The sequence below is a fragment of the Calypte anna genome, chromosome 2 (assembly GCF_003957555.1).
Source record: "Calypte anna isolate BGI_N300 chromosome 2, bCalAnn1_v1.p, whole genome shotgun sequence".
Taxonomy (NCBI): domain Eukaryota; kingdom Metazoa; phylum Chordata; class Aves; order Apodiformes; family Trochilidae; genus Calypte; species Calypte anna.
The window spans coordinates 5,599,250-5,743,428 of record NC_044245.1 but is presented as its reverse complement, the minus strand read 5'-3'; the positions used below and the strand labels follow the sequence as shown (position 1 = coordinate 5,743,428).

Below are 144,179 nucleotides of genomic sequence, written 5' to 3'. Positions count from 1 at the left end.
GTGGCAAGAGTTGAAGGGGGCCTGGGTGTGCTGATCACAGTCCTAGGACATGACAGTGAGTCAGGGAAATGCCTCTTCCCCGTTGCACCACTGCCCTGTAGCATTTCCTGTCCCTTACTGGATTACACCAGGGGTACTTTGAATGAATAAGTTCTGAAAATAAGCCAGGCCCCCAGACTTTCCCAGCTTCCATGCTGGGATTGCTAAACCTGATGATTGACTCAGCCTGGTGGAAGAGAAATTTCACTCTTCCCTAAAAATAGACCAAGTGGTTCATCCTCCCAACATAGCCCAGTGGCTGGTGATAAAACCAGCTGCCAGAGGCCACTGGGAGGCAGTGGACAGGACAGAGGGTGTGGGGAGAGGAGCAGGGCTCCTTGTAGGACACTCTGGCTGTGAGTTTCATGTAGATTTTCCATTGGGGCTCTCTACAGTGTGACACAGTTCTTGGGACTACAGAGACCTTCCTGTAAGTAATTTTGGGGTAGATGAGATTGGGGTGAAGTGCTGCATGTGTATAAACCTCAAATTGATGGTGAAATGCAAGGCAAATGAGGGTGCTTAGCACCTCATGTGGTGTTGCAGCTCATGGAAAGCCATGGATTTTGGTTTGTTGGTGAATTCCCCCCTCTGCTGCAGAAGGTGCTGCCTCTGTGTACCACAGCTGGTGTCTCTGGTCTGGTTTTTTTTGCTGTCAGATAAGGTACTTGGGCATGTTCAAGGCAAAAATAGGGTATTGTACATGGGTGCTTTTCCCCTGTCCTTAAATATTGACATTTGTAGCTTTGAGTCTTAAACTCATGGGCCCAGATCTCAGTGTTTTCTCTCTCCCCCTCCCCCCCCCCCCTAAATTATTTTTACATTATTCTGGTCACTGTGATTGGTAATAGGGGGAAGAATCTGTAGAGGATTCAGTAGAGCTGGATGGATGGTGGGGGTGGAGGAGACATCTTCCAGATCAAAACCATGCAGAGGACTGGAAAGCAACAGCAGGCAGCAAGATGTGGATTGCTCAGAGGGAGATGAGCTTTGCTTCGTCTTACATCCCCAGGGAATGGGAGGCAGAGTAGGATTAAGAGGGAATTTATTTCCCTCCTTCTTCTCTCCCAGTCTCCGGGGAGGGATGAAAAATATGTTGGTGACCCTGAGCCAAATAAAGGGCTTCAGGACCCCGTTGGGTTACCAACACTAATATGCCCATATCACTCCCTGTTTGTGCTCATATTTGGGAAGTAACTCCCAAAACCTGCACCTAAGACTGAGCAGAAATCTACCCTTGTGTGTGTCTCATACCTGATTATCTGTTTGCTGGAGACTTTTAGTCCTAAGGTCTTTGTTATGACCACCAGAAACCAGCCAGGACTCCAGGTCCAGGTCTCAGTGCTGCTCCTCCTTCACAGGAGGAGCTGCTTCCTCAGGTGTGAAATGGCCTGAGGTGACAGAAGTATTTTCCTGCTCATCACCTTGGTGGTGGTTAATGTTTCCTTCTGAGATACACATCTCTTGAGTCCTGCAAAAATAACAGAAATACTTTAACTTTCCTCAGTCCTCTCCAGGTCTCTAGTTTTCACCCAAATCTTTGCTGGAAAACATCTGAAGTAGTTTCAGATTTTTAAGAGAAAAATGGGATTTAGGGAAAGAGAAGCACCTGATGTCCCAGGTACAGGCATCACTTGGTGAGAAGAGGACAAACATGAAAACTCAGGTTCTTGGCCAGGCAAAGAGGTAGATAACCCACTAGTGGCAACTAAGAGATGCATCATGGGTGGAAATTTGTTGGAACATCCTACAAAGGCTGCTTTCAACCCTTGACTAGATGCAGCATTTAGAAAACTTCCCTTTTGGGGGAAACCAGGCAAGGATGCCCTCGGCATGTTACTAGGAGAATGAAAATCCTGACAAAAACCCCAGGCCAGGAATCTCTGCAATAAATACTGTACAAGCTGGTATATTTTAAAGCCAACTATTTCTCTGCATTTCCTCAGGCTTGGGGAAGAGTGGCTGGAAAACTGCCCAGGGGAAAAGACCTGAGGGTGCTGGTAGACACTCAGCTGACTACAAGCCAGCAGTGTGCCCAGGTGGCCAAAAAGGCCACCAGCATCCTGGCTTGTGCCAGCAGCAGTGTGGCCAGCAGGAGGAGGGAAGAGATCGTGCCCATGTTCTTGGCACTGGTGGGAGTGGACCTGGAGCTGTGCTCAGTTCTGGGCCCCTCATTACAAAAAAAAAAGGCCATTTTGGTGCTGGAGCAGGTCCAGAGAAGAATGGTGAAGAAGTCCTATGGAGAAGAAGTCCTATGAGGAGAGGCTGAGAGAACTGGGGTTGTTTAGTTTGGAGAAGAGGGGGCTGAGGGAAGAGCTTTTTGCTCTCTGCAGCTATTTGGAAGGAGGTTGTAGGGAGGGGGGTGCTGATCTCTTCTCTCAAGTGGACAGTGGTAGGACCAGAGGAAATGGCCTGAAGTTGTGCATGGGGAGATTTAGGCTGGATAACATGGAGAATTCCTTTACTGAAAGAGTGGTCAGGCACTGGAACAGGCTGCCCCAAGGCAGTGGTGGGGTCACTATCCTGGGAGATACTAAAAAGCCCTGTAGATGTGGCACTGCAGGACAAGATCTGGTGGGCACGTTGGGTTTTTTCTGGGTTGATGGTTGTGCTCAGTGATCTTGGATTCTTTTCCAACAGTGACAGTTCTGTGATTCTCCACCCCTATAGTGTCACTGGCAATTTGCCTCATTCAGAAACAATTGGAAATGCTGGGGAAACTCAACAGCTACAAGTGGGCTGGGGTTTTCTCTTTAAAGGATACTGCTACCTTATTTATTTTTATTTTTATTTTTGCTAGGGCTGTTTCTTCCAAAACAGCATCAAGTTTGTCTCTGCTGACAGTAATAAAGAGCTGACAGCAGCATGGAAACACCGTGACAAGAATAGAAAGCAAAGGCAGGGAAGCAGCAGCTCCTCAGAGCTCCGTGGTATCCGTGCTATGCCCCTGCATAACCACCATGGAATGGCAAAGAAATGCTTAAAGATGCACAGCTCAGCCCTGATCCCAACCCTGCTCTGCATCCTGGGTGGGATGTGTGGCCAGTGATGCTCATAAGGGTTAATGTCTGCACGAACATTCCCAAGGTATCTCTTGGTGGTGGTTAGAGAAGGCTTCCCTTAAAAGGTCTGGTATTTGTGCCATGCTGAGAAGCCCTCTCCCCAGGCAGAGGTTATTCCCATGGGTAGCTAGGTGTTGATTTCCCTGGGGAAGGAATGATGATGAGAGATGGAGAGGTGGAAGCTGCTGTCACAAGTGGTCATCCTGTATTGGGGTCTTCAAGGGCTGAGATGCTGCTCTATGGGAGCAGGGAGAACACTACAAGGACATGGATTTTGGCAGAGGGTTAGGGATAACCCAGTCCTGCTGCCAGCCAGCATTCAGGTGGTAGAGAGAAGCAAAGAAATCAAAAAAAACCGACCCAAAAAACGGTATAAATTACAGATAAAGAGGGGAGGAAGATAGTGCCAGTGTGACAGGGACATGATCCACATTCCCCTTCGTGTCAGAGAATTGTGCTGGGTATCAGGACCTCAGTGATGCACATCCAGGGAGAAGGATCTGTTAAATGTCTGCTCAGCCTTTATTAACCCTTTAAAATGTGGGAGGCATATGGAGAAGGAGGAAATGCCAAGTGGGTAGTCAGGGCTGCATCCTCTTTGTCACTTAGCATCCCAAAAGCAAGACAGGCAGCCCAGGGGGTGTCAAAAGCAAAGACAATCCCACAGCAGTTGGCCCATTCAAGAAGACCACGTCCCCAACCAACAATGCCACTCAGCTGTCTCCCAGAGCTTCTTGGCATTTTTTGGTACCAGGAATAGAGTCGTCCACATTCCTGGATTTTTGCAAAGCCCAGAAATAGCCCTGAGATGCCTTGAGGCAAATATTCATCTCTGCCTGAGGCTAAATTTTCCCTGCTCTTCTTGGGAGCTGTTTAAATTACCTGGGTGTTGTGATGCTGCTCCCAAAAAGGAGAAGTCCAGCTGACACTGAGGAGCCAAAAGTATTTGCAGAAGTGGCTGGAGATCATGAAACTTCAGTTCAGAGGTGCTGGAAACTGTAAAGAGATCTGATTTTGAAACTCAAGTGTGGAAAAAGACACTCTTCAGTAGCTATTTTTTTCCTTCACCCCATCCCACCCCCTCAGATTTGCAAATGCAACTTTACACAGGTGCAAAATGTTGCTTGTTTGTCTGTAATTTAGACAATTTCTAAAGCATGAAATGATATTTTAAATACCATTTCCTCTTCAGCACAGATGCTCCTTAGTTGCATTTTTTAATTTTATTTATTTGTTTAGCACTTTCCCCTGATTCTGATGATTTTCTTTTCATCCCATTTCCCAGCCCAGAATTCATACATTAGCTCTATACACCAGAGCTGCTCAAGTGATTGCAACATAGGGCTTACAGACAGCACAAAATCTTCCTTAAAACCTTTCAAAAAATTATTTATTTCTATTTTTTCATGTGCAGGAGTCATTACAGAAATCTATTGTATATGATGCTGTACAAACTTATTTGAAATGGCAAGGTCTACTCATGACAGTTCCAGATTTCCAGAATCTGGAAAAAAAAAAGTGCTGTTAAGTTGTATGATTTTTTGATTTTTGTTATCTGACTGTACTGAGGAGTGTTCTTACACTGGGGTTGGTTAGCTGAGCATGTGGAAATCTCAGTTCTTAGTTTTAAACATTGATTCCTAATCCATATAGTTATAACAAAAAAAGTAACTTAGGACAAAACAGTCAGAAGACAGATGACTTTTTTTTAAAGAAAAAAAAAAAGAAAGAAAGAAAAAATTAAAAAAAAAAAAAAAAAAAAAAAAAAAAAAAGAAATAAAAAAAAGACAAGCCTGTTCACAGTTTCCACTCTCACACAAATGGGCAACCCATGGCTAAAAAGAAAAAGCTAGATTTTCAGATCCTCACTGTCCTTTGTAGAACTGAAAATGAGAGAAAACACGAAAACACTGCAGACTGCAAACAGAGCAAAGTGTGACCCTGCAGGCAGGAGGGAACACTCATGAGGATAAGCAGGATTTTTTAGAGCATCACAGGTCCTCACTCTTTACTGGAGGCTGCCTAAAATCCCTTGATATACCTGCTGCAGCCTTATCCCATCTTTTTTCCCCTTCCTTTGGAAAATATAGCACATGACATTTTAACATGCACTAAAGCCTGAAGAGCAGGTCATGAGGCCAATGAGAAATAGCTTGAGATGTTCTCCTCTCCCCAGCCCCTCATCCTCCCAGCACCACCCTTCCTCACCAACCCTTTGCTGCATCATCCAGGGACCACACACCTTTTCATCAGCCTCCAAACCCTTCCCACTCACCTTTGGAGTGTCTCTCCTCCAGCAGAGATTCCCCATGAACCAAGGCCTCCAGCACAGGGGTTGGGGCCAGAGATTTAAGTATTTCCTCACTGACTGAGCATCACCAATGAGCTTCCAGCCTCCCGGATTAAGCTGCAGCACTGGTTTTCCAGTCAGCTTTTATGGGTGCTCACTCATCTGAGCAAATTCCCTCAGCCCAGTCGTGGGGTGTTGCTGGTATTTAGGAACCACTTTTGTCAGGGGACCAATTCTCTGGGAGGCAAAGCTGGGATAAGGATGGGATGGGTGGGATTCAGCACATGCAGCTCCCACATCTAGGGGTAGAGGGATTTGGAAAGGGGGTTCCCATCAGCAGGGATGAGGTTCCAACTTCAGGAAGAGGACACTGGGTTGCTGAGGTTTTGCTGAAACATTGGAGATAAGCAGGTGGGAATGGGGATGAATGTCCAGCTGCACTGAGTCAGGAGACTCAACTGGTAATGACCACCCAATTGGGAGTAACCCACAGACCATCCCAGGTAGGAAGGAACAGCAGAAATAGCCCCAAATTCCCAGGAAACAGCCAGCCTGGAGCTCCACAAACCCAGGAACATTTCCACATTGGTTCACCTCCATCCCTTTGGAAAACAGAAACCCTATCACAGTGTGAAGAAATAACTGTTTTCCTGCCCTAATTTCTCTGGTGTTAAGAAGCTCCAGGACCTGGGTCTCTTTGCTCCCACTGGCCATCAAAGATTCTGAGTCCTGTGCCATGGGATGTCCCACAATACCCAAACCCTGGGACAATCAGGGTGTGAGACCATCACACGTGCCAGACCATGTCTCTTGAGGCAAACCCAAGGCTGATCTGCAAGAGGACAAGTGTCCTAAAAAAAAAAAAAAAGTGGCCACTGAGCAGATGATGGAGGATGCTGGACTGGGATGGGGTGGGATGGGATGGGATGGGATGGGATGGGATGGGATGGGGTGGGATAGGATGCTCTCCAGAGCATCTCTTTCTTTGGAGGTGGACAGAACCCTGCCACAACTTCCACCACCAGACTCTCCCTTTCCCTCCAGCTCATGGAAGCCCCGTGTGAGCTGATCTCATGCCCCATTACACAAGCCCCAGCCCATGGACAGCCGTGGGGCGCTCACAGCGACACAAAAGGCTTTGCTTAAAAGCTGTGTTTGCTCAGGGTGGCTGATTTTGGGAGCAAAGCTGATGACATGTGGTTGGCCAGGCAAGCCAGGAGACTGCTGCTGAGCTTGCAGCTTCCTTTTTTAATAGGTGACTCAGGCGCTCAGTAGCTCACTGGGGTTGGTGGTGGGAGCTGAGCTGAGGAGTGCCAGTAGCAGAGGTGGTGGACACCAACAGGTGGGTGGAATTGTTTCTCTATAGGATAAAGTGATTTAAATAGAAAGCAGAGTGTGCAGGAGCTGCTGTGTTACTGGTGAGGTGGGTTTTCCTTGGAGGAAGGAGGGGGATAATGTTTTGTTAGTGATTTGTTTTCCACTTGTTGAGAGTTGGCTGTCAGATGTAACGTGATTGCACTTCAAGAGATCTGTAATATTATCTTCAGTGGGAGACAGCAGTTGAGTGATTTATGAGCAATAACTGAAGAGGAAGTGAGTGAATGTTTAGATGAATATTCAAGTCTTTTTCCCCCTGTTGCTTTGCTTTTTCCCCTGTGCCTAGAAAGATCGGTGAGCACAAATAAACATAAGGAATGATTTTCCGCCACCTCAAAGTTTCCCGGTCCCACATCCCTCTCTGCTCTCAGGCTGATGGAGCAGAGAGGCTGTAAACTGAGCTAGAGCTGCACATAAGTGGGGCAAGGGAAGAGCTAAAGAAACCCTGACAGCTGCTCCCTGTGCACAGTCCTCTCATTGCAGCCCCTCACATGAAATGTGCAGATTCATCCGGCGCCAGACACTGGCACCAAGGACGTTTTGCCGACAAAGCCCAGCAGGGAGGAGCATTCCCCATATCCCTGACTTAGCCACCAGCTCCATCACCTGCCGTGCCAGCCCCTGGGTGGGATGGGAGGAGGGGGTCCTCAGGAGCTCTTTTCTTCTCTTTTAGCTCACGGGAGATGCTTTAATGATTGAAGAATCAGGTTTAAAATCCCACAGTCAGCGCTGGTCAATCAGTGCCATGCGGGATGCATCACTCAGCACTGGGCTGGATGCTGAACACGTCAGGGGGGCCCTTTTGCTCAGCAAGGCAGAAAAGTGGAGACCTGCACAGGTTTCCTAAGAGGCTTCCATGATGCCCTCCATTTCATACACAACAAATAACATGCTAAGCTGGCTCTGCATAACATCATCTTTTGCCTTCACACTAGCATTCCAGGCTGGAAAGGTCTCTCATCCCTCCCAGGTGATGCTGAGCAGTGGCACTGTGCTCACAACTCTTGAGATGTCCTAGGTTCTGGTTGGACCCCACTGTTAGCAGCACACACGTTCATTCTTGGTTGTGGAATGAACTGTTGTTCTTTCTCTCTTATCTATAATTAGCAATTAGAGGTTGGCAGCAGCCTGCTTCATCAGGCAGAGTCGTGTGGAGCCACCAGAGTTTCTGCCTGCCAAGTGGGTTTGAACAGCCCCTAGCTAGGGCAGGCAGTTTTGTGAGAAGTGATAAGCAAACAGAGAGCTGTGCACTGCAAAAAAATGTAGGAAAAAAAAAACAAAAAAACAAAGGCAGCAATAAGGGGGAAGGCTTCAATGAAAGGATTGTGTCTAATTATAGCCATCATTAAAACAGAACCCCTGTGGCCCTTCATCCATCCAAGCTAACAAATGAAGGACTAGGAGGCACTGGGACTGTGTTATTTTCCACTGCATGAACTGGAAATCTTCCTTTAGCTGTGTAATTCCTTCTTGTCTGGAGGGGCACATTGCCCTTCTTTGTGCAGCATCTCACCCCACAAGCCCATGGGCCAATACAAATTATATCAGCTCAGAGATATTACCCATAACCTGGGTAGGAAAAGACCATTAAACATCAGCAGTGCAGCTCCAGGACATGGGGATGCTTTTCCTAAGCACGTAGCACCAAAAAGATTAAGAGCAGAACTGGTCATGTCAGCCTGAGCAGGGTCCCTGCCTTGCTGTGAAGGGCTCCCATCTCTCAGAGGTTGTTTTTAAGAGAGTTTTTTCAGTGTGACCATGCCCTTGCCAAGGACTTTTCCATTTTCACGTGTTCATTTTCCCAAGCAGAAAGGCTGGAAAGCTCTGTTTGGGTTTCTTTCTGCTGTAAAGCTATCAAGGGTGACTCTCTACAGCTCTTTTCATTGCTCTTCCTGGGAGGCTTGGGAATGTCTCATTACCTTGCAAAGAAGAAAGTTTTTTGTTGTTTCTTCCAGACTGCTTGGACCCCTTTTGCCTTTCCAGTGAGTAATTCAGAAATGTAGGAGAAAAGAGATTCCCAGACAGGATTTTTCAAAGCTGTCTTCAAAGTTCTCTGCAGCTAGCTCAGCTCATGCTTCAGTGTTTTTCTCACAGGGTGCAGTCATAATAAGGAAAGACCATGAAATCCAAGGTACCCTTGCTGGCAAGTACTTCATTTTTTCCCTTTTTAGAAATTGTGAACCTTCAAATGTGTCCCTCTAACCTCCAATTGGAGGGAGAAGCCCACTGCAGGAGGTAGAGAGGGAGGATTGTGTGAGCAGCTATCAGCAGAGGCTCCTGTAAAAACTGTCCCAGCCATGCCTTGACCTTCTCCTCCCCATTTCCAGGGTGATGTTCATCTCAAAAAGCCAGGCATCTAGTCAATATCTGGGGTCTTTTGAGCAGAGTGGGGAAAAACTGATGCAATCAGAGGGTGGTTTGTCTTACAGCCTTGCAGACTATCTCAAGCTGCACCAAATCACAAACCTGCCCTAGAGTTTCCACTGCCTCCACTGGTTGTACATGGATAATTCATTCTGACTCAGTGTTTAAGCTGTGGACATCAGAAATCAGGGACAGAGGTCCCATATTTGCATGTAAACTTTAAAAAAAAATAAAAATTAAAAAAAATAAAAAAAAAAATAAAAATTAAAAAAAGAAAAAAGGGAAAAAAAAAACATTAAGGAACTATCTTTTTGTGTTTCCTCCCTGGTGTCCCAGTGACCTCTGGCAGAACTGGACAGCTAAATCCCTTTTGCATCCAGCTGTTTCCTCATGGATCCAGTCTCAAAATGCCTGTGCATTTGCAGAAGCAGCTGGAACCAAGGACAAAAAAAAACTTGGGGTTTCTCACCTTCCAGCAACACACTGGCCAATGTCTGACAAGCTGAGTGGGGTCCCTCTGCTCTTATCTCAGTGGCTTCTTGGTGCATGTGTGTCCCCTTAGGAATTCTTCTTTCATTTGAAGCACTTGCTCCTGGAATCCTAATAGTGGATGAAATTAGCTGGTATTTTAGAAGAAAAAAAAATTTTTAAAAAATTTTTTAAATGTTTAAAAAATTAAAAAAAAAAAAAGCAGAGGAAATTGCCTTCAGCATGTTAGAGAAAAAACATGAAAATTTGAACTCATAATCCAGAAAACAGAAAAAGGAGTCTTTAACATTTTTATTCACCAAATCTCATGATCTGGGGGACTGAGATAGGAGGGCAAAGAATGCCGGAACTGCTGCAATGCTTCTAATGTGCTCGTATTAAAAAGTACATCAGCCCTTTCCTGGCTGTGCAGTCACTGGATTTGTGGAGAGAGAGCCCATTGTTCAAACAGAAAGCATTGCAAATACCACACTAAACCCGAATGCAGCAGTGCAAGCCTGCAGATTAAAGGAGAAGCTTCTCGTGTTTTTACAGTGGTAACAGAGAAATCACAGCCCTGATTAACCTGGAGGACTGAGATGCATCCTATAGGTGCAAAGCTCTATGAAGCTTTGGGAGGGGGGAGGTGGAGAGGGCCATCCTGCTGACACCCAGCAGATTAGTGCAAAAAGAAAATTCTTAGCTAGAATTTGGAATTTCTTTGAGAAGTGAACCCATCTACTTCAGAGCCATTAGATTTTGATATGATCCTCTCTCTGGCAGTGGACACAGCTCCAGTCCTCAGGGGGAGGGGAAGCTCCTACTGTTTAAGTGGATGAAGGCCAAGAGGGAGGGAGTACAACAAGGGGGAATGAGGGACCACTATGTGTCCAAAAGTGACTGCTTCAAGTACCCATCCTTCTGTGAACCTCTCAGGAGGTCTGGCTAATAGATCACCTCCCCGCCAAGTAGCCATGAACATAATAGGGACATCCTCATCTGTGGTCCCTCATCTGGGAAGCATCTAAGCAAAGGTAGTAGGGACAGTTAATATCTGGAATATTTCAGCAATTCCTTGGTGGGCCCCAGCAGGTGCCCTATGGGAGCTGGTGTGGCTCAAAATATCAGATCACTATACTAAAAGCAGAGTTTGGTCCTCTGGCTGTGCCAAAGGCTCCCTGCCATGTCTCCAGGAAAGTCTTGTAGCTTCTTCATCTCTTTGTTCTCAGGGGGCAGATAAAAGTATCCAGGGGGCAGATAAAGCCACACAGTTGTCAGGCACATCGATGGGAGAGCAATGTAACCATGGAGCAAGAAAAGTGGAAAGTAGTTCAAGCTGAACACAAGGAGCTCCTCGAGGTCCTCCAGCTTGTTTGGTGATGGCCTCGTCCAGGGGAGCAAGGACAGATGTGGGCTCTGTGCCCCTCCAGCAGGATGGTGGCATCAGGTCACTGCCCAATGCATTACTTTAATCCAATCCCGAAGCCCATTTTATCCATGAAAGAGGTGGAAATGTCCGTGTTTTCCCCTGAACCAAAAGCCCATCATGTTAAATTTGGGGGGGGTAGCAAAGGTAGTAGGGTCGGGGGGCTGTGCAGATGGCTGAGGTGCCCTCAGCAGGGATGCTGACACTCCAGGCTGGCCGTGCCCCCGCGTCTTTGGCACGGAGCTCACCCCACACGTCTGTCCCTGTTTCAGATGAGAGGACGCGGTCATTTTTAGACATATCAGACAACAGAAGCCACATACTTCACCAAGGAGGAGGGAGGTCCTCTGCACCCTCCGTGAAGGAGCTGTCTGCTCTCTATCTCTCCCAGACAGCTGCTGCTGACGCCGGCAGCCCCGCACAGCCGGTAAGCATCATCCTCCCCCTCGCAAATCACCAGTGGCATCCCAACAATGTCCCGTCCCAGTAAGTGGTTGTAAGAGGGTGAGAGAGAACATATCTGCTTTTGTAAGCCTGGTGAAACACATTGAGTGCTGGGTTTTCCAAAAATGAGCAGCTTTCCCTTGTCCTTTGGCAAATACTCCGTCAATGTTATCGGCGGCGCTGATATGGAAATAAATAGAATCGGAAATTCATAGAATTGGTTTGGTTGGAAAAGACCTTTTAGATCATCAGGTCCAACCATTAACCCAGCACTGCCAAGGCCACCACTAAACCATGTCCCTCAGCACCATATCTACAGCTTTTAAATCCCTCCAGGGATGTTGACTCCACTACTGACCTGGGCAGGGCCTGACAACCCTATCAGTGAAGAAATTGTTCCTAACATCCAACCTAAACCTACCCTGGTACAACTTAAGGCTTCTCAAAAGGCTTCTCAGACTTTTGAGCATGTACCAGGGGTCTGTAGTGGAAGAGTCCAACTGCAGCAATCCCAAGTGAAAAGAAAAAAGTGGAGACTGTGATTGGAAAACTACAAGAAGTAGTTAGAAGTAGTTAGAAGTCTAAGAAAAAAAAAAAGTAAATAAAATAAATAAACACAATTTCAAAACAATTAATTACACAGTTCATAATGTGATTACAAATGTAGATCAGTTTTATTTTTTAAAATATTGGAAGTAATACCAATATATAGGCTAAATCAAACTTGGGAGAAATCAGTTCTTGTTTTGGTTTTCCCCCAGCTCTAAAACAAATGTGTCTGGGGTTGTGTTTGTTGACTGGGACTTTTGGAAACTTTCTGTTGACTTTTGGAAAAAAATATTTCTGACTGACCTGGAATAAGATTGAGTTTTGCAGCTGTAAAGAGCTGCCAGTGAACCAAAAAAAAACCCCTCACTTGTAATGACTGTCAAGTCTCTCGTTGACACTCAGATATAAATATATATATGTATAGTTAACACATCTTCGTGTGAAGTTTGATGTCATTTCTCTTTGTGTCTTTTCCAGATTACTGTGAAGGACAACTCCATTCACTCTCCTTACAGACAGAAAACAATCAAGGTAAGAAATATTCAAGATAAGCACTGTTATCTAACCCAGTGTTTGTGGACTGTGGTGGAGTGTGATTTAAATACCCACACGAGGCAATGAGGAGTGCTCTCGTTCTGAATATAGCTATCAGCTGCTTGGTTGCCCTTCCCCACCTTTACAAGTTCTTCACAGATCAAAAAAAAAAAAAACAAACCAGCAAACAAACAAACCCAAAAATATTTTTAAAGTGCATTCAAAATTTATTGGCTCATGTTTGAAGATTTTCCTTTTACACATGCTGCAAAATACACCGATTCTGGTATTGTGGAGTGTTTTGTTGCTTTGGGTTTTGCTCTTTTTTTTTTTTTTTTTTTTTTTTTTTTTTTTACTAATGTTCAATACTTATTTTTAGCCAGAACAATCTGTGTGTAACAGAGTGAAATAACACCGCACGCCATGGCTTTGAGCAACAACTAATAATATTCCTGGCATAACTCTGCAGACGTAACCCCACAGGCATGCCAAGGGTCAGCAGATCTGTTTACAGAAAGGAAAGCCACCAGGATTACAGTCCCTGTTAGATAATGATTATCAGCCTCAGCTACCTTCCCTCTGGATAAATTCCAAGCCAGAGCAGGTCGCAGGTATTTCCATGCAGCAGTTGGCACCCAGGCCTCCCAAGCTGAGGAGAAAAAAAAAAAAAAATACAGAAAGTGAGGCTCCAAAGTAGGCTGAATAACCATGGTCCATCCCATCAGGGCTGTACCAACCCTGCAGTGAATTCAGGCTGAGCTCAGGCCAATCGAGTCTCAACAGATCTTATTTTTGGTGGGCCCCATCTTCAGGTGTTATCCAAATCTCTGCTCTTTCAGCCTTGTTTTTTCCTCCTGACAGAGCACAGATTTTGGGCTGCTAATGCCAGCATTTCTAGAACTTAGTCAGCCTCATGCTCGTACAAGTCTTCAAGTCAAAAGCACTTTATTTAGGTCTCCAAAGGTATAACTGTGCATCTATTCTTATGTAGAGGATGACTTGGGATACACCTGTGAGTCCAAGAGAAGACTTTGTTCATCAGACAAATGTCCCTCATTCCTGTGAGATGGGTAGCCCATGGTGCTACCAAAAGCCCATCATGCTACCATGGTGCTACCAAAAGCCCCTCTCTGCCTCAGAATTTGATGAGGCTGTCCTCATCAAATCTGTTTGAGGCTTTTGATTTAGTTCCCTCTGCCCACTTTATTCTAGAGGACTCTTCAGAAACAGCACCTTGGCTTTCTCCTGCACCATATCCTATATTCTGAGACTCTCCACAGGTCCTCACACTGCCCTGGATACTTGGGAGCAAAAAGGAGATGTAAATTATTAGCTTGCAACTCTAAAGACATTCTTCTTCATATTATTCTTGTGGTCCCTCTCTTTTGTCACAGTCCAAACTGGGCACCTCAGTTATGCTGTAGCTGGACTGAACCCTGGGGTCTGTAGAGTAACCACCCCACATGCCTGGATTAGAGACCTTGCTTTAGAGTGCATTGATGTGGAAGCAGAACTAACCCCAAGCCTGGTGTAATGCTCTGAAGTGCTGTTGTGCTACTGAACCAAAGGTATGGAGCTCAGTAGGTGCATGGATTTGCCTTCTTGGCTGGCTTTTCCCTTTGCCATTCTTGCTATTAACAGCCACGGGGTTGGGGGTGAGAGGTGATGCTGACATTTGAAACTGTTTCCCTAAAGATGTCAGAAGCTCAGAAATCATCTAATGGTGCCATCAAGAAAATGGAGGACGACCTACCTCCCCCTCCTGCCCTTGGCTCAATCCAGGCCATCACTCCAGGGAGTCAGGATCTCAGCCTGCTCCCCGTGCCTCCTCCAAAGCAAGCTTTCTCCAAGTTCTACCAGCAACGTCAGGTGAACGAGCTGAAGAGGCTCTACAGACACATGCATCCTGAGCTCAGGAAGAATTTGGAAGAAGCTGTGACTGAGGACCTGGCAGAAATGCTCAATACTGAAGATCTCAGTGCACAGGCATCTGTGAACTTGGACAAAGTTCTTCCAGGAGAGGTTCAGTCCATGCGCTGGATTTTTGAGAACTGGGCACTTGACTCCATTGGGGACCATCAAGCCACAAAGAAGCTGGCAGAAGAAGAGATCATTCCTGGTGGGGATGTGAAAAGTACTTCCCTGATGTTTGAAAATCAGGCAATCAATGGGGACAGTTTGTCAACATCATCCAAGGTATCAGAAACAGACCTTGCCAGAGGAGATGTCCATACTGCTCGGTGGCTGTTTGAAACCCAGCCACTGGACTTATTAAACAAAAGGTATTCAGATGACACTGAAGTCCAGGAGGCAGTTCTCAAGGAGCCCGTCCAGGGAGGTGATGTGAAAGGTGCCAGGCAGCTCTTTGAAGCACAGTCCTTGGACGCCATAGGACGCTGCTGCTCGGTGGAGGAGAAGAGTATCCTACAACTCAAGTCAGAAATCCAGGAGCTAAAAGGTGATGTGAAGAAGACCATCAGGCTCTTCCAAACAGAGCCTCTCTGTGCCATCAGAGACAAAACTGGGAACATCCATGAAATCAAGTCTGTGTGCCGAGAGGAAATTCAGAGCAATGCAGTCAGAACAGCTCGCTGGCTGTTTGAGACTCAGCCCCTGGATACCATCAACAAGGACACTTCCAAAGTGCAAATTATCCGTGGGATTTCACTGGAAGAAATTGGAAGGCCAGATGTCAGTGGAGCGAGGTGGATATTTGAAACTCAGCCTCTGGATGCCATCAAAGAAATCACAGTTGAGGAACAGGATTTCAAGGCTTCAACAGATTTTGTCACAGGGGCAGATGTCAGTAAGCAGCGAATGCTCTTTGAGACTCAGACTCTTGATTCTCTGAAAGGAGAAGCTTCAGAAAGTGTTGTAGCTAAAGAACAGGTTATTGGAGGTGACGTGAAATCTACACTCTGGCTATTTGAAACTCAGCCAATGGAAACTCTGAAAGAGAATTTTGAAGTGGGGCGTTTACAGAAATTGGAGCTTTCAGCAGAGGAGAAGGGAGATGTGAAGCAAAGAAAACATGTCTTTGAGACCTGTTCCCTTGGAAGCATCTCCAAGGCATTTGAAGAAGAAACTGAAACCACCAGCATGGAAGAGGTAGTGAAAGGAGATGTGAAGTCTTTCAAGACCCTGTTTGAGACTCTTCCCTTAGACAGCATTAAGCAGGCTGATGCTGAGCCTGTCACCAAAGAAGAGGAGAAGATTCCAGCTGGAAACGTCAAAGCCAACCAAATCCTGTTTGAGACAACACCTCTGTATGCCATCAAGGATAGCTTTGGCAATTTCCATGAAGTCACCTCTGTAAGCAGAGAGCAAATCATCAGTGGTGATGTGAAGAACTACAAATGGATGTTTGAAACCAGGCCCCTGGACCAGTTTGATGAAAGCACCAAGAAGGTGGATATAATACGGGGGATCACGAAACAAGAGGTGGTGGCTGGTGATGTCAGAACAGCCAAGTGGCTTTTTGAAACTCAGCCAATGGATGTCATTCATCACCAAGCCATGGAAGGTGAGGAGTCTCCCTTGGTGAAGAGGGAAATCTCCCAGAGGGGAGATGTGAAAACCTGCAGATGGCTTTTTGAGACCCAGCCCATCCACACCCTGTATGAGAAGGTTGAAAAGAAGCAGGAGGAGGATGACAGTGTTCCTCAAGCTGATGTGAAGTCATACACATGGATGTTTGAGACTCAGCCTCTGGACTCTCTGAAAGGTGAGGAGGAGCAGTATTTACAAGTCAGCAAGGCATACAGTCAGGAGGAGCTGCAGGGAGTTGATGTCAAAACTGTCAGGCACCTTTTTGAGACTGAACCCTTGGGTAGCAGTGTTTTTGGTGAAACTGACCGAAAGAAAACCATACGGTATTCCAGTCGTGTGGAGATACAGTCTGGGGAAGTGTCTAGAGTCAAGGAGTTCTTTGAAGCTAAGCCCTTGGATACAGCCACCAAACCAACATCCCAGAAGAATGATGGGACAATTGAAGCTGGATCCGTGCACAAGTTCACTTGGCTCTTTGAGAACTACCCCATGGACTCCCTGAAGGACAGCTCTGAGGGCATCCAGGAAATCCCTCCAGAGAAGAATATGAAGGGGGAAGATGTTGGAGGCAAAAGGTTTGTATTTGAAACCTATTCCCTTGACCAGATCCATGATGAAGTGGATGAGACAGAGCTCCAGAAGATCCAAAAAGACACCATGAGCAAAGCTAATGTCAAGTCTTGCACTATGCTCTTTGAAAACCAACCTTTATATGCTATCCAGGACAAAGAGGGGAGATACCACGAGGTCACCTCAGTGCAGAAAGAAGAAATCATGAAAGGTGAAATGAAAGGAGCTCGGTGGTTGTTTGAAACTAAGCCACTGGATCAGATCAAGAAGGAAGAAGAAGTGTTTGTGATTAGGGCTGTTACTCAAGAAGACATCACAAAAGGAGATGTCCAGGCTGCTCGGTGGAGGTTTGAGACAGAGCCTCTTGATTCCTTCTCAGGGGGAAAGATGTCTGTGCCCAGAACAGTAGATGATGTGCAGAAGGGAGATGTTCAGTCCAACAAGCAGCTCTTTGAGTCCCAGCAAGTGGGCCAGAAGAAGTATGTGAGGATGGTCAGTGTCAGTGATGTTCAGAGGGGTGATGTGAGGACATCCACTTGGCTTTTTGAAAACCAGCCTGTAGATTCCCTGTACGGGGACGCAGAGAGAGGCTCATCCATCAGTACAGTGCAGAGAGAAGACAGCCAGAAAGGGGATGTAAAACGCTGCACTTGGTTGTTTGAAACCCAGCCAATGGACACCCTGAAGGACCCAGAGGTGACAGCCAGCACGGGGGCTCAAGAAGTGATCCCTCATGCTGATGTGAAAAGTACAACGTGGCTCTTCGAGAGCACACCCTTGGATAAACTCAGTGCTTCTGAAGGTAGCATAGAAACAGAACAGAAAGAAAGGACCATGAAGGAGACTTTAGAGACACTCTGCACTTGCCAGGCTATTCAGCATGATGGGATTCTCATTGAAGCCAACGATATGGAGAGTGTTAAGATGGTGAAGTACCAGCTCGGCAGCCCAGGTGCTCCAGAGATCCTGAAAGAGGAGATTGTGGGAGGCCACTTGCAAAGGATCATGCTGCAGCTCCTGCACAGAACCAACGTGGATGCACAGAGTGTGCTGGTGGAGGAGGACAGAGAGGGCAATATCAAAGTAAGCCCACTGCAGCTCCTGGACCAGAGTGAAGCTGTTAAAGGCAAAGAGGACTTGAGTGGAAATGTAGCTAAGGCCTTGCAGGGTCTCCTCAGCCAAGACGCTTCCATCAAAAAGGGGATGGTCTTACAAGAGACAAGCTCAGGATCAATGAAGATAACTCTCTACTCCCTCCTATTCCATTCTGTCCAGCAGAAAGTTGTGAAGGGGGATGTGAAGTCAACGATAGGAAACCTCTTGGCTTCTTCTCAGGAGCAGAAAGCAGCAGCAACCATTAAACGTGAGGACAACGAGAAGGGAAATGTCCAGCTTTTTGCGAGCTGCATTGAGAAGGGAGATCTAAATTACCTGAAGAATCTCCAGCAGGAGTCGGAGATACAATCCCTCATCTCTTCCCAAGCAGAGCAGGGGGCAGAGGAGAGTGCGCCAGGGGTTGTGCTGGGGGTTAAGATCCATATCTTACCCAATAATGAACAAATCGAGAGATTCATTGCAGAGGGTGAGACAGGGACTATGGAGAGAGCAAAAAGGGTGTTTGCATGTGAAAGTGTGGGCAAGGAGGGGGCCTTAGAGGGAGAGGCCATGCATGCAGCAGGGGTGACAGGCACCACCGAGCAATGTCTTGGGAAGCCCTTGCCCACAGCGGTGGGGAAGGAAGAAACTCTGTCAGGAGGGCTCAAAGTGACTAAAAAGTCAATCCAAAGGGTTTCGGAGGTCAGCAAGAAGGTAGAGAAAGAAGAAGCCACAGCTTCCAGTTTGGTGGAATGCCAAGCTACGACACAAGGCACATTCCCAACCCAAGTGATGGCTCAGAGGGAGGAAGTGGCTGGGAAACAGTGCAGTGGGGTCACTGGGGAAGCCAGTCAGATGCAGCCAGAAGAAAAGGCCCTCGGGACTGATCTTCAGGCTGCAATGCAAAGCCTGAGGCTAGCAACAGCAGAAGCAAAGAACATTCAACACCATGTCCAGAACAAGCTACAGAGGAGCAGGGAGGAGGTCCACATGGCCTGCAGGCAGCAGGCAGCCAGCACAAAGGGGACAGTGACCCTTCAATCCACCGTACATCAACAAGACTCTGCACCTTCCCCACGGGAGAGCACCAGCACTGCCATCAGGACCACCACCACTAGAGTCCAGGAGACATCTAAGACCCACACAAGCATGTCTCAGAAGAGCATAACATCACACAAAAAGGTCAGTGCTTCCGAGGAAGTACAGGGAGGACAACTATTGAGCCAGGAAAGCCAAGCTGTGCCCAGTAGAGATTTTAGCGTTAAGGATGGCCTTTATACTGCCACACCTGTGACAACCTATGTAAACCCTTTGGTTGAGTCTGGTTACAAAGAGCAGCAATCAGTGCAAGAAGAAAGAGATGTTATTGTCAGAGGGGATGTACAGACAGCTCTCAGAGCACTGCAAAGTGCCGCCACAGAACAGCGCCCGGTAGAAAAGGAGGATGTTGTCAGAGGTAATTTAAAAGCCACTCTTCAGTCACTGGAAAAGTCTAACGTTAATGTCTCCAGAGGGGACTTTAAAGCTGCTATGATTTACAGAAATGCAGGGCAGTCCTACTCGGTGTGTAAAAAGAAAAATGAGACTCAAGTCGTTAGTAACCAAACTGCTGTAGTGGCTTCGGGGTCACAGGCTGATAATGACTTTCCTCCTCCTCCCTCAGTTGCTGTGATGAAAGCAGAGCATTGCTCACCCACAACTAAACCAACAAGAGAATGTGCCCTTCCACTACCAACCAGCAAAGATGAAGCCCCAGGATGTTCTGCACCACTCCAGACCCCTCTTCTTTCCCCCCCTTCTCTGCCCTTCCAACCCAGTGATCAGAACTCTGCAGAGAAGCCCAGGATTCCTCCAAAACCAGAAATTCCTGCTCCACCCAGGAAAAAACCTGTTCCTCCTCCAAAACCTGAACATCTCTTACATGGGATACATTCTGCCTCTGCAAGTAACAGCACAAGCAGATCAACCAAACCCACCCCTCCACCCTTGCCTCCAAAACCTGTGGGCCTGAGGGAGATCAGCAAGCCAAATCCTCCCCTTCCTGAGCTGGGAAGGAGCTGCATGGAAGTACATGAACAATCAGTCCATGAGGAGTTTCAGGAAAAATGCTGCACTTTGGAGTCATCCATGAACAAATCTGTCACAGCTCAGGGTATGAGCCCTGAGCAAAAGCCACCAAAAACCACTGCCAAAACTCCTCTTCAAATGGCAGAGGAAAGGTACAAGGCCAGCAAAGGAGGACAAGGAAAGGTGGAATCAGACAGTGCCAAGACTTCAAAGCCAATAAAAAATGGAGCACTTGGTTTTGAAGCTGAGCAGGGAATGACAAATGGGAAAGCATCAGCTCCAAGGAAATGCCCAGGTGGGGTGGTTCAGAAGCATATAGAGATGTGCCAAGATGAGAGCAGGTGCTCATCAGCAGTGCATCCATCCTGTCCTGCTAGACCACAGACACACAGTGTGCCAGGACAGACCGAGCCAAGCACCTCCCCTGTGGGTCACTCCATTCCCCCCAAAAGAGATTACATTGAACAAAATGCCTCATCCAAGATGGAAAGAGAAAGTGTGTCTAATTCTTATGGACTGTGGGATAGTCAGAGAGTCATGCAGCAGGTGAGTGAGAGGAGGCAAACGTGTCACTCAATGTCCTTCCATCAGCAGTCAGTGAACTCCTATGAAGAGAAAAAGCAGGTAAATAGTGAGCAATTGAAATGTCCTGATGGGAAGGCAGAGGCACCTGCCCAGGAGAAGCCAGAAGTTGTTATGAGAGAAAAAACCAAGAGAGAAACAGAAGATGAGCGTCGGAAGAGGCTGTCAGTACACAAAGAGGAGATCATGAAAGACAATGCCAAGGAGGCCATGGAGATCTTTGAGAACCTCAGAAGACAAGAGGAGCTGCAAGAGATCTTGGCTCGGGTGAGGGAGTTTGAGGAGGAGACAAGCAAAATGGACATGAAAGCTCTGAAGAGCTTCTTTGAGAAGGTCCCTGAGTGGGTTCTTCGTCAAAAGGCCCACCAGGCCAACAAGGGTGAGACATTGGGAAAAGAGGACAGTGACAGTGTCTCCTCAGTGGAGCTGGTATTTGGGGACTTGGAACGAGCAAGTGCTGAGATTGTTCACCTGAAGGAGCAGACCCTTGCCCGGCTTGCAGACATTGAGGAGGCCATCAAGAAAGTCCTTTATTCTGTCTCGAGTCTCAAGTCTGAGTCAGACATTGCTGGGCTTTCAGGGCTGTTCAAGGAATCTCTAGGGAACAGCCAAAGCTCTGTGAGCAGCAGCAATATCCGTAAAATCAGTATTGTCTCAAGCAAAGCCAAGCAGGAGGGAATGACACTGGAGACAGGAGAAGCCTCATCTGTGGAAAGTGCAAAGGTGGCAGAAAAGGCTGAGGCAGCCAAGGCAGAGCTAGAGGTCCCCCGCCTCGTTCAGTCCCGTGTCAGCTCTCCTTCCTCACCTTCCTACATCTCCATTGAGTCTGCTGCCAGGAAACCAACAGAATCACCCAGGACAACACATTCCCCCTGGGACATCCCTTCATCAGACTGTACTGATGCTCCTGGAAAGAAGAATTCTTTTGCTCAGGACACCTTTAGCTCCTTTAACCATCCATCAGCAGGTTCTACTGGGCATGACACAACCTCCTTTGAGAAGAGACCAGAGCCAAATCAATCAAAAGTTGGTCTAGGCTCACCAAAACAGAACACCCTTGGCAATGCCAATCATCCTATGGGTGAGAAAGAGAGGAGCCCTCTGGACACCTCCAAAGGCAGCTGCCAATGTGGGATGAAAGGAGGCTTTTCAGACTACAGGTCCCTGAATACCCCCAGCCCACAAAATCCACGGAGGCAGAAAAGCATCTTGGAGCTGCAGACAGGACCTGATGGGTCCAAACTCTATGGAGCGACCCGGACGGTCATGGAGCAGTATGAGGAAATGGACCAGTTTGGAAACAAAATCATCACTTCATCCACCACAGTCACCAAGCAATCTGAGACACAAACAGCTTCCACGTGTGATGTGGTCTCCCATCCCCAGTATGAGGTATCTGCCTCACCTGTGTTCCGGAGGTATGTGAAGAGCCAAGGTGAAGAATTCCACACCAATGGCAGTTTTCAGGAGCCAGGAGTGGTCTTTGTCACCTTTGGCAACTCCAAGACGAAGAAATAGGAGATTCTGGAGAGCAAGAGAGAACTGTATAAGACAAAAGAGAAAGTTCACAATAAAAAAAAGAAATAAAATCCTGTTTTACCCACGTTACACACAGGGATTCATCTGCACCCTAAGGACTTCTCAGGGCCATCACCTTGGTGTTTGCACACAGGACAGATGCCACCTGCCTTGACACTGGAGGAGACCACTGGCCCTCACCTTGCCAACCCAACAGACTTGGTGCTGCACCCAGAGCCCTGACACTGTCAGAAGCACAAGGGAAAAAAAATCCATCCATGGGTACCTTAGGGTAGCTCCTTTCCCCTAGAGTGTTTGGGAGGTGGGGTAGGGGGGGATTGTTTTGTATCAGGCTTCTCTGTACTAATGCAGAAGAAAGGATAGGTAGGGTCTACAAAAGAACCAATCTGGTCACTGACAAAGACCTTGACACTATCTACATTTTCTAATTTCAATACAGACTTTCCAAGAAGGGCATCCTCAACACAAATATAGACACATGGAGATATTGAAGGGTGGGTTGGATAGGTTCTCTTAGTCATTAAGGAAAAAAAATATATATCTCAAGTTGCTGTCACTGTTGGGGTTGGGGGAGTTATTTGTCAGTTTATTTTTCAGTTCCTGGAAAGTGCTCAATGCTACTGAAAACTGTCAAGCCAAGAACCGAAACTATTATCAGTGCTGTTCCCCCAGAGAAAGATGCTATGAAAGATTCTCTGCTTGAGTCAGGATGGTTACTGCTTTTCTTTCATTATTTTTAGAACTGTAATTTATTATTCAATATATTAAAAAACCTTATCTTAGTTTTTCCATGCTTTCATACATGTTTACTGTTTAAATTCATTCTGAGACTTTGTAAAACAATTTTCTTTTTATTATGACTTTGTTTTGTACATCCTCAGCTCAAAATTTTAGATATTTTGTGGCTTTTGGGGTTTTTTTTTAACTTCTATTGCTGCGTTCTGAAGGTAAACATTACCTCTAAAAATACTTTGGTCTGGTTGAGTTTCTTTTGTTGTGTGCTCCTGTCATAGAATCATAGAATCATAGAATTGGCTGGGTTGGAAGGGACCTCAGAGATCATCGAGTCCAACCCTTTTACCACCATTGCGGTTGCTAGACCATGGCACTGAGTGCCACATCCAGTCTCTTTTTAAATATCTCCAGGGATGGAGAATCCACTACTTCCCTGGGCAGCCCATTCCAATGTCTGATCACCCTCTCCGTAAAGAAATTCTTTCTAATATCTAACCTAAATTTCCCCTGGCACAACTTAAGACCCTGCCCTCTTGTCTTGTTGAAAGTCGTCTGGCAAAAGAGACCAACGTCCACCCGGTTACAACCTCCTTTCAGGGAGTTGTAGACAGCGATGAGGTCTCCCCTGAGCCTCCTCTTCTCCAGGCTGAACACCCCCAGCTCTCTCAGCCTCTCCTCATAGGGTCTGTGCTCGAGTCCCTTCACCAGCCCAGTTGCCTCCTTTGGACCTGCTCCAGGACCTCGATATCCTTCCTAAACTGAGGGCCCAGAACTGGACACAGGACTCAAGCTGTGGCCTCACCAGGGCTGAGTACAGGGGCAGACTCACTTCCCTGGACCTGCTGGCAACGCTGTTCCTGATCCAGGTCAGGATGCCATTGGCTTTCTTGGCCACCTGGGCACACTGCTGGCTCATGTTCAGCTTCCTTTCATGTGTCCTTTCAAAGCACCTGGAAATCAGCTCTTAGCGAATCAACTGAATTACATATTGAAGGCACTTTACACTACTGGAGGGATTAAGTCTACATCTGATTTATTATGTGGGTGGATTAACAGCCCTGAAGCAAACATTCTTACTTTTGCATGAGTTGGGACCAGGGTGATGCACATTACCCTGTCCAGGACACTGTGTAGGGTGTTGACCAAGCTGTTGCTTGGTGCTGTGCTCACACCACAGGTTGCCCTTAGTTTAGGAATGAGAAGAGTGAGCATGGAGTTTGCTCCAGGTGCAAGAGAAGGTGAGGAACCTACAGAGTGACTGGATGGGTCCTCAAAGAACTTTGTCCTACCACTTGGTCACTGACCCCTGGGCCTGACTGCACACCTCCTGGCTGGTCTGTGGAAAGCCACCTCATCCCTCAGTGCACAAGATTAATTTCTGCAGAAAGGGACAACAAACTCATTCAAAAAAAACCCAACCATGTCTCAGTCAGATGTTGGTGCTTAATATTTTCCTTTTTCCTCTGAGGGAAAAGGGCTCCAGATGACCAAAGAGCAGGACACAAGAGAGGAAGGGACAGTTTCAGCATCTACCACTTCATATCCCTGTGTCCAGAGATAGATTTTTAAATCACAGGTAAACTCTCACCTCATGCAATACCTTGTTCAAGGTGTTTTCAACCAAGTAGAAGTTCTGATTCAACTCCCAGAAAAGTAGGCATGTGCCCTCTTCAGTTTGCCCCTAGAACCCCATAAATTTGAAACTGAGATATGCCAAAAGAACATCCTTTTCACTTCCACCAAAGGCTGAGGTAGAGCAGCACATCATCATAAACTGATCTGGTTTCAAGGAATCAGAAAAAATAACTGCTTAGACCTTCACAGCTCTTTTATTAGGACCAATTGTATAAACAGGGGAGAATTAGTAATTTGGAGCTGCTCTTCAAAGCTTTTCCAACACCACTTTTTTATCTTTATTGTTTCTCATCCTTACTCATTTCATGATGCCCGTAACACATTTGTTTCATTTCTCTCAAGAGGAGCTGCAGAGCAGTTTCAGTAAGCTGCAAACAGGTTGCTTGGGCAATGAAAACAATTCCACAGGAACTCAAATAAACCCAAATATCCTGCACTGCCAGTGCTTAAAAATACTGATCTTATTGTTTGTGTTTCTGGTTTTACGGGATGTTTGAATGTCTCAGTGAGCCATTTGTGAGGCTAAGATCATTTGAGACATGTTTCTTTCATGGTATTTCCATCAACCAAGAACAGAAATATCACTGGGGGGACAGATGCAGCATTATTTCAGGACCATATGTGGCTCCTTGAAGCACTGAAAAAGCTAAAGAAAAAAAAACAAATGCAAAGATTTGAAACTCAAATACAAGCTGAATGATCAGCTCATATTCTCAGACCTTGCAATAATAAACCAGCAGAGCATATACAAGCTTGCAAATCCCAAATGAGCTGTCACAGTGGTCCTATGATCTTTGGATACAAGACATGACATTGTTCCCCATTCTTTGCCCTAGCATGTCACTACATTCTCTCATGGTGCTAGCTAGATATTTTCAAGAGCAAAATGTATGGGAGAATTATCAGGGCCTTTGGACAGAGGACAGATGACCTTGTCTTAGCTGTACCTCCTCGAGTGGTCAAAAGACAAATTTAGCTACAGATCTGGATCTCTTGAGGAAGCAGACATGGAATATGCTGCATTTGAAATGCCTACATCAAGCACTACCCTGCCCAGCTCCATTTCATTCTCTGGTCTCCCTGAGAATCACAGAGTTATTACAGTTGAAAAAAGACCTCTAAGATCACAGAGTCCAACCCATACTCAGTCTCAGGTCAGAGAGCTTTGTGCTCACCATCTTCTCCACCTAATAATAACAAAAAAAGGCATTTTCAGTTTGACCTCTCCCACTATAAAAAATTTAATTCACTTAGGGAAAAAAAGGCAACAAGAGATAAGCCATAAGCCAGCTGCACCTTTCAGCATGGCAGGAATCAGCAGTGTGCTAGAAAAGCCTTCCAGGAGCACTCTGCAACAGCTTTTCACAGAAGTCTTGAGATAATTTCCTTGCCCACAGTGCCATTCGACTGCTGCTAATCACCTCTCCATCTTCCAGGCCATTAGGAAGGCTTATTCCCAGGGCTGATAAAAATACCTCTGAAAAGCAAGAGTGTTTGTCAGGCATCAGGCAGTGAGTGCTTAAAATAAATCCCTTGGTGAAAGAGACCTGCATCTCCCATAAAAGATTATCCCACTTTGGAAACACCCTCCAGGAGTACATAAAGTCATTTCCAGCTGAGAATAGAGAGGCCACGTTTGTTTGCTGAACAGCTTTGCTTCCTTCCTTGGTCATGATTCAGGGAACATATTTTTTTTTCTTATACAACAAAAACATGGCAATAGTTACTCCCTTCTCTGCCAGGACACAGATGCCTTGATGCTGTCTCTCTTAGAGGAAATGCTGCCAGAATACCTAGATGTAACTCTGACCTGCACTGCCAGATACATCAAGGTTGATCCACTGGCTGAGATTTATTATCACCAGGACTGGCATTTTGCTCTGCTGTCACAGATGATGCTGCACTCATACATCTGCCATCACCACTCACATTTCTTTGACAAATACCCTGCTCATTTCCACCCCTGAAACGGCATCCATGCCAAAGGTGCAGAGCTTCAGTTTCACTTTGAGAAACCTGCTAACATGGCATCACTTCCCATTGGGTTTCCACTACCATTTTCCACTTGAAGGATTTAACTTATCTTTGCACAAAAGCACATTTCTGCTTCTTAACCACAACCTCCTGTTGGCCTCAGCAACAGCTCTGTGCTCATATGGGTGAATTTCATCTTGTCTAACTGACTGGTTTTGTCCAACTACGTGGGTCTGGTTTAAGGTAGGTGAATCACCTTCTAGAGTCCCTTAACTGGGACCTTCACTGTGTATACTGGGAGTTTAGACACCCATTATGTGCATGGACACCTAGAGAAATATGGTCTCCTCTCTGTAGAGAACTGGAATAGCAGAGGTGTGCTGAGATCATGGAGACTGAAGGAAAGACCTGGGCTTTGTCTTTATAGTTCCCTCCAGAGAAAGGGAAGAAACCCAAAGACAGTAAATCCTTCTTGAAAGTGATGTCATAGGCAAACAAAGATGACTTTACCTTACTGGTATGTTCACCCATCATGTAATTAATTAAAAAAAAAAAAAAACATGGCTCCCTCACCCATCATGTAGGTAATTAAAAAAAACCCCATCATTCCCCCAGTTCTGTTGCAAATAAAAGGCAAGGTTCTTGTTCCCTTTTAAACTCGTCTCTTGAGATACAGAAACACCTTCCATATTTCATAGAATCACAGAATCACAGAATGCTTGGGTTGGAAGGGACCTTAAAGATCATCCAGTTCCAAGCCCTGCCATGGACAGGGACACTTCCCACCAGCCCAGGTTACTCCAAGCCTCATCCAACCTGGCCTGGAACACTTCCAGGGATGGGGCAGCCACAGCTTCTCTGGGCAACCTGTTTCCTCCGGTCAAAGGTAAAATCTGACCATCAGCCCACCCCACACAACAACAGAAAGTAAACTTCCCTTTTCTCTGAGCTGACAACACTGCAAACCAGGGTGTGAGGGTCCCTGGGCTCTGCACACAAAGTGGTGTTTGTGGAATCAAGTCCTGGCACAAAATAAAATACACAAAGTAAACATACTGGAGTAAACCACTGGGTTTCTGGAGCTGTGGAAGCTTTGATGCTGAGATGTGCTGCCTTTTTAGGGACTATGTGGAGTGTGTGATCTGCAGCCATATGGTATCAGTGATTTTGTATCAGTTGCCCAGCCAAAGTTTTTGAGTCAGAGCCTTTGAACAATGTTTCTTACCTCACCCAAGGCTTCTAAATGATGGGTGAATCATTTACTCTCAGCCAAATGAATAATTTCTCTCACCAGGGGTCCAAGGGTGTCTTGCCTTTCTGTCCTGACTGAAAACTGATGCTGTCCTCCCCAAGGGGACAAGTAAATGGGGTCAGACAGGAATCTGAACTTTCACAACAGAACTGCAAAAGAACATCAAGAAGAAAATCCAACAAAAAGAAGACTCAGCAACTGAGCTTGCAGATGCATTTCCGAGGGGTTGTGATTCAGAGATATTTAACTTCAGTTTCTCCTTCTTCTTCAGCCCATGTTGAAGGAAGTGTGTGCCTTGTGTCTGCAGCCTGTCTACCCCAAGGAGAGTGTGGTCACTGACAAGGGTGCTGTGCACTGCTCCTGTTTCTGCTGCCAGGTCTGTGGGAGGAAGCTGAGGTGAGTGGTAGGACCCAGGTCCATTTCTTTTTGAGGAATTTCCGAGTGGTTTCCATCACACTGGTCCAAGGGTAATTCCAACAGGGCAGGCTTCAGGAAAGGAGAAAAGAGAGAGTTTCCCTGATGTAATCTGCCTCTCCAGCACTGGAGTCTTAAGACTGCTCACCTCAAGCCTGTAGACACCTGTGGATGAGGAATCTGTTATTTGGTCCAAGGGTCAAAATGCAAGAAATATTTACAGTTTGACTTCATTTACAGTATAGACTTTAATCGGAGGAAGTTTTTGGGTGTTCATGGAGTCAGGTACGTTGGAAGGTAACTCTGGAAGTCCCCACTCAACATCTTGTGGCTCCAAGAAAGGCTCAGGAATGTGTCCAGGAGCTGTGTGAATAGCTCCAAGGAGGGAGATTCCACAGCCTCTTGGTTGGGGCCCCTCATTCAATATTTAAACACCTGTGAAAAGTTTTTTTCTTGCATCTCATCACAATTTCCAGTGTTACATTGCCTCTCATCCTCTCACTGCCCCCCTCCAAGAGCACCCCAGCCCTCTCTTCTCTATAACCTCCCACAAAGCAGACACACAAAGCTATCAGTTCCTCCCTCTTAACCTTCTCCTAGCTAACCCAGCTCCCACCTTCTCCTCAGCTGACACATCCCAGGCCCCTGACACCTTGATGGCCCTTTGCTGAACTTCTTCCAATATTTCATTGGCTTTCTTGCACTGAGAAGCTCAAAACTGTCCCACAAGTGACAAGGACTGAGGAGCAGTCACTTTTTCTGCCCTTGGTGATGCAGCCTAGGTTGTAGTTAGCTTCTCTGTTACAAGGAGATGCTGCTGGCTTGTTTTCAGCTTCTCAGTCACTGAGACACCCTGGTGTTTTTCTGAAAGGCTCCTTGCCATCCTCCTGGCCCCCCAGACACTTCCTCCCATCATTCAGTTGTTGTATCAGGGGAGTTCTCTGCAGTGTGACCCATATGGTCCATGCTGTGCACAGAGGGGGAGATGAAGTGCTGGTATGAAGCCTGGCCTGTAAATGAGAAAAGGATTGCACATAACCTGGACTACACCTCCCAGAGGTATTGCAAGGAAATGTTTCATTTCTCACGCGTTTTGAGTTTTGAAGGAAAAATCAAATATACCCTCAGAAACCCAGCACTGCTTTTGAAAGGTTTCATTCTTCCAGCCCCCCCTCCCTTCCTCACCAGCTTCCACTGAAAAACTGCTTTGCCCAAACCCTTTCCATCAGTGCTACTGTTAATCCACTCCTCCCACGCAGCCACTAACAGCTCTGCCAATGTGTGTTTTCCAGCTTGCAAAACTATGCTGCCCTCCATGGGGTGTTCTACTGCCAAGTCCACTACAAGCAGATGGCTGGAGCTAAAAGCAGAAGTGAAAAGAAGGAAAAGCTGGAGCACCAGCTAGGAGACAACAAAGTTCAGCCAGTGGCAATGATAGGCAGAGGACCACAGCCCCAGGACTGGTGTAAAAGGGGCAAAAAGGAGACTGAAGCAAGAGAGAGCTCCACACCCTTCAGTGCTCAGCTCAGATTGCAGCTGGCTGAGCACAGGCAGGAGTTGAACAGTGGGTCTGTCCTCTTAGGGAACAAGCTCAGAAGAAGCTGGCCACCTTCAGAAACAGCCTTGTTGGCTCTGGATGGGAAAGCTGGAAAGGGAACCTGTTCCTGGGAAAAGCCTGCACTGAGCTTGCAAACCTACCAGGCTGTGGGCAGCAGGGCAGGCAGGATGATGCTCAAGGGCCAGGAGGGAAAATCAGCAGCAGAGGCAGCAGTGGAGAAGGGAAGCTTCTTACCTGGTGTCACCCATACCAAGGAAAGAGCACAAGTAGGCTCCTGGTCCAAGACCAGAGAACACAGAGATGGTGACAAGACTTGGGATGGGGATGTGACCAAAGGGAAGCGAGGGGGCAAGGTGTTCCAGCAAGTGGCTGCCATCCAGCAGGGCAAAACCCAGATGAAGAGAGGGACTGCCTCTGGCTCCTCCCCTCTGGTCCTGAAGCCTGTGAAATCCCTGCCTCCTGGCTCAGTTGTCCCTCACACCACACATCAAAGCACCAAACCCACCAACTGGATGTACCTGGGAGGCACAGGGGGTTGCCTCAGCTCTGCTCCAGAGGTCCCTGTGAAGGAAAACGAAGTCTGTGGGTCTCCAAGCACACCCAGAGGAGGAGGCACAATGCCTGCAATGACAGATGACACCCCAGAACTGACCACAGCCACTCCAGCTGCTGCAGAAGACAAGGACCACCTTGGGGAGAGAATGAACAGCCCCCAGCCCATCTGTGTCCCAGAAGGACCCAAAACCAGAAAAAACAGAAGTGTAGAGCTAAAAAGTGGAGCTGAGGGTGCTGATTTCCCTGAAAAAGAAGCTGAAGAATCTCATTGCCTCTCTGATGTATCAAGGACCACTTATACATCTTCTGACTCCCTGGAGCTGGGAGAGCTGAGTGGATCACCCAAGATCTCTGAGCTGCTGAATGAGACATCAAAGGCAACCACTGGTGAGTCCCAGGGGAAAGAAATAGCAGTAACTTTGGGGGGAAATATGCAGCCATCCAGCATAAGTCACTTGCCTGGAGCTGAGAGCAAAGGGGAAGAATTTGAGAAGACAAAAGAAGTGAAACCAGTGAGTCCATCTGGGTTCCTGGAAGAGCCCCATCCTAAGCATGTACCTGAGGAAAACAAAGTAGAGAAGAGTGAAGTCTCTTCACCTGGTTTGCCAGGTAAGACAGATGACCACAGTGTGTCCTGTCTACAAGAAACAGAACGTCAGGGCACACGTGGCCCACTGATAAATAACCCTCATGAGGATATTCTGAGACATGCTACAACATCCTCTGGCAAGGAATTTCTGGTATCTGCAGAGACACCTCTGAGTGGGACTTGGCCCACACATGATGGAGTCAACAATTCCAAACCAAAAGACCCCAGAGATGTTCTTAATGAAAATACCTTTCACATTTCTGAGCAATCAGCTGAGACATTAGACTCTTCTGAACTGACTATATCCTTGGACAAATCCAGAGATCACCCAGTGGGTGAAGAAAAAATGGATCTGAAAGTCCCAGGCCAAAGCACTGTGCACGACTCAAGGTCTGGTGCCCAGAACAAAGAGACCAGAAGCAGTCAAGCCTTCAGAGAGACATTAGGTAAAGGCTTCAGGCTTGGGAAAAACCCTTTAACTACACTTTTTGGTTCTGAAGAGGAAGGCAGGGCTCCCAAGAAAGAAACAACCCAAAGGAAACCCACTAAGCCCCAGTCAGCCCTTGTCACTTTGTTTGGTTTCTCCTCAGAGAAGAAGCAGAATCAACAAGAAACACCTGCAGGGTCTTCAGAACAAACAAGTATTGATGAGAAGCCAGAAAAGCCCTGGGGCCTCCCCAGCTCCTCCAGCCAAGCAAAACAAAAAGCCTCCAAGAATGATCATCTGACACAACAAGGAAAGATGGAGGTCTCCCATAAAAATATCCAGGAGAGCCCTGGAAGCTTCTTAGGCTCTACTGAGGATGTGGAGAGTGATGTCCTGTTGTTAGCTCCTGGCACAAGCATTTATTGCAATAATGAACATGGAAAAACTGAAGCTGACATTCATGACCCACCAGCTTTCAACAGTCAGGGTCAGCAGCAGTGGGACAGCTGTTTGCTGTCTCTCATGCCAGCACAGGAAAGTCATAAAGAAGCTGCAGTAACCTCAGAAAGTGAAACAAACCCTCTGCATCCTCCTTCAGAGCTTGTGCCTGTAGCTGGTAGCAATAAAAGTCTCATCAGGGAAGGAAATCATCATGATGCTCATCAGCTAGAAATTCAGAACCTACTGAGTTTGGATGTCCAGGACACAGTAATAGGGGATGGGAGATTTTTTCCACCAGGCAATTCAGAAAAGTTACCCAAGGAATGTGAGCTTCAGTCAGACAACATGGATTTTCTGAAGGACAGTGACATGTTCTTTCCTGGAGGACAAGATTTTCCCAATATAGCAAGAAAACCCCAAAATTCAGACTTGCAAATTTCAGAGGCAGAAGCTCCACCTTGCTTTGATCCAAATCCTTCAGACTTCTGCCAGGGAATTCCAGCAGAAACAAAAGCTCCACTCGTGCTGTGGGACACCTCCAGTCCCTTGCTTCTTTCTGGAGAGGATGAGATTAATACTAGAGACCAGGAAGAGATTCAGAGCTGTGCATTATTGCAGCAGTTGGATCCACAGTGCCAGGCTCCAAATGCTGTGGAAGTTATATCTGGATTTGGTCTCAGTGCTGAAGGTTCAACAAACAAACATCTCTCTTCACAGGAAAAAAATTTTCCCCCACTGCTCCCCAACCATGGATCTGAAACCTTTAATCAGAGTATCTTTGATCCTTTCAATGCTGATTCAACTAAAATGGGCCAGGATGCTCCCGAAAAAATGAACAGAAAAACACTAGGAATTGAAGAAGGTTATGACAGTCTCTCTTCTGCAGACCTGAACATGTTAGATGATGACCTTTTAGAGCAGGAGTTCTTCATATAGGTGAAAAAAAATCATAAAAAAAGCACCCACCCCTGTAGCCCAAGTTAGCTGATATGGGACAAAAAATGATGCATTAAATCAGTTTAGAACCCCACACACACACTCCTCTGGCACAAGATAAATTCATTTGTGCATGGGCTGATGTGTTTGTGGCTTAAGGAGCTAAACTTCAGCTCTTTGACCTGGTCACAGTGCATCAGTGCTCAGTACCCAGAAATGAACATAGCAAGAGTTGGCTTCACTGTGAGGAACCTCCAAGAAGAGACAAACCAGGACTCTGTTCTCTTCTGCAGAGGGGATTTTCTGCCCAAGCTGCTGCCAAAGTCCCTCAGAGGATGTCTGCATGCTCCCTGTCTGCATGGCAGAGGAGACACAAACCTATGAAGAGGTCCAACCAGCAAGCAGCCATGAGCTTCTCAAGAGCTAGAAACTCAAAGGAGAAGAGAATACCATTCTCAGGAAGGAACAGAGTCCTTGGCCACAAGTGCACAAGTAAAAAGCAATGGGCAAAAGCAAAGCTGAAGATCTGTCTCCAAATCAGGCGTCTGCAAGATGAGAGTTCCAACGTAACCCAGATGCTTCAGCCCACATCAGAGTCAAGGGAGAATTAACAAGTACAGTCTGAGGAGTGACCCAGCCCATCCTGAACCAGACAACTGCATTTGAAAAGCTGTCAGCTCTCTGGACACAAGTAACTGTGTCCATCCATCTCCACTACCTGCAGTCCAGCCTTAGGTCTCTATTTCACTTGTAGGCAACTACATTTAGACATTTAGAACCTGACCCAAAACATCACGGACCTTTTCATGGCTTGTCTACACTTAAAAATAACAGTATCTCATACTCTTCATTCAGTTTTTCCTCCACTAGACTGCAAAGTTGCTTCACTTAGGGGGTCACCATCATTAGCAAAGATGAGTGAAAGGACTTTGCCAAGGTCGCCTGATGAAAAGGGAAAACTCAGGTCTCTTGAAACCCGAGGTGTGAGAACATTCTGCACTCTGCCCTGCCCTGCCTGCCCTTTGCTACCATAACAACAGTGTTCTGGGAGTTAACAATTACACATATATAAACACACTCCCCAGGAACCTCAGAGGATCACAGCAAGAACACGTGTGTTGTGGGATGCATTGTGGAGCTTCACCTGTTTCAATCAGTTGTTTGTAAAAAGAAAAAAATGTATATTAAAAATAAAATTTAAAAAAAAAAAATTAAAATAAAATAACCAACCTTCCTGCCTCACCAGTGCCAAAATAACCCTGGCTCTGTCAGATCTTCAGATCTGCTGGAGGAATAAAGCTGTTTAATGACTGCATCTGCTGCAAAGCAGTGTGTCAGTGCTCTGACTGTTCCAACACCATGGATGAGGAAAAGGAGAAATTTTCTTCTGGGATTCTGTTATTGAAAGGCAGGTGACTCATTAGTTGCTGAAGTTGGTCTCACCTTGCAGTGTCAGACTTGGGACAGAGGTGCTGCCATCTGACAGGCTTGGCTGAAACCTGGAAAAGCTGTGTTTAGAGACAAAAAATGGGACCTAAAGGCTTTCAGGGATCAAGCACCTCTCACTGAAGCAGTGGGAAGGTGGGGCTTTGCTGCCTGTGCCAAAGATGCTCTGAATGACAACCCTGACCAAGCTGTCACTAGCACATGACACCCATAAACCTGATCTCTCTCTACCAACACTAGGAGGAAAAATGCAGGAACATCACAGCTGGTGGGTACAAATTGGTTCTGGCCACAAGTCACCCCAATATACACATGTCCAGAAGGGTCTCCAACCAGAGACTGATGTTCAGAGCTGTGTAAGAGAAAAGCCAGTCCATGAATTACTGCAAGAATGCCCTTCTGCCCATAGCAGCCTTTTCCCCAGGCAGTGGTTTCTCTTTCTGAACTCTCTGGGCTGTGCCCTCTCCCTTCCCCTAGTCCTTGACATTTGTACACTGATGTACAGGCTTTCCAGATGCCCATCCCATATGTTCCCTGAGATCTGCTGATTTCTCATGCCCTCTGGTAGAGGCTTTTCCATTTTGAAGAGGCTTTGCAAGCATTAGTAATCCACTTGGGCAAAACTGTGCGACAGAGAGAAATAAGAAACCCTAGCACTGGGAAGAGAGAAAAAGAGAGCTGCAGGGCTGACCCATCTTTTGTCCCTGAGAGATCTCCACCAGGCAGGGTTGACCCACAGATAATGAAGACAGTCATAAGAACAACACCTTTCTATAAGAAATGACATCTTAGGGTGACATTTACAAGGGACTGAAGCTCTCCCAGGGCTTCAGGAGATGCTTGTCTGATGACATGAGGAAGAACAACCTCAAGAAGTCACATCTGCTTTAACACATGAGACTGGAGTCATAGATGTGTCACCCCCAAGGAGGTTTTGTAGTAAAAATCTGACCTCTTTGCCACAGGAGATGCTGGTGGCTGAGGAGCAGGAGGGAAAACCATGAGCTGTAAGTAACAGGTTAAGCTTGAAGGCTTCAGGTTTTTACATGCTGATGTAATAGGCATCAACTCCCTGTTCAGCAGGACAGGGTCAAATTGCCTCTGCCACAAAGGATCTTCTAGGCCAAATCACCCCATGACATGGCCAGAGATGTTCTGAGGGTAAAAGGAACCTCTGGGTATTGCTTAGCTCAGGTTCCTTTCACGTCTCTGAATAATAGAAGTCCTCTATTCCTTCCAGGGATGGAGCTCCTGAGCCCAGTGCTGTGCTTGTGGTGCACATGAGACATGTACATCACTGGTGCAATTTCACACTTCTCCTTTCTTTGTTGCTCTCAAAAGGATTAACCTCTCTCTCCCATGCCAGCTTAGAGGATGATGTTAAAGCTCCTACCTTCTACCCCTCTTTTCACTTCCATAAGGACACCAGTGCTATACCCATCCCTGAAACACCAACTCAGACTCGTGTGATCTTCAGTAACTTCACTGGAGGCTCCAATGTGCTACTTAGGTTGAGACTGAAAAACAAAGAATTTGAGAGGAGAGATGGAGTGAGCAGGTGACTGTTGAGTGACCTTGTCCTTATGGCCAGGAGGCCTTTGGTAAATTGCACAGCAAATTCCCTATGCTGACACCAATCCAGATTTCCGTTTTCCAGGAATAAAGACACAAACCACTCAAGGGACCTGTTATGTTCCAAGGTAATATTAATTTTTTTTTTTTTTTTTTTTTTTTTTTTTTTTTTTTTTTTTTTTTTTTTTTTGGATCTGTGAAACAAAGCCCAACCATAGAAAGGGTCTGGTGCAGCAGATTTTATTTGACAATTGACACAGGCAATAATATAGAGCCAGGCAAAAGAGGGAGAGAGGAAAAGAAGATAGAAGGAGAGAGAAGTGGTAGGAAAGTGGGAAGAAAGAATGACAGAGTAAAAGAGAGAGTCACCAGCAGGGGTGCAGCTGTCCAGTAAGTTCCTTCAGGGTGATGCTGATTCTGGACAAGGTCTGATGCAGATTGATGTGGGTCAAGAGACCACCCCAGCCACAGCATGGACAACCAGATATACCCCTGAGTCCCTTTTGTTCCAAAGGGGCAGCTGTCATTCAGCCAGGTTTTTTAGAAGACAGACTGCCTGGAGGGGAGCAGAAGGGTGCAGTCCCAAGCCCAGCCATCAATTCTTATCTTCTTCCAGGTGCCACTCCTCCTCTGTTCTATCCACCTGAGCCAGGTACATAATAATCCTGCCTCCTAGGATGTCCCAGCATTCCAGGCTGGCCCTCAGAGAAGGGGTCTACCTAGTCATCAGTTCTTATCTTCTTCCAGGCACTATTCCCTGCTCTGTTCCAGCCCCCTTAGCCAGGTACTTCACAAGTACAACCAAGGTGGCTCAGTCCTGCCTGGAGGATCCACCCAGCATTGCAGGCTGCCCCTCAGAAAAGGGGAGCAGTCTCCACCCAGTAGGTCTTATCACATCCCAAGGTGTCACCCCCTGCTCAGCTCTGGCCAACCAGAATATCCAAAGCTGTTCAATTTAAAATCGCTCTTTTGAGACAATTGCAAACCAGTGAGGTCAGACTCTCACAGGATCCTATCCTGGAAGCAGCTCAGATGTGCAGCAGAAATCAGGTCAATCTGCTTTTCAGGTGACATCAGAACTTCAGGCAAAGCCAAGCTGGTGTCATTTCTTATCACCAAATCCTGTATGCACTCTGTGTCCACGTGCACAAGTTTAGATAAAGCTTTATGACCAGCCAGGGTTTCTACAAGGGCCATCTCATCTAAACTGTGTTCCTACCCAGAAGAGTAAGACCTGATTACCTTTGAGACCTCTTCCAACCTGCCATTCTGTGAAGTCATTCCATGACATGGCCAGAGATGGACTGAGAGTACAAGGAAGGAGGAAGACACCTTGAGCCACAGCTGTCAAGACCAGGTCTCCTTGACTACCTGACATATTTCCTCATCCAGAGAAGTGCTTTTCTTCTCTTTCCTCTAGTCTCCAGGGAGGACTAGATATCCATTAAACCATTAATGACAGCAGCAAATTTACTCTGTTTGCTTCACCCCACTTAGGAAAATCAACCCCCATTTGCAGAGTCCCAACTTTATGTCTCAGACAGAAACCCTGCAGTGCAGCACAGTTGCCTTCAGGAAGCCTGGGGAGAGAGTCCATGCTGGGAAAAGGCAAACTATCCCCACAATGTCCCCACGTTGCCAGGTGTCCCCTGGCACCTTTGTTCTGCTCCCAAGAACAGGGAGGGGGAATTGTTGGTGACAAAGTACATCATCATTATGGACAAACGTGCTGATAACAGTGCTCATTTTATAACATTTGATTAGGGTTTAGTGGTCACATAGCTTAATATTAATATTTGACTATTTAAGCAGCTCACCCCAGTGCAGCTTGGCCAGAGAAGTAGTCACCATGGCTGAGTTTGGAGATTTTATAAATGCTGTGGGGGATTTTGGGCTGTATCAGCAACTCCTGGTCCTACTCCTCTGCCTCCCTCAATTTCTTACTGCTTTCCACATGATTGGCCAAGTGTTCATAGTTGTGGATGTGCCTCACCACTGTGACACCAGCTGGATCCGGGCCATTGGGCCCAACCTGACAGAAGAAGAGCAGCTGAACCTCACCCTGCCCCGGGATGCGGATGGGGAGTATGAGCAGTGCTCCAGGTACTCACCAGTGGACTGGGACCTGGGCTCCATCATGGAATACGGCCTGAACGCCACGGAGAAATGCATTGATGGCTGGGTGTACCCCTCAGCACAGCCACCGTCCCTGCTGACTGAGGTCTGTAACCACTTTTTGACAGGATGGGCATGTGGAAGGGAAGGGATGGACATATCCTGGCTTCTGGTTTGGTAAGGCAGCGCCAGCTGTGGTGCAGTCAGGCTGAGATTTACACGAGACACTGTGAGATCTTGCTTCCACCACACAGATCACAGCTGTAATCCTTGGGAGGTTGGTGCAGGAATCACAGACTCACAGAATGTTTTAGGTTGGAAGAGACCTCCAAGATCATCCAGTCCAACCTTTGAGCAACACCATAAGCTAACTGCTAAACCATGTCCTTAAGGACCAGGTCCAAAAGCCTTTTGACCTCCAGTAATGGTGACTTCACCACTGCCATGGGCCATCCCAGTGCCCAGGGATGAAAAATGTTTCCTGACATCTCTCAATGAAAAAATGTTTCCTGACATCTGGCCTAAACCTCCCCTGGCAAAGCTTTCATCCATTTCCTCTGGTCCTATCACAGTCCTTAGACTAAGGAGAAGAGGCTGTTTCCCTGCTCACTCCAACCTCCCTTGAGGAATTTGCAGAGAGTGATAAAGACCATGACTCAAGGGCTTGCCAGGTGGGATGGGGCTTTGAGAGGATGTCTCTGCCCATGGGAGGGGGTTGAAAGTAAATGTTCCTTAGGGTCCCTTCCAACCCAAACCACTCTGTGATTCTATGATTCTATCTTCTGGTGCCTCCAGAGGCTTTCAAGGATGGAACAAGACATACCATGTGCCATGCAGATGAGCAAAGTCTCTGTCTGTCATCATCCTGAAGCCCAAAAAAGACCAAGCAAAACTGTTTAGAGACAGAGGTTTGAGCCTTTAAACAGCAAAGGTATTTATTTTCGGATCCGGGGAACTTCCAGCTCACGCTGGACAAAGAGCTCCAAGGGTTAAGGGAAAAGGGTTAGGGTATTTATACAGTAAAAGGGGAGGTGACATACATATTCATAAGTTTGCAACATATAATTATAATATTCATGACAGGAGGAGCCTGGGTGGAGTCTGGGAGGAGCCTGGGCAGAGATGTCAGGGGGGGGTCTTTGGATGAAGTAAGAAATCTTTATCTCTCCTGTTTTCGATGACTTCAACCTCTTAATTGGACCCTTGCGATAATTTCTCCCTTATCTGCTGGTTGTGGCTGCCTCATCCTGTCTCCGTGCAGGTGTTCACACTCCCCTAGTGCCTAGCTGGCACCTAAATGGCCTTGGCAGTGCCTTGTTTCAAGAACAAGACTTACACTTTTAATTATCTCCAAGACAGAACTTAATCCTGTTAGGGTCTTGTATTGGTTACATTGTTCTACTGGAAAATGCCATGTCTCAGCTGCTTGTTCACTTGTTTCTCAGTTTAACCCTGAATTTTACTGGTTATGAATACAAATTCATTAACATATATTACAAGTTTTATTCTACATAAAGGTAAATTCACACAAAACAGCTTGGCCTGATCTCCTCTCCTTTACAGGAGTTAGTCCTGTCAGGATCTTTCTCTTTTTCAATCCCCAACTTGTCTCTCTGGATCTCTGAAGCTCCCTCCCTTCCTCCTCCCTCCTTCCCTCACTCACACTTCCAGAACCTTCTTTCCAGTACCTTTCTCTGAGCTGAACCAGAGGAGGAAATCCAGGCTCTGGCATTGCAAAGGCTTTTTAGGGCACTGGAGCACTCTGTCCATTTCACAACCACCTTCCTTGGACGCTCCTCAGCAGCTGCTTCATCCCTTCCCACTCCAACCTCAGTCCTCCTGTACCAGAGAAAACACTGCTCTCCTGCCCTCCTCCTCCCACCCTCTCCTGCCTTTGCAGACAGAGAAACAACTCCCAGGACTCGTATCCCAGGTCCCACATAAGGAAAGCTTTCCAACCAAGAGTCTCCCTCAGGGATGCTTGGGCTGGAGGAGAATGCTGCAGGTCCCAGTTGCTCTGAAGATGTGCAACACGATGAGAGGCAGGCTGAGCACTTTGTACACCTGCCCAACCTCTGGCTGGTGTCCTGTGTGCACACCATGGAGAATCATGTTTTAGGGGTGGGATCTCTGCTCCTAGGGGGTGAAGAAAGAATCAGGCACCTGGGCCCACATGGACCATAAAGGCTGCCCCTCCTCAGAAAGCAGCTGAGCCTGTGAGAACAAAAGCAGCTGTGTTTCCTTCCTCCAGTTGACCTGGTATGTGACAAGAAGGACCTGACTGACATCTCCCAGGCTGTCTACATGATGGGGCTTCTCCTAGGAGCTCTAACCTTTGGCCACTAAGTGACAGTGAGGAAACACAGCCACCTTCCCAGAGCTATTGCCCAGCACCCAGGGACAGCCCAGCTGAGAGTTCAGGATGTCCATGCATGGACCATGAACATGGATCATGACACAATCCCTCCCCATGGAACATGGATCATGAACAATCCCTCCACAGGACTCAATCCCCTTGCCTGAGCAAGGGTTGGGCCATTGGACTTGTCGTAGGTGTCTGAGGGTTGGAAGAGAGGGAAGCAGATACAGTCTTATGGTAAGAGTCCTTTAGAATCACAGGTCTAACCCCAACCTGGTCTCAGCTACCCAAAGGTGTCTCCAAGAATCCCAGAAAACTTATAGCTGAGCACGGGGACCTTGTGTACTCCCTCCTTCCTGTGGCTCTGCTTACTTCATGATGACTCAGATCTTTCTGGAGATGTTGCCACAACAGGGAACATGGGCGGAGAAGGGCTCACAGGTTGCCTCACAGGAATACCAGCACTACATCCCATTTCAGTCTGGTCTCACTGGACTCAAGACAAGGGACATGGGGGCCCTTCAAGGGCTGTGTCCTTTCAGAGCATCTCCTTTTGCCTTTGCTAACAAGCACCATGGGTCACAGGTGGAGATTCTGCATTTCCTGCCAGGAGGCAGCGCTTTTCTTCACAGGGGTGCGCAAGTCTCCTTCTGGTGTGAATCATTGCCAATTCACTTTGTCCTCCACCTGGGCTACTCCCCATTCCCATCCCATGAAGTCACTCAAGATAATGACTGTATCTTCCCTCATCCTCCACAGGATAGGCCGTCGGCCAATGTATCTGCTCTCCATCCTTCTCCAGCCTTGTTTGGTGTAGGAATTGCCTTTGTGCCCCACTTCTATGTCTACATGGCCTTCAGATGTGTCGTGGGGATTGGGGTGTCAGGAAACACTGATTATTACCTTGGCCTTGGTGTGAGTAGGGTGTCCTTGACCTGAGGCAGGACCCCAGAAAACCCTGTGACAAAGGACAGGGCTGCACATTTGAAAAACCTTTTGCTGTTCTTCCCAGCTACAGAGTGGGTTGGTGTCTCCTTCCGTCCCAAGGCTGTGATAATTACTTCACTGCTGTTCTGCCATGGGGCAGATGATTTTGGCTGGATTGAGCTATGGCATTCGCCACTGGAGGCTGCTGCAGATTGCAGGATCTGCTCCCATGTTTGCCCTTTTCTTCTACATCTGGTAAGCAGGAGCAGGGCAGGGAGATGGCAGCAGTGGGTGGTGGGGATGGCAGGGAGGGAGGCAACAGCTCAGGAGCAGGCTGGGTCTTCCTTATCATAGTGCAGATGCTGGAAGAGCTTCTGCAGAGCTCAGCACAGCTCCCTGGGGTACTGGAACCCTGAGAGCTGCAGTTGTTTTGCTTCAGGTCTTCCAAGTGGCTTGGGGGGCCTGAAGGTTAGAGTATTTGACCCCCTCCATCACCTTGTGATGCCCACTGCTTGCTGGCATGGCCACAAGGAGCTGGGCTGTGGGGAAGCTCAGCAGGTCACTGCACCACCTCCTGATTTCATCTCCTTGCAGGGTGCTGCCAGGAATTCCACCTCGCTGGCTGGTCAGCAAAGGCAGAATAGAAGAAGCTAAGAAGGTCCTACAGAAGGCAGCATCCACCAACAAGCACACCATCCCACCAGAACTCCTGGAGCAGGTACCTGTCACGGCAGGGAAGTGCTTGCTGTCTGCAGAGCCCTTCCTTGCCTGTTGGCTTTGCAGCAAGCCCCTGGAGCTGAGCTCACTGACAAACATCTTCCCATGCCCACTGGGAGGATTTTGGGGATGGACTGCAAGAGCTGGCCAGGGGCTTCCTTTGCCTGCTTTGACTCTTTTGACTTTCTCCATTTTGTAGTTGAAGCCTGAGGCACAGATCAAGTCTGGAAGTATTCTGGATCTCTTTCGGGAAGAAGCACCTCCTGAAGGTGACTTTGATCATGTCCTGTGCCTGTAAGACACTCCCTTCTTCACCTCTTTCCAACTTATATCAAAGTCAAGAGGAAGCTGAGGGTTGGCAAGGGACTGTAAATTCACTTCATGTGATTTTGGGGGTCATTTTACACCTGTCCATTCATCTGCTGCTTTTCTGTGTTCCCATACTGGTCCAGATCTCTACTTTGTCTGAGTGTGGGGAGATGTTGATTATTTAAGATGATGTGGCCTTTTTTGAGAAATGCTGGAGAAATTTCAGCTTTTGGCAATCCCTGGGCCTTGGGGTAGTTTTGTGCCCCCTGAAAGTCCTGGGTGCTAAGTTTTGCCAAAATATATCAGTTTCTCTACTGCTTTAACTGTCCCCCAGATTTGTCACAGATGGTGACTCAAAGAAATACAGAGGTTGATGGAGTTTAAAATGAGATGCCTGTGGTCTAACCCACCCTGATTTTTTAAGACAATCCCCTGAAAAACATCATCTGCTTACATGTTCTGTTCCACTTCCTTGAATTTCAGGTTTGCAGACAGCCTTGTCTACTATGGGTGAGTCTGAATGTGACAGGTTTTGGGCTGAACATCTACCTGACCCAGCTTGCCTTTGGGGCTGTGGAGTTACTAGGTCGAATTTCCTGCATTTACCTGCTACAGTGGTTTGGGAGGAAGAAAATCCAGTCCCTTCTGCTGCTGCTCTCTGGCCTGTTATGTCTCATCATCACTTGCATCCCTGAAGGTGAACAACCTCTTCTCAACCCAGGAGCACAGCCAGGCAGAGCTCCAGCTAGCTCTATCCTGGCTCAGACCCATCCTCCCAGCTTTGCTGACCACAGACCACATTTATACCTTTTAGAGCTGTTCTGGGTCCTTCCACATCTCCTGGCCCTAGGCAGGCAGTTCCCATTGCATATTATAGCAACTCCACCCTCCAGGCACCATCACCTCCACCCACTAGAGCCACCACCACCTCCTTTCAGAAAGGTGTAGCAGAAGAGGGGGTTTTGAAGCCACCATGTCTCCCTTCTGGAGATGAACAGGAGGAGATAATGTCCACTCCTTATCTGTTCCTACCTACACATTGCCATGGGCCAAACCTCACCCCTGCTGCTGTGCTAGTGTTGTGAGTAAGGCTGAAGGGAAGAGAGTGGCTGCATGATGCTTCCAAGCTCATGGACTTGAGGTTCCCAACCGAGGTTTCCCTGAGGATCTGCAGTGGCTCACTCCAGTTGCTAATTTAGGAAATGCCCAAGGCCTTGAGAGAAATCTTGCTTCTCTTTACCAGTTGTCCAGGGGGTATTTTCCAGGCAATGATATTCTGGGAATGATTTCCAGTGGGTCAGGCAGTAGATTTCCTTTGTAAGTCCATCAGAAAAGACTGTCCCAAGAAATGCCACTGCAGTGACCTTTGGTCACAACTAAACCTTTTCAATGGAGGTCACAGCAGCAGCCTCTTTACCTCCTTCCCCAGACCAAGCTGTGGTGATCACCATCTTGGCCACCACTGGCAAGTTCACATCCACAGTCGCCTTCTCCACCTCCTATGTCTACACCGCAGAGCTCTTCCCCACGGTCATCAGGTAAGGTCTCTCCACTCATCCCTGTCACTTTCCTGGTGGCAGTGGTGGGGTAGGAGCCTGCTTGTCCCATGGTGGTCCCCACACCTCCTCACCACCCTTGCTCCCCAGGCAGACGGTGCAGGGCTGTGCTCCATGGCAGCACGGGTGTCGGGGATCTTGGCCCCCTTGCTCCTTCTCCTGGGCCAGTACCACCGGGCCATCCCCATGGCCATCTTCGGGGTGCCACTGTGGTGATTGGGCTCCTCTGCTTCCTGCTGCCTGAGACCCAAGGCACCGAGCTGGCAGACAACGTGGGAACAGCCACTCCCCAGCTGAGGTGGGTACCTGGAGCTCTGAGTTCAAAGAAAAAAAAAAAAAAAAAAAAAAAAGAAACAAAAATTGAAAGTAGCAGATCTAAAGAAAAGAGAAAAATATTTCAGAAACAGGACAGAAACACTATCAGCTCTTCTTTCCTTTTGTCTTCAGCAACAAGACAGTGTTCAAGGCAGACAATGGAGCAGGCTTGGAGAGGAAGAGCTAAGATGCTTGGAGAGCAACTGATGAATGGACAGGGATATCCTAACAACTCAGTCTGATCCAGTCCTTCTTGAAGCAGACCACTGAGGCTTTGCTGCCTGGAAACTGATCATTCAGATGATCAACAGAACCTTCATGGTCACTCTGGGGTTGGAAAGAGCACACTTCAAACTGTTCCTGAAACCCAGTCTGTTCTGCCTGGCTGCCTGAGTCCTCCGACCTCTTTCCCAGTCCTTTGCAACCTGGTACCCTGGAACCATCCCTGTCGTGTTCTACAGCAATAAAGAATCACCAGTAGAGTGGTGGTACCGGGCAGGTGAGCGCCGGGCCGGGTCCCTCCTGCACTGATCACTTGGGTCGGTCCAAGCCTCGACGTTTGATCAGGATGTCACTGCAAGCCTGTCACACACCTCCCCAGCTTTCGTTTCTATGTGGTGTTGAGTTTGAGTTTCTACATGAATAATATAAATTATACTCTGCGTTTGGTAAGAGACACTCGTAATGCAATATGTGAATAATAAATGGTGTTGATTTTTTGGTTTTTCTTTTTTTTTTTTCTTTTTTTTCTCTCCCCTGCTGTTTCACAGTTGGCCTTTGTAACTGCTATTGGCTCTGGAGTGTTTTCTACACAGAAATTGTAAGCTTGTAATTTAACACACAGATGGAAACGTGTTTGGTTTCCATCAGCCACAAACAATGCAGAAACAGAGTGTTAAAGCAGAATAACTGGGTTCAATTAGGACGTTGTTGTTTTTTTTTTTCCCCATTGCCTTCTGATGAACAATCTGTATTTATTTTCTCTACCAGCAGCTGTGGAATTTTCCTGAATCGTGTGGTGTACGCTGCAATTCAGTCAGGGAAACAGAGTGGGCATCTGCACAGCTTCCCCCACTCATGGTCAGCCTTTCACAGTGACCTTGTCATTGACATTTTATTGTCACTTAGTGTCATGCAAAAGAAAGAGGAGTGAGGCCTCCCCTCCTGCATTCCCTGTTTGCAAGCAGAGATTGTACCTGGTGCCCTGTCATGAAGCTCTCTTCTCAAAGCACAGCTCAAAGTTGGCCAAAGAAGAAGGTGGTCACTCAGGTTTGTAGAATCCTTTTGATTCTGATTGCTTTGTGCTGTAGTAAAGGGTATTTTGAAGGTTGGGCTGTCCCAAGTCTGGGCCAGACATGTCTGGAGGTGACATTCATGTTGTGTTTTGTCTTTGGTGCAGAAATCTCCCCAACACAAGTGTCCTTGACCACCCTTCCCAGCAGGGGCTGAGGAAGAAGGAGATGATGGTCCTCTGTTTAAAGGGCAAGGTCCAGGACCTGACAGCTCTGCCCCATAGACAGGAGCCAGGGTTGCAGCACCATTTGTTGGTGTCACTGACTGCTGATTGTCTCAGTGGTACCTGGGGGGCTCTCTGGCAACAGAAGATGCTTCACCACAGTTCCTCCCTGAGGATCATGGCCAGGCCAAGTTCTGCTGCTCCTCCATGCCTTAGACATCTGACCTTGCCTGATACATGAACCTGGGTCCCCTCCAAAGGGTAAAATGCTGGTCAAGAGGTTCTGACCTGAACACAGACTTGCACTCAATGACCCTACAGGTCTTTTCCAACTTAAATGATTTATAAGTGAGGGTAACACAGGTGCAGAGGAGCAGGGCCTTGCTGCCATGTTTGATATAGGAGGGCCTGGAAAAGACTTGGACACCCATTGGTATGGTTCAGCAAACCCTTCACATTGCACCACCATCACCAGCACTTCCATAGCTGGATCTACTCATGTCTTGGTTTGCCATCCACAGACCACAGAGGTCTTGCATCTGCTCTTACATTTTGTCCTCCCCTTCTTTAGCCTTTGGCTCTCTTGTTAAGAGATGTTTCCATTAATAGCCTTGCTTAGCATGAGTAGCAAGATTTCCCAAAATTGTAAACTTTCACCCAGGTAGATGCTGAACTTTTTGTTGAGCCTCTGCTAGGTCAGGAGGAGAAGGCCCTCAGAATATGTTCAAGCTGAAAGAATAAGGACAGTGCAGCCACCAGCAGGCTGCATCCATTGAGATAAGAAAAGGAATGGCTGTCAGGAGATCAAGAAAAGTCCTAGTGAGGAACAGGAAGACCAGACCTATCATTACTGTTAGACAAATCTACATGAAGGGAGGAGCTTGATAAAGGTAAATTGCCAGAGGTCTTTGCTAGGGTCCTCTCCAGAGCATCCAAGCTGGTTTTCTACTGCACCACTGAGTAAAATTATATTTTTATAAGATTCTATTGAGACTCTGTTCTGGGAACTTCTGTCTGGGGGGAAAAGAAATAGAAATTGGATGGGTGCAAGGAAGGCAAAAAACCAAATATATAATTTATTAAGAAAAACAAAAAAACAAAAAAACAAACGAAAAAGCAAAAAACCCACAACAAAAAACAGGAGGCAAAGAAATTAGGCTCTGAGCTGTAAAACACAGCTGGCACACCACTTTGGGCTCATCTGTAGCAAGCCAGTGGAAAAGAAAGTCTTAAGAGCAGGATAAGAGGAAGGGAAGCACAGGAAAAGAATTGGTTTTACTTCTCCATAATATTAGACAAAACGTTCCTAATCATTAAAGGCAGAAATGGACATAGCAAGCAAAAAGGCTCAAACAGAATGGATAGATTGATACTTCCAAGATGATCTGTGCTTTCTTCTAGAAACCAAGTCCACAACATCTCCATTTTCTGGAACAGACAACTGACGTGGTCAACACCAAGCAGATTGCTGTGCAAGAGCACACAAGATGCTTTCATTTAAAGCACCAGCAGCAAGGGGAAAATCCTGCTGCTGTAAGACATCCTGCTCACTCCTTGCTGCTTCTCCACTCATTGGTTTTTACTGAGCTGAGTGTCTCAATTTCATACAATTAAAAAAATTATTAGAAATGAATGGTTTGAGAGAGAGTGAAAGATCATGATGGACAGTCAAGAGAAATCATTCCTTCTTGAAGTGTGAGGATTTTTTTGATGCTGCATCTTCTTGGCTTCTTCTTCATTGAGACAATATGTTCGATGCTCAGGAGGTTTCTTGCTTGGAAAAAGTTTACAGCTCACTTCCTGGAGATGAGACAGGAGAAATGAAGAAAAAATTTGCCTCCATCCTGGTTTCTGATTCTTCTTTTTTTTCTTTTTTTTTTTTTTCTGAAATGAAGAGCCTCAGCTTTCCTCCAGTGGGAGATGCAGAGCAGCAGGGGGATGCAGTGCTGAGGAGCAGCTATAGAGGGGGGTACGAGGCAAAAGAGGAAAGGGAAAAACGGAGTTGTCTGTGAGCTGGAGAGGTGTGGGGGGTCTGCACCTGGGACCTGCCCGGCACGAGCTGGTTGGTTCTGCTGCAGCCCCGTTGCAGCTAGCTAGAAGTATGTGGTCGTTGTGGACTCATTGACTTGGACACTTTTCCTTTCATGTTCTTCTTTCGGAGGTGCTGTTGGCATTTTCATGGACCTAGTGAAGAGAAAAGTATTGAAAAAGCAAAGGAGGTTCTGTCAACAGTGATGGAAGCTCCTCTGAGACTCACAGCTTTTCTGCAGCCTGTTCACCAGTCATTTCTAGGCCCTATGGAATCCTTCTCCCAGCTAAAGGATTGGGGTGTATTCCACCCTGCCATGGACAATGGGGAGGTGGGGAGGCTGAAGACATGGCTACAGGGCAGCAGCCTTCCTGGTGGAAAGACAGGTGGAGTCTGGACTACAGCAGTCTCCACTCCAAAAATAGGAATGAAGGGATGATGACCACACAGGTAGGGCTATAGCATCTTTCCCTTCCTGTGCAATGGGGAGCCCCTCTGCCCTCAGCTCTGTAAATTGAAGAAGCTCCAATCCCTGCAATGCAATGTCCTCCACAGCCCTGGCACTCATTCCCGCCAAGAGGCACCGGGCCCACCCAGACCATCTGGGTGGTTGATGTCCCTGTGTCATCTGCCAGCTCGTGCCTCCGGTTCAGGCAGTAGGAAGCACAGCGCCCCAATGGGACACCCGAAGATGGCATGGGGATGACCGGTGGTACTGGCCAGAAGAAGGAGCAGGGGCCAGATCCGACACGCGCGTGCCATGGAGCACAACCCGTCTGCCTGGGGGGAAGGGTGTGAGGAGTGTGGGGACAACGGGGACAACCAGGCTCCTGCCACCACTGCACCAGGAAAGTGACAGGGGTGAGTGGAGAGACCTTACCTGATGACGTGGGGAAGAGCTCTGCGGTGTAGACGTAGGAGGTGGAGAAGGAAGAGGAGGCTGTGAACTGCAGTGATGGCCAAGATGGTGATCAACCAAGCTTGGTCTGGGGGAAGGAGTAAAGAGTTCACTGTGGGAAGAAAAAGGGCCCAACACCACTTGGGGATAGAGACTGGGATGCACAATGACAGGGAGACATCACCTCTGGGCAATGCCTGAACATGGACTGAGGAGCAGCTCTGTCCTGGGAGCCACCCGCACCATGCTTTGCATCCATCATCTCATTTTTCCACTTACTGAGGGGAACTTTCCCCACAACTCTGCTAATAGGTGGCCTACAGGGCTCAGATCTACCTTCTCCTGTCATAATTAGCAAAGGTTCGCTGATCAGAATGGAGCTTGGGGAGCTGACTGAGGCATGGCATCAAAATCCGTGCATGCCCAGGGAGATGTGAACCAGCCTGGCTGGAAGGAAAGGACTTGAACCAACCAGGGCAGCACTGGGGGTCTGTGTCTCCCTGTGCCTCAGAGGTTGTTGCCTGAGGATGGGAAGAGGTTGTTCACCTTCAGGGATGCCACTGATGATCAGACACACCAGGCCACTCAGCAGCATCAGGATAGCCTGGGGTTTCCTCCTCCCAAACCTTTGCAGAACAAAGATACAACCAACACGTGCTGGGATTTCCACTGCTCCAAAGGCAAGCTGGGTCAGGTAGATGTCCACACCAAAATTTGTCACATTCAGACTCAGACCATAGTAGACAAGACTGTTCACAAACCTAAAATCCAAGCAGAGTGGCACTGAGCATGTTCTATTGTCCATGAGCAAGTACAATATTGATCTGCAACGACAAGATTTTGACCAAACCACAGCATTTCCAAGGGGACATAAAATCAGACCCGTACCACAGCTGTAACCCTTCCCTCAACCCACACAGCATCTTGAATGGCCAGAAACAAAAATATCCATCAATAACACCCAAAAAAAAAAATCACAAGGTGAATTTATATAACTGTCTCTTCTTTTAGATACATAAAACTTCACAGAATGTCTTACCAGGCACAGGACATGATTAAAGTCACCTTCAGGAGGTGCTTTCTTCCGGAAAGAGATCCAGAATACTTCCAGACTTGATCTGTGCCTCAGGCTTCAACTACAAAATGGAGAAAGTCAAAAGAGTCAAAGCAGGCAAAGGAAGCCCCTGGCCAGCTCTGCAGTCCATCCCCAAATCCTCCCCAGTGGGCATGGGAAGATGTTTGTCAGTGAGCTCAGCTCCAGGGGCTGCTACAAAGCCAAGCAGCAAGGAAGGGCTCTGCAGACAGCAAGCACCTTCCCTGCCGTGACAGGTACCTGCTCCAGGAGTTCTGGTGGGATGGTGTGCTTGTTGGTGGATGCTGCCTTCTGTAGGACCTTCTTAGCTTCTTCTATTCTGCCTTTTATGACCAGCCAACGAGGTGATTCTGGCAGCACCCTGCCAAGGAGATGAAATCAGGAGGTGGTGCAGTGACCTGCTGAGCTTCCCCACAGCCCAGCTCCTTGTGGCCATGCCCAGCAAGCAGTGGGCATCACAAGGTGATGGAGGGGGTCAAATACTCTACCTTCAGGCCCCCCAAGCCACTTGGAAGACCTGAAGCAAAACAACTGCAGCTCTCAGGGTTCCAGTACCCCAGGGAGCTGTGCTGAGCTCTGCAGAAGCTCTTCCAGCATCTGCACTATGATGGGGAAGACCCAGCCTGCTCCTGAGCTGTTGCCTCCTCCCTGCCATCCCCACCACCCACTGCGGCCATGCCTGCAAGAAGCTCTGCCCATGTCCCACTTACTGGGTGTAGAAGAAAAAGGCAAAAATGGGAGCAGATCCTGCAATCTGCAGCAGCCTCCAGTGGCGAATGCCATAACTCAGTCCAGCCAAAATCATCTCCCCAATGGCAAAGCAACAATGAGAAACAAGCACAGCTGTTGGCCTGGAGGTGACACCAATCCATTCTGTGGCTGAGAAGAAGGAGGAAAACTCGGAATCATCCATGCAAATGGTTTCCCCTGATACTAACAGGGTGGTTTCCCTGGAGAAGATCCCAAGATCTCTCCAGGAGGTTGGGAGTGAAAGCCAGCAGTCAGGGCTCTGCCATCAGTCACCCATGCATGTCACCAGTGTTCCATTACATGCATCACTTCTCCTTGTTGTCAGGGTGTCCTGGTCCCCTGGAAGAGGACATGAAGCTCGGGTACATCACCTCTCTCCTGTCAGTGCCCACAGAACCCCTCACTGCCTTGTCCCAGAGCCATGGGGCTGTGTCCCTGCACTGACCTCCTGGAGCTGGGAGACTGTCCCCTTGGCCTTCTCTGAGCACTGGTGTGGGAAAGATGATTTCTGTGGCTCTCACTCAGGGTGGAGAGATGCCAAAGTGCCAAAGTGCAGTGCAGAGCAAGACCTGACCTCAACCTGGTGTCTTTCAAGCCATACATCATGATTTTTGCTTATTTACAGACCTTTCCTATTGCATCTCGAGAAGCCTCATCTGTTTGCCTCAGGCAGAGGACACCCTACTCACCTAACGCCAGCATTGACACGGTGATCCCTGTAACAGAAGCCCCCACAACACATCTGAAGGCCATGTAGACATAGAAGTGGGGCACAAAGGCAATTCCTACACCAAACAAGGCCTGGAGGGAGATGGAGATGAGGATGACAGGACGGCGGCCAATCCTGGGGAGGAAGAAGGAAGACACAGTTGGTATCTGGAGAGACCCTGTGGAAATGGGGAAGAGTGCTGATGGTTACAGGGATTCTGTCACCCTTTCTTGAAGGTGTTAAGGCTCAGACTAGGTGCTGGGTTGACAAGTGAAGCACCCTGAGCACACGCTGTGCTCATCTCCCTTCCACCCCCCATGGTCGTGTCCTCACGACACCCGAGAACTTTGGTCAGGGCCCATGTTAGTGATAAGTGGTGACAAAATGCTCAGGGTGCAGTGGCCAGGGAGGCTGGGAGTAGGGTGACATTCTGCCAACTTTGCAAAGACCCTGGAAGGGCTGCTGTGTCTCCTCACCTGTCACTTAGTGGCCCAAAGATCATGCATCCTAGGAACAGCCCCATCATGTAGACAGCCTGGGAGATGTCATCTAGGTCCCTCCTGTCACACACCAGGTCAAACTGGAGGAAGAAAACATAGCTGCTTTTGCTCCCAACAGGCTCCAGCTGCTTTCTGTGGGTGGGCAGCCCTTCTGGTCCATGGTGGGCTCAAGAGTGGGGTGCTCAAGCTCTTCCTCCAGCCACTGAGAGCAGAGATCTCACCCCCAGGGACATGATCCTCCAGGGTGTGCACACAAAACTCAGTGGTGGGACAAGCCCATGAGGCACTCAGTGAGCACTGGGACTGGAACTGGGACTCTCCCCAGCCCAGGCACACCCCCCACAGGACCCTTCTGCTTGGCAAATTTTGCTTAAAGTGGGACAGAATTCCCAGCAGGTTTCTTCATCTTAGATTGCCTTCCCTCCCAGAGGAAAAAGGATTAATGTAGCTCTGGTTCCTCAGCCAAGCAGTTTCTGTTCAAGAGATGTCCTGCAAGTGGCAGCATCCAGAGACCATCCACAGGAAGAGTCACAGAGGGAAGGGCATGTATAGGATGTACAGAGAGGTTGGAAAGCACTGGAAAAAGTTGATTACAGCTCTCTGGGGCATCGCTGGTGTTGCTGAAGCTCCTGGTGACAATCAGATCTGTGGCTTTGCAAGCTCCCTTCACCAAACCTGGTACCTCTGCACAGAATGAGGAGCAGTGAGAAACCTGAGCTCTTTGGAATAACACTAAGCCACAGTGGACCCCGTGTCAGACCCCACAGCTGTTCACCCTGAGAGCTGCCCACCATGGGAGGGAGCAGAAACCAAGAGCTGAGCTCTGCCTCCTGCCCCTGGCTGGGGTATCCGAAGCAAAAAGCTGTGCTCAGGGACAAGTTGGAATATCACCCCCTGTCTATAGAGGGAGGGCTGGGACAGAGAGACCAAACAAGGTCACTCCAGGAGGAATTAATCTCTCTGTCTGTTCTGTGCCTCTGGCCCTGCATGCATCCACATCTGGGGGCTGGGCGATGGAGCCAAGGTCCCCAAAATACACCTGGAGTACTGGCCCAGCCCGTTTGCATGATGGCTGACAGCAACTGAACTGGAGAGCAGGGTGGTTGTTTGGGTGTCCCCATCCCTTCCACATGCCCATCCTGTCAAAAAGTGGTTACAGACCTCAGTCAGCAGGGACGGTGGCTGTGCTGAGGGGTACACCCAGCCATCGATGCATTTCTCCGTGGCGTTCAGGCCGTATTCCATGATGGAGCCCAGGTCCCAGTCCACTGGTGAGTACCTGGAGCACTGCTCATACTCCCCATCCGCATCCCGGGGCAGGGTGAGGTTCAGCTGCTCTTCCTCTGTCAGGTTGGGCCCAACGGCCCGGATCCAGCTGGTGTCACAGTGGTGAGGCAGGTTTGGAACCATAAAAAGTTGGCAAAACTGATGGAAAGCCACACTGAGGCATGGAACCACGGTGAGCAGCACCAGCCTCTTCTGAAACAGCCCAAAATCCCCAACTGCTTTCAAAATTTCCCCGACGCCTGACATTGGCAGCCGTGTCTGGAAGAGGACAGAGCTGGGACAGACACTGCAAAAGGCTGGAATTAATGTTTAAACCTAAGATAAGCTCTGCAGTCATCGGGCAGCCACCACAAATATGTAAAGTCAGGGTAGACTTAATGCCTGATGTTTTACCTAAGCACACCATGTAATACATTAATCATTTCTGTGCCTCTTGCAATCATATGGTGCCTGCTCTGGCTGGAGCAGGAGGACCCCAGACTCAGGCAACCTGGGTCACCCCCTCTGCTAGGGCCAGGTAGTACTGAGAAGGCAAAAGTCTCTTCTCCAAATCAGCTGTGTTTGTTGAGGAAATGTTCGGGGGCCCAAGGCCCAAGTGTGATGCAGAGCTGGGAATGATCCAGGGAAATAAAAGGAGTTATGCTAATGGATGGGGAGACCCAGAGACAAGGAAGGGTGACAAGTTGTCTGTGGTCCTAGGCAAAGGATGCCCTGCAAGAAAGACATTTTACAAGGGGATGTGATGACAGGGTAAGAGGTAATGGCTTTAAACTGGAAGTGGGGAGGTGTAGATTAGACATTAGGAAGGAATTATTTAGTGTCAGGGTGGTGAGACACTGGCCCAGGTTGCTCAGGGAAGCTGTGTCTGCCTCATCCCTAGAAGTGTTCCAGGCCAGGTTGGATTGGGCTTGGAGCAACCTGGGCTGGTGGGAGTTGACCCTGCCCATGGAAGGAGAGTTGGAACTGGATGCTCTTTAAGGTCCCTTCCAACTCAAACCATTCTGGGATTCTATGATTTCCTTCATCTTCTGCAGCTTCCCAGGCAACCATGAGGAAGCCACACACTCAATGGCCACTGTTTCCCTGTTCTGGGCCACCCTGGAAGAGGTGGGCTGGGGGCTGGAAGAGAGGGGTAGGAGAAGTCTGACACAGGGCAATGCTGCTTGAGGCAGGTTTGGCAAATCTGCTCAAATGCCTTCAGGCTTTAAAATGATCATTTGAGAACATGAAACCAGCTCTGTTGAGCCCACCCCAGATTTAGGAGCAAGGAAGCCCAGAGGTCTCCCTACAGTGAGAACCCACAAAGGGAAACATCTGAAGATGAAGGGAACTGGGGTGGGCTACTCAGTCACAGGACTACGGCAGCATGGAGAAGGGATTTCCTACAGAGGCAGAATTATATTCCAAAACTTGAATACATATATCTTGAACTTTTTAAGCAACATTTGGCCAAATACTGGAAAGATGGCAAAGAAACTGGCTGAGATGCAGGGGATGAGATCCAGTGAAGCAGAACATCTCTCACCATCCCATGTCTCAAACTTGGAACTTTACATTCACCCAAAAGGAAGCTTTCTGGGTCTGCAAATAAAGAGAAATACATTAAGAAAATTAAAGAGCTGGTAATTAGCAAGCTAAGCCTTAAAGAGTGAATTGGAGCACCCTAGAACGTGCTACAATCCAAGACCACCACCTTTTTATTTTGTTTTGGGTATGGGTTGTTGGTTTGGGTTTTTTTAAGCAAGAACATGCTTATTTTTAAGCAAATATAGATAAGTTCATCCCAGCCAAAAGGCCTGAAGAACATGCCTAGAACTGGACCATTCCTCTCCCCTCCCAAAAGACAAACCTTGCCCTTGGCAGTCCATGAAAGCTTCAGAGAAACCTCCATTCCCACACTGGGAGTGAGAAGATGCCTTCAGCTTCTCTCAGAGACCCTATGACCTCCATCAAACAAAACCTCACTAATCCAACCTCACTCTGGGTAAATCCAAGTCCACAAAGCTGTCAGAGTTCGAATGTACAAAACACCTTGGGTACAGAAGACCAGCATGAGGGAGAAGTTTCCAAAAGGACATCCAGGGATGAACATTAGGGTTTTTTTTTACTTCCCAGATAACATTTCCCTTAATTTTGAAAAATTTCCTTTCTTCCCTGGAAGAGGCAAGGAATAATGAAGGATGTGAAGGAAAACTATGGTTTCCCCAGTACAGTGCTTCAGAGTTGGCTTAACAAGAGTCACGCAGCCTGCTTGCAACCAGGCTCTTCTCTTCAGCATGAGATGAGATGACACTATAAGGTTGTGGCCAAGGTTGCTGTTAGAAGATGACCATGACTGGGGAAAGCTGTTCACGTGCCCACTGCCATCAAATTGCAGCATTCACCATGACAAATCTACTGCCACAACCACAGTGGTGGCTCAGCACCAGGTCCCAGAAGTGTTTTCAGTCTCATGGCAAGGTTTACCCACAGTCTGCCAGTCACCTGCACACTTGGACAACACCTTTTATTTCAGGCACCCCTGTGTTCTCACAGCCCAAAGAATGACTCCTGGCACACAGGTGTAATATAGCCAGGGGGACATCAGTGCTTAGAGAGGAAGAGCCCAGCTAGAGCTGCCAGGATGACCAGGGATGGGGACATGCCTGGGCTCTGCCTCTCACCATCAGTGCATTTCCTTGAAGCCCTGGCTCCACGATAAATGTAAGAGACCTCAGAGGCACCTCTGTCTCAGAGCTGCACTGAAGTTCCAAATTCAGAAAGAAGTGTTGTGGAGATAGAGAGGAGGGAGCAGAGTTCAAGCTCCAAACACTTCTCAGGCTATAAATCATCCCACTCTATCCCAGCCACCCTGAGCTGTTCCTGGACAGGTGAAGTTTAGCCCTAGCTGGACAAAACATGTGGATCTAGGAGAAAACTTTTCAACTGGAGGTAAGCACTCAGGGTACAACCCCAAGTGCCATCCAAGTGCTCCATTTCTGCACATAATTCCTGCAAAGGATCCCCGCCCCTTCCTCACCTCCTTCCCAAACAGAAACCCCCCAGGGCTGCAACCACCACTCACTCAGACAAACATCATCAACACCATCCAACCCAATGACATGTGAACCAGACACCAAACACATGCTAATGGACAATTTGTTCTTTATTGATTAAAAATTAGAGACATGCAGTAAAATACAAAGTCCAAAAAAGGAAAAAAAGCCTGAATATTTTACATCTTTCATTATAATCTACAATACACCAAAGTTGTGAAGAGGATCCGTTTTCATTAACAGAGTATTGTCCTTAAAAGTAGGAACTAAAAATTACCACCTGCTTCAGGTTCAGATGAGAAATTTGCACAGAAACCAAATTCTTCATGACACTGGGAAACAATTATGAACAGCATTGGCACTTACTGGAACAACATCTGAAAAGACAGTTTTCTAGCACTGTAATAGCCCAAGTAAATATTTTGGATCCCTACCCAAAACATCTGGAGATCTACAGAGCAAAAAACAGTTTCTTCCTTACTTGTTTTCTCCACTAAGGAACTAAGGAGCCTTGGATCAGTGCGAGCTTAAGCTCTCCAAGTCCTGGCTTTGGGAAGGTGGGGAATAACTTAATAAATAGATGTTGCATTGTCCCATTTGAGCAGTTTGAGTCCTATCTTTCTCAGCACCAGTGCACAAATGAACAAGGAGATCCCCACAGCATGCAGGCAGAGGGAAAATACTGTACCAAGAGTACCTTGTCACTGTATGCTAAAGGGTGTCCAGTATATCTCTAGTGACCACAGGGTGACATGAAAACTGAGGTGGCATTTAGCTCTTCCCAAGCCAAGAAGCTCAGGGGGGGGAAGCCACAGGGAGCACTTTGTGTCAGACAACAGGAGAAAGTGCCAGAGGTGCCACATGCACATGGCATGAACACATTTGGCCAAACCCAGCCACCACCAACTCCCTGGTATTGGGCACCTGCTTCCTGGGCTCCTGAGTGTCTGTTCAGCACCCTGGGATGCTCTTGCTCCAAAATTCTCTCTTCTCCCTCTCCTTCACACTCACCACCCATGGGGACACATCCAATATCCACCTAGAGGCTGAAAGCAACAAGGGTGGTATCAAAAGAATATGCACAACTCAGGAAGCTTCCACAGCTGCTCATAATGATCAAAATATAAATACAGATTGTTCATCTGGAGACTTGGAAATGAAAAAAAAAAAAGTCCTAATTGAACCCAGTTATTCTGCTTTAACACTCTGTTTCTGCATTGTTTGTGGCTGATGGAAACCAAACACGTTTCCATCTGTGTGTTAAATTACAGGCTTACAATTTCTGTGTAGAAAACACTCCAGAGCCAATAGCAGTTACAAAGGCCAACTGTGAAACAGCAGGGGAGAGAAAAAAAAGAAAAAAAAAAAGAAAAACCAAAAAATCAACACCATTTATTATTCACATATTGCATTACGAGTGTCTCTTACCAAACGCAGAGTATAATTTATATTATTCATGTAGAAACTCAAACTCAACACCACATAGAAACGAAAGCTGGGGAGGTGTGTGACAGGCTTGCAGTGACATCCTGATCAAACGTCGAGGCTTGGACCGACCCAAGTGATCAGTGCAGGAGGGACCCGGCCCGGCGCTCACCTGCCCGGTACCACCACTCTACTGGTGATTCTTTATTGCTGTAGAACACGACAGGGATGGTTCCAGGGGTACCAGGTTGCAAAGGACTGGGAAAGAGGTCGGGAGGACTCAGGCAGCCAGGCAGAACAGACTGGGGTTCAGGAACAGTTTGAAGTGCATCTTGTCTGACCGCAGAGTGACACAGATCTCTTCTCTTTCCCTCTGACCATGAAGGTTCTGGTGATCATCAGTTTCCAGGCAGCAAAGCCTCAGTGGTCTGCTTCAAGAACCAGACTACATCTAAGATGCAGAATGAAAGACATTTTTGAGGAAGGACTGTCTCGTGGAAATTAAAAAGGTTCAGCCCTCATGCCAGGCCTGGCACTCATGTGGAGAGAACCAAAATAGTTTTTAAAAAAGAAAAAAAAAAAATTAAGGCAGTTTACAAAGGGAAGCTGACTTCTAACACTTCAAAGTGAAGGAACTTGTCAAAAACACAAACACAAGGGAAGGCAGCTCTCCCTCCCATGGGTTAAGACTTTGCTTGCTTTCTCAGGTGCAAGCATTCAAACCAGCAGTTTTAAAAAACACAGCTGAAGGAGAAGCAGATTTCTCAGCACTCCAGGTGACCCAAACAACATGTACATGGGTGTTTCAGATAGAAGGAGAAGCAGGTGAAGAACAAAAAAAGATCTGTTCAGTATTAAAACTTGTGCAAAAATAGCAAGTGAAAAAAAAAAATGAAACCACATGTAAGCAAACATTTAGGCAAGATCATCAGAGCAGTGGAACCCCCTGCTTCGTACTCAGTAGTATTTTTCTTTAAAGTAAGGCAATAATAAAATGAACATGCAGGCAATGATGTGTTGGATCTGCATGTTTGAGATGACAGATACAAAAACATGAGAGTTGTTTACAAAAGGTGTAAACGCCATCGGTAACTTCAGGAAGGTTTGTGATCCTATGAAGGAAAATGTTAAAGCTTCTAGGAAGGGGGCTGTAGTTCAATTCTTTGGCAGTAGTGGTTGTTTTGTTTTGTTGTTTTGTTTTTTAGGCTAACAGAAGCATTACGAATATGCACATGTGGGTTCTCAGTTGGGAAACATCTCCTGGGACCATTGTTTAGCTGATGCTGAGCTGTGCAAATCCTATCAGTTTGCCATCGTCAGGAATATCTGAGCCTTCAACACCAGATGCCTGAAACACAAGGAACAGAGATGCCAATAGCAACACAGGCTCTACCCTCAGATACAGACCATGCTACATCTCACAAACTGTATCAGACATGGCCTGGGGAGGGACCAGTCACAGGACAGCTTTACCCATTTGCTGGTACTACCCTCAAAGTTATAACTGAGAGTTTTGTTTCTTTTTGACTTTTTCTTTGAAGCTAGGAAGGGCTGGGACTGAAGTTTGGCCAATGTCTGCTCTGACTAGGACTACATGTGCTAACTAGGTCAAAAAAAGTGAAAAGTCTTTCTGTAAGGAGTCCAACCCAATGGCACTTACTGCTTCTCTGACAATAAACTGGTAACACCTTTGCTTTGCCACTATAACTACCTCTGAAAGATTTATCTGCAGTTTTCTCCTCCCCTAGCTTACCTTCTTAGTTTTGCCTTGCTTTTGCCCTCTTCTATTATTCCCCCCCCCTCCTTCTCTTTATAGTTCCTCCCCACCCTCCACCCAAAAAGGAGGAGATGGCACTTCTTAGCCCGCTTAACCTGCCTGAACTATTTCTGTCCTTTCCAGACAAGTGTACACTCCAAGCCCAGAAAATGCCCTAAGATTTTTATATTCTGATTAGAGATGTTAAGGGAATCTCTGTGTTAGCGCATCATCTCACACAGCTATTTCACCCAGGTGCTGCTCAGAGGACACAAGCAGGGAGCCTGCATTGCCTTCTTTTAGGCAACCAGCAGGAAACTTTGGGAAAGCTTTGTCTCTTTGCAAGTGACAACTCATTTAATTAGGGAACAGGGATAAATACCAGTTTGAAAGTGACGGATCTGTTTGCTTGGGGCTCTTCCACAATTTTCTGCAAATTAGCTGCAACTGAAATCACATACAGACACAAAGAAAATGGGCAAATATTAGGACAGGCTAGAGAAAAACATCTCAAACTCATTAGACCTCTTGCTATTAACTCAGCAAACTCAGAACTCTTTTTAAATGATAAAAAAGTTTAGGACTCAATTAGACTCAATCTACTTAAATCTAAAGCTTTAAACTGTGAAAAGGCTGTAATTCGTTATTGTGCTGCTTTTTTCTGATGTAATCTTTTCTGGAAGTGGTGGAACCAGTAGCAATAAACTGCCCCACTGCATCTCAACATCTAGGTAATTTTGCACCAGCAGCCTCTCCAGATGTAGAAGGAACAGTTTTACTTGCAGCAGGGGCTTTGCTGACAGTTTAAAAATCTCACCTGCTGCACAGGACACCTTTATTGAGAAAACTGTTGCTAGAGGTTGCTGCCTTCATGCACACTTCCTTCCCCAGCCCTACTTCAAACAAAAAAAAAAACCCTGGCTGGTTCTGGTTCCAGTTCCAGACCTCTCTTGCACAGAACCTGCGAGCAGTACAGGCTTGTGCAGCAATTTGGCAGTGTGCATGTGTCAGATGAGAATGATTTAGCTATTGCACTGATTAGCCCTCTTTATGCATTACAAGGAACATTTGCTTCCTATGTTTCCAGCTAGATCATATTTTTGTAGACTGAAGATTGCCTAAATGAAATGGCACAGAACTGCCACCAGAACCAAGGCCACAGAAAACTCACCTAGCAGCCACTAACGAGGTCATCTTAAACACACCAAAAAAAAAAAACAAACCACCCCAAAAAGACTGAAATGGTTAGAGCAGAAAAGAATATTACCTATTACCAGATCCCTGCCATCAACAAGACCTGCTGAAATGAGTTCTTGAGACACACCATCAGCAGTATCTGTCGGGGAGAAACCCAAAACCAATCACTACTTAACAGAAGTTGTCCAACTGATGAAGGCATCACACAGAAACCTTACAGAGCTTCAACAAACCAAGCAGCAAAATTCCTTTACACAAGACAGGTATCAGGCACAATCAGACAGCTCCAAGCCATGCCATCAAACCCTGCTCTGGAGTCCAAAGAGCTGCACACTTTGGTCACATCCATGACAGTTTTACAAGAAGAGTCTTCTCACCAGCAGTGTCCCAAGAGCTACTGATCAGCCCAGCCCTGAGGCAAGTGCTAGAAACCTCTTTAGGAAGGGACTGTGGACTGATGTTTGTACAGAGTCACCACACACACAACTGCACAACACCAAACACACAAGTTCCCAGTCACCAAAACCACCTTCACACACTGGAGTTTCCCACCAGCTCACCTCTCCCTGGGGTAAATTCAAATCGAATATCATTGAGCTCTTTTTTTGAATTCCTGTGGAAAGAAGAGAATTTTTTATAGAATAGAATTTTTCCTAGAACAGACCATCTCATTGCACTGATGGGTTCCCTCCCCAAAAGTACTGTCACTGAATAATCTCTGAATTGAATTCATTGCACCCTTTCCCCTTAAAGGGCAAAAACCAATTAGTTGAGGGGGGGTATCTGGAAGCATTTGGTCTGCCTCTCAACCTGGAAGAGGTTGAATGGGCTGAAATGCAGGGTGAGTGAGGTGAGTGAGTGAGTGCCAGCTCTCTGGTCTAAGGTCATGTTGTTTCATGATTCAGCAACTCCTGTCTGTCAGCAGAGAGGTCCTTGGAGCACATCTTTCAGAGGAAGGAAGCACTGACTGCAGATGTACACACATTATGCAGCTGTTCAGGAATGACTGACAATGCTCAGCAAGTCCCAGCTCAATGCCCATCAACAACCAAGATGCCCACAGAGATGAGGGGCAGGTTCCTTAAATGACTGAAGTCATGTGTGGTCACAGCAGAATGAGCTTACAGTCCTTCTCCTGGCTATTTCTAGGGACACAAACAAGAACCCATGCACTGAAGAGGGTAAAAGCTCTTCACTCCCAGAACTGGCATTAAGTTGACCAGTGAGATGGTGCAGCACAAAGGCAAAACACCTGGATCCCTGATTCCCTTCAGGGAACACAGCTAATTCCTCCTTTGCACCCCATTAGAGTTTAGGAATATTTATATAAACATCAAAAGCTTTTCCAATCTACACCTCTTGCCAAACTACAGTAGATGAGAAACTTTTTTCTGGGTCCCAGTTTTGGATGAGTGGATGAAATCCAAGCTGACACACAACATCTCACCACCAGCTTTGTCATGAAAAGGCAGGATGGCAGGAGGCACTACAGTGTCCCTTTCCACACAGGTTCACTTAGACAGAACAAGTCAGTTTTCTGTCCTTACCTTAACCTTAGTACAAGGCTGATAGGGACTTTTGTATCTTCCTGTACCGGAGCTGCAGTAGGGGCAGGTGGGGCCTGCAATAAGATTAGATAATTTTAAAGGAGAATAACACTTCCTTTATCTGGTTTATTAACTAGAGATAAACTATAAATACAAATAAAAGTTTAACTCAGCACTGGAACTATGACACGACAGCCCCAAAGACAGACTAATGAAACAGAAGAACTTCACATTTAAATACGAACCCAGGAGGTTCTCTCTGCAATTTTCTCACAAAAAGTAAGAGCTACAGAGCTTTGGGAAATACCAACATTTTCAAAAGAAGTGGTAAATGTAAAACAACCTGTTTGCTTTGCCTAAAACCTTAAGGTATGGGGGTATTCATGACAGCTTCAAGACCTCTTGTGTTTTAATCCCTGCCCCAAACATCTGATTTAAAACCCAGATAGAGTTACAAAGAGTATCTAGGAAATAATTTAACTGGTAGACTAGCATATACTGTGTCACTTTTTTTTTTTCCAAATCAAAGGCTATAAGAGCATTTTGTAGCAATTTTATAGCTGCCCATTTTCACTTCTAAATTATTTTTGAGTACCTACTGGAATGTGTAATCAAAGCATTTTATATGGGTCAGCAGCAACTTTCCAGTACAAAAGATCCAGGAGGTGTCCAATCAACCACCACCAAAAAAAAAAATATTGAACAGAAGAGAGAAAGTTTGGTTATTCTTCTACTGTCCAAGTTATCTTGCACAAGCTGAGGTAGGGATTTTAAATCTGCAGTAACAAGTCATACAGAACACTGGGATGATAATTTAAGCCTAGAATACTTGACCAAGTTCTTCATCTAGATCACCTGCTTTTTCATGAGAGAAAAAAAATAACCCTTTGTTTAATTACTTAGTAAAATACTGATTTTACTCCATTAGTTGGTTCTCTTGCACCAGCAATGGAGCTCAGGGCTTGTTATCATAACCTTGTTTCTGCTGAAGTAGAAAGCTTTACCAGGTCACTGAAAGCAAACAAAGGTTCAGAGAAGCCCAGAGGTCTGCAAAACAGTAACCATGCAGCTATGAGAACTGGAGGAGAGCTACAAAGAACACCACACCGACACAGGGCTGTAAAGAAGAACCTGTTGACCAAAAAGAGCTATAAAAACGAACTCCAGTGACACCAAGAGCTGTAAGGAAGAACACACTGACAAAAACATGAACTTCACCTGAGGACAAGCTATCAACAAATAAGCTATTGAGCACCAGTGGCAAGGAGCAAGATACTCTGCTAGTGAAAAAAATCAGAACCATTCCACTGAGACTAAACACTGCTACTTCATTTTACCAAACCAAGAGTCCTGGCCTTCACTGCTGTTGGTGTTTCAACTGCTGCATAAAATTCAGCAATTAAACACTGGCCCTTTTTCAAAAGATTCAAAGGGGTTTGATTTAAGTATTAAAACTTATTTTTAATGGATCCAAGAACATGTCAGACCCCAATTTCATTATTTTTATTTAATGACTAGTGCACTGTCTCCAACAGTTTTGTAAAAGGGAACATGAGCTGACTGCAGGGAAGCAATATCATATCTTTCTAAGTTCTTTTAAAATTATATAACATTTCTAGGAAGGAGTAAGCCTGAGTTATTTTTCTGACCAACACTGCCAAGTCTCTTCCCCTTGAGTCTGCCAAAGGGTGATGGCAGCTCAGTTCTCTCCAAAACTGACAGCCTCTCCCCACCAACAAATAAGAACAATAGTGTCTCTTACAGAAAAAGGTGCCATCATCCAGCAGGCTGGCAAACTCTGCAGTGCTTTTTACTTCAGCAAACCACAAGACATGTTGCAAGCGGCTCAGTTATGATTTGGGTTGGCCATTTTTCTCTTCTTTACACAAGTCAGAGCTCTTTCCTGACTTTGCTGTGCCTGCCTATCTGACCTAAATTCTACATTTCAGGGTGACACAGCTACATATTAAACACAAACTTGTCAAGCTTTCACATTCTCTGTACTTCTCAAAGGACCACTCTGCCCTTTCTTGAAATGGAGATGTGTGAAAGCACCACAAGATTCAGTTTCCCAAAGATGAAGTTTATCCACATTTTCCTGCTGCAAGGACACTTTTAAACTAGATCTCCTGTCTCTCAAGTCTGGATAACCTGCACTTTCGAGCTTCTTCCTTTCATGTTTCTCTCCACATTTATGCCATAGATGCCAGGGATGCTGAGATGCACAGTCAGAGCCTGTTTACACTGCACCTTAAATACCAGGAACAAACAGCAGCCACTTAAATGAGATTCTGCTTTTTTCTTACCTTTAACCTTGCCCCCTGACAAGAGTCCACACCCTGAAGAGCATAAAAACCACTGCTCCTCCACAGAGTAAGAAAAGAAAACTGCTGAGCCTACAACTATTTCTTTTGCAAACCACCAGGCCAGCTTGTGTCACTTGTGCACAAACAGCAGCACTACTGCAACTCCAGACAAGCAGCTCTCAAGGTTTTGTGTCCTTTTAGCACTTCTTGAACAGAATGGTGAAGTGCAAAGCTGAAAGGTGGTACACGGCAACTCTGGTCTTACCTGGGCTGCTGCTGGGGCTGCTGGAGGAGCCTGACTAGGTGGAGGTACAGCAGGTTGAGGTTGTGCAGGTACCTGTCCTGCAGCCTGAGGTAGTTGAGTAGGTGCCTGTGCTGGAGCATTGAGTGAAGGACCTGTAGGCTCAGTTGATGGGAATAGCTGCAAGCAAAAAGGCAATTTAATAAAAAAGGGAACTCTGAGTTCTCACTCAAGCAACAACTTTCAGAAAAGTGTCTGCCTGCCACCTAAATTGTTAAAAAAAAAAAAAAAAAAAAGAGAACACTGCTTAGGATTAAGCTTAAAGTTAGTCCCTTGCAATTAAAAAAATGCAATTGATTTGAGGTTGAGGTAAAAGAGCTTTAATGACAGTTGAATCTTTTCTCTGTTGCCTAATTGAGAACAGAAACTAATTTTGACACTGTAAGCTTCATGCATTCCTTCAGTGTGCCCTCCAACTAACTGTTAAACTGCTGGAAATATAAATTATCTTGAATATTGAAAACCTGAGCAGCAGACCTCCAAATCTCACTATATACCTTAAGGAATGTAACAAAACGGGGAAATTAATCCCAAAGGGATTCTGGTTTCCAGCTCTGAGTACAGTTCATGTGCAATCATAATGCCAGAACTGCAACCTTCTTAAGGTCTCTCTCTTTATAATCAATCCATGGAAACAGATGAAGGAAGAACAAGACAGTTTAACCCAAGAGAAATTTCTAGTAGACAGATCTGTTTATATCTTTCCACACAGGTAGGGAAAAGACAGACCTAGCACTGTCTCTGCAAGATAAGCATTCTCTGTCACTGCAAGGTAAGATACACAAATATTCCTAATGTGGGAAAAAACAGGAAGTGAAGGGAGATTATAAATTGCCATGGAAGTTTCATTTGCTTTAAAATACTACTACAGATTTATTTCACAGTTCTGAGCATAGGTTCCAAATCAGTAAATTAGCCTATGCAAAGCAGATATTTTAAATTGTGTTCTGTTGGGGTTTTTTTTAATGAGGAAATCAGAACAGTTGTTTTGCTTAGATTGCTCTTGTAGCCAATTCATTATCTTATAACAAACAGACTTTTGCCATAGCAAGTAAAGTTGAAAAGAGAGATACACCAAACTTACCTCAGAAAGACCTCCTAGTGTTACATAGCTAATGATTCCTTTTAGAGAGTGTTTTCAAGCAGAGCTCAGCTAGATACCAGCTTCTACTTCATGCAGTATTGTTTTCAAAGGCTAATGAAAACACATTCCTTGCAAAAACAGCAATAACTAGGAGTCACCATTTTGGGAAGTGATATAATTTGTAATTAAAACTTACCTCGGAATTCTGTACAGGTTCTTTCACTCTAGGAGACTGAAAAACAGAAAAAAACCTGTCATTACCTGGACAAATTGAAACTTATTGATGAGATAGACTTGTCAGAACCATACTGAACATAAGAAATCTACATAATTGCTTTCATATTTTGTATATTAATAAGTACAATAAAAGAGACACCCCACAGTTTGTTGGCAACCTAATCATATCATACAACCCAGAAACAGAATCATGTTTCAGAACCTGCAGTTGGTGTTTACAGTGCCACACAATACCCTAAGCTGCTATCATCACTAACCAATAGCAAAATCCAGTAGTGCTGAAGATCCTTCAGACTGAATCAAATAACTTGTGCATCAGAATGGCAAAATCCATTTTCAGCTACCCAAACCTTGCAGAAGATAAGCCACACAAAGTCTGCCTTGCTAAACTGTGCCAGAACACAACCCCGTAATAAACTTAGGGTTTGCAAACCAACTTGCTTAAACCATACAAGAAAAAAAAAACAAAACAGGCTTACATGTGCTGCATTATAGAATGAAATCTCATGCCTGCTCTCCTTGCCATTGGACTCTGCCCTATGCCATACTCTCCATGAGAGAAAGCAGAAAATTGACAGCTCTACCCAAATTCAGCAGAGATATAAAGAGATCAGTGGAAGAGGGAAAAGCATATTTACAGCAATGTGAGAAGTCTTTGCTTATCAGTAACATAAAGGAAACATACATTAGCTATTCCACAGAGCAGGAAGGAATTGCCAAATATTCCTGGAAAGTCCTGCAATTAAGAGAGCCTGCAGCTTTCACTTCTAACAGGTCTAATTACCCTCTGGAGACAGGTGGGACAGCTTGGTCCATGCTGGGATTAATAAAATAAATGTTCCTTCAACAGTCTAAAAGACAGGTTGTGATTAAGACAGTATAAATGTGACAGAAAAACTGAAGTCTCAACATGCAAATATCGCATCCTGAGCCAGTTTATACACTGACCAATGCAGATCAGAGCCATTTGTAACACAGGACCCTGAGGCTTCTCAGGAGAGAAAGTAAAAGCTTTTATTCTCAGAACAGCAAGTTGCAAAAAACCCTCTGGCCAGGAAAAGAAGAACAGCTCCTTCACAGTGACTGTGTGTGAACAGGATGAGGAAGAAAGTCATGCAGCTGGGAAGGTAAAGGCTGAAATCCATCTCACTCTGTTGATCCTTCACTTGACAGGTAGCAGGCAGGATGTAAAACGTGGTATTGCTCCTAGAGATACAAGCCATGCTCCACATCTGCAGCTCCATTCTTTCAGGCACAAGGCTCACATCCAGAAGCACCTGGATGCCTCAAGGAATCACTCAAAAGGAGCTTGTCTGAAAGATCAGTGTGAAAGACACTGTACAGACAAGAATGGAAAAGCTGGCCCTGCCCTACAGCTAACAACAAACCCAGATAAATGGCCAACAGAAGTAAACTAAGGAAAGACAGAAAGGAAACAGGATAAACATTGTAAGATGTCTACCTGATTAAGGCACAAATGGATGACCTTGGGGATGTGCTAAAATGTATTAGTTCTAACTTTTGCTTGTGTAATCAGAGATGCTGTGAGGAAGCAGTGAAACGTGACCACGCTGCATGCCACTGCATGGATGCATTGAGCAAGGGAAGGTGAATGATTTAAGAGCCCACACAGCACAATTGCTCTAATTTGACTTCAAGGTTTAAAAAACAGAGAGGAAAGAAGTTTGGTAAATCTTTCCATCCAAAAGGTAACATTGAAGCCAGCATGTCAGTTATTACTTATATATTGATGGTTAATCAATAATCATGCTTCAAACCAATACTACTTTTTTCCCTTTCATACTGAAAAGCTGCCTCTAAAAAAAAAAAAATCCTCCATTGTCTCACTTATTCAGTTCCAAAACTATTAAAACACAGTCCACATTAATCTACCTCTTGTAGTGACCAGGGAACAGGCAAAGCCATTACAGTCTGAATACACACTGCTGCCTAATGGGAAAGACTACAATCTGGATATTTAATGTAATCTTAGTTAATCATTATGCATTACACCTCTGTGTTTCTGGGGGTTACCCTGGGTTTGGAGTTCTTGTGTGTATTCTGGGAGAGGGGGAAGTGTTTTTTGAAGGGTTTTCAAGTGCTAAACAAATCCCTGTGATTTCAGGGATGCTGTAACATTTTCTGGGACTAATTGACATCAGTGTAATCAAGGGGGCAGAACCAGGCCCCGAGTGTTTCCAACATCAGCCATAAGCACAGGCCCTATATTTTAACTCCACCCTAGAGAGGGCAGCAGGACAAAACCTCTCCTGACACTTCTAGAAGAAAGCACCTCAAGCAGTCAGATAAACTGAAATAAATAAAATAAAAAGAATATCCTAGCTCAAGTGAGCTAGTATGCTGAGCTGGGAGCAGATTGAATTCATATTCCCAGTTATGTTCAACATCCCTAAATGACACCAGCTGTGCCCCAGAATAATGACAGGAAAGAGATCAATACAATTCAACCTTTGGTCTGCTTTCTCTAGGTCAACTACAAACTTGGAGGGGAAGGACTATGACTGTGTTTCATACTTAAAACAAGGCCATGTGCTTCCCAGGATGATTCAGATGTACCACAGTGAGTGAACAAAACAGAGACAGTAGGGCTGTCAGAATTTGAGGACCCACCCTGAGCTGTGAAATTGCTGCTCTGCCTTCCTCACTTTCTTCATCTAGTTCATCATCACTCCATTCCCAGCCACCATCTTCAGTCTTGTGAAGACGTCCACTGGAACCTGGGACTCTTCGGACCTGCTCAGCACAAAGACAGAAAACAGACACTTCAAGAAGACAGTTTCTGGAGTTCATCTTTTGTTTTGTTAGTAGAAATAGCACAATAACATCTTAAAGCCAGTAGGACTGTAAGAGCAAGAGCTCAGGAGGTTTTCAGTACCTTTTTGGATCTTTCAGTGATTGTTGGTGCTCTCTGCAACATCTTCTCTTGCAAAAATTCTTTATTCTGCAAAAGAAAAAATACCAAACATTTGTATTGATGAAAGCATCCTTTGATCCTTTCAGTGTATCTAATAAAAAAACCTGTTAAGCAGCTTCCAGTAGAAGGTGTTTTATAGGTTTCATCCCCATTCCCCCAAAGACACCAACACCTTTCTTCCTGTGGAACACAGTACACAATGTTTCATCCTGAGTAACTTCTCAGTTAGTGGTGGCACTTGCCCTGTGCAAAGTGATAGGGAATTAACAGTCAAGGAGTTGTACACTATTCTGTCTGATTTACTAGGGAAACCACTTATTATATCACAGCATCTGATACCCTGCTGAGACACTTGGAATTCTTCCATCCACAGATACCACACCACCTGGATCCAGCCACTGTGCTTTATCTTGCTCCTAAATTTATGCCTGGCCAACTGCCAAAGGCAAACCTCAGATGTCAGGCAGGCTGGGATGCAGGAACCTCTTTATGCTGGAGTAAAGAGACAGAGGAATTGGGGCAACAGGAGTGGCTGGAAAAACGTCCAGCCTGTGAAGTTTAAAGAGGAAGCAAACGCGGTGATCAGAACTTAAAATTCTGGGAAACTGCTGTGACATTTTATTGTATTAAATTTCCTCTTTGGCAAGGTGCTCCAGACTGGCTAAAGTCAGGGTTCCTGAGTGTACCACCTTCCAACTGCTGAACTACGGAGCCAAAGTGCTTGCTGCAGGAGAAGCAAGGACCCTGGCATTAGCACTGGGATCTAGCTGGGTATTCCACACCACATCAGTGGGGCTGGGTAGCCCATGAAGTGCTCCCAGATCTCCCCCCGTGATGGTTTCTTGCCCAAAGGACAGAGAGCCTCAAGTGACACTGTGTAACTTCCTGATAAGTGAGTCCTCAGCATTGTCAAAACATATTTTACATAACATAGGCTGTATTTAAACATATGGTTCACTCTGGATGTATAGAAGTTGGACTCTTCTGTCCTCAAGACACAGCTGTCAGCTTGGCAGGGGCTGAGGCATGAAAGTAATTTAACACCAAGTGTTAACTGGCACACATTTTCACTTTGGGTGCAGCTTTAAGCATTGCCTCATTTACAACAATGTTAATTTTCTATCACCACATATGCTAATATGTTACTCTGCAGCAGCTTAATGAAAGCTTGAAGAAGATTTAACAGACAATGAAGTATGGCATGAACCAGAACTCGCATAACCAAGCAGAGAAAGGTCAGCAATGTGTAAACCATCTTGTCACTCTGGACACCAAGGGTGCATCCAGTGTACAGATAAAGAATATTCAGCTGTCTAAAACCCCATTATAGAGAAGGAAACCCCAGTTAATACCAGCAAGAGTCCAGGCCTCAATTAAACTTGCCCTAAAGCTAATTCCTACATTTCATAAATTGGATCACTCTCTACTTCCTGTTGCATTTCTTAGATATCTGTCAGCATTAACAGGACATCCAAGTCCTGTACAGACACCCAGATGTGGCCACCTTCATTTAAGCAGCTTAATCCAGAAGCTGAAAACTACTCTGATTAGTTGATCCTGCTGTGTCATCCCAGGTATCAGGTATCTTTTGACAGTTTAATCTGTGTTCTGCTATAAAACCCATGTATTGGGATCACAAACACACCACAGAAAAATAAAGAGAAAAGGTTTCCTCATTCCCATGGGAATACAGATTCTCCCCTGTGTTTCTGTCTCCCTCAGTACAACCTTGCATATGCACTGATCTCCAGGCAGTAATTATATAAATGCTCACTGGCAGTTCATTTCAAGGTTAAAAATGGGAATTTCCTTCTCTTTTATATCAGAGAATTTCACTTTCCATATAGCAACACAGGGTGAAATAGTTTGAAGCAGCTCTCTGCACAGTGGGCCTCATTCACTGCTTTGCCTATAGATTGATTAGAGTTTATGAAATGAAATTTGATTAGAGTTTATGAAAATATATTTCATATTTATGAAAATATATGTATTTCAGTTGCATTTACTGACAGAGACCTTTATGGTTGGACAGGCAGCCAGAATGGCTACATTACAGAGAAGAAAAAGAACCCCAAAAGCCACTGAAAAGACATTTAAATGCTCACAAATTTATAGATAATTCCTCTTACTAGCAGCATACACAAGGAGGTACCAAAGAAGGGTTTAATTCTGGTTGCTCACAGTTCAACTTGCTCAGCTATGCTGGTGCTAAGTGGAACAGCCCACACTCATGCCAATAAAGCTGTCACCATACCCTATCATACCTCTGAAAAGTCCCCTCCACAGCCTCTGCACAGATAAATTTTAGGAAGTCTTTTCTTACCTTTGCTTTCGTGAAAAATTTGTGTCTTAAAAGTTCTGCAGCTGTTGGTCTGTCAATAAAAACAGATGTAGAAAAGACAATTATAAATGCTCCCTTTCAACACAACAGGCTTCCAGGTTGCTGCAGCTTGTTGGGATATGGTATCTCATAAGGGCACCAACTTCTGCACAGTTCTCCTAAAAATCAGTCAATGTATTCCAAGTAAATTTTACACCAGCAATCTTTTAACCACTCCATGTATTCTGATCCATGCTCATTCTGTTCAAAAGCAGTGAATATATTGGGGGTGGAGGGGAAAAGTTGCTCCAATTTTGACACTGAACTTGAGTCTTAGAGACAGCTTGATAGGGTTACAGAAACAATTTTATTCAAAACTGAAATGAAGAATCATCACTTACAGCGGGAGTGCAGTACTTGCCACGTGCAAGTAACAAAGTTATTACAGAAATACATGATTTGTAAGTAGTTCTATTAAACACAGGTGGGACAATTTACCCTTGTTTAATAGAAAAGGAATGAGAATGAATTATTTTTCACTTTTAATTGAAACTTGATGTTAAATACTGGAAAGTAAGAACCCTTGGTCAATTTAGGAGCTTTCTAAAGATTCAGGCCTATATGAGAAAGTGCCAGCTCACAGCATTTCCCACTCTGCAAATTGTGCTTAAATAGTAACAGAGTTTAATTAGTGACTTGCAAAGGCAAATCACAGGGTTGATTTCAATTCAGACCAAAAAAAACCCTACTAAAATAAAAAATAATTAAAAAGCAATTGCACAAAATTCTTCTCTTTAAGAACCCATAGAATATGCCTAATGTATCTGATTCTTCTAGTTGCTTTTTATGGGCTGACCTCCTGCTCCCCCAGTGAGGATGATGCCAGTGGCTGTTAGTGGTGCTTGGGAAAACAGAAGGGATGTGATTTGGTTTAATTCTGATCAGCACACATTCTAACCTGCAGGGATAGGATATGCTCTTTAGAAAGGAGGAAAAAAAACATTATGCTGGGAAAAAAACCCCTGCTATCAGCATTTATCAAGCACTCCACTGGATTCATTAGGTATGTCAAGTGTAAAGCTTGTTAGGAGGGAGAGATCCAATCTCACAATGCGTGAGAAGCCTTTGTTCTTGGATCTGTCACAAGAGGGAACTGAAAAATGTCTTCATTATCATTTTATGAAGGGACTTTTTCCTTTCCAGAATTAGTTTGCTTTAAGTGAGGGGGGAAAAAAAGAAAACAAAGAGGTATAAAAACTGATCTGTGGGAATGATGGTTTCTTTACCTTTGAATTTTAAGGAACATTGTTTTTAAAGCAGGATGAACACTCCTTTAAACAGCTTCACAGCCTGGCAAAGACTGACTTTCCTCCACAGAAATACATCTGAGCTATCCTGTGTGACAGGCTGTGGCTTTTAAACAGTGCCATAGACAGCTGGACCCTCCTGCAGCTTTGAAGGATGCCATAGCACAATGATAAAATGTTACCCTGGGAAAACCACAGCATATGTACAACCCCTTTGGTTGTGTTTCTAACATCACAGAGCAGTCAAGTCACTGTTACAGGGAAGACTGGAAGTGTCATCAGGTCACTTACGCAAGCTGCATTCATGAAAACACATTGATAAAAACTGACACTGTTTTTCCTTTCATTTCCTCCCCCAAACCCAAATATTGCTTGCAATTAAACAAGTCAAAACTACACTGAAAGCTTTCTTTGCGCTGGCAAATTTTTTAAAGTTTATTTATGAAGCTCTGCAAGTAAACACGTATTGCCCAACGTGTAATTTCTGATTTATAAACACTGAGCGGGCTCTGACTGGGAACAAAACATGAACTGCAGTCACCTGCTGGAGGTGGCAAGGGGAAGAATGGCACTACACATGCAGTGGACTGGGATGCACCCTCATTAACTCAAATGGAAGATGTTGCCAGACATTTATCCTTAAAAATAAGGACAGCCAAGAGAATTTGCTGCCACACAGGGAGACTGCTGTGTTCATTGTGACTGAAAGGCTGGAGGGGTAGAGAATATACTGGCTTCAAAAGTATAGAATACAGTGAGTTTTGTGGTTTTGTTTTAGGGGTGTGGGGGGTTTTTTATTTACTTCATTCTTACCTTTTTTCGGGGTCTTTTTGTAGGCACGATGAAATCATCTTCCTAAATGATTTCCCATACTTCTTCAGCATCTCCTTATCTTGCACACCAGTTTCCAAAGATGGGGGATCATTTTGTAGTGTCAGCATTAAAACCTGCAAGAATTACGTCTATTGGCAATGAGATTTTTCTTGGCCTTTGTTACAGACAGACCTTGGGGAAAACTATTGTAGGCAATCATTTTCATCAAGCATCTGAGTCAACAAGGACTGTTTCATGACAGGGGCTCTCTGAGGATAACCTGAGCTCAGAGTGAAGCCACTTATGATTTAGGCTGTCTCCTCACACCTACCAGACAGCAAAAATTTACCTACCTTTTTCCCCACAGAGGCAATTACAGGGTCTCCTTTTCCCTCTACTTTCCAAAGTGACCAACTTTGTAGAAACAACTATTTTCACCACCTTTATCCCTCTGTAAATTCTGCCAGCTGAGAGGTTCAAGACTTGTACAACAGGATCTAGAGAGAATTACTTCCACCTCCTTTCCTTGGGGAGGCAGGCTAATTTATACCCAACTATTTACACCACTGCTTCCCATCCTCTTTCCTGGCCCACAGAGCAGCCTGCAAGCCAAACAAACACAAGATTGGGAGGAGCTGTCAGGCCTGTGTGGTGTCATTAAAGTTCTGCATAGCAAAACTTCTCCCAGTCTTCCTCATCTGAGATGAGCAGCTGTACAAGGCATTTGATTCCAAGGCTCTGTTTAGATCTCCCTGCAGGTATTTCTTAGCTAGGAATGAAATTAATGTAAAAGCAAAAAGGCAACATAAAAAAATACAGTAAGTGAAGACATTTCTCACACAAGTACCTATCAAGCCAAACTGATTATTTCCTTCACAGCACTCCTATTCTGAAGGAAAGGAAGAAAATTACTCATTTCCATTTTCACTTGTCACCTACATACACATGAACATCTATTTTTAGAAAAGGAAGCAGCACATAGCACATTTAAATAGCTTTCAGCAGCCATACTGCTTAGGGCAGCAAGAGCCCATCAATCTAGCTGAGATTATACAGTCCATGACAGAATTCCCTGCCTTTTTCCCCCTCTCCTTGGAGGGTCACTTAATGCATTTAGCTGTGTATCAAAACTTATCTGCAGTGAAATACAGTTACATTCAATAAATAAAACACAGAAATTCTCTTGCAAAGTGCATGACTGGAATCCATATCTAACAGAACTGGAGCCTCAATTCTGCCTACTGTATGACAACACATGATGCCTAAAAGGCAATCTTTGTATTCAAAGCTACAACCCACACACTCAAGACCCAATTAACAGAAGTAGAACTTGCAGAAGCTACTACAAAATGCTACCAATAATCACAGCATAGAAAGAAGCATCAATGGAAACAGCATCAGCTAAATCAGCAACACATTTCCCTGTACCCCTCACTGCTCTGATATGATACAAACTTTAATGGCATTTTTAAACCACTCAGCTACTCAACAGTCCTTGCACAGAGATGACACAATCTTAAAATTAAGTTGGCTCTGCAAGAGTTAAACCAATGCCAAGTCCTGGTGTTTAAAGCAATACATGGATGTGACTTTTCTTATTCCTTAGGAGCTCCTGGGTTCCCAAATGCCATTGTAATTGTGGGGTGGGAGCCCTAAGAACATCTGCTGCCTTCAGAGTCTCCAGGATTAAAACACACAGAACTTTTCCTCAAGAATGGTGACTCTGGTGAGACTCAGGATCTAAATAAGAAATGTGCTGCTTCAGATAATCCTGCTTAAGTGGCTTGCTTTTAAAAGGTGATTTCAGATAAATCCCAGAACATTGTGATCCACAAGTTCAAGCTTGAACTAAACATGCTGGCCACATTCTTGGAAACACCCAGAGAACACACCGATCCTTTATCTTGCACAAGTATCTTGAGACCTGCTCACCTTCATCGGGGGATATTTATGGTAAGGAGCTGCCCCTGTAGCCAGTTCAATAGCAGTGATCCCAAAACTCCAGATGTCTGCCTTGAAATCATATCCCCTGACCTGAAAAATAGGAGAGAATGTTAGCATGTGCCTCTTGCAATCCTACACCACAACCCTCTTTCGCTTGTTACACATCCTTTTACCCTTTCCTTCCTTTCCCCTGAATTTTGGAAACACCAGCAACTCTGGTTAAAGAGATGGAAAGAACACTTTCTCCCTCCTCTTCCCCCCCAGCTCCTTATTCCTTCTACAGGGTGCTTTAGAAGTCTAGTCTGATGAAAACTGTACTTGTGGACTGTGTAACTAGCATTGCTTTACCATAAACCTCTTCATACATGAAACACAAAGGGGCACTGGGTTAACCCAGGCTCTGTCTTCTGCAAAAAAAGACACAGAGCCATTCAACAGTATAATGAAATGCTCAGAGCCAGTAGATGGACTGTTAGCCCCTTGGGACATGTGCCTCACTCACACTCAACTGCTTAATCAATCTGAGTGCAAACATGCTCAGCCCTGAAATCAGTCCACACCAGCTCAGTACAAAGCCCCTCATTCCTGTCAGCAGACTAATATTTCCCTTCACTAATTAATAGTAGCTCCTGCACTTGACATTAAACATAGACTTGTTCAGGAAAATTTATAGCATTGCTTCCTCTCACGCACAGGAAAAAATATTTCATGTGCCAAAGCAGTTACTTCCTCATTATCATTAGGTAATATTTTGGCACTTGCTTTCTCCACGGCAGGGGAGAGACACTATGTACTAACTTCAAGAGCAGCAACTAAGTGTTACTGCTCAGAATGCTCTGTATTTCCCCTAGCTAGACTATGGAAAAATGAATATTGATTCAGAGGACAGCTAACATTCTAAATCTGACCTAACAAGCTTTAGAAAGCCTCATTGCTCATTGTTATGAAGCCCAAACCATTCCCCAAATTATCTTTAAGATTATCTTGAATTCTGGCAAGCAAACAAAAAACTCTTGGACTATTTTTCATGTAATATTATAGTTAAACTGAAATTAATTATAACAAGAGGAGTTTCCCTTGCACTAATTTATTGAACTCTGTAAGCATCATTTTCATGTCCCTGAAAGGTTTGTTGAAGAGCCTTGAAGAGTTTAATGAAGTCATGATTTCAAGTCATTTAACTAAACACAGACACCTAAAATAATTTAAAAGAACACAGTGAAGGAAGAAATATGCTGTAAGGGTATTTTTTTCTCCCCCTTCACACTATTTTTAGGTTTTGAGAATAACTGGGATGTTTCTTAGCTTTATCTTTCAATTAAGTCCTGCAGCACATCTATTAACTGTACAAGTCTCCATTCCCCACCACGATTTTATCTGATTAGTGGAGGGTTTTTAGTAATTATAACCTATAAACCTGCATACAAACGAAGGTATAAAGTTCAAAGCTGTCTACAACAGTTCCTCTTGACTTCTCCAATAAGTTACCACCCTTGCAGATAGCTTACAGCAACATCTATTTTCCTCAATTTTTTTTTTTTTTGCCATAAATCTGTCAATTGAAGGTAAATTTAAGGACAGTGCCAGGCTACCATGTATTAGCATGCTGAAGGAACTTGATGATGCTGAATCAAACCACATGCAATTGGGTTGATAATATCTACATCTCAGAGGTGTTATAACATACAGCAACCCCCTTCCTCCTCTTTTCCTGGGTTGCATATAGTGGCTCAGAGTGACACCTGCTGGAAGGCAGCACAATGATACAAACAGATATTAAAAAAGATGTTCACAGCAGCATCTAAAATACCTCCTTACCACCTCATGTTTGCAAGAAGCTAGACTGCAGAGCCTTCATGGAAGTATTAATACTCCTTAGAAAATCTGCCTCCTTTGGAAACACAGCTCTTGCATCAAGAATCCACTCTTGGCCACAAAAAGTTTTATTTGTCCTTTTTAGGGCTCTCTTTAAGCTCTTTTTTTCCCCCATGGACTGCACTGTCCCCTGCAATAAACCAGGAGCAGCACCATGAGGTCCTGTGCACCAGGACAGGGCACAAGGTACAGAAAGGCAAGGGACAGCTTTGATCTGGTTTTGGAAACACTGACTGCTCTATTTTTAAATCAACATTAAAAAAAATAATAAAAATCCCACATATATGTCAGTGAAGCAGTTCAGAAGCAAATTTGCAAAGACTCCTCCTAACCCAGGATGTCTTGTACCCTTCAGTGCCAGACTCACACCCTGGGGCTGCAGGAGGGCTGTAATGCACTGGCCCCTCAATGCCACCATGGGGAGCCACTGAAAAGGCTAAACATTCCAAAAACCTTTCATCAATAGCAACTTGAAGGGTTGAGGTAATTTTTGGAGTTGCTTCAGTAAGCTTTAGATACATGAAAAAAAATGCATTTATGTTCTACCACTGTTTTAGCTGCATTTCATTTTATATAAATATGAGGTGTCTTGTTCAGGTTCCTCCTAAGCTTCAAAATATTTTGTTGTGAACAAGGAGAAAAGCAACCAGGTGGATTTACTTTATTAAATTTTTAACAACATTTTTGCTTCAGGTTTTGGGGGTTTTTTTACAAGGAAAAACAGAAAAAAAATCAACTTATAGTCAGTTGTATCTCTTCTTGCTGTTACCTCCACTGGTCCAAACTCAAACCCTGATTCCAGCCCTCTGCTGAACTGTTTTTAAAGGGGATAATTCTCAGCATGCTTAGGGCACTGAATATCACTGCAACAGACAGTTACTACAAATGCCCTGTCAGGATTGTGGCATAATTTTATTCATGGATCTTGCTCAGAAATGTGCAGTGATATTTTACAATAAACAAAGTGGCCTTCATTAGACGTCAGACAGAAAAAGCTTCTATAGTTTAGTTTAGAAATAGGGGAGGACAAAAAGTGATCACTATCTCCAGCCAATAGGAAAAGGTGTGGGATCTTTTAGCTAGCCTAAAGAGCAGAGGAAGGTGGAGAGGCAAGCATTCCTCAGTATTTACAAACTAGATACTCACAAGAAGCCAAGAGAAACTAAAAAGCTGAATAAAGTCAACTACATGTTATTTTACTGCAATAATATCCCTCTCTGACATGTTGCAAGCAGCTACCCCAAATTCTCATATCTGCAAACACAGAAGAGCACAGTATTGAGCTGTGTATGTGTGCATTTACCACAGGTGAAGCTATTTATATTCTACCTCATATTTAGGCAAGAGGGATGGGCAAGTTAATCTTCTTTATGCAACAGTTGAGCTGTCTCATCCTTACCTGATGAGAAGCAACAGACCAAAAACCTACTGAACACTTAATACTCCCCAGTACAAGCCTGGCTGCAATGGGCAAATAAAAGAAAACCCAGTGGTTTTAAAAAAGCCTTACAGAGGATGGTAAATGCCACCTGAGTTTGAAGTAAATAAAGCCATTGCTGACAACAGGGATTTCCAAGCACAGATCAGCTAAAAGGTTACTCAGAAAAACAAATCACCTGTTCCATAACTTCTGGTGCCATCCAGCAAGGTGTGCCCACAAAAGTTTTCCTGACTTTATTCCTGGTAATGTCACCACCAGTGGCCAGAAATGCGCTAACACCGAAGTCTGAAAAGAAAACAAAAGCAGATTTTATTAAGAACACATCCTGAGCCAAATGAAGGGGTTGCCCCCTCTTTCCCTTCATATTCCCAGCCATCAATTAAGTCCTAGATCACATAGTTATGCATGAGGAGTTTCCTAATAAACAAAGAATGACCAACAGTTAGCTAAGTGTGCTGGTACACGAATGGTCTGCAGTCCTCCATTCAATTACTGGAGACAGCAGAGCTTTCAGTCCTGCCTGGCAGAGAGGAAAATTCCACTTTCCATTACAGCCCACTGGTCACATTACAGCCTGCTTGTACTCCCCCAGCAGACCTGCTAGTGTACAAACCTGCCTCTGACAGCCAGGGCTTTATTTACATTTGTATGCATGCATAACAAGTAATAACTGAACTTCAGTGAGCAGCTGGTTAATATTTACTGCAGTGAAGTCAGGTACATAAAAAAAAAAAGAAAAAAATCACTCCACTTCATAACATGCATCCTGCAGATTGGAGGTCCCAGCCATTTAATTCTGAATGGTTTATTCTCAGAATAAAAGCTTTGCTTGGTAATTCTTCCATCGTTGAGATCCCAGTGCTTTAACAGGAACTTGGATCAGTTCCTGAGGATGCAGCACATTACTAAATTGAGCAGCATGTGCTGCTAACCAGCCTGACCATCCTGGCAGGTATTCACCCACTGTTACCCCCACCTGAAGCATCTTCCACAAGCTGAAGGATGCTCAAGGATGCCCCACGCACTTGCTGGTTAATTGTATTACTTAAAGTGTATCATTCTTCTTCAAAAAAACTGTTTTCAAAGGTAACAGGGATGTTTTAGGCACTTAATCACAAAGAAAACAGGATCTGTGGAAAACAGCAGCAGGGTATGGGGACAGCAATGAGATACAGTATGTTTGTTCAGAGAAGAGCACCACAAAAGGTTTGGCAACCAAGTGTTTCAGGAGAGGATGGCAGAGCTTCCTGGGGGAAAAGTAAAATAAATCAGGTGACAGGGAAGCTGTAAACACAAAACTGCACAAGTATTTCTTACCAATTTCCTCTAAATTACACTGGTTATGTGCTGCAGAATTATAGGCTTGGAATGCCTCATTCTCCATAATTCAATTTTATCTGCTGCTTCCTTTTTTTTTTTTTGTAAATACAGTACAAGTAATCAAAATCTTTTATGATGTTTTGCCTGATGACAGGTTTCAAGGTAAAGTCTGAAATCCAAGGGTTATTTCACATAAAACTGGAACATTACTGACCACAAATGGGTTGAAACCTCTCAAAACTCAGATGCCTGACACAGTTAAATGTAAAATGTTACTCAGAGACTTTTACTCAGAGGAGCCATGGAGTTATTCCATGACTTAAGGATGTTGTCCTAACTGAGGAAGTGATGGCAACAAAAGGTTCCTCTTCTCAGCTTGCAAGCAATGGCATCTACTTGAGGTCAGTGCCAAGCTTCCCTCTGCACCAGCAATCAGCCCCTTCTCACCGGGCTTCCAATGTTAGAGAAACACCACTGAAATTACCACCCAAGAGAAAAAGATGCTGAAAACTTCCAGCTCACTTAGGTTGGAGTCATACAAGGAGAGGAACTTAGTGTTCACTAAAATACTAGAGATGGAGAACGAAGTTGACATTAAAAGAAAATTGCACAGAAATCACAGGGCTGACACAAACACAAGTAAATGACTATCATTAGGGTTCAGCTTCTTCCAGATGCACTGTCCTCCTCTCTTCCCTATGTTTGGAGGGATCTCTAACTGCTAGCCTTGAAGTTTTAGCACATCGTGATGGATCACTACCCCTTGTCAGCACTGACATTTGTATTTTTCTGGAAACCCACTTTTTGCAATCTTGATTTTGCTTTGAGATCATCCACGTGTGCCCTCAGCATCTCTGCTGTTCTCGGAAAACTGCACGAGCTTCCTAAAAAGTTCAGAGTAAAATTACTTGCACTTTCCCCCTCATTATGGGAAGTCTCACAAGATCTATTGTTCTAAAGACAAGGACAATTAAAAGTTCTTTTTTAAAAAAGATAATACTAATAAAAACTTGTCCAAGTGCCATACGCATATCATTGTGATGTGCTGTATTTGAACTTGTGTATATTATCTTACCTCAAGTTTCCATGCAGTCATTTTGAGGGTAAAGGAAATGCCATTCAAAGCAAAAGCATTCCAGCAGTAAAAACACAAGCCCTTTACAAAGTGCACACAGCATTCACCACATTTCACATCAAACATGGGTTTAATAAATTCCAGCTGGAAACTGTGCTCCTGTGTCAGCCATCTGAGGTTGGCAGAAAGCTTAAATGGAATTAAATTGTATTCTGCTAAATGGTTGATTTATTCAATGTTTTCCCAATCTATTTCCCCTCATTTCCAGTGGGGTAAAACAGGCAGAACCTCTTTGCTACTCTCAAAACCATCTTCTCAAGTGCCATCTTACTAATTTCATCCAAGTCCCTGATAGTTCTTAGAACTATAAAATAAAATCCTAACTACAAATCAGTGTTCAATTCTTACTTCTGAGCAGTTGGTACAACCTGCATCTCTCATTCTCTCTGCCACTGTAAACTCCCTTCAGAAAGGCTAAACCAGAACTAGGTTCTTGCAGATAAAGCAAATTCTAGAGTATAGAGAAAGTAATGAAATCCAAGAGGCAAAATAGTTCAGAAGTGTTCATGTTTGTTCTTTTCTCTGGCAGTTTGCACTCCGCATTGGCTCTCTGTGGTGGTACCTGGAAGGAGGAATTGGGACCTGTCCTGCAATACCAGTAACCACCACTGCTGGGAATCCAACCACTGCCAGATATCCTAAAGGAGCCCAGGAACTGCAGATTCCCAGCAGTTTGCTAGCAGGTGAAGCCTCCAGCATGTCTGGATGCGGGTGGTAGGATCATTTTTAATCATTTTTTCTGAAGCAATATAGAAGAGATTTCTCTGCTGTATCTGTTTCACTAATATAAACCAAAGACTTCTTTAAAACCAAAAAGATCTGAAGACCCCCATCACAGCAAAACCAATCCAGAATGGAAATGACAATTCTGCTGATGCAGGCTCTGTAGAAAACAGACAATTTTGTCTTTTCCAGTACAAACACCTTGTGTTGCAAACCACTTACCCAAGAGAACACTCCACACTGGCAATGAAGTTGCAGGCTGGTGTTTGAAAAACCATGGTACTGGGTAACAATTGGTGCTATTAAGGTATCCAAGTTGTCTAACTTGGAAACTATTCTGGCCACTCATGAAAGGCAAAAGCTGATAGGAAAACCTCCTTTGATTATTCTAAATTGCACAAAAAAGAGACTGCCCAAGCAACACCAACACAAGAAAGCTGTGGCAGGATCAAATCAATTGCTGCTGTTTAGCTCAGGAAGATACATTTCTACAGTACCATAAAATTTTGTATTATCCAAACCTTCAGCTCTTCAAAATCACCTCTCCTGGGCCATCTCATCCTGTAATATTACCTTAATCCTAAAAAGCCTAAAATGTAAGGTAGGTAGAGGAGGAAAAGGACTGTGCACCAATTAAGATGCAGGACCAGAACCTACTGACTGAAGCCTTAAGACTTCTACAGAATTTGGACCAGACCCTAAAGCCATTCCCAACTTTAGTGGGTAGAATAACAGAATAAACCAATCTTGACCTCAGACCACTCAGAGCTGTTTTTAAACTTGGATAGCTGAGATATTATCCCTCCTGAAGCAAAAATAAGATATTTCAGAAGACAGCACAAAGTGTTTTTTTCACTGGTCACTTTCCTTCTTATTCAGTCACACACCATCAGAAAATATCTACAGTTGTACTTAGTGTTTTTCTGCAAACCTTACAGCTTTTAGAGTACTGCAAATGAATGAAGTCTGGAAGGAAGAGGAGGAAGACAGTGGAACATAGCAATTTTGTGCTGAGAACACAGTGAGTGGTAAGACACCAGTGAAAAGGAAGATGATTGAAGAACAATATTCAAAAACTTTTCATTTTTAAGATTGTATACAGTGCTTTTGGAATAATAAAGACACACTTGTTCTCCCAAATCCTCATTTGGAAAGGTAGATCTCTACACTCATGTATATTGCTAACCAATTGACATGCAGAAGAGCAGCTTTTTTAAATCACAAATTTAGCCTTTTTTCTATAAAGTCAAGACACAAAATATGTACAAAATCCCTCTGCTGAATAAACAAAGATCACATCTAAAACCGAGCCCCAGCAGCATGAATAAAAATGTGCTGAGACTGCACAAAGGAACTTAAGGATGGCAAAGCCCAGGCTGGGTGAAGCCACTGCCCTTGGAGAAGTTCACAAGTGGTTCCAACAACCCAACAGTACAACAGCTCTTTAGGAAACACTGATATTACAAGCAACACAGTAAGTTGATTTTCATCATGCTGCTGCAAAGGAAGCACCAAAACTCCACCAACCACAAAGAAAAATACTTTTGCCCCTTTTTTGAAAGGGAGAAAAGGCTCAGCTGTGATACAACACCATCTGCTCAACTCAGCCCTGCAACTGGCACTCTCTTCCTCAAGCTAAAGCAACTTATTCTTGCCCGTTGTTAAAGCCATTTAATCTCCCAAAGTTGGTTTCCTAAGGGAAAGTGGGGGAATGACACTGCCTGCATCATAGCTGGATGTTTATGCAGAGCTCTATTTTAGTACAATGAATTAAGAGCAGTCAGGAACACAGTGAACCGGTGACAAGCTGGCATGGATTTGTGGAAAGTTACACAAATTCAGTTACACAAGTTTTGCCTGGCCTTAACTATCCCCGTTTTATAAATAGATAAAGCCAGAGGGGGTTAGGCAATTTGCCCAGTATCAATTAGCAAGTCCTCAACAACTTGGTGAAATCTCAATCTACTTCAACCTCTTGGCAAAGCAGCCTGCCCAGGACATGGCAGCCTCAGAGTACACGTTAATAATTCCAACTGTTCTAAAACCTCAAGATATCACATTATTATCCCTACAACAGAAAAACCCCACACATGGAAGGACGTGTTCAGCCCTCAGTTAGACCCTTGCTTCTTCACATTCAACCACAGAAGGGTGAGCAACAGCATTATTTGATATCCCAGTGGATAAAATCAGGGGGGGAAGATTTGGTCTGCACCCAGTCTCAGAAGGATGCTAAAATCATCCCATGGCTGGAGCATGGTTCATACAGAAAGAGTCTGGTGCACACTGGGAGAGTTTCCTTCAACCTCTTCCATCCCTTCCTAGTCTATCAAGATTCTCACTTCATTTCACAGTAACTTACAGGGCCTGCACAGTTAAATAAAATGAAGACTCTTAAGCCTTGCTTACTGTGAGAACTCTCCTGGTTTATGCAGCATTATTAGTGTTGATGCAGTTTATGTTGACAAAGAGTGTTTTTACCCATGCAGCTTTTAGACTCCAGGGAGCCAATAAATGCCAGGGCAAAGAGGTTTTATGCTCTGATTAAACAAAAAAATACAATAATTGCCATGGAGAGGCTGGAATACAAAAGAACACAGCTATCTCAATTTACATTGCAACCACCGTCAGCACAGCCCAGAACAATGGTATCTGAGAAAGAGTCATGCTCTCTCCAGAAGATAAATTAATTCAGTGTGCAGGAAAAACACTTCAAACTGAGAAAGCAATACTCCCTGAATCGTAACAGGCTCCAAAAATTTGGTGCCAAGCCACGAGCACAAGCCAGTACCCTTTGGGGGAAAAAGGGGGTGGAAATTCAGATAGAAGCAAACAGCTTCAGTTAAGGTCTCAGTGGTGAGCTGGATCTGATAAAGGGTATTTTATGCCTCGAGTGGATGAATGTTCTGAAAGCAATCAGAGCTACATGGTTAAAAACAGAGCCATGAGTAAAAATACCAAGTCCCAGGACCAGGGGAGGAGTCTGAAGCTGGGCCATTAGAGGGATTTTTAAAGGTCCTGTTTCCAGGAATCCCCCTCTGAGCTCATAGATGTCTCCTCCTTTGCTTTGCCAGTGTCCATCTCAGCTCCCACAGCAGCTTTCACATCCAATGTGCAGCCAGCAATTCAGAGTTACAAAAAGAATCTGAGAATACTGGACTGCCCTTCATCAAGTTACTTTTTCTGTCCAGAGCTCCACATCCCAAATTAATGACTGAGCCTTTAGTTTTCACTGGTTAGAACTGTAGCAAAATCACTGCCATGAATTCTATACAGTGAGAATTTCCCAAGTAATTCATTGCCATGCTCTGGAAGTACAGCCTGGCAGTGGGGTTTCCTCTACCAGAGGGTTGTTTTTTTTTTCCTAACCTTGAAAGCAGCTTTGGTTTTATCCTCGAAGGATTTCCAGTTTGAGATTTACATTCCTTACAGCTACATTTAAGATTTACATTTCTTCTGAGACAAGAAACATGAACTGTGTCAAGCAGTAGGAAACACACAGGAACAGAAGGTTGGAAAAGTCAAACACTGAGTAAGACCTTCTTAGCAACTGTGCACAGGCAGTTTTGATAGAGGCATGGCAAAAGGCAAAGGAGTCATTAGAGAAGAATTGAAGCCATTCCTTCCTGCTACATTATTTGCATTTTTTACATACACCAAACCAGCTCCTTCAAGGGAGGTGCCCCATTCACTCTGACCCTCAGGCATCATTCCACAGTTGATCAATCTTCTCTTTTTTTTCCTTGTGTTATAACTTTCCAGTGAAACCTAAACACGTTTGTTTCATGGGAACGTAGTGATGTCATCCAGTTGGTAACTGAAGCATTCTGTGATCAACAGAATTATTCATAATATGCATTAATACTATTGTCAATGGCAAATGCTTTGATCTCATTGAAACAAACCTCACTTTATTGGGATTGTTTGTTTCCAGCATTTTTTCCTCCTCAAAATACTCACAAGAAATTTTATTTCATCCTGGCTCAGGAGGAAAGGAAGCTTAAGTGTCAGAAATTCCCACAGAAACAAAATCTCATGGTATGACCAGGTCAGGCTCTTCTCTAGTATTCAGTCATTCATTTATTTTTGTTTCTTTCAAGTCATCAGCTGCCTTCACAGAAATGAGCTTCCTGCCACTGCACTGAACTTACTGACCCTGGTTGAGCTCAGTTGCTCTGCTGTGCCTCAGGAAAAGTTAGAGTTATTCCTTTTGAAGAAAGAACTTGTAAGGAGAGAACTTTGCACATCTTGCAATTTTGCTTTCAAAGGCTTTGCAGAGATTATTTTCATCATTTCCATGTTGCACATCTAAACAGTTCAGCCCAGGGGAACATGCACACATCACACACAGAAATCCTCTGAAATTCTTGTAAGACTCCTTAACAACTAAAAATTGGTCAGCAGATAAAGAGAAATACATTAACAGGTATGTATTACCAGTGAGCCTTAATTAAGAAAATAAAGCCAAACCCTGGCACCCTTGTGGAAGAGAAACACAAGCAGCTTCTGCTAGGCTGGCAGAAGCACCCAGAGTAACAGTGCATTGCTCTAAGGCAACAGCTATTTGCAGCCTCTCCCAGAACATAATTTAAAGCTCTGTAAAATTACAAATCCAAAATGTTGTGTCTTGGCCCAGTTATGGAAAAAAACTGGAGGATTACACTCTATAAAGTTTGCTCCTGTGAGTATTTTAGAAGCCACTCCCTACTTTTCCATCAGCTGCCACACAGGATGAATTATTTCCACTTCATTGGAAATATAACAGCAGGCATCAAGAGCACTGGGAGACTTTAAAGGGAAAACAAAGCAACTTCAGGTTTTAAACATAAGTCTTGTATTTTAAATGCTATTCCCGTAAAAGGGCTTATTGCCTTCTGCAGAAGGAGAAGGGCTACCTATAAAAACCTGCTCATTGCAATGTGTTCTGCCTCCAACAGCCACCAACCCTTAACACCCAAGCACACTGACCCATTGCTATTCCTCCACCAGAATGAAGAGGCACTGAAAAAAGACTTTGTCAAACAAATATGGCTCTTTCCAGTTAAATATGGGCTTGACAAAGTGAACCATGTACAAGGTTGTTTGCTAATATGGCAGGAAGGGATGCAAGCACTGCCCTCCACCTTGAGTTGGGGCCTTTCCAAAGCTTGTGCCATGAAGTTCCTGAGAAGAAGAGAGGGAAAGGTTTGAGAGGGGAAACGGGAAAACAGCAAACAGGGAAAAGGAAAGCCAAGTGTCACTGGTTCTAAATGTACTCTCCAAAAACTTCATCTGATTTTTAAGTCTCCTATTATAATGATTTCTGGAAGGAACAGTGAAGTCTCTAGGAACATGTATGAAACACAGCAGTGACTACACCAGACATCTCATCTCCTCCAGGTAGATCTGTATTCACTTAGCAGCCTTCCCTACACTGTCCCTCAGCTCACACAACTGCTTCCAGTTCACCCCAGTTTGGGCTGGCCTACAACAGTTAAACATGCTCTCTGCCACCCAGTTCAACCAAAGCAGATTAAGGAGCACCCACGTCTGCAGTCTGAGCAGAAAATCTTTGGTTAAGGCAAAGTTGTAACTTTTACCATCAGACATACCCACTTCCTTCTGACAAATCTATCTACTGTTCACCACAGTGGTTCTGATAAGCACCTTACACAACAATAATAAATCAGTGAGGTCTGTGTCCAAGCCTATGAACTTGCTGGTTTAGGAATCTGAAGGGCTTATGCCAAGAATTTTATCTCATCTACTGATTCTAAGGGCTTAACAGTCAAAAGATTTATTCATGCTGATTATCATTATTCTACAGACAATTTTAAGATAACAAGATGTAATAAACTCTGGTTTTTTGTGCTTTGTTTACTGTTTGGTTTGCTGTTGTTAATGGATTTGTTTTGTTTAAGAACTGTGGGGGCTTCTTGAAATTAACACTTAGATTTCTTCCTGATCATTAAACCACCTACTTGGATACACAATTAACCCTAAAATTTATTCCAAGCTACCAGGAAAGTTACCTGCAATTTGCACTGAGCCATCTTCTCCTAGAAGAATATTTCCTGCTTTCACATCCCTGCAGAAAGATAAATCAACAATAAGTGGAAGTCATTAAATCATTTTCAACCAACAAAAACACATTAACAGTTTCTTCCTTACATTTTGTTTCTTTTATTAGCACCTCCTGCTTCCAACCATGCAGATACAGTGAGGACTTAGCACCAATTTTAACTCCAGCAGACAGACACTAAGTGGTATTTGTCTGGTCTACAGCTACTAGCATTTTAAGTAGTATGAACAGAAAATAATAAAACTAAATTTTGTCAGAAGATACCCTAAAAAATACAAGGAAAGTGGTTTGTCCCAGGTTGTCAAATAAACTAAAAAAAGAATCTAGCACTTATCTGACAGTCATGTACCCTTTTAGGAGGAGAGGCTTCAAGAAAGAGCAAGCTGATATTTTCTGAGTGCTGAATGCATCCCATTCTTACTCAGCCCTAAGTCTTGCTGCTCCTTATCCCGGGAGGAGTTCACATGTTTCCTCAGGAAGTCAGTTTAGTCCTATACACTGGTGAAAATCCAGACAGAAGCAAAATGTTGTTTGCTTGTAGCTTAATGAACTGAACCACATTACCAAGGGTCAGATGAACAGAGCTGGTACAACAGAGACAGTGAGAATGGGAAAGTGGGGACACTTGACTGTCCTGTGAGCAAAATCAAATTAGTGAAAAAGACACCCTGATTTTTTTTTCCCCACCCAAGTCAACAAAATGCACAAGAACATCCAGTGCATGCTGTGTGATACTGTACCATCCCCTTTCTACCCTTAAAAAGCTTTTTAGGTTAACAGCAGCACTTTGCCATCCTTGAGGGGAGAGCTCCTTTCAATCCCAATATGCTTTGAAATTTTACAGCTTATTTTCATGAGCTGATCCCCCCAAAAACCCAAGAAAAGCCCCTTTACAGCTGACCCCCAGGGCCCTCAGCATGGCTGCTAAGCTTGCACGGGCCAGAAAACCAGGCAGATCCAGAGATGTCTCAAGAAAGGCAGCAAGCAAAGCAGCTGCCTGGGGACTGGGTGCTAGAGAACAGATAGCACTTCCCAACACACCTCACCTTAATGGCACCTATCTGCATGGAAGAAAAAAACCAAACAAAACAAAAAAACAAAAAAAAACAAAAAAAAAAAAAAAAAAAAAAAAAAAAAAAAAAAAAAGCAAAACAAGGAGATTCTCCCTCCAGGGCCTTCCACAAATATTCAAAATCCCTTCACACACTGAAGCCAAAAGCTATTTTTTCTCTCCTCCCTTGTGCATCCTGGGAACAGAGCTGGCTTGATGGCCTGGCCAAAGTGCCCTGGTCAGGCCCTGGAAGTCTCCTCCTTCCTGGCTTTGCTCTTCTGAAGCCTGGGCTGCAGCCAGTTCCAGGCCAGGATAATTTTAAACACATCCTCCCCAGCATTAAACATTTGTTAGATTCTTCCCAATATCCAGCCTGGGAGATTGGCATGGCCAGGCTTTCCTGCAGCATACAGCAGAACAAAAGTGAACAAAGACTGTCCCACTAAAAAATTACTTTACCATGTGCAGCTCACCTCTGGAGCAGCCCACCCCCAGCAATGAAGGAAGTGCTAAAAATTTTTTTTCAGCAGAACTAAGGATGAAGCCTCAATCATCAGGTGCTTCAGAATCCAAAATACACCCAGGGAGGTTTCACTGATGTAACAACAGCATCCAAAAAGCATTCATGGATTCAATACCAGCAGAGCATCCTACCACAGCAGGAAAAGATGGACAGGCTTGGGGTGCAAGTGATGAAACAAGCATTCAAATGGAATCCCATCAGAAAAAAAGAGCCAAAGGACTCCAGTCCCTTCACCCCCTCCAGTGTAGAGGCTTCTTTTCTTTTAACTTCATCTTGCATTTATTAAAACTTACATATTTTCTTGTTGGGAACAAAAGTCAGTAAACATGGTGCTTCGGGCTAGTTGAAGAAATTACAACAAATCACTGGTACAAGAAATCCAGGAGGCCAACAACAGCAGCTGCCAAATATCCCAAGTCAAGCTGCAGAATTTAATCACCACTTCTTGTGGCATTTCCTCCTGGTGACCAGCCCTTTGAAAAGGCCATTACTCACCCCAGCATGGCATACTCCACCCTAGAGCAGCAAAATGGAGTGACAGCAAGCTATCTGGGGACACTGACTCCATTTCAATGTTACTGTTCCATAGGAACAACTTGCAGCTTCTCCATTCCTCACCCCAGTGTCCTGGCATCCTGTGGCCCCACTGCAGCAGCACTGGGTGAAGATGGAGCTACAATAACACTGGGTGAACACAGATCCCTTTTTTTAGCACATGCAGGTGTCACCAGCAGTGCCTTCAAATTAGGTCCTCCTTACATGGATCTCTAAGGTTAATTAATTGCATTTAAAGACATGGGCAGGGGAAGAGGGGAACGGTGCTTTCCTGTTTCTTCTTATCAGGAGATGCTTATAAACTTGCAAGCTGAGTGGTGAGAAGTTTGTTACTCCAGGATACAGTTATTGCCAAGTACAACAATCTGAAGGTACTTCCTATTAATGTGGTAATGACCATATCCTGGGCTGCTACACTTGGAGTAAACTGTGTGCCTCTGGCATGATTACTATACTGGAGACAGGAAACAGCTTTAGGCTGTAAACAGTAATTATATCACATTTTAAATGAAGATATGGAAGGCTGAAATCAACTCTTTCTTGCCAGTAGCTTAACAAATGCTACTGCAGTTCTGGACATTCTACTCTACAGCTGACATCTTCCACTCTCCCAAAGCCTCCAAGGACCCTTCCCCAAAATAATGATTATGTTTTTATTTACCTTGCACTTCACAACCAGAGTGGGAAGAGAGGTTTGGACTCACTCCAGTGGAAAGCTGGATGCTCCATGTCAGCCTTGAAAGGTTTCACAGCAGGGCAGAAATCCTTCCTCATCTGCATTCCAAACTGGGTTAGTTTCCCAGTGCAACCAAGTGCTCGTGTACCAGTTACACCACCTTTAAAACCTTCAGGTTAGGGCTGGGCCACAGACATCAGGTGCTGGAGAACCAAAACTGATCCTTGACCCAACAAAATTACAATCAAGCATCCAGCTTAGAGGAGACTTGGGAGCAAAGGAAGGCAATGAGATGACAGCTCCCTAGTTTCAAGTTCAGTTTTCATGCTCCCTATGGTTAATTTTTCAATAAAATGAGGGAAAAAACTACAGGAACTGTGTACTAATGGCTTGTTCCCACCATAAAAAACCTACACAAGTCCTTGAAATCCTGCTAAATGAGCGTATCTGCCCTCAGTCCTTGGCACTGCCATGTAGCATTGTCATTGCAGTGATGACACTAAAGGAAAAAGCAACACTTCCCAGTTCACAGTGGAGTTACCAATAACCAGCTGCAACTCTGCAATCCAAAACTTTGTATTACTGACTTAAAAGAACTGGCATTTCCAAGAAAGGCAATGAAGCACGCTAAGTTAATGGTTTTTAAACAAGCTGCTTAATATTGTTTGGAAATCAAACAGAATTCACTTGGCTTGTGTTCAAAAGTCTACATTGGGAGCAATAGCTGGGACAATCTAAAGCCAATGTAACCATGACACAAGTGACCTGAGCAAAGAATGGCATCCCAGTATTTCTGTAGCCTAGCACTGAGAAGAAAACTGTCACACAAACAGGTAAATGGAGTTAAGCCCTGTTTATTATGCCCTTTCTTCTAACCTGCTCATATGTTAGGATGCAATGCTGGCTGTCAGCACAGCCATAAATCCTCTGCCCATTAGATGCAATTTACAACAACTGTAACAATAAATTTTCATGGACTGAACTCTATAGGGCATAATTTGGCTTGAAGAAGGAGTGCTTGGTTCTGCCAACTTCCATTAAAATAAAATAAATTTAAAAATAGAGAAGGTGTGAGGTAGAAGAATTACTGTTTTCTGTTAATGGTAATAAATAACCCCAAGGATTTATACAGAATGTGACCAAACTGGAGCTCTGAGTAATTTGTAAAATACTTTCAGACAGTATCTGCACACACAGTTAAATGAAGCAATTTGTGACATTTTGCACCAAATGAGCACTATTCTCTCTGCTGCTAACACTGCTGTCCCTTCAATAACTTACTGTTACCTATGTCACCTGTTCCCTTTGCCTTATCAGCCAAGATATAAAAAGCTGGCTCTACACATGAGCATTGCCACTTGAGACAGAGCTGCACAATGTAAAGTAGGCTTGGAGTGTGCAAGTAGAGCATTTTTACAGTCCCAAACATCATTTTCAGTACAAGGTAGGGGAAGGCACTCAAGACAACTGCATTAGAAGTGCTGCCCATTAGCATGCTCCCTCTTCCTGACATTTCCATGCCACAGGGTTAAGCCTTAAGTCCCAAACTCTTGGATGAGGAGCAATTACTGCCTGTTACAGTGCTGTACTTAACTCTGCAAAGTGGGACTCGGGATCATCTCCCAGAGCTTGAAGGTCTTCCAACAGCAGAGAGCTGGCAAAGCAGCTCTCACACTCCCTCTCCAGCCTCCCTGCTGAGGCAGGAATAAGCAGAGGGAAGAGAGAGCCAAGTCCACAGCTTGCTTCATCTCTGCTCATCCACAGCCCTCTCAGCAGGTCCTTGTGGCCACTGGCAGCTGGGACCAGCAGCAGCAGCCAGGCTGCTACAAATTACAGCAGGGGAGCAGCCCAGTGATGTGCTTTATTGCTCAGGATCAGGAAAAAGCACAGCAACTGCTTCTGTCCTCTTCTCTGAGCTGCTCTGCTGGCTGCTGGGCCACGGTGAAAGATCAAGACCTCAGTGCAGGAGTTAAATGCCAGCAGCACAAGGCAACTCATTATTTACTCCCTGTCTCAAGAGGTGGAGGCATTTTTAAAGCCCCAACTTCACAGGGGTTTGGTAGCTAGGAATATTTCAGGGTTTTCTGACTGTCATTTTAATGTCTAGAGAAAATTAGATTAATTATTACCAGGAATTAAGAGTTCTCTTTTCTTGGCTCATTTTAAGCAGCATGAAGCAAAGTCTGAAAGGCAGAAGTGGCTGACAGACTGGGGCTCTGCAAACAGACAAAGCCTCCTGGAAAGAAGTGTCAGCATCCAACAAGACAAGGTGTATGAGCACATCAACTGCTTGTCTTCTCTGTGCCCTACCCTTACCATCCAGGCACTGTGAGATCACACTCAGTGCAATGAAGCCACCTCTTGGAAAAGATAACTGCACACAAAAAGAAACCCCAGTAAGGGTTACACGAGAAATTAGTCTCCTGTTGTACCTCATTTTAACTAAAATAAAAAGTATTTCATAGCAGCTGCAATGCACTTAACTGGGTACAACTCCTCCTGATTTTTTGCCCTCCCATGTTGGAGTGAACTGCTGCTGGAAATAGAGTGTTTGGGGTCCAGGGAACCATGACTCAGAAGTTTGATTCATTTTAGGTTAAGTCACTCTGCCAGCTCAGACAAGGGGAGGAATCTCCTGATCCTCCCAAAATTCACTCTGTCATCCCAGTTATCTGAATTAACTCTGGGGGCTGGTAAGATGCTGAGGCAGTAAAAAAAAAAAGCTGCAGACCTTGGGTAAACTCAGTGTGAGACTCTGACATGATGTGAGACAGCAAGTGGTGCATCACATCACTTACAACGTTATCACAGAGTTTGCAACTTTCCTTTTATCCCTGCAAATTACACTCAGTTTACACTTTTTGCCCCCATGCCAGCTTTCTCTTTGATGGTTTTGTGCTCTTATTAATTCCTTCTCTTCCCATGTGTTTACAAGCCTAAAGATGGTTAAAAGGAGATGGAGTTCAGTGACAGATTGTGTCTGCCTTGGACTTTACCTCCCATCCATCACCACATCTCCGGCACAGCAGCAGAGCTCAAGTAACCTCAGATGCACTTCAGTGCATTTAGCTAAAACTAAAGCCTTAAAAACCACATTTCAGACAGATCAGCTCCTTCAGTCAAATAAAGTGTTACAAACACTGCCCTTAGCCCTCTCCCCCAGCATGGAGACAATCCAATCTTACCAACCCTCACAGCCTCACTTCTTCCTCCCAGGGAAGAGGCTGTTGCTTCACTGTTGGATGCACTTCACTGTTGGAGTATCAGTTTATGGCAAAGAGGATTTGCCAAGCATCTTCAGCTTCTGCCAGGATCAGCAGTCAATGCAAGAGAGGAGATGTGTCTCTAGCCTCCAACATAACTTTTTAAAGTTTCCCCTATTTAGTCAGAAATTCAGGTTTTTTCCTCTTTTATCCCCCATAAGGAAAGGGCTCTGGTCAGCAGGCTTTAAAACCAAGTTTTCATACCATTGAACAACAGCTAAAAATGTCCCAGGATTTCTTCCACAAATTCATCTATTCAGCCCTTCCATTTCCTGATCCTACTTCCTAAGGATTGGAGTGGGGACAAGGCACAAAGCTCCTTTAACAGCTGCTGCATGAAAAGCAATACACACAGCAAGCTGTGGAGTCACAAGGTCTGCCTCCTACCCCTGGAGACCCAAATATTTTTGGGAGGCCCTGCCTTAGTAAGAGGAAAATACTCAACTTATAATGTGGCCTTATTTCAGTGTTTCATGTCAGATTATTTAAAGTGCAAGGAGGTGGCCATGATTCATGAGGCAATAGTGGCAATGCACATCACCACGCTGCAGCATCTCCTGCATGCTAAAGCATGTTCCTGCTGTGCTCAGAAACAGGAATTTCCCAAAAACTACCACGTGCAGATTACCCCAACTTGAATACAAGCTGGATCAGGTAGCAGAAGAAACAGGAAAGCCACTGAATCACACATCTCCCTGTCTTGACCCTGCCATGATGGGGAGATGAATGTTCATTCCAGGAAAGACACAATCAAACTTGAAACAAATAGGGCACAAAAACTGTCATACAGGACATCTTAAACAGCCCTTAATTTTCAAAAGACAATAAAAGACCCATGTTCTGGAGATGAGGGATGTATATCTGTACACACACAAAGTCCAAGGCATTCCCCTACACAGCCAGATCTCCAACACCACCCACAGCTGTGTTTGCAATGTGACACAGAATGAGAAAGTCAAGACAGCCAGGGCTCACAAGAGCCTTGCCAGCTCAGCTTCTTTGTACAAAACCTAGAAGAGAACAGTTTTAAGCATGGCCACCATAGAAAGAAAAAAATCTCTCCTTATTTCATACAGCTATTTCTACAAAATGGAGAAAAGTTATAGAATTAGGTACCTGCACACTAGAAACAGTCCTCTCAGCACTCCCTTGGTGATGCTTTCCAGGTTGCCATCAAATGGTGGATTTCACTGTGTCAGTTCCTGCCATTTGTTGCCCTGTGTGTGAGTTTTGTCCCACTTAGGTTTTCGAAAGTACCAAGCTTTACTTTTTAATGTTTTATAAGAACTCTGCAAGGCGTGATATAATTTGATTTAGTGAAAATGCAAATAATTTCTAATGCATAAGACATAGATGTCACAAAGAGAGCAGTTGTACACCTGTGCCAATGGTTAAGAGTCTGTTGCATTTTCACCTGATACAATTACTGCTGCAGACACTGAATGAAGATTATTCCCCCTGGAAACACATCAAATCCAAATGCTCCTGTCAACTCAAGAATTGCTAGAAATCATATTATTTGAGTGTGTAACTCAGTTACAGATCACTGACCAAAATCTGTCACTGCTGCTGAAGCTTTCAGAGATCACCCTGACCTCTGTCTCCTGTTCTTTGTGGGATTTTTCCTGCTTGTCATCTCCATGTAACAAAAGGGGGGAGAAAAACCTAAAAACTCACCTCCCTTTCAATGTGGTGCATAGTAGTTGTACCAGCATGTTGCTTTTCCCTTGGACTAAAGTGAAGTTACTTTGAGTACCTACAGGACACTCAGTGACAAAGTCCAGTGGCAGCACTTGGGTTCAAGGAGAATGATTGGGGACAGACACCTGAATTCAAACACACAGCAAGCACACAGCTTCAGGCATCACCCTGTGAGACACTTCAGGCACCCTGCAACACCCAGAACCCCTGAGAGCTAAGGCACTGAGCCTGGAGCTCCTGCATGGCCCCAGCACTCCTGTGCTCCCATCAACAGTGGCATTTACCAGAGTTTTAATTGCCAGGTTTTCAGGCTTCAGAGCAAAGATTGTCTTTACCCACTCTGAGGAAAAGTGCCTCCACAGGAGATACTGTTTCTGGCTGTCTGCAGATCTGGGATTTACATCTGGTTCTTATTTTCTCTCTGCAACCACAAGGAAACTTTAAAAAAAAAAAATACAATGAATTTCTGTATGATGCTGTGGAAGAAACAGCCACCAGGAGAACACAGTGGTTCACTCAACCACCACAGCATCCCCCAGACTGACTGCAGGGTACAGAGTGGAGATTTGGTGGTCCTTGAGCCCTTGACACTGCACAACAAGGGGCTTATTTGGGGGAACAAATTACCCAGTGCAATCCAGATTAACACCTTTTCTTCCCACCAAGACAATGAGTAACATCGTTATTATTCTGGTGACTAAACTGTTCACAAACTAAAGCTCTAGAATTGATCTAAACTACCTCTAAAGGTTATTTCTGCCCATCCTATATAGCTATAAAGGAGAACAAAATACATTTTTCTGTATATAAAATTCCACTTCCCACAAGCTGAACAATAGATAGCTTTCAAATTACTACTGTCCTGACTTAAAATCCAACTGGCAATTAGAGGCAGAAGGTTCCACATCCCATTATCCATCCCTTTCAATCCTCCCCTACCAAACTTCACCTCCAAAGCACAGTCCCCAAAACAAGATTTTAGCACTGGGGAGATGAGGGATGTGAAGTTCCCCAAGCAGTACTGCAGCAGAAACAAAACCATACAGTGTTCCAGCCATCAAAACAATCAGAGGCATACTGGAATCCAGTTCAACTACAAAACCTGCCAGTATGGCTATCAGTGCATTAATCAGCTACATGAAAATTAAGCTTGAGTCCTGCAGGACAGCTGAGTTCTGCCAAAACATATCCATCACCTCCATCTTAAACCTGAGACTCACTACTGGAGGACAAATCCCCCCCATATGCTGATGATGTGTATGTGAGCACCTACAGACATTCTCTTTTTTAGAAATATTTTCTTTTAGTACAGGTAAAACAGGCAGACAAACTTTGATGCTGCTTCAAAACTGTTCTAAGGTTCAAAAACTAAGCTTAACAAATTAAAATCAAACCCAAATACATTTATTTCACATAAAAACACAGCAGGAATATATATATATATATATATATATTTAGGGCCTCCTCAAAGCAACAGAGCTGCCACAGCACTGCTGCCCCACACTCAGAAAGCTGATTTTGAAATGACACCAAATCTCTCCCCAAAACATTCCTTATGAAGGCACAAACTGCTCTGTCTCTGCATATTGAATGTGCTGGTGCACCTCTCACCTTCTGAGAAGTAGAGCAGCAAGCAAATTAATAGTTGGATCACTGCCATGCCAATATTTCAAGTGCCTGCAACCCTAAACCTACTTCCTAAGCTTTGTTTTTACAAAAAAGCACAAGTATCACATTTATTATGCTGCAACAGGAGAATCTGATTATATTTGAGCAGCATATCATTTCACCTGGACTGAAATATTCAACAGTTACAACAGTTACACAACAGTTAATCGTGAACAGAAGATAAGCTCAGAGATAAAAATAGGGAGAAAGACAGAGAGACCTTGGAACAGTTCATTTGTGGAGCCTGCTATAAGGAGCATCACCTGAAAAAAGCTTTCTACTTCCCTCCAACGAGTGCTTTTATGCAATAAGATCTCTTGGGTTGGTTTTGTTTCAGTTTTATTTCCAAGTCATTCATCAAACTCCTCCTAATCCCCAAATATACAGAGGACTCTGAGTCCAAATGGGGAAGAGGTGCAACATAAGCTGTGTGTCACCCAGACAAGATTAGCCTGGGAGTGATCCCTCAGAGCACACCAGTCCTGCTTCACTACCATAAAAGAAATTTCTCCAAGCAGATTCCAGGAGGACAGCTTCATCTGAAGGTTTCCCAGTCCAGTCCTCTGTCCTCAGCATGCTGGCCCTGGTATTTAACTCAGTTAACATGAGCTGGTTTGCTAGGATTTCAAATTGCCATTGGGATCACCACACTACACAGAAAACCACAACAGGGACAGTGGCAGCTGGCACAGGAGAGGTGGCCAGGGACAGGCAGTGAGCTGCCAGCTCCCAGATACAGGAGGCAGTGGTGATTTTGGAGGAAGATGGGGATCATTTGTAATCATTATCTTGGTGTAGAGCCTTTCATGAAAACAAAACCAGTTCTGCCTTCTCCTTTGTCTTTTCAGTGAGGCCTCAGACACTGTTCTCCAATGGCTTTTGGAAAATAACATCATTTTGCATGATGTGAGAGACTTAAGCATTGCTGCTGAGCAGTGGCATCTATTCAAGTCTCAGACTGCTTCATTAGGAAAGTTAAAAAAAATAATAATCATTTAAAACTTCACTAGATATTTAGCTTTCTAGTCTCCTCTAGAGACTCTGTCAAACCAGTCTCCTGTCCAAAGCAGGGATTTACACTTCCATGCAAAACCAGCTCCCCAAACCTTAGCTGGAAGGGGCACTAAGTTCAAGGCAGGTTTACTCAGAGCAAGATACATCAGCAGCAGAAGTTCATTACGTCAGTCTTCCACGTGTTAAGTTAATTTACTCATTTAAGATGATGCATGATTTAAAAGTATCAAGCAGCTCCACTGTCTGACATACTCTGTGATCTCCCTGATGATGTACAGCAGGAACAAGCTGTCCCTGCTTCAGGTCAACAGTGCCCACAAAATTACATTTGGGTCCAGATACTCATCCTTCAGGCTTTGCCACCAGCCTGGCTGCCCAACTTCAGATGTGCTGATTACATCCAGTCCACCCACACTGTGCCTCTAACTTTACCAAGTCATTTTCTCTTGGTCTGATACAAATGGAGTTGTTATATTTAGTGTAACCAGCTGAAGCTGGATGGCTGCTTGCTTTGGGTTGGCCCTTCCAGAACTTCAGTTTTGAGGCTCCACAGCTGATCTTGGTTTAGCCTGAAGTTCACCCCCAACCACAGCTGCCCCACATCCCAGACCCTATATTCAGCAGCTCAGCCATCACCTGATGCAGTTTCCTTTAGAGTCAGATACTTTAAACTGACCCAGGGGACCAAAGTTCAGTTATTTTAAACACTTCCTCTCAGAGCATCTTTGGCACAACTGCAAGATTCCCACCTGCCATTCTCATCAAGCATGACCAGTATTATGACCCCTTGTGTTAAGCAAAATGGGAAAACCATATGGATATTCCTATGTATGAAGAAAGGTCCCATCTGCACTACAACTTTAAACTGTGTTTCTCTCAGCAGGATACACACATCTGGATAAAAAGCAAGGCAGCAGTATTAACTTCATTAAGGAAACACTCTTCATCCCTCAAAGGCATGCAAGCTTGCTTTCTGCCAACAGTTAGAAACCTATCCTTTGCCTGACAGGTAGGAAACTACACCACTTTCCTTCTCTACCATGACTATTGCCACTTCTATAGTTTCCCAGACTGCCCTGCCCCAACACAATGAGGTAAACCAAAGGGTTGGGTTTTTTTTTTCCTAATAAACCATTATGCAATTGTCAGAGCAGCCCCAAAACATAGGGCTGCAACATATGCAAAGTAGCTGATGCATAACTGCATCACAGGGCAATGACAGAGCTTTGGTTTCTTTGATGAAGTCCCCTAAAAAAGGGCAAAGTGACCCAAGGAAGCAGGAAGAGAAGGGTAGCAGTAGGTTTGCTTCAGTCTGCTTCCAGATAATGTAGCAACAGTTTCTTTAGAAGCAACACTGTGATCATATTTTTTTTAAGTCTAATAAAAAAACCCAACACATTAAAATACCCTCTATAACCTTTACCACAATCACCATGGTGCTGTTCACTGCAGTAAGTCAAATGGAGAGCCACTCTGTCTTTCAGTACAGAAATTACCATGTGACATCTTCAGAAAAACTGAAATTTCACAGGTTACTGCTGCTTTAACACCTACTTTGATTCCATTAGACAAGAAAAAGAATTCAGTCAAGTCAATCAGCTGCAAACCACAGATGTGCATGGGTTTGTAAGTTACTCAGGGCAATGGTGAACTTACTCAAAGTAAGTTGGTCTGTTTCTTTACTCTAACTTCCTGGAGCTGCCTGAAGTCTTATATCTAGAAAATAAAGTTAAGCAACCAGCTGTGAAATCATAACTGTCTCAATGAACAAAATCATTCTTGTTAAATTAGAATTTTAATAGACATGGGAGACAGAAATGGGATTTTTAAAAAAGAAAGGAATTCCACAACTGTTGCCAACCATTTCTTTCTTCTTAGCCCAAGAAAATCTACAAAAAGCAGCCAGTTTGACCAAAATTATGAACCAAATCCTTACTGGATTTTCTAATTTAAATAACATTTTGGCAAGAATAGTTCTGTCCTCTTACAAAGCAATCAGAAGACAACAGCAACTTAATCCAGCAGCAGTGCTTATAATGACATTGTACCAGACAACAGCCAATTGTACCAGCTCACAAAATTCCCAAGAAAGAAGAGGTGGTTGTTCCCAGCAGCAGTCTGTGGCTGGGATGATGTATATTACCCACAAGCAGTAAATTCTATTTTCAGCACATACTTAGGATTGGAAATCTCATTCTTTTTAAAAGCAGAACATAATGACTTAGTATCCTCTCTTCCTGAGCTCCACCACACCTTGACATTAGGGGAGAGGAAAACATGATTTAAAAATACCTCCTAAATGACACAGCAACACAGAAACCCACAAGTTTCAGTGATCCATCAAATCACAGACCATTAGTTTTGCCTACAGAAGTTTCTCCACTTGTTTCAATTTTTTTTAAATGAAATTACTCAAATTCAAATTTCATTATGTTGTTCTTGCAGCTACCCTTAAAATATATATATATATATATTTATATATAAATATATATAGAGAGAGAGCAAGGCTTAAAAGGCTCCTTATTAAACTAGTCAACACTTATGCAGTGCCCTTGGTGATTTGTAGCTCTGTAACAAAACCAGCTGAAATTTTCCAGCTCCAAGAACCACCCTTTGCAGCTGGTTGCTGACATTTGGAAAGAAGTTCTCTGTATCAGAACTTGCAGTATCTCAAACTTTACCCAAACTTGGCCTAGTCGTAGTACTTTCTAAAGCAGCAGCCACTATATAGATATTTGAATTATGAGTTTGAATTATTTATTTTCTTCTTTCTATGCCCTTACAGCTGGTTGCAGGATGAGACTGCATTGCTCAGCTTCTCTGTTTCAGTGACACATTTTGGAACAAAGATGAGAAAAACAAATACCTGTGGATTTGTCCATTTTTATGCAGGTAGTCCAGCCCTTCCAGCACCTCCTTAAGGATTGTGGCTATACAAGGTTCATCCAGGACACCAGTCTTGTGCTCTCCTTTGGCCACAATGTGCTTTATAATATCCAAAACAGAGCCTACAGAAAAAGAGTTAAACACATTAGTTTAAAACCAAATTGATTCACAGTTTAGTGTACTCTGTAATCACTCAATATACAAGCCTAAGGAATTTACTGGGAGGGGAAGCAATGATGGTCAGGGATGGAGTCAGCAGCTGAAACCTTTGCTGCAGGAAAGCACAGGAATGATGCATGCCCAGCAAGCATCCTTACAGGGGTGCAGACCCTCAAAGGTGGGCTGTAAAATCCCTGGCATCACAAGTAACTGAGAAAGTATTTGAACAAGCCCAAACATGAAGTGTACATACATAGGACTCTGGGAAGGGTTTTAAGTAGATGATGACACTACAGCTGTTTTAATACTGAGTACTGGGAAAAGCAAGAGGGGGAAATGGAAAAAGCAAGGGGCTGCCAGAGCTCACAGGCTGAAGGCAACACACTTATAAGAGCTGGAAAGAGTCTAATTTTATTAAGCTTGATGCAGAAGAGTCAAAAAGAAAATCTAATGCTTTCAGGGATGACTAAAAAAAAAAGTGGAAATTATTAAACTGAGAACAGATGAGGCTGAATTCTGACAGTGTCACTTCACTGTGTGCAAAACTGGAATGGCTTAGCTCCTTCCCAAGAAACATCATGCTGAGTCTCTCTCCCAACCATGGTGTGAATTACATCATCTTGCATGACAAACCACACTTCATAAAGCAAACCACCTCTTTGAATTACACCCAGGAATAAGTGGAATCAATGACTAGTAACATGCCTCTTGTGCAAGGTCCTGTTTTCATGTTATCTTGGGTACTGTATTCTTTGTATTTGCATGTGGACTTCTCAGAACTATACTTTTATTGCTCCAGCATGGGATGTCTAAGCCTCTTCTCCAGGCTTGTGCTATTTAGCCCCTCCAAACTTGGGTTTCTGTGGTTTAATGACTGGATAGTCAGAGCTAGGAGGGTTTTTACAGCTATGGACACAAAGAGATGTCAGCACTACTGGGAAGTTCTTAAAGAATGAGAAAAGCAGGCACGACTGCAAAGCAATAATTCCAGCCTTGGTTTTCTTTGAACAGTTAACTTACAGGAAAAGAACATCTCAGTAAGAACTCAGCTAGTTTAGAAAAGCTGAAAAGTTCATTCTTCCTAACTTGCAACCAAAAAAACCCCATGAGAATCAAATTATTTCTGTATCTGAAGAACAGTAAAAGCTTAGAAATTTGCTCTCGTTGGTTTGGTCAATGGGGAAATAAATTCCACCCTGTAAATTCTGGAAGTAAGCAGAAAAATATGATGGAGGTTATTGGTTTTCCTTTTTATCCCCAAGGTCCCAGTTAACAGAAAAGCTTCCTCCTCTTTAAAATTTATGAACTATCCTATATTATTTTCTTGGTCAAAGCAAACATGCAGATGGGTTTTGCTTAGCCAAGGATTTCACTTTTGGATTCTCACATGAAGAAAAAAAAAAAAGGGGGGGGGGGTAAGGGAGCTTTAAGGTTCAAATCTGAAGACAACATGGAAAAGTTTGTTTTGCACAATTTGAACTGCAGAGGAAACAATTACACAGGTGCATGGTGTCCCTTGGTTTGTGGGAAATGATGTGCTGAATTCATCCAGCAGCTTGGAGGAGTTAGGAATCACTATTACCAACTCTGACCAGTCACACACTTGCCACCTTCTCTGGCCCACCAGCACCTGTGATCACAGAATACACCAAGTCACCCACTAAATGTCCCCCAGAAAAATTAACTGAGGGGGGCAAAAAAAAACCTGAACACATCTATTTGGTTGGTAGTGAGAAACTCTCTGAACTGAGGAGTTTCAGAGCTGATGAAAAGAAGGATAAGAAGGAAGAAAATATTTGAATCCTCCCCTACATTTTATGCAAGGATATTCTTAGCAGTGTTGTCTTTTCTTTACCATGTCTGAGCATGGAGTAACACTCATCTTCCAGCCAGCTTTGACTTGGGCCTTAATTAGTTAGGCAAAGGTTTCACTCAGCCATAACTCAGGTTACGACATTTGTTGGACTTCATACATGGGAGCAAGATTATCTACACCAAAGGAACCTGCAAAACCCCAAGACAGAGCCTTCTCCACTGGTATCTTGCCTCTAGGTTCTAGTGTTTAACAACAGGATCCTCTGCTGTGTGTCATGAGGACTTACCTGGGATTCTAGAAAGTACGTGCTTACAACCCACAATGTTCTTATTTTGGAAAAGAATTTGTGACATGGAAGAAAAAACTCGCCAAAAAATCCTCTGTTCAGGTTTTTGCTCTCCAATGTGCCTTTATCTGGAGAACAAACTGTCACTTGTTTTCAAAGTCCAGTGAAAATATCTGGTTCTTCACGTACTCGTTTTGTCCTCTTCCCACCCACAACTCTGCTAACAGAGTTTGTTCAAAAACATTCCCCTCTCCTGCAAAGGGCTCAGGGAACATGAGGAGGCAGATCATATGGTGCTCAAATTCATTTGGTCAAAAAAAACCTCTGTTAAGCCAAGTCAGAGGTTGTGTTTAACCCAGAAAAAGGGGTGGGAGTTAAGCAGACAAAATGTCATGCACAGAGCCAGCCCTCATTGTGAAAGGGCTGATTCACACCCATGCTGTATCTGCTCCCAGTCCTGAATGCCACTTTCTAAGAAAGTTTTTAATCCACTTTCACATTCAGCTGTTCAAAGAAGTGGAAGAATTTTCCAGTCTTCTACAGAAAGCAGACCAGCAGAAAGGCCATCAGCAAAATACTTTGGTTCAGGAAACAGCAGATGAGCAACCTTTATTCAACCTTCCAGTTGAATACAGTGTTATTTGAATCATCCCCACTTTGTCTACACAGAGAAAAAAGTTCTACTCCTGGCACCACAACACCACATTTTACACATCTCAGATCAGCAAATTTGGGATCAGCAAATACTGACTCCTGACTCAATTGCAACTCCATTAAGTACAGCACCACGGGATATGAAGAACAAAGCCAAGCTGCATTTCCATATTCTGCTTCATGACATGTCCTAAATCTTCTGTCAGTCCAGCTCAGAAAGCCTGATGTGGAATAACTGAATACCCAGAACCCCAAACAGAAAACCACAGCTGAGCACAAAGCCACTTGGGAATTTTGCTGCTGAAGCAAACACTTTTTGGTAGAGGCAGAGATGCAGTTAATTTATCAGGCTGATGCTAAAATGCAGTCACTGCTCCCAAGGATCTCAGGTATGTGTGGGACACACTTAATCAAAGGCTAAGACCTCCACTACCTTAGGGTGTAGAAAAATTCTCTTTTCTACCAGCTGTGTTACACTTGAACAACAGAGAGTAGGTCAGAGCCTCATACTTAGCCTAAGGGGAAAAATGACCATTTTGCACTAAGTGGCCTATTCCAAATCCAGTAATAGGTTAACTGATAGAAATCAACTGGAAACAAGCTCAGCTGAACTGGAACCAAAATCCCATTTATGCTTTACAAATCCATCATCCTGTTTCAAGCACCAGCACCATCCCAGTTACTGCCAAATTCTGAGCCAGCTTCCAAACCAGTTTAAGAGCACCTGGAGAAGTTAAAAGCACATCTGAACATATCAGAATCTCTGCTTAAATAGAGTTTTGGTAGGGATTTGTGCTCCAAGGGCAAACTGCTCAATCTCGTTGTGTAAAACAAAGAATCTCCCATAAACTAGTGACATAAAAGGCACCCACTCTGTATTAGAAAACACTTGAAATTTTCAAAAGGAAAAACATCCACTGCTAAGTCTTTTTAAAAAAAAAATAATAATTTTTTTAACTCTTCTGTTGAATAAAACTTTAATTTCAGCTAACTGAAGTACTCTGGTGTGTGCTATACATGGTACAACATTTGATTGCAACAGCTCCCAGTGCACAAGTAGAAGCTGCAGACAGGTACACAGAACAGGGGATCAGGTTTAAGCTAAAAGAGAAATAAATTAAGTTTGGCTGAGGCTGATTGGAAAGCTCTTCCGAGCCCAGCAGGGGAAGCGTATCAGGAAAAGACAAAACAAGACAGAGGGAAGAGCCAGAACTGGAGCCTAAAAGTAAATAATGCTGTCATTAATAAGGATGTTTAAAGAAGTCTGGTGATGAGCAACTGATTTCAAATACCAATAGAAGACAAAAAAAGAGAGGACATTGAGATTGATGTGGGGGGGAAAAAATTATAAACAAATTCTTGCTCAAATATACACTGAGCAGCACAACAAGAGGAAGTCTTCAAGATATTGTGCAATCTGATAAAGCATTTCACATCATTTATCATTAATTAAAATGTCTCAGCATATTCTGACACCAATCACAAACCATATTGTACTGTAAAGCAACTGAAAGTTTATGGGTTTTCTGCTCAAACTCACAAGCTTCCTACTCTGCTCTGAACGTTGCTAATGCAATAGCTCCCAAAAACAGGGGCAGTAATGGGAATCACCCAGATACAGACTGAACTTTACCTGATAAAACCCAACCTGAAACTCTTGGAGGTCGAAGACAAACATGCAGTGAGCACCTTTTTCTGGAGTCCTTACTGCTCACACCAGTTCTGCAGCAGAGAAACTGATGTCTGTCCAGAAGCACAAAGGAACAGAAACTGTTGGTCCCTCTTCTGCCCCAAGGAGTGAAAAGCAGGAAGCCCCACAGTTTGCCTTTCCCATTTTGGCATAACTAAACTCTAATTAGGCCTGACTTCATCTACAGAAGCCACTTCTAACTTTGCAGAAGCAAGTAGTTGGTTTCCACCCATGACAACAATATCTGAGTGTGAAAAGACAAGAAACCCACGAGCAGCCCAACAGCCTGAACTTCTGGGAGGGATAATATGGACATCAAGCAGACCATTTGCAAGTAAGTGTCTTGAAACCTATTCTATGCAGTCCTGGTCTTGCAACACCACACATACCCAGTAGAAACTTCAACACCTGGTGCTGTGTGATACTCCAAACCTTTCCTTCAGCAGCAAACTGATATGAAAAAGTTCCCTGGTTCACCAGCTCAGTCATATAAATGCATCAGCTTACAGAGCCATATTGTAAATGGGATCACTGCAGTAATTGGGATTCCAGTTTTCCAGGGAAGGTGGAGACAGACCAGCCAGGAATTTAAACCAGCATCACTTTTGTGTAATCACACCCTCGGGGCAAGAAGCCCTAATTGTTCCACTGATTCACTTTCAACACAAAGCCACCACAAACATCAACACTTCCTGTTCCAAAATCCAGAGCTGGATTCTTGGAGTTCACCTACATCAGCAAGCAGACAAAATGGCATCTAGGAAGCCTGCTTCTGATTTTCCTTCCCAGAAGAGGAAAGAAGGATCCAAGTGACAGCCCTCAGTGACACAGCTTAATGATTCAGTACATGGGGCTGAAACAGAGGAGGGTACAAAAACCTGAGCAGAAAGGAAAGTTTGTTTAGAACGAGATACAGGGAAATGCAGGGATATCACAGCTGGAATTTACATACCCCCAAAAGGCAAAAAGCAATGTACAGCAGAGCTAGGTGTTGTGAGAACCACATTTTGCATGTTGTACTATAACTTAAGTGAAAGGACAAAGATACAGGAGAAGTTAAATGAAAATTCCTTTGTCTGGCATGTTGAATAAGAAAAAAAATAGTACTCTAAAACTTAATTTCCAGCAAAAGCAGCAGGTAACAGCACCTGTACTGATCTTTCATTTACAGGTTTGGCATAATAGGCTGGGAAACAGCACTGGGGATCACTACACTACATCAAACCTGATGGACACTGATGCTGAACATGCTGCATCTTTGAAAGTGGGAGTTGGGGAAGTTGGCAGGGTTCATTGCTGCTTCTTTTAAGACACTTCAGCAGAAGCCAGAGGTTTTAGTGAGCCTGCCAGAGCCAAGAATTAAATCTGCATCTTGTCAGCCTCTGACAATGGAAGAAAATGTGAAAGAAGAAAGAACAGCTGCCTGGATTCAGTACTTCTGAGTCTGAGGAATACAGATAGAGCAAAAGAAGACAGAAGTAAAAGAAAGAACAAGTTACACAATAAAAAGGAAAATACATCTCAGTAGCCTGCTGGGGTGTCTGGTTTTGAAGTTTCTTCTTAACCCTGGCTAAACCACCTTAGCACAGCAGGAGGCTTAAGGAAACTTTCACTTCTTGATGCTTTCCTTTCCACTAGGGCACATGCCTGGATGTGTAAGAAATAGAATAATTTATATTATATTGCTTCCCACCTTAAAGGGGGCAACACAGCCTATTGCAACTGCTCTGCAAACAGGTACAGTCCTTTCTTATCTTCTGCCTCTGACTTGCCCTTGCCTTATTTGAGCTTGTGTCTCTATAAATAAAATCAAAAACCCTCCAGATAGACTCAAAATAGTATAGCTGTCTCCTAAAAAAATAATTCAATATTAACCCAAGGCTTTCTAAGAACCTGTGGCTTACACTGTGATCATAACTCACTGCTGGAATTAGGAGTGGCCAGATCAGAAGCAGAACAAGATGTCCTGTCTGACTGGTAGAAACCCAAGACTTGCCATACCTCCCTTTTGGTCTGGCTTGCTGTATTGCTGGCCAAGCACCATCAGATAATCTAGGTCAAAGGTTGAAGAAAGAGGCTGATTAGATAATCTTAAAAACTTTTTGAAAATAAAAAATTTCAATACAATAATCTACTTAGCAAATTTCATTAGGAGGAGCCTTCAATAGGCAGAAGATCCGAGAGCCCTATCTGGAAATGTTTCAATATTTAAAGGATCTGCACAGTTTAGAAACATTTTGGAGGTTTCATCTGCTGTGAGCTAGGACAACAAAAATTGTTGTGTGATGTAGCAAGCAACCACAGATGGCTGTTTCAAATAAGCAACTGTTTTGTGGACTTCACTATGGCCTGTGTCACCTGTGAAATAAGAGCTCTTCTTAAAACCAGCAGGAATATAAAGGAGCAAAGAGGTCACAATAAGAAAAAAGCTCCAGAACAAAAGGACAGCTGCTCCTCTTCCTGCTAAAAAGCCACAGGAGTTAGGAAGCAGGACTGAGCTTCAGATGTCTTTAAAAAGGCATGAGTAAAATTCATGACAGAGGAATGCCACTGAGGCAAAGAGCAGGTCAGCAGTTGTCTAGAAATAGCCATTGGAGTTTAGTTTGGAGTAACACTTGGACCAAAAGGCCAGGCTGCTAGCTGACACTGCTGAGCTTCAATCCCTGCAAAACCCTTTTTTCAGAGAGGATCTGAAATATCTGCTGAAGGGAAAGAGCAGACACTTCACAAACCTGACTCAGGCAGACGTCACCAGATCTGAAAGAGGGTGTCAGAGAACTGGACACACCAGCACCTCTTGTCACTACCAGCTGGATACCATCACAGCCACATTTCTGCCATCAGCAACAACTCCACTCTACATCTGCCAGCTCAAACTGCCTTCAGCAGTCACTTCAGCCTCAGACTTGGCTCTGATGCAGATGAGCAGCTTTACTTTTTACTCCCTAAAAGCTCATCAGTACATTACCTCCTCACAGCTGACAACTTCCAAAGATGAAACATGGCATCTTCTACCAAAGCAGAAACAAATAGTTGAGTTTCAGCAACAAAGCCTGTCAGGATATCCAGCTACCTTGGAGGGCACTGGTCAGCTGCTCAAAGGAGCAAAGCACCAGTATCAGACAATAAAACTTCATGCATTTAGAGTATTTTCCCCTAGAGACATTTCTAAAATACTTGCATAACACTTGTTAAGATTAACAAAATGACTGTGACCAGAAAATAAAGTGAACTCAAAACAGCAACAACAAACAAAAAAGGCTTGCATGACAGACTGGTCTGTCTTAGCAAGTGTAAGTAAGATGAAATTAAAACTTTTCTGCCTGAAAACACATGCCAGCACACACTGACACTGATGAAAGAGAAGCAGTAAGCTTCTGAACTTTTACCCAGAAGAAATTCTCAAGTACAAAAGCCACAGTTGAGATACAGAAAGGCCATCAAATCAGACTTTGTATGTGGTTATTGGGATGTACAAGTCTCAGACCATGCTCTCTGAATAGTTAGAATAAAGGCGTCAGTCTGCACCCTGTTATTTTTTTCATCTTCTTTCTGGTTTATGAAAACAGCTCAAAGGTTTTTCCTGTTGAGAAAGCCAGATTATTTTTTGTCCCACTGGACAACAGATGACTACCAACCTAGCCAATTTATTGCTGATAAGAAATAAGCTGAAAGGAATGAGAAGCAGTTCTTACAGCATTTTGTTACATAAATCACTCAGCCTAAAAAGACCCGGAAATAGTTTCATTAAAAGTGAATGAAAAAGCTCTTCAGTCAGAAGGATCCAATGCACAAACTTCTTCACCCATCCTCAACATTATCCTGTAGAATTTGCCTGCAGGATCTAAAATGAGATTTCTGAAGAACAGCCATGAAAAAAAAAATATTAAGTGAAAACAGCTGCAAAATACCTCTCAAGGTACCTTCCTGCATGGAAACCTTCCCAGGTACATTTATACCCACAGCAAAACTGCTTCCACTAAGCTGGCAGGGGATTCTTTTCTACACACAAAGGGCAGTCACATCCTTAATGACCTATTATGAGTCCTCTCTAAGAGAGGGTATTGCTTAATGACACATGAAACATTAAAAACCCTTTAAAACAGACTTAAGTTGACATGAAATTTGATTGTCCCCAAGAGAATTGCTGAAATTCTCTAAATATGATCTTCATATATATGTTTTATGGTCATTGTTCAACTCTTGTGGAAAAAGCCAACAGGTTTAGTCAGATTTTTCCAGATTTTTCCACATCATCTTCTCACATTTTGCAGTTCTATTAAGCCAAGAACAGAGAAGCCAAGTTTTGGGTTTTTTAAAGCAAGAAAACAGTTGGGCTTCTTTCAGATTTCAATTCCTTTTCACTAGGGTGCCAGGAAAATCATGTCTTCCTGAAGACAGGCCTAAGATTTAGCAACAGTGCTCTGTTATCATCCAGAGCTTGTTTCTCTTTCTTGTCTAAACTGCAACTTAAACAGGGATCCTGGAAAATATTATTACATCAAGTAAGCATTACTGATAAGAAGTTTTCAAACGCCCTCTCTCTCTCTCAAAATAAAAAAAAAGAAAAAAAAAAAAAAAAGAAAAAAAAGAAACCAAAGCAAAAACTTTCTCCAGTTTCCAAGCAAGTAAATCCAGAGAGTGGAAAGTTTCCCTGGCTCTGTGTTAACTAGGTGGGGTAACCTGAAACTGCCCCAAGTATTCCCAGTTATTCTGTCAACTAGAACAACCGGTTAAAATTACTATATGAAATACTCAAGTGAGCCATTCAGCAAACACATACAACATAACTCTATGAAATGGTGTAAAATTGACAAAATAGGAAGGGGGAGGAAGCTAGCACAGTCATGCAGTCAGGTGTTACTAGCACAGGTGTTCATAGCACAAAAAGCTACTTCTGAATGGAAGGGGTTGAAGTTAAATATTGCTATTCAAATGTCTCAAGCTTAGGAGGAACACAAGGGAAAAGGGTATTACAGGAAGACAATTTTTTTACTTAGCTTTTTAGGGTCAAGAAATTGGACCACTCACCTCCACTAAGTAACTTCATCACCAGCCAAAGCTCATCTTTCACCACAAATGATGTGTAGTAAGATACAATGTTGGGGTGATGGCACTGACTCATGGCTTGAATTTCTTTCTGTTGAGAAAAATAAAGCATTAGCAATTGGACTCAGTGATTATTATTCATCAGGCACAGAAATAATCTTCCTTGAGACACCATGTTCAAAGAAGGTGCAAAGAAAAAGGATACCTGGATGCTAAACATGGAAAACTCAGACATACTCCAAACACTCAGCCTGCATAATATTAGGGCCCAAAGTTATTTGACTTGGCTCTGCCTGTCTGCCTAGAAGAAATAAGTTGACCAAAAACCCCTTGGGGCAAGGGCAACACTGTGGTCATAATCAAAACACCTGCATGCAGCTGCACCAGGGTATACCTAGAGTTTGTAACCTAAAGTTCATGCTGATTCCTCCTTTCAGTGGGACATTACACAGCAGATGCTTCATCAGTTAAAGACTATAATTTGGATGAGAAAGGGAAATATTAGCCCCTGGGAAAAAGACCTCTGATTCCTAATGTTCCTTCCCAGCAGGAAAGCAGATGGCTTAGCTCAATCATGTTGAAGACACAAAGGACAGGTGCCTTTTGTCGTAGTGGAAGAAGGTGAAACCAGTTTAATATTAGAAAGTGGTTAGCTCTGCAGATGGAGTGAAAGATGAAACATGCCCTGGTATTAAACTGACTGAGCCTTGCCCATGCTCCTTATTAGATTCAGTGATGGTTTGAGGTTTTCCCGGTTACAGGGGGAACAACAGCACAGAAAACATGACAGATTTTTCATTATGAAAGCACAAATCATTGGTTTGGACAGAAGACATCAAATAGAAGAATCCATCCATTAAGCCAAGCCTGACACCCAGCACTATATCCAGCTGGGTCTTTGTGCTTCAGCCATGCCTGCAAACCTGTCAAGTTGGAGGGTGCAACTTCACCCCCAGAAACTCATCCCCTGAGATCCTGAACTTCTCCTCTCAACTAACAAATTCCTTCACTGAACACACAAATGCCACCTTTCAAAGGTTCAGTCACAGTCCCCTCCCCCATGCCACCAACTCAGCCAAGCTCCATAACCCCAAACACACTCAGAAGAGCAACAAGGGCCCTTTACCCCCTGATCCTTTCCTCCCCAATACCAAAGAACAAGAGAAAGCTCCAAGAAGAATTTCCCCATGTCAAGGATACCCCAAGGATGCAGCATATTCTTCTCCTCCTCATGTACAAAGCTCTGCTTGTGCTTGAGCAGAGAGTAAAAGGCCCACACTGCTTCTCTCTTGGCAAGCTCTGAGCTGGCAATCACAGCTACAGAGAAACAGACTTATGTTGATTTATCCACTTTTACTGCTTTTCAGGGAATAGGTGCATTTGAGGAATTAAACACAGTTGGTTCCTCTTTCTGCTTCACAAGAAGAGGCACCAACTTTCCAGGAAACTCCAATAAGCAGATTAAAGAAGAATCCTTCTAAACAGGAAAGGGTATTTAAAAAGTGGGGAGTAGGCTGTTCATCTCAGTGGAACATACTCATTGAGTAAAAACCACTCTGTGCAAATAAATACAGCCCTGAAACAATATCCTCTGCTTATTCTGACAGCTCCAGCTCCCTTCCTTGCAAACACTCCCTTGTGTCAAGCTGTTTTTCAAAAAGGAAATAAATCAGCACCTTTGGAGTTTTCTAATGCCTTCTAGTCAAGTTCCTTCAAAATTAAGAAAAAAGAAGAAAAACCCCCACAAAAAACAACCACACACACAAAAAAAACCAACCAACACCCACCACACAACCTCAACAGGCAAAGCTGCCAACAAAAATGCTCTTTTTACTTCTCTGCTCCAAATTTCTACCAGGGGATGGATGGGAACTGGAGCCCTGGATAGCACAGGTCAAACTCAATGCCTGATTTGTGCCCAGTCACACACTTTGCACAAAACCCAGCTCCCAGCTGGTTGGGAAGCTCTGGGAGGCTGCTGGCTGTGTAAATGCAACACTAGATTCACACAACCTTTCCAATCACTGAGCTCAGAGCTTTGAACCCATTTGCTTACCCTGGGATCTTTTTTAATTCAAGAGCACTTAGTTCCTAATTACAGCATCCATAAACTTTCTTGGTCATTGAGCTTGAAACTTGCATTCACAGCCTTGGGCTTTAAAACCATTTTACTATTTTTTTTCCTCTTTTAAACATGCAAGCAAATTCAGATGCCTGAGTTCTCATCCTGACAATTAAAAAAAAAAAACAAAAAAAACAACTCACACACAAATGGCACCAGAGAAAACACATGTGGAAAGAATCAAGTAGGATGCTGGCTTATCAGCCCAGACCTGCCCAGAAACCACCATTCTCAGAAATGACCCAGAGGAGCTGTTTTTATCTTTTCCTAGCTAGACTGCTCAAAATATTTTGAACCAGCTGCCTGGGAGATTGAGAGTAGCACAAGAAATGTACACAAACTTTTCATATTTTATACACATTAGTGTATCCCACAGGAATTCAGGAGATGGTGAGACAAAGTCTGGACCATGTTTACTGAAGAGCCTCAACCTGGATCAGATCTTTGCCATTCAAGCAGCTCTGTACTACAGCATTTTGCAGGCATTCCATGATGCTTAGTTACTATTTCATTATTTTCCAACAATTTCCCATCTCATTTATTGCCAATCTGTTCCCTGGGCTGGGATGCACAGTTTAAAAAAAAAAAAAAAGAAAAAGCTCATATGTCATATGCTTTAGTGCAAACAGATGAAAAATATATAATCACAAACCTGATCTATGCAATTAAATACCTGTCAGCCAGTGGATGTGTAGTACAGGCAGACTAAACCATTTCTCACACACTGGAGCACAGCTCTGAATAATTAACTGCATCACAACCCCTGATTTCCACTGTTTTTACATTATTAACAATAAGTAATGACAACACAGGGCAGATTTGCCCCCTCACCCACAAACCCCCATCCCCTTTTCCATTGTTTTCAAGGCCAATCTCACACAGGCTACATAGAAGCTTTGTTCTTCTTCAGCCCACAGAGGGTACCAGCATCCTGGAGGCTGAGACACAATTGTTTTAACCACTTGTGGCAAATCACTGTGGGCTTCGTGGTTAAAACACTTCCTTGCTTAGCTGAAACCAGGCTAATTCCCTGCTACATCCAACAGTGGATGCAGCAGGAGAAATGCAAGGGCTGAAGAGCTGTGGCTGAGGCAGGAATCCCACTGAAGCAGCACCAGGAAGCTCTGCTTAAAAGCAGAGTTGCAGAAAGAGGGAGCAGGAGGAGATAAAAGGCAGAAGTAGCCCTGTGTGTGTAGTTCACACAGCTTTAACACATTTTCTGAAGTTTTGCAGCAAGTCTGCTCTTCTCCAAACACAAGAGTCAAAAGAGACAAGGATTTCCTGTCCCTACCTCCTCCTTAACAAGACTGCTTATCCACAAATTACACAAACAAGTAACCAAGTTACAGCTGTGCTCCCCTCACTTTCACTAGCATCAAAACCATACTGGAAGAGTCTTAATAGAAATCTCAGCAAATTCTACACCTCTGTAATAATGTCAGTGCTGAACATCAGAACTTATCTGAGCTACTCTATACAAAGTTCTAAGATGGAAATGTTGCTCTGTCAACAGGCCTGGGCCACTTGACACAAGCTCCTCAAACCAACTGCAGATCAGCTCTTAGATCCAGATGGATACTGGGGCCACAACCCCATATCAGAGACACAGCCTCCCTGCCAACTCCCCATTTCAGGATCCAGAATTTTTTTTTCCTTCCTGATAAGTGTTTCCAGCACTTCTGCAGGCAATCCAAGCCTTTCAAGGCATGAGAAATATTATTAAAACTGCTGTGAAGTATAATTTAGAATCACAAGAAAATTTGTCTCATGTGAGTCAGGCATACTTTGGGGAGGAGGTTTATTTGCCCACTGACATCCAACTGAAGTTTGAGTTAACAGGAGCAGAAACACAGAGCAGGTAAGGCTGTTTAAAGCTCAACTTCCCTACTGGTGTTTTCTGTTCACATCATCAGCTTATACTCTGTTTATCTGCCCCTGAGGCACATTTCAAAGACTCCTGCTCTCAAATATGAGGATGAAAATCATACTTTATTTACTTTTACTTCCTACATGTTGACATGAACTCAGAGATACAACACAGCAGCAGTGTGCTTTTTATGTGGCTACCTACAACTGCAAAGGGATTCAGAAGAAAGCTCTCAGCTTGGCTACTCTATAGAATTCAATAGAGCTGGGGAGGGAAAGCATGCCTGGGGGGGAAATAGAAGCAGGTCAGACGTGATCTCCCCCTTCAATACACCAATGCTCCAACCAGGGCTGGCAAAGAACTTAATCTCTCAGCTGAAATCTCCAGGCAGAAGGCACTAAAGCTCTTCTTCATCCTTTTAAAGCAGGATTTAGAGCTCTCGTCCTACAGGCAGTCATAACTCTTCAAATTTTGCTCCAAGTGAATTTCTATTGCTTTAACTAAGAGGCTGTGAAACTGAGAATATTCATTCCTTTTCTTTAAGATCAGCATAAAAAAATGTTCCCCTATCACAATCAACTTCAGAGGGTTTTTTTGAAGGAGAAGAGGGAAGAGCACAGAACTCAAAATCAAAGATTCTGATCCAGTTTCCATGTCCACATTACCCAGTTCAAATCCTTACCTCAAGATGAGGCTACAGAATTTAGACTAGCACAGCTAGGGAGGGCTTACATCCAAGGTGGAAAAGAAATAGTTCTGGAAGTGATAAAAAATTTTACCCATAAAGCAATCTTAGGTGATGGGAACAATCCCCATGGCAAGTCACTCAATAGCTGCCCACTTCAATGGCTTTATTTCAGCACCATTCAGGGGTTGTTCTCCCTTTCAAAGTATTAGTGATGATGTACTGAAGGAAGCAGATCTCTGAACTGCTATTGTAGAACAGTTCCTAAACACTCCTTTTCTTGGTGTCAGCCACAAAGCAAACAGACAAGTGACTGACTCATTTCACAGATAAAAGTGAAGCCAACTTTACCCACTTTGCCAATTAACATATTACTGACCCCTTCAGCTCAATACCCAGTGCTTACAGCTCAACTATGTCTTAAATTTGTGAGTATTCCATACAGTCAACTGGAAATCCTTCAAAGTTATTTACATGCTCATCCAGTCCAAGTGAAGGAAGACATTCTACATTCACTGTTAATCCTAATGTTCATACTGAATTTACCAAAAAATCCAAAAAAGGACACTACAACCAGCAGAGAAATAAAGACTTGTTGCTGCTTTGAAATACAATACAATGAAGCTGTACCCATCTTAGATTTTATTCTTCTGTAAACCTGCAATCCCACCATGCAAGAAACACAGAACACAGCATACCAAATGACCATGCAGAAGCCACCCACTGTACCTCAGACCAACTCTAACACTTGAGGACTTTTTCCCCTGGAGCAAGCATAAAGATCCCCAGGACTGGAAATGGAATTATAATAGCAAATCCGTTAAGGTGACAGGCATGGGTGAAACACCTGTACTACTTCTATAGCAGTCTGCTGCTTTGTTCCCAACAACCTTACAATCTGGTTAATTCACTTGCAGGAACTGCTCTGTCAGATCAAAGCCAGTTCAATATCCTGTTCAAGTCTTCAAAAGAAGGTGTAAAACCCTATAACAAGCAGTTACACAATTATCTGCCCAGAGGGAAGACTTCTGACTAAGCCTGGGCAGTTAACAGTTGTCTATGCTTTAAACCAGGGGAGTTCATAATCCTTGTTTTAAATCCTATCTAATTTAACCTTCTCAACTAGAGGTTGGTTTCTTTAATCTCACGCAATGTTTGATCTCCCTCCATATTATTGGCAGCAAGTTCCCCAGGTTAATTCCTTGAAATTCAGAAGGACATTTTTAAATGCAGATAAAACTTTTTTCCTCTGCTTCTGTAACTGCCCTCTGAGCACAGCAGTGCTAGGCCAGTCCCTTCACTTCAAGCCCCTTATGTCCAGACCCAGATCTATCAGTCTCTGGACTAGTAGGAGTTTGGACTCTTTTCCTAGGATAAGCAATGCCCCATGCTTCTTCCTCAACTCCTCTCTCCTGCTGGATCACCCTAAGAACTGAACCAGTTCTACCCAGCTGGGAAAGCCCAATGTGAAATACCCCACAGCTTCATGTTCCTCTCTGGATCATTCAACATTCCTACTAACAGTGACCAACCCACATCATCTGCTACTGTCAAAGCATGGAAGAAAACAAAACAAAAACACAACAATCCACATCTGGTTGAAAGAAAGTTAACTCAGCTTTAACTGCATGAAAACAAAGCAGTTTTCTAGACAGCAGGAAAAGAGCATGGAAAAGAGCAGGCTCCAAGGAGACCTCATCACTCTCTACAACTCCCTGAAAGGAGGTTGGAGCCAGGGGGGGGGTTGGGCTCTTTTCCCAGGCAACTCTCAGCAAGACAAGAGGGCACGGTCTCAAGTTGTGCCAGGGGAGGTTTAGGTTGGAGATTAGAAAGAATTTCTTTACCGAAAGGGTGGTCAGGCATCGGAATGGGCTGCCCAGGGAAGTAGTGGATTCTCCATCCCTGGAGATATTTAAAAAGAGACTGGATGTGACACTCAGTGCCATGGGCTGGGAACTGCAGTGGTAGTGGATCAAGGGTTGGACTGATGATCTCTGAGGTCCCTTCCAACCCAGTTGATTCTATGATTCTATGATATAAGGCCATTTAAATCAATAATTCTTTAAACAAGTTAACACTTATCCAAGAACAAAGCCTGAGGCATGGTTATTTTGGGGCAGATATACCGGTGCTCAAGGACCTCAGAAGCAATGCAACCAGCATCCCAGAGCAATGGAGAAGCAAGAGCAAAACATGACAGTGAGCACTGTTAAGCAGTGAAATACCCCACATGAGCAGACTGTTCTCAGACACACACCAAAATGCTGCATGTTTAACTGCTGTGGGCTGCAAGACAATAAGAAGTTGAACTCAAATAACAGTAATTCCAAAGCTAATTGTAGACAATGCTGCATTTGACCACCTCTCCTTACATTCCACTTCCACTCACACTGATGACAAATTAGATTCTGCATTTTTTTTTCTGAACCTCACAGATCTCCTCAGAAAAAAAATCTGGAAGCATTCAAAAATGTCCTATGAATCAGGACTATAAGAAATCCCTGACCAACATCCCCTAATTCAGTAGCTGGACTAGAAAGAGCCACATCTCTGAACTACATCACTCCTGCCAGTCTACTTTCTTTACAGCAATTATCACTTCTGCTGAAGAACAGAATGCCCTTGGCTTGGCTTGCTCAAGTTGCAACAAATTGGTCCTTACTTCCATTTCCATCCCCTGTAGCAGCAATAAATTAATCCCTTGCATTAATTTTGAATGTTGTGCAGCACTTGCAGAGTGTGCAGATTATTCCTGAGCACTCGCATAGCTCAGGTGTGTCAAAATGTAAGGATCAAGAGCAATCAGGAATCATACTACTTAATCACTCTAAGGATGGCATCTCCACAGGCTCAGAGATGCTCCCAGATTCTCTGACCCTGCCACTACAGAATCTTAAAGGAAGCTCATGGTCACTCATCCATCCCCTCAGTTAGTGACAGAGCCACTTACTGTGCATTTCCTAACCCTGCTCCAAACTCATCTTGCTCTTCTCCTCTATCCCAAGAAACAGAAGCACCAGCCCCAAAGCAGCATGGACAAAGTCATAAAAGAAATACTGTAGAAGCAGGAGAACAGTTTGGTGCTCTCCCTCCCCTCTCTCCAGCAACATGACTCGAGTTTGCCCTCACTGCTAGGCAGATAAAAAAAGCTTGCTTTAAAAAAGTTCATGGGTCTGAAGCACTGCAGAAAGAAAAATAAAAGACCTTAAACACAATTTTCCCTTTCCTATTCCACTGCCCAGGCAGAGCTGTAACACAAGAGAATTATCCTATTCCCAGGCAGAATATCAAAGTTCACCATAAGCTGACTTCTGTGCTCAGCACAACATAAGGAGAATGGATCTAATAAAAGCCCAATTTTGTGTTTTTAATTGTACTGAGGGAGAGGAGAAAGCATGGAGGGGGCCTAACATACCCCAGTATGAACCTACAGTTCTCTTTGCACCTGATTCTTAAAACATCTTATCTGCATGGACTTATTTACATTTTTTGGAAAAACAAAAGAAACCAATCCTGCAATAACAAGTAGTTGCTCAAAAAAGGTAACTAAACTGATAAAAAGTAAAAACTGGTAAAATTGGTAAAACTGATTAAAAAGGTAATTAAAAAAAAGGTAACTAAACTAAACAAGGAAACTGCCATGAAGGGAGACCACAAGACTGAAAAGCTTGAGAATATTTACTTTGGAGAAGAAGCAAATATGGAGAGAGGATAAAAATTTGGGAAGGTAAGAACACAGAAACTTCCATCCTTTCAGCCCTCACACATCATCACTGATGTGACATCAACTGAAATGCAAAATACACCAACGACAAACCATTTTTCAAACATCTACCTTGGCAACCACTGCCCCAGGAAGCTGCTACAGCTCAGAGCCATCCTCTTCCCTCCTCCACCTCTCCATGATTTTCAAGTAAAGAATATCTGGAGTTGTGTTTTTAAAGAGCTTTTAAAAACAATGGGAAAGATCAGCTTAAATCAGGTTATTAAAGCTCAACTGACACAGGTTCTGACAAGAACTTGTTTGAAAAGAGATTATCCCAGTATTGCCCAGAGCTTCATTCTTACTCTTTCCTCAGAATGATCAGGCTCTAATCACTTAACTGTGCTCCTTAAATCATCTACAAGTTTTCTAGAGGGGTTGCACACTTTGGCAGCACAACTGAAGGCACAGCACAGAGGCTTATTTCAAAGATCAGACAAAGCATCTGCTTTCTGAGGTACATAGGAAAGTAGAATCACTCACCAACCACATCAAAAGGAAGGTCTTATCCTCCTAAAGTAGCTGTATGACATTGTAAGATTAAAATTTGGTACTCTGCAGCCTGAAACATGACTTCTGAGGAGGGGCTGACTGATTTTGCTTGGAGAACAGTCTGACAGCAGGTTCTCTGTTTTTTCACAGCCTCCTGGCCTAATGCCTCACTATTAAAACAGTTATTTTTATAGGTTAGAGACAACAATGTCTGTGGTGTAGTCTATAAAATGCTACAAGGTGAGTCACAAAAAATCTGTTGACTGAGGGCAGGTGTGAGAAAACCTCAAATTCCCATTTTAATCCCAGATATTGTTGAACAGCATTTGACACATGATGAGAAGACAGAAATATCTGCATCGGCATAAGTCTACAGAAGGACCTGCACCAGATCTGGTCACAAAACTGGAAGCTTAGGAGAGCTGACAACAGCAATTCACTGTAGTCCTATCTATAAGAAAAAACATTGAGGAACAGGTCAGCCAGAGGTTTAAAATAAGCAACTAGAAGTACTTATTTAAAACACCAAGTCTCTGTAGCACATCTGCCTGAACCTAAACCTTTCAGCTGGAACTGGCCATTACTCAAACACTAACAATCTCAACTAGTACATCATGACAATACAGAGAGAAGCACAAGAGAGGTAAGTACTATGGGCAAGCCACATGAAAGACTTAAGAGCACAAAGGGTTGATACCAGGACAAAAAGACTGTGAAAAGGGAAGAGGTCTCTAAATCCTACACCAGCACAAGCCATAAGAGGATTTGAACAAAGCCCTGTCTTAGGTGTCCTCCACACAACCCTTCACAGGCACACTGAAATGTGACAGAGTAGATGGAGCCTTTCCTCCCTACAAGAGCAGATTTGCAGATACCTATAATGACAAACTCATCATTAATTGCTAGATGTAAGTGGGAACCATGGTACAAGGGACTTGCTGAAGATAATATACGTGTAGAGCTAGCCTGAATTCTATTTAACTTTCTAATTTCAACCACCAAAACAAGTGCCTGAGTTTATACTATAGAGCTGTGAAGATGCAAGTGAAAAGACCAGGTAAAACAAAACAAAAAATAAATATTAAGATTTAAAAAACTAGAGAGTTGCTTTACCCAAGAGAGCTTTCTCACCTGTAGTTGAGACCCCTCAATGTTCACAGGAATACCTATTTCTGACTGGTTTAACTCCCGAGACATTCTATATGTGAGGTGGATGTGACAGCTGCTGCACTACAGAAGCACCAGCACAGACACACGGAAAGGAGAGAATCAAGAAGCCCATCAACATATGAGCCAGGTGAGAATAAGGAAGTTGTTCCTCTATCTGCCAGGAGATGTTTTACATTGAGAAAATCTTGAGAAAAGGGGCACACAGAGGAAAATTACAGAGATACAGCTTCGAAGTACTTTAACTCCTGTCCTGAACTCTGAATTAGTTGGGGTTTCCATGACAGCCTGCAAGATCTCAGATCCATCAGTACCAGAAACAGATTAGGACCAAGAGCTAGTTTATTCAATTTTCTCCTTGCAGGTGAAGGAGGAAAAAAATATTTTTAAAAAACTGCAGGAAAGAGGAAAAAACCAACACTATTCCCTTAAATTTTATAGATTGTAGAAGTGCATAGCTCTAGATGCCCCTAAAACTATAGAGCTCTTGTGGGTACAACTGAGCTTCACACTTACACATTAACTCTGTTCAAAACAAAGGGATTATACAAGTGCTTAGCTCTAAACAAATAGTTCTCCACCAGCTGATCTTTTTAACATTATAAGTACTGTGCCCCCCAGCCAGGACAACTGACCTACTACTAGTGAAATCAGTCAAGTCCCCTCACCCTGGCATTACTTCCAGAAAGGTTGAGGGACTTAAACAGAGATCATGCTCCCTGAAATACAATTCCCCAGACAATTCTGATTACATACCAAGAGTTCATCCATGCTTGTCTGACACTTCTCAAGATTGATCCTTTTAATTGCCACCTTCTCCTTCTTCGGAGCACAGAAAGCTGCCTGCACCACTGCAGTCGCCCCACTCCCTGTAAAGGAAAAAGATTAAGAGTCAGCAACATCTCAGGGGAGTTCTGCACAACAGAAGGGATGTCAGAGAACAAAATGATAGTGACAGATATCAAAAAGGGCATAGCCAGGTGAAAACCCACTGAAGAGAACCCCACAGGCACTCCCTACTCTGTGTCTGTGCAGTTTGGGCCAGCTCAGCCACAAAATCCAAGTGCTGGGCTGAGCCAACACAAACAAGTGGATCTTGGAGTGATCACTACAGCTCTGCAGACACAAAACCTCCAGACTCCAACTTACTTACAACAGAGGAATGATTCTTCTCATCTGCTTTTAAGAGAGACTTTTAACCTGATGTGTTCACCCACAGAGTCAAAACAAGCCACGCTCTTTGCTACCAGCACTGAGATTTTTTCAGATATTTTTATGTACTAATTGCTGTTCTCATCTCCAAGACACAAAGTAGGATTAATTCAAGTGTGTTCAGCTTCAGTTCTCACACAGTCTGGGTTGAAAAAACACAGAACATTTAAATTCTGAGAGGAGAAAAAGGCACTGTCTTCCATGCTAGACATGGGGATAACAGTTTTGTATTTCACCTGCTCAGCAATATCATACCTGTTGATATCAAAAGGAGCTTGCAACAGCAAGCCTTAAAATCATTTTATTTGATGTTAAACCTGTATTTGATGGCCTCCAGAAATAGTTGCAGCAGTCACATTTCAAACACTTTCCTGCTTTACTTTGTACCCTGACCTTGGTTCCTCACATTTACACACATCACTGGAAAGGAATAAATTCAAATAAAAAAGGGGTAGGATAGGTGGAAAATAGCTCAAGAGCTCCCTATTGCCACTATTTAAAAAAAAAAAAAACTACTAAAAATAAAATCTCATCTATTTTCTTCACTACTTCATCACAAAACTCTTGAGAACATTTGGGCTGATGAGGGAGACAAGAACTGCTATTTTGCATTTTGGAATAAAACACCTCTTTTAACAAATTCTCCTGTTCTTAACACTGTAAAACCTACTTGCAGATGCCACAATACGTCAGGCACAATATTTTTGCAAGCTATTTTTTTCTAGCATGTTCAGATAACCTTTCCATCTCATCTTCAAACAAAGGCTACTGAAGCCACCATCAAGAGTCTTCCTGCAGCAAGTCACACAAAATCACCAAACTCTGACAAAGTATCAGGTGTGGAAAGGGCTTGCCATCCAGGGAAAAACTGCATCAAAGTCACACTGAAATAAATCATAAACCCCTGAACTGTGGGACTCTGTTCCTCTGATCTTCAACCAGTACCTTCTACATGAGCTCCATTTCACTTTAGATGGCATTCCAAGTGTATCCTGGACAACAGCTTCAGCTTGCCAGTTGATTCCCTACACTCAGGAGTTTACATTTTAATGGGAGAAGGCAGCAATGTGCTAAATATTGCTAAAGCTGTGCCATTTCTTGAAGCAAATGGGTTTTTATGAAGTTCAAGACTGAGGCCATTTATTACTTGCACACAGATTCTTTGTCACAGAGCACTCATAGCAGAAACAAAAACAGTGCTACCAGAAACTCAGGTGGAAGAAAAGGATAGCAACAAGATAAAGTAGATTTACAAGGGACTTTGAAAACAAGGTTTGAGTGCCATAAGCAGGGTCTTAAGCAAAGGATGGGGAAGATGGAAGAGTCTAGGACGACATTAGAAAAAATGTTTAGAAAAGGCAAAGGGAAGAGATTTTGACAGCTGAGTTTGGATGGATTGCCAGGAGCAGGGCTGAAATACACATTATTAATCACTGGACAGACATCCCAAAAGCAAACCTCCACGTGCACTCCCTATGGCTGCTTTGCCATGTAGGTAAAAGAAGGAAGACTCCAGTACAAAAGCAGCTGTCCCAGTACAGACATATTCCCACTGACTGGGAATCCTGGGTTGCACTGACCTGCCCCTCTCTGCCACCCAGTACCAAATGTTTCTGCTGCTCCTCTGGAGGGAGAAAAGTGAAAACACACCAAGTGACTCCATAGGAGCAGCAGAAGTAGCGACAAAAGGCACAAACAAGCAAGCCTGCATTTCCTAGCACTGTTGGTAGCCTTTAGAAGTCAAAACAAAAAACAAACATTTGTGCCTGTATCATCCCTTCATAGAGTTAGATCCCAGAAATGCTGCTTCTGACACATTCAAAACACCAGCATTATAATTTTTCTTTAGATGTCTCGGGGCACAGAAATAAATGGAGGCTGAAAACACAAACCAGATGCTGTAAGATATACAACTGTGCACCTCAGAGGACTGTCTTGTCACACAACCCTTTTCATTCTTCTGTCAGCTCTACACTACATCTTTTCATCTCCCAAGCTACCTGCAAAGTTCTCAAGAAGAGTAACTGTGCTCAAAGACTCTTTCTGGATATCTCAGTTGTGCAGTGGCTTTAGCATACACCTGCTTCCCTCCCCAACATGATGTCCCAGGAATTCTCTGCCAGTTAAACCCAGCTGGTGTGAGCATGACTGGCAGAGATGCTTCTTACAGTCCAGACACGACAGCACTGATGTCAACCAAATCTTTCACAAGACCACAATGAAGTCCAGGGTTTTAGAGAAGTGACTATACAAAGAATGGCTTTGTGTTTTATTTTTTTAAGTTGTTACAACAAGAAACAATAGCTGCAGACTAATTAATTGAAAGCAGGGCCAGGCATGCTACAGCTCCTTCCTAGTCCCCGAGCCTGCCTGACCAATGTTCACTAGGACTTCAGGGCTAAAACTGCTTTCCACTGAGTGTTTGGACAGTGTCCCAGCCTACAAGGTCCTGATCTGTTACGAGTGTATGGCATTATTTGAACAGTAATGAAATCCCAAACTTAATCCTTCTGGGCACATGGCAGGGAATCATCCAAACTCGAGACTCCTCCCATTTAATTCCCTGCTGCTCCTACTTCCCTGGCAGCTCTCTTCAGTTCGATCACCACCTGCTCTCCCCACTCCCCCCCTCTCTCCTGCTAATAATTCATCATTTCTTTCAGCTCCTTCATAGCACTTAATTATAGAGAAACAATGAAATCTCAAAAGCGTATCAAGCAAGGATTAAGCCAAGCTGCAGCAGGATGTGCCACAAGCAAGCTGCTCCTTGGGAGCTCCGTGCTTCTGAGGCTGAACAAAGAGGGGTTTCCATGCTTCTTCAAAGAGCAGAGAAAACATAGCAACACGGCCACTTGGTGCTTTGCAGCTGTACCATTTCTTTATGAAATTCCACAGTGGCAAGAGATGGAAAGGAGAGAAGCAACAGCAAGGATGCTGAACACATTAAGTGAAAGCAAGCACAGACAGAGATGAGGACCCCAACAAAGAGAAATGAGAAAGGCTGGCAAGGAAGTTTTTTGAACTTTAGAAGCAGGTAACAAATATTCAGGGGAAGGTAGGGAGCAAAGTGTTAAGCCCCTGGCTGCCATGAACCACCTTCAAGGAGGAAGAAAAGCCAGGGTGGGACCGCTGAGACAAACCAAGTCCCCCAGCAGACACAGATCTGCTCAGACCATCACCAGTTGCAGACCCTTGGGCTGCTCAGCTGCAGCACAGTGGGCAGCACTGGGTTAATGTTCCTCTGCTCAGTTCAGGCTTCCTCCCCTCAAGACACTCTGATCAAGGTCAGTGCCCAGGCTCTTCCCTCCACCTCCCTCTCCCAAGATCAGCTTTCGGAGAAAATTTGCTCCCTCGTTAATCTCTTCCAGCATAACAGCTTAACAAAACAATGAAAACTGGGCACGGCCAAATGCTTGCTGCTTCATTCCTGAAAAGCAAGAGAATCGTTTTGTTGAAGGCTGAGAAGGAGGAAAGAAATCCCAAGTGGGTATTAGGATCTGTTTAATACCCCCTGCTTTTGCCTCTGTAGGCTCTCAGATCCAGTTCCAACCCTCAGGATAGCAGCTGCAAAATTCCTAGGGAAGAGGATCATGGCCTCCTTTAGGAAACACTGCCTAAGGAGGAAAACATATCCTTTCTCACCCTTGCTTCTTTCATGTTCCTATGACTAAATGGCTCTGTAGGAAATACAACCAATCCCTGAAAACAAAATTCAATCCAAATAGGCCCTGAGCAGTCAGAGAAGCCTGATTTCCCAGGGTATCTCCTCTAGTCCTCTGCATCCAGATTCCCTGTACCTTCAGCATCCAGAGCTCTAGCCAGAACTTCAAGTTGAGACAAACTTCTCACTAAAGTCCACCAGCAGCCTTCAAGGGAAGCTGGACACCAGCACTTCTGTAGTTATTTGCTGTCATATACCTTATATGAAACTTTTTTTTTTGAAAAAAAAAAAAAAGGAAAACAAACCCTGAGATCTCTGTTAAAGTCTATGAAAACCAACAATTTTTAAGGCTACTTAGAAAGGCATAGGAAGACAGGGGGCTGACCAGAGGACATGGCATGCTCAAATACACTGTTTCCAAAGATAACTGGATCTTCACAGCCACATAAGGACACTTCAGCTCTCCCAGTAAGGCTGGGATGAACTGCACTGATGCCTCCTCCCAGGCAAATGCAATTGAAGCCAGAGGTTCTTTTGGCAGAGATTTCTGCTTAAGCAATGGGAACAGACATGCCAAATGGTCACAAGCAAATCCTGGCTCTACAGCAGTATTTGCCCACCATGAGCAATGGTAAGGAGCCACATAGGAAGAGTGTTCACAGAACTGCTGCCCAAAACTTAAATCCATGCCACTTCTGGTACCCTGGGAGCTGGGAAAACTTCAAGGAAATTCAGTTGCTCACACAGATGTTGTAGTCAACAGAGGACACCTTCCATAACAGTCTTGGAGAATCAGTCCTGATCTTAATGTGGTATCAAATCCCCTCCACAGAGATGTTCTCTTCCAGGGTCACACCTATGTTACAAGCAATTTAGCTTGGAAGGAACCTCTGGAGATCTTTAGTCCACCCTCCTGCTAAAAACAGGGCCAAACCCCAAGTTAGATCAGGTTCCTTAGCATCAAATTCAGTCTAATTTTTAATACCTTCAACACCAGGTATTTCTGCAACCTTTTTGGTTGTTCCTGCATTTGACCACCCACACGGTAAAGCTTTTTTCCACTCACTATCTCATCAGATTTCCCAACACTGCTCCCAACAACGACCTTTCATCATGTACCTCTGGGGAGTCAGTCCAGCATCTCCTCTTCTATAACTTCCCAGTAGCTGAGGAGAGCAACATGTTCCTTAAGGCTCCCCCAGACTGTCCTGCTAAAGACAAGCTCCTAAGTCTCCTCCAGCATGAGACCATGTTTAGCTGAACACCTCTGCACAATCCTGCCCACTCCTTTCACCATTCCCCAGCAAACACACACAGGCTCTCTATTTTTAAGTGAGATCTGGAATCCATCCTCCACTATCTGCAGCAGTGCCAGAAAGCAGCTCGTGACGCAGGCTCCGTTTGTAATTGTGCCCCTGGGTTTTCCTCTTATGAACAATGCACAGAAAACACTTCCCTGCAAGGCTGCTCTGGACCAGGCAACAGTTTTCAGGTTCCAGGTAACCAGTTTTAGATTAAAAAAATATATTAAAAATCAAAACCAAGTCCTGTGGGTTCTTACATGACCTCGCAACAGGTTTATCTTACACCTTGTTGGTTACACCAAGCAGAGAATCATCCCTAGTGATTAGCTGCAGGAGCAGCAAGAGAAGTAGTCTGCTTCACTTCAAATCTTTTTATGGGACTGAACATCTGTAACAACAAGGAGATCCAGCAATGCAATCACATGTACACACACTCCACCAAAAAGTCTCTCAGTCAAAGATGTGACAAAGATGTGGTCCTCACTCCAGATCACCCAGACAGGACACCCAAACCCCAAGAGGCTTAGGGACACAGGCTCAGAATTCACATCTGCCACTGCAGGCACAGGGACAGCAACCTCCATCTCCAGATGCTTCACCTCCTTAAACTGAAGCCAAAGAGCCGTGGGAATCTCACCTCTACAGTGACTCTTTACAAGGACAAGACAGTAATAAAATGAGAAGCTGCAAGACTGTCAGTAGAATTTCTTAAGTATTCTTACAGAGCACAGGTCATATACAGATCTAATTAAACAAGAAATTAAACACTAAGTTGCAGTCTGACTGATCTTGCATTGTTAGGCCTGTTGGTTATGAAGCCAAAGTTTAACCTCTATTGCCTTTACCTAATTTGAAGTTTCTGGTGAGAGAGATTCTTCTGGAAAAAAGCTACCAAAAAAGTCTATTCTTAAATTTGTAGCCAACGCAAGGCAGGATGGGATTACTCCTTTCCCCAAGCAGGACTTGGTAAGAAGAGTCCACTGGTTGTCAAAAGTCTTCCTGGCACAAGCCCCACCATTCAGGAAAAGTAATGCAGTGTTAATGGTTCTTAAATACAGTCACAGTTCTTCACCCCATCTCCCTACTACATGTCAAATTCCTACTACAAAATACAAGATACAATCCATATCAACAGTTACAAATAACATTAACAGAACCAAAGGGCATCTGAAATGGGATTCACACACATTCCTAGTACTACCACAGAGGGGACCAAAAAAAAAGCAATAAAACCAAACTGCTACACAGTGAGGAGAAAGCTTTCAAAGGCAAATGTCATTTATTCAACCCAATGTTGTAGGAAGACTGTTGCAAATGTTAATGATGGCAGAAGTTACATTCTTGAATCAGTGGGAAGATCACTTGGGTGCTTCTAGTAGTAAGGGAGAATTCTGTCAGTTTTCCTGTGCCTGGTTCGAAAAGGCAGAGCAATTCAAGGCCAACAACAACAAAAAAAAAAAGCTGCAAAACCCTAAGACTGAGAAGAGCTCCCCTCCCACAGCAACACAAAGAGTGCAGAGGTGCATCTGCCCCCAGGGAGCTCTCAGAATTGCATCAAAGCCCTGCTCACTCCTAGACCTTTCCACCACTCATTCCTGATGGAGATTTACTACAAATAGTATTTACCACAGAGAAACCAGGGCTTTACATGGCAATGTCCTATTTAAAACCCTGGTAGAGGCAGTAAGGCAGGCTTAACTTGGGGCACCCTCTCTCAACTCCAGTCATGCAATATTTGATTTACAGTGGAGGTAGAAAGACACTGAACAGAGAAGAGGGAAAGAAATACCAGCTAATACAGTGCAGGGAAGAAATAAATCATCTATTATAACACAGAAGGATAAGCAAAACCAGCAAGCAAAAGCAGATTTAACTGAACAGTTTGAGGAAGCCAATTTAAAGTCTATATTGGGGGTGGAAGAAAACCAGCAATCCCCACTAACTGCCTGCAGGCAGGCATAACAGCTGAACTCTCAAATATACCAGAGAGTAACAGCCCTCTTATTTCTGAGGAAAAAGCTTTCAAAAGGATAGCTCAACCCTGCTTTAAATAAATCCATCTGAAACTTCTCATTTCCACGTGCTCAGTGACAAAAATGTGTCCCCACCCTTCAGCACAGCATAACTCACACCACTGAGTGAAACACACTCAGACCTCTTTCTGGCTCACCTTGAGCTGGAAACACTCAGCTGGGTTCAAGCCAAAGATGACTGGAGGTACATTAAGACACAGGGCATGTGCTGGACACCACCCTATTAAGATAAGGTAATAATTGGGAGGTAATATGTCCAGGCACAGAATTAAGACTAAATACAAATTACTTCTATTTCACACCAGCACATCTGATGACTACAGTCTAGACTTTTTAATAAAAGAATTGGAAGAAGGAATGGGACAAAACCAATTATTACTCCTGAAATCCTATGTTTGTGTCATTGAAATCACAGGTGTATAACTTCATAACAACCCTGGTCACTTATTCCAGCATAGCCAGAGCTCAAGTAGTTTGCAATTCTCAGCAAGATGCGGGATGATTTATTTCAAATGGTGCTCACCTTAGGGATTTATGTTGCTATGACTCAATTTCATGTTTTTCCCATAACCTCAGAATCTTTGCTTAATCATTTCATGTTTGTACCTGCAGTGTTCAACAGAAAACTAATATTCCAGCATTAACACAGCATGCTCAAAGAATTTTTAAAAAAAATCAGGAGAAGCAGAATTCTCAAACTCAGCTGTCAAATTAGAAATACAGCCAAAATAGTTGAACTGCACATAAGCTTGCTGACAGTGAATTATTCACCATCCTGATGAGAGCTCTCATTGTTGACAACACCACTGAAACTCAATTGCTGTGTTCAGAGCTCAGAGGTTTCTGCCCATGTAAGACATTGTCTTTCAGGATTCCTAATGCTCTGTGAAGAGCAGAGAGTGATGATAAACCAGTAAAGATGACACAGTGCTGCCAGCACTTGTTTAAACATGCTTCCCCTCCAGTGGTCCATCAATACAGAAATACTTCAACATTGCAGACTTGCTGGCCAGGTCTAATTCAGCTAATGAACTCAAAATGAGGAAGACAAACCCAAATCCAGTCACTTGTAAGAAATGAGCCATCAGGACCATCAGCAACTGAGACACAATAGCCGGGGCTGGGTGCATCTCCCCATGGCCCCATCCAACTCCACTTTATAAATAAATGACTCTCTGATTTCTAAGCTGGGGAGATCCAGCTACTGTAAACTGCACGATTCAATGCCAAAGTTTCTGAAGAAAGGAAGGGGAGTCTTGTGGAAATTTTCACCCCACCCCACGCTGCATTGTTCTCTTTAAACTCTTTCGATATCTCTTAGGCCCTGAACACAGAAAAAGGTCATCTGTTTTCCCACCTTCAGCAAACATTTCAGTTGGGAATCCTTACAGCCTAAGCACAGAACTAACAGAGGTGGAGGGAGAACAGTCAGCCTGTCAGTGTAACACAGGCCAGGACTGGAACCAAGTGTGAGGAATAGGGTCTGCCAGCAAGATATCTTGACAAAATTGTCACTGGGTCACTTTGCTGCTTGATTTCACCACTGCACAGCTTCACCTACAGTCACCAGTTCATAGTGCATGCTGCTGAGCCAGGATTTCAGCTGCCTCCCTGCTGAACACAGCAAAGAGCTGCAGCCCCCCAGGTGTTCACTCTGCTCCAGAACAAGAAATGCAAGGAAAAAAAAAAGAAAAGAGGAAAAAAAAATGGTTATAGATTATATCAGCAGAAAGAATAACAGGGGCAAGTATCAGCTGATCTGATATTCTCCTCACTGACTGTAAGCAAGCAAAGCATAGCAGAGGGTGCTGCTACTGACTGTATGCCTGATCTCCTGCAGCCCTTGGGGAACTCCAAATTAATTCAAATTAGCATACACCCCCATCATGCCCTTAACCAGGTATGATATAACCTGAAGCTCTCCTTAAAAAGTAGAGAAACACTACTGACACCCTGACAGTCTGACCAGAAGCTCCCCAGAAAACCCAAATGTCCTCTGGCTGCCCAAGGTGCCCAGGTGATTTGGAGAAAGCCTCTTGTGACAGTTTTCCCCGTGGCAGTAACTTCAGAAAGCTCCAAGGGCCAGTTACACAAGTCCTGCACGACCTGCCACATTTACTTAAGATGCTATTAGCATGCCTAAATTAGATTTTCAGTTTGAAACCAATTATATTTATTTGATTTTGTGCCAGCATCTCTGGCTAATTTAAAGAGCACTGCAGTTATGCAGCGCTAACTCTACACGATGGAAAGCAGACTCAAAACATCTGATTTCCAAACACAGCAATATTACTGGAGAAGGTTTATCCTTCCCTTTTAATCACTGTCAGTTGTCTTTATGGTATATGCAGCAATGTAAATATCATGCTGGCTGTCATCAGGTATTACCAAGGCTCAAAACACAGCCCTGGTACAGTAGCCAAACCAGTGCTCTCCTTTCTTCCCTCCAAACCTTTTTATCTCTGAACTCTGTTTCAACTGTAATTGTCAACTGTAGAGGATATTTTATTTGGCCAGGATTCCACTAAACAGAACACTCTGTCTGCATACAGTGCAGATGTTTGATAGTACAGTGGTTATTTTAGGTAAATAAGCTTTTAAGTATCAGATATGTCCTCTCTTGAAGGCTATTATCTTTTCTTTTCAGGAAATAGCTTGAACAAATCTTTTCTGCATCTATGAGTGTATTCAGCACACACAAGATTAGCCCAGTGGTTAAAATTACATTCTTCAAACCAAGAGTAATGAGAACCATCTTGAGCCTCAGGATCTGGACAAATAACTATGCTCAGGCTGCTAAGTCCATCCATCATCTGTTCAAAAAAAGATCTGCACCAGTGAGTTGTTCAACAAGAAAAGAGTTCATGCTCAGGACACTTTCTTCCAGTGGAGTACAGTCTTCTGTAGGCTAATACCCAAGTATTTCTTAGCTGTTAATACCAATTATTTATTAGAAAGTATTTGGCATCTCGAATTACAATTTTTATTTTAGTGAAAGGATGAGCCTCAGCTTTCAACAGGTCTGGTACACTGCCTCACAAGGTGAGGGACAGAAGGAAGTTCACAACTAAATGGTCTAGGAGGTAAAGTTCTTACAGGTGAGGACATATAACACCAAGTTTCCAAAGGACTCAGGTTCAGCTAGCAGATCCTAAGGACTCACAAAATGGAGACAACTTGTCCCCAAGGCATTTAAGGTTTGGAGACAGAATGAACACCAAGCTGCAGGTCACCCATGTCTTCACTGGGACATGTTCTTTGCAGATACAGCCTGAACATAAAGCAAGCAGCATCAGGAAAGCACCAAAAAACACAAGCTATAAGAGAGAAGGCATTGTTACTTCCCACTGTCACAGGGAATCCATTAAGCAGCTGTTTCATCCAGCACTGACAGGGTCACAGGAAGGTTCGAGCATTTAATAGAACATGTGCCTGTAATCCCCCCATGAGCCATTTCAAATACAAGCCCTCATTAATTTGGTATAGAGATTATACAATTTGGCATCAGCTATAGCAGGGAACTGGACTCCCTGACCCCAGCAGTCCTTTCTGGGTCTGCATCTCTGCAAAAAAAATAAGTGACAGCAGCTTGTGACCTGAAAATTGACATAATGAAATTCACCCCTGGGGACTTTGCAGGAAAGGTGTTTACCCCATGACAAGAAGCATCTTCTTTATTAATTTTTAAGCCACCACAATAACCTAATATTGTGTTATCCACCTGAAGATGGAGATGGCCTGAACTGCCTGACTGCTGTTTTGCTGCCCCATTTACCTCAACAGGTATCAGCTCTGAGCACAGCCAATTGATTTTCTTAAAAATATTCTTGAGAGGCTCTCATCCCACAGCTATTAAGTTGCTCTCTCACTTCTCAAATGCTACCATTTTCTACTACTCTCTGCACTCTTTCCAAAGGTTCGTTTTCAGAGAGCTGGAACAAATCCTGGAACCCAAGAAAACAGACCTAAAATCCCCGGAAGACCAAAAATGAGCAACAGCTTAACTAGACCTCACTGAAAAAGAAAATGCATAACCTGTCCAATGGTAACTACAGAGCTTCAACCCAATGTTTAAAAAAACCCCTTCAGTTTTACAAAACATAGCTGCATTGTCAGAAAATTCAATAATCCCACACACTGACCTCAAGCATGGCAATAAAATTCTCTGTTAACAATTTTAGGGGTTTTTTGGAACAATTTCCTACTTGACAACACTCTCCCCTCTAAAAAAAAACAACAAAAAAACCCCACACAAACGCAACAAAAACTGTAAAAGTTGTCAATTAACTCTGCTCTAAGACAAACTGCAACTTAACCTCTTCCACACAATAAGGTTGCAGGGGACACCACAGGGCAAGCCACATCCTCAGATCTTACCAAAAGACTCAGGAGGGTACTCAAGGTCAAAATTTTACTCTGCATTTTTAACTTAACAGTTCTGTAGATGGATGAAAAAGAAACAGCATCCTCCCACAGAGCTTTATTAATAGCAAGGTGCTAGCAGTAAAGAGTAAAGCTTTTGCTTAAATTGCCATTCATTACTATAAAGCCCTAAAATTTTGGCAAAAGCCAAGAATTCACTACAGTAAGAGATGATCATCAACATATTTCAGCTCACACTATTCTTTAACAGCTGCTCTACCTTCTCTCTCCAGGATGAATTTACATAGGCTCATTTCCTGCCTGAAGGAAATATCCATTTGGGAGAATGGCATAAAGTCAGTTTAGCATGAAAGAGTGAATAGAAGCAAAACAAGAATATTTTCTCTCCCCTACCTGCAGCTCAGTAGCTCTCAAGACAAAATGGATGGGGCAGAAAATTTAAAACTGGCCAGAAACCAGAACCTCATTCAGAAGAGCTTTTTAGTATTGCCTCAAAAATGCATTTTAATTCAACTGAGTTAAGTGTTTGGAAGTGTTGTTTCACAAGCATGCTGTACAAGCTGTATGAATATTTAAGGGGTGGGAGGTGGAGGGAAGACTCAGTTAATTTGGTGATTTGGGAAGGAGATGAATCAGTGCTCTGATTTTACTCTGCACTTCATTCATGGATCAGACTTGTGAAGCCTTCAAGACTGGCAGACAGTTGTCCCCTGAAGACTTTCCATTGTACAAATGAAACAGGTGTAAAAAATCCTTGTATGAGACTTATTTTTCAGTCTGGTGAACCAACTATTGCAACTGTTTTTTTTTTCTGGGGTGAAATTTCTCTTAATTGCAAGAAAATCTGTGTTAAGAAAAAGTTCTGTGTGCTGTCCAGCATTCACATCAGGAAACACCAGTCTTCAAGAACCTTGGGGAGTAGTGAAAGGAAGGCCTTGGAAAAAAACAAAACAAAACACTGCTGTTGTGTTGTATTGCTAATATAAAACATTGGTATGGTAGCTATTGAGTAGGAGTGAAAAAAAAAATGGTTTTTTCCTTTCTCCACCTGGATCACCACAAATCCCCACCTTATTGTACTACAGGACACAAGCACATAACCTGGTCAAAAACAAGGACTGTGGAGGCTGTGATGTCTCACATGAAAACCCCACACATGAGCAGTGTTTCAGGGTGAACTCAGACAACCTAAGGGCTCAAACTGACAGAATCCCACACTGCATTTGTATTCATGCACAAGACGAACACGAGAAATACTGAAATGGCATCATGGACCTACTCTGGTACCTGTAACCCTGTTGTCATTTAGCTGCATTTACACTATTTGCTGCAGTGATCTTGTCTTACTCACACACCTTTAATTTTGCTCTTAGAACTTAGCTCACTTCCTCAGCATTATTTTGCACATCAGAGGTACCACATCTCTCCTACACCAGCAGCAATGACCTTCTGATAAAGAGCCTGGACTGCCTGTCAGTCAGGGACCTACCCCTTCCTCTGAGACTTTCCCACATGGCTGCTAGGAAGACAAACTGAGCTTGATATTTATTTTTTTTTTTACAAATGTCAAGACTGAACAGCCCTAGGTGAAGTCACAGGAAACTGCAGCAACTTGGAAAGCCACATTCTTTGCGTCTGCATCTCCGTTGGATTTCAAAGGGAGCACAGGGTAATAGGCTAAACTCATCTGGGAATTCTCAGGATCCTGATATTTCAAAGATTCTGCAATGCCAAATTCCACTGCTCTAACAGCTATTCTTCTGCACCCACAAAGCTCTCAAGTCTGTCTCTTCCTATTAAGAAAGTTAAATAACACTGAGCTTACAAGCACATCATTAGCATGTCCACAGCTAATTTACTGCATCAGAGATTTATGATGGCTATCATGCATTTTGGGGGAAATCTCACTAGCAAATTTGACCAAAATGAAGTTTTTCACAACTCTTACACAATCAGCAGTACAAACTGTTGTTACTGCCCAGCATTTTAAACAGCTCCAACTTTTCACAAGTGCATCTCTAGACATTGACTGGGCGGCAAGCTGGTAACACTCAGAAAAAAAGTAGGTGCTGCCAAGTTTAAATAGACAAATGTTCTGAGGAAGAGTTGATGCTCTCCAAGATTTCATTAGCTGCAGAAGGAAGAAGCCTCCCAGGCATGCATTTGTCAGCCAGCACGTACACCCCTCCTCAGGTGTGCTCAGGGACACAGCACATCCAAATCTCCCTGCACCAGCCGAGATATTTGCATTAAATTGAAACTATTTAAAGGGAGTTCTTGAGAAATGGAAGTGTTAAATATTAATCAGTCCAGGAACCTAGCAGTACTGGAAGCAACTACCACACAGAAACCAACCACAGGAAAGTGAACTACTTCCACATGAAACACTCCATGTGGTTTGGGTTTGGTGGTGCTTTTTTTTTTTTTAATACTTCAGAATAGCCAAAAGCAGTGGGAACTATCTGTGTCCTCCCCACAAATCAGCTTTGATGACAACAATGGATTTTTCCCAGCCAGCCTCTAACACTACTGCTGGATTTTGTATGTCCTTAGTCTGCTTCCTTGTGCATTTTATCCTCCTCCCCATCATGAAAGCAATCAACAGAAGCACCAAACAAAGACACAACTGAACACCTTTATTTTTCACTTCCCAAGAGGTGAAGCTAAACTCAGTTCAGCCCTATTCTAGCACAGCAATGGTATCAAAGGTCTAAAAGAAATGAGGTGTGCCAAATATTCAGAGGAAAAGCAGCCTGGATGCAGGAGTTTCCTAGCTATTCAATCTCACTCAGGAATAGACAAGAAAATGTATTTGTCTGTGTCAAAGCAGCTGAGAAACTGTGGTAATGAGCATCGCCCACATCAGTGCCCAAGCAGAACAAGTATTACAAATGACTGCTAATGTTTTGGGGAAAAAAAGAAAATCTACATCTGCCCAAAGATAATTCTATATAAGTTTTAACATACTATAAAACAACAAAAAGGCTTTTTTACCAGCTTTAGTAGGAAAAAGTTCACAAAGAAGCACACATACCAAGTCTTCAAATGAATTAACCAGCCTGAATACTGGGAATTCACTGTAGGAATCAGTTTTGTTTAGCTAGGCTGGGGGGGAGGAGTGGGAATCTGTGAGGAAATGCTAAAACAAAACATATGGCAGCAAGACTGAAGTCTAAACACTCAATTCAGTTCTCAAGCAGTTATATTTTACAGAGTGTAACATTTTTCTTGAATGGATTTTAAATAGGCATATGAAACTGACTGCAACAAGCATGTAGGTTAAAAAAAAAAAACCACCAAGCTTAAAAAAAGTAACCTAAAAAGTTAACATTGGACAAGAACCTCCCATTCCACCATGGCTTTTACACCCTAAGACTTTGATCACGCCTGGCAAGTACTTACAGGCTGCTCTTTTCAGTGCTTTTCCAGTAGGTGAGACTACTATCCAAGTACAAGATGGGTGACACAAACATTTAAGTAAAATTTAGAGAAGCAGAAACCCTAATTCTAAGACATTCCTCTATACCTGCAAAAGAAAATTACTCCCACACAGGCATACATGAGCTCACACATACAGCTTGGGGAGGACATGGCTAGAAATCTAAATATTCAACTCCAAAGGTTAAATGTGTTCCCAGGCAAAGCCCAACTCATAAGCTCCAAGAACCACACTCATTACAAAACCTAATCGTTGAGTAAATGGTTACTTCAATTTTCAATCCAAGCTTGATTTCTGAGGGGAGAAGAAACTCCCACCACATCTGTTTGTGCAGCCTGGCCTGCCCTGTCCTCATCACTCTGAAGGAATCTGTCAGGGGAAAAAGGGCACAGGAACAGAGCACAGGAGCACTCCCACCACTAATTTATCTTCCGTTTCTGGCACAGAGCATTCACAGCAGAGAGGATGCTCCTAAATCAAACAGTCACAGCCAGCACAGCTCTCCTCTGCCCAAAAAAGTAGCAAAATGAGAATGACCCAGTTCCAATCAACTTCACTACTGCTACCAGCATTTCCAACAGGAATTGTGAGAACCCATGTGTGTGAGCATCTGATCAGCAGAAGCAGCATGAGGTCAATTATATTTTTTTTTCAGGCTTCAAAAAGACACCTGCTATGATTTATATGCAATCCACACCCAGACCACCACTTTCACAGCCACTAGCACAGGCTACATTTTGCTTTTAAGATGAGAATTTAGGTGCCTCCAGAGGTGGTATTCACCAGCAGACTATTTCTGCTCTGGGGATACATTCCACAGAAATGCTTAATAAATTGCTTTTCCCACCCCAACTCCATTTTATCCTTTAATGAAAGTCAAGTTCTTATCCTGAGCAAGGTTCCTTGATTCAGTGGAACAGAAGATTTTTTAACCTAAGAAGGCTACTCAGCAGTTACTAACACTAACCAAGAATAATAAATGCAGGCATTAATCCATACCTTTATAACAGTGTGAGTCATTCCCAGTGCTGAGTAATTTTTTTTTTTTAGTATTAGCCAGAATCAGGAGGGCAGTTTAACAAGAGAAGTTCTCTTTGCAGATAGAAAACTTGCTCTTTCAGTCCCTGCACCAAAGTGGTATGGAGCCACCCACATCAAACAAAAACCACACATGGGGGGTTTTCAGGCAAAACCACCACAAATTAAGGAACTGGACTATGCATGGATTTCCCTTATTCTGATGTGGAAAAATAGCTGAGCTGGTAATCTACTGACTGTCAGACTCTAAATCTAAAGAGCAATGTTTCTCACTGGTGCCTTTAAAAGCACCAGTGCAAGGTTCATCTCTTTCCACACTAGGATGCCTGTTTGTTCCCTGCTAGAAGACTTTTACAGCTCTACAGAAGTAGTTAAAAAAGCCACACCACCCTTGAGGTTTACAGGAGACATGAAGCTGGAGGCAAGTCAGTCCAGCTCAGTTAACAGTGACATTTTGTGCCACAGATCATACACGTGCTAAGAACCTCAGGTCACATCTCCATCCAGGACACTGGCAGACATGCCAATGAGTAAGGGAGGGAGTGGGTGGGGAAGAGGAAAGTTAAAAAGAGAAATAATGTTTGCAATACACACATTTGAGCACACACATTCAATACACACAAACTCCATCACACACCATAACACTAACACAATCTTTCAGTGCACAAGCAAGATCCAGAAACTTGGTTTACAGAGGGACAGGGAAAAGACAGAAGAAATAACGTACTTCTTCCCTGCTTTCTCTCACATGTTCTGTCAGCTAACATGAGCAGACAACACATCTGCTTTGAGGCTGTAGGATGTGCATCTTCAGCAGCAAGTTCTTCTAGCAGCAGAAGTACATTTATATTCCCTTTCGTTTCCATCCCACCCTGCTCCCCAGTTACATTCTCAGATGGTCTGCTCACTTCCTCTCATTGGATAGTCAAGCTCAAAAAACATGGTTTGTGACATCAGGGTACCCCTTTGTAGGCTCCCAAGGAAAAGAAAAAAAGCATTTCCTACACACATGGATTTAATTTCTCTTCCCTGGGGAATGGGTGGCATGTTCTCCCCCTTCCTCTTCACACCTTTATCTCCTGCTCCTCAAAGAGGCTGAACATTTTCCTCCCCGGGGTGCATTTTCCAAAGAAGGTTTAAAGGGCTGAACTGTAAGATTCCACTTTCCTTTTTTCTTAAGCAGAGTTTGTCTTCTTCCTAAAGCACTGCTGCTCCTATTGAGCAAAAGGAGAGGACAAAGCCTGATTCGACAAAGCAACAGGGATTTTCAGAAGGATTTCCCCCCCTCCACAGCTTTAGTTCCTTCCTACTTTTAAACAATGCCAAGAATTTAATCTCTTAAAACAGCATTTTCACCAACTCTCCCACCCTCCTTAACAGAAAACCGGTCTCCTCGTGAGGCAGAGACAGAAGGCTGGGCATGATAGTGCTACGTCATTTATAAACTTCAAATAAAAGCACTCCACAAAGATTCCTCTAAAAACTACCCACCTTCCTACAAGCTTTTAGCCAGGAGCCTGCCCTGCCACCTCCTGCTTTATTTCATACCTCCGGAGAGTGAGACAAGGAGCACTGACCTTAGAGTCACCTGTAGCACCACCTCGGATGTGTCACACACTCGCCCTAGAGCAATATATCCCTCAAACGCATACCCTAACAAAATGGTTGAGACAGCCAATAAATCAGTACAGCGGGAGGCCTCTGCTAACTGTGCAGTTTAAAGTCAAGAGAGAGTCAGGGAGAAAAAGAAAAATCATTTAATGGAGAGACAGAGAGAGAGAAAGAGAGAGAGCAGGGGCCAGGGCCTCGAGCTGTGAGGACAATGAATGAAAATTCACCGCAGCAGCAGCCAAAAACCCCAGGATAAAAGGCTCGTTCGGAGGCACCGCAAAACCCTCTGTCCCCAGCACAGACCAAAGCAACGCGGGGCTCTGAAACCGCACCCCCAACACCTCCCCCTCCTGCCGCCCCACAAGGAACGAGGGTGCCCGGGATGGATAAATCCCACCTAAACTCTGGAGTTTGCTCTTTGCCGATCACCTCCCGCCCAGCACATCCCAGAGGTCACAGAGCCCCCTCATAGCCCGGACCCCCTCCCCATGAGGAGATGCACACAGCGAGGAGGAGACTGGAGGTGAAGCCCTGCCAGGAGGGTGCCCCCCGGTCTCTGCTGGGGGTAAGGGAGACCCTCGCCCCCCCCCCCTGTAGGTCCCGGACAGCCCAGAGGAGGGGGAGCAGCCCCCCGGGAGACACCGCAGAAGGGGAGTCCGAGGTCCGACCCCCTGAACACGGAGAGCCCACCCCGGGGGGAGAAAGGCGTACTGAGCCCCCAAGTACCCCCCTTGGAGTGAGGGCAGGGGGTAGACACCCACCAGACACTCATTTCCCTCGCTAAAAGGGGCGGAATCCCCCTCAGCAAAGCGGTCTCCTTCCCACAGCCCTCGGGATGGGGAAGAGCAGACGCTCCTCACACCCTCCACAGTCACACAGGGGGTAGGGGACACACACTCGCTCCCCATGAAGGGGATGTGGGGCAAGACCCCTCCTCACCTGAGAGGGGGACAGACCCCTCCACACTTCCCTCAGCGGACATACGCAGACCCCCTACACCCCCATTCCCCCCTACAGCCAAGGTGCACCCCGTGTCCCCTCCGCAGCGCGCAGAGACGCCGGGCAAGGCCCCCGCGTCCCCGTCCCGTCCCGCCCCGCCGCCGCTTACCGATGACCTCCTGCAGCTCGTAGTCATCCTTGTTGATAGACCAGGGCAGCGCGCTGGGGTCCTCGGCCATGGCCGCGCCGCGCCCGCCCTCCGCGCCGCGAGTGGGAGTGCCACGCAGGAGCGAGGGAGCAGAGACCCGACCCAGCCCTGCCCTCCCCTGCCCGGCTACCCCCGAGCCCTCACCGGCAGCGGCACCCGCAACCCCGCCGCTGCCTCCGCCGCTACCGCCGGCCAAACTTCGCCTGCTCCCTCCACCTGCCCATGCCCAGAGCGCTCCAACGTCACCCGCGCACGCCGCGCACGCACGCCCCGCCCTGCCCGCCACGGCGGGGGAGAGCCGCCCGCCGCCATCTTGAGCGTGGCGGCCCCGCGTCGCTGCCGTTCGCCCAGCGCTCCGCCGCGCTTCATTAGGCTTTCACCGCCGCCGCCGCGGGATGATCCGGTAAGGCGTGCTGCCTAAAGCGAGCGGAGGAAGGAGGAAGGAGGAGGCTTTAAGGGAGAGAAAGGGAAGGGCGGGGATGCCGCACACAAGATGGCGGCCGGCCACATCTTCCCCGCCCTCAGGGACGGGGCGGGAGAAGCGGTAGTTTAAGAGCAACTCTGTGCTGTGATTGGCTGCCAACGGCCGCGTCCGCAGCTCCCATTGGCTGGCAAGCTGTCAATCACAGCTCCTCCTTCTCCAGAGCTTGCGGGGCCTCTGAGCGTGTCCGGGAGCGAAGGCCGTGGAGCGGCGGGAAGGGGCGGACGGGGCCTGGCGTGGGGCCTGGGCGTGCCGTGAGGGGAATTCAGAGACAGGATGGTGCGAGCAGGCCTTGTGCCAGCAGCCCCCCAAAACCTGGGAGCAGCTGACTGGTGAAGCACCCAGGGCCTGGCGTGGGGCCTGGGCCTTCTGTGAGGGGAATTCAGAGGCGGGAGGGTTCCGTGGTGTGCTGGAGACCTTGGAACCCACGGAAGGATGGAAAGCGATGGAGTGGCCTTGTTCGGATTTGTTTTAAATCCCCAGCCAAAGCAAGCCAAGCCAGTGTCTCCTCTTTCTCTTTCCCCACCAGCTGCAGGCCTGTGGTGAGCAGGTGTGGAGCTGGGTGCTCCAGGGATCCACATTCCGCATTTTAAAATAGTTCTGGGGGTTACAATGGGTATGAAGGTCTGGATTTCTCTTCATCGTCTCTCAGGATGAGCAGTTCTCCAATTTCCCAGCTGCTGGATGCTTCTGCTCACTCCACACTGCAATTTTAACATTCATGGATATGGCCAACACCCTTATCCTATGGATCATGACCCTCAAGTCCAAAACTGGATGTTTGGTGATCTGGGTGCATTCAGAAGTACATCTGCTGCTCAGTGGAGAAAAAAAAACACAACATGAATTATGATTATGGGGCTAACAGCTACCATGAGCCTACATATAGGTTCTGCTGTTCATATATAATAGGTGTTTGCAGCTTGGGGAGGTTTTGAATTGTTTTTCTACTGATGTAAAATAGATACAACAGTGCATCTCTTACTGCTGGGCGTGATAATAGCCATCAAAATTGTCTGGGAATTTCTCTACCAGGTTTCATTCTTTGCTGGCCACTGCTCTTCTTGTAGCTTGATGTCAGGAACATCAAGGAACATCCGTGCACATATTTATCATTTTATTAGGACAAATTCCTGAGATGCCTCTTGATAAACCAGGCTTCATAGGAGGCCAGTTTACCCTGCCAAATGCATGGTCTTACTCCAGTATTTTACTTTGTGCTACCTGTGTGGGACAACAACTCCTTCCTTCTTTTTTTTTTTTTTATTTTTTTTTTTGCCTACAGAAGCAAGAGGCTTGCAGTCCCATCTTGCTGCAGAGTCTCTGTCATGAGCCACAGCTTCCAACTCAAAAGCTGTTTGTTTTTCCTACTCATCTGTGTTAAACATTCCTCTTCTGTGTGATTTTTAGTATTTGCTAAATATGCTTTAATTACTGCTCGGAACTGTCTCTGTGATCTTTTAACCATGTTATAAAAGGAGTTTATATAGCAATTAAAAACAGGTTTTACCCCTGAGCATGCACTTGGGTGGCCAGTGTCATATTTCTGATAGCTAAAAGTATGTTAGAAATGGATCTGAGCCAGGCACCACCAACAAAAGGAGACTTATATATGCTTCATTTTACCACAGTGGTTTTAAAGTCAGAACCATATTTTGAATTCTTTTATTTTGGGCTGAAAAATCCTCCCCCTGAAGGCAGTGCTAAAACTCTATTGACTCAGATCAATGGGACAGGATTAGGCCCACAGTAAGCCTTGTTTTTTAAGGACTGGCACAGACTTTGATTGAAATTAAAATTTAAAATGCACACTGACAAGACCACCAGTGGCCACATGAGCACAAGGAGATGAATGTTATAATTTTGTTTCCCAGCTCTGTAGTGAGAAACACATCTCCACATTTTTAAACCAAAACGACTCCGGAATTCACATAGAATCCAAGTCCCACCCATTTTGTGTCATTTTTTAAATAATCTCAGCATTTTGGATGCCTCAAAAGTCAGGCATTGCTGTTGAATTCATTCTGTGGGTTGTTTCAACCCAAGTCTGATAAGGGATGAAAAAATGTTGCTGGTTCCCACAAAGATCTTAATCCTTAATCCCACCTCAGGTTCCCAGTTCCATTCTGCTCATCCTGTTTTTCCTGATTCGCTTTCTTTTGTCTCTCTGGTGTAGGTTGTAAGGTTTTAGGGGCAGAGGCAGTGTCCCTGTTTATAAAGGAGCCCGTGAAGTGGTGGTTAGTAGAAATCTGAAGTGGAAAAGCAGCTTCCTGGTGGAGCCACCCCAACTCTGACCCGGGAGAGGAGAGATTTTAGGGGAGACTGAGTAGTGGAAAAGCTCCAGACATCTTTCAGGTCGGAAGGCAAAGCCTCAGAGCTGAGTTTCCTGTATTTTTTGACTCTCAGTACCCCACCCCGGTGATCAGAGCAGGCAGTGCCCTCCTCCCTTTGGTTCTGCTGCAGTGTGAAGTCTTTCTGCTGCCACCTGCATTTCCCTGGTGTCCCCAGGTCCCCCGTGTCTGGCTGGGAGCCCTCGCACAGCGGGGACACGGCACGTGCCTTCGCACAAACTCCTCTCATTCTCCTGAGGCACAGGGTTTCCTGCCTTTGTGGGCCAATTGCTTGCTGTTTCAATGAAACTCACGGGCACTCTGCAGCTCTCTGCCATTCTGTTATTATTTTTTTTTCCCATTCATGTAACAGTGGCTATCATAAAACTGGTGTTTCATGCACAGATTGGTTATCCTGGTGCTCAGCATTACTGAGCCATTCTTGATGGCTGGTGTGTTTCACCATCATCACAAGTGCAAACACAAACTAACTTCCTTTACATTCCTTTTACACTTTAGACACAAGTCTAAACTCTGCTTTGCTTAACGAGGCAGATTTCATCTTACCATTCCTGGAGTTTCTCAGATATATCATTTTCTTCTTGTTGCAGCTGAACTCCTCCTCTCACAGTTAAAGTCGCTTTTTCAGAACAGCCCTGCAGAAGCATTTGCTGTCAAAGCTCAGTAGTGTTTGGGGCCACCACATTTGTTGCTGTGTTTCTAGTTAAAAGCTTTTTAAGGCATCATAAACCAGGGTTTGTAAGTGACTGTGCATTAACCACCATGATTCTTGCAAACAATAGCAGTTAAAGTGCTTATTGAACTGCTTGGTACGGGCACGGTTTGCTTAAGCAAGGGGGAGCCCAACAAAGCCTCTTATTGCCTTCAGAGCAGGGCAAGTGCATGTCAGCAAGCAGAATGCCTGACCTTGTTTCCCTACAAACCTTGCCTGCCATTCTTTCTTCATGGAAACACTTCCAGGTTGACTGGAGGGACCTTACTCTGTCAAGCAGCAGCTGATTATTTAACACAGTGCAAGGGAGTTTCCTCTCCAGCCAACAAAGGCAGGCACTGCACTTTATCTCCAGGGATTTTTTTTTCCTGTCAGTTTTTGCTTTGGGCTTTGAGAAATAAGGTGAGGACCAGGCAGTAAAGGAAGGAACAGTGATTTAAAACACTCCA

The 144,179-nt window shown here is 44.4% G+C and overlaps 4 protein-coding genes across 4 annotated transcripts; 2 read left to right on the top strand and 2 right to left on the bottom strand.

Moving 5' to 3' along the window:
- Positions 1-346: 346 nt before the first annotated feature.
- On the top strand, positions 347-22,944 carry XIRP1 (xin actin binding repeat containing 1). Its single transcript, XM_008502203.2, has 4 exons — positions 347-469; positions 11,299-11,453; positions 12,497-12,550; positions 14,249-22,944. The coding sequence occupies exon 4, from the start codon at positions 14,249-14,251 to the stop codon at positions 21,932-21,934; it is 7,686 nt and encodes a 2,561-aa protein (XP_008500425.2). The 5' UTR covers positions 347-469; positions 11,299-11,453; positions 12,497-12,550; the 3' UTR covers positions 21,935-22,944.
- Positions 22,945-37,338: 14,394 nt separating this feature from the next.
- Positions 37,339-44,051, top strand: LOC103536096 (solute carrier family 22 member 13). Its single transcript, XM_030446081.1, is given in 14 exon segments — positions 37,339-37,714; positions 39,856-39,950; positions 40,691-40,763; positions 40,766-40,876; positions 40,976-41,025; positions 41,027-41,145; positions 41,485-41,608; positions 41,807-41,857; positions 41,859-41,901; positions 42,399-42,425; positions 42,428-42,613; positions 43,346-43,454; positions 43,567-43,770; positions 43,920-44,051. Coding segments are annotated over 14 exon segments (1,623 nt in total). The 3' UTR covers positions 43,975-44,051.
- Positions 44,052-47,109: 3,058 nt separating this feature from the next.
- On the bottom strand, positions 47,110-52,785 carry LOC103536097 (solute carrier family 22 member 13). The gene is given in 10 exon segments (XM_030446082.1): positions 47,110-47,427; positions 48,153-48,258; positions 48,717-48,931; positions 49,210-49,256; positions 49,259-49,306; positions 49,504-49,624; positions 49,974-50,142; positions 50,703-50,857; positions 51,199-51,302; positions 52,384-52,785. Coding segments are annotated over 10 exon segments (1,428 nt in total). The 5' UTR covers positions 52,756-52,785; the 3' UTR covers positions 47,110-47,336.
- A 2,851-nt stretch (positions 52,786-55,636) lies between these two features.
- On the bottom strand, positions 55,637-140,434 carry OXSR1 (oxidative stress responsive kinase 1). Its single transcript, XM_030446080.1, has 18 exons — positions 140,148-140,434; positions 121,115-121,227; positions 110,245-110,353; positions 100,589-100,730; positions 87,222-87,277; positions 78,208-78,317; positions 74,705-74,806; positions 72,773-72,906; positions 70,656-70,704; positions 68,294-68,359; positions 68,029-68,151; positions 65,357-65,392; positions 64,041-64,196; positions 61,470-61,543; positions 60,483-60,535; positions 59,993-60,061; positions 59,108-59,172; positions 55,637-58,317 (listed from the first exon to the last, which is right to left on the bottom strand). Exons 1-18 carry the CDS (start codon positions 140,215-140,217, stop codon positions 58,243-58,245), a joined length of 1,602 nt encoding a protein of 533 aa, XP_030301940.1. The 5' UTR covers positions 140,218-140,434; the 3' UTR covers positions 55,637-58,242.
- Positions 140,435-144,179: the final 3,745 nt, after the last annotated feature.

What these genes read in the sequence shown, in the direction of transcription:
- XIRP1 (XM_008502203.2), top strand. Translation starts at nt 14,249, where the DNA reads ATGTCAGAAGCTCAGAAATCATCTAATGGTGCCATCAAGAAAATGGAG.
- OXSR1 (XM_030446080.1), bottom strand. Translation starts at nt 140,217, where the DNA reads ATGGCCGAGGACCCCAGCGCGCTGCCCTGGTCTATCAACAAGGATGAC. An exon ending in ATAAATATCCCCCGATGAAG is followed by an intron (nt 72,907 to 74,704) that starts GTGAGCAGGTCT and finishes TAATTCTTGCAG; the next exon opens with GTTTTAATGCTGACACTACA. An exon ending in CAGCAATTTCACAGCTCAGG is followed by an intron (nt 65,393 to 68,028) that starts GTGGGTCCTCAA and finishes TCTGTTTTTCAG; the next exon opens with TCTCCTAGAGTGAAAGAACC.